This window comes from Melopsittacus undulatus, chromosome 1, assembly GCF_012275295.1.
Source record: "Melopsittacus undulatus isolate bMelUnd1 chromosome 1, bMelUnd1.mat.Z, whole genome shotgun sequence".
NCBI lineage: Eukaryota > Metazoa > Chordata > Aves > Psittaciformes > Psittaculidae > Melopsittacus > Melopsittacus undulatus.
Window position 1 is genome coordinate 60,567,133 of NC_047527.1, and position 144,179 is coordinate 60,711,311.

Sequence of the window (144,179 nt, forward strand, 5' to 3'; positions counted from 1 at the left end):
GCAACAAGGAAAAAGGCACAAGCAGAACAGATGAAGTGGTGACCTTCATACCTGCATGACATCAGTACCTGAGAACTCGGCCCTGCTGTGCTCTTCACTGGCACTGGCTATACAATAAGGGTAAGGATGCATTTACCTCTTACCCTAGGTGGCCCCAAGATGCTGTTTCTTCCAAGTGGAAGTCACTCACCCAACATGATCCATGCATCCATGACTGTCAGGCTTAATTACTGGCAGTGCATCATATGCTCAGGAGTGAAACCCAGATCTAAAAAGCCTCTATGTCCAGGGCAGTGTGCAGCAGTCCATCAAGTAAATAAACTTAAGGAACTGCACATATATTCTTGTGACATCCCAACCAGCTCCTACCAAATGCTCCTCAGAACCAGATTCCAGAACTTGCAGGTAATAAGAATGATCAAACATTAGGAATTGACTCTCCTCTGATAACCAAGAACCACAATCTTCATGATTATGTGCATGGAAGTACATGTAATGAGGAGAAAGAAAATGAGAGGTTTCTTGATGACTAGTTGAAGACAACAGAGCCCTCATCTATGAACCCAAAAAGCAACCACACAAAAGACAAAACCAAAGTCTACTCTGTTTTCCTCATCATAACCATTTATTGCAGAGCACAATAATGCTGGGGCAAGTGTGTGTATTTTTACTTCTTTTGTAAGGGTTCAGCTGGAACCTTTCTTAAGCAAGACAGTTAGTGTGAGTAGCCAAACATAGTACCATTTCCCCACAATTATTCATTTTTTAAGGACATTGCTTTAGAAACGAAAACAGAATGAAACTATATGGCATGTGCTCCCAGTCTCAGATTGGATGTGGAAGAAAATAATGACCACACACTGCTATACAATTAGGTCTGTCTTGGAAAGGAATTATACTGATGTTTTTCTAAGCAATGCCAGGTGGTTTATTCACCAAATAATGAGACACTAAATGGATCTAAAGATTCTTGGCAACTGGTAAATGCTTACCTTGGACTCCCCATTCCTCTCTTCAAGAAATGGTTTGCTTTTCCCAAGACCTTTCTTAAGCAGCTCCTCAGCTGTGATTAAAAGCAAATAACAGTGGACTAAAGGTTGGTTAACTTACACTTGTTTAATGATACAGCTCAGGGAACTGTGAGTGCACATCAGATGGCTCTCATTGATTTAGTAAACAGCATCAGCCATTGAAGACCTTGTTTTTGAAGACCATAATTCTCTTTAAAAAAAGAAACAAACCAAAACTGTTGTAACTTTTCTCTACTTGATCTTTGCCCAAAATCCTACTGAAAAAAAAAACAACAACAAAAAACAATAATTTAAATGCATTATTGGCAAAAGCAACAAAAACGTGAAGTCATTTTCCCCTGCACTGCAGGAGGAGGGCAGACAACCCCAGCAGAAGAGCATGCACCCATGGGCAGTGGCAGTGAGGACTGGTGGTGGCTGTAGCCCAGAATGGGGGCACAGAGGAGCCAGGCTCCTACCTGCTTCCAAAGCTGAGCAAGAAAGAAAAGGCAGTATCTCAACAGGCTTACAGCACCCTCCCTGCTCCATATTGACTATGAAGTGAATTGGCTTCACATGGGTAAGAAGATGGACTTGAGTGGACCCAGAGCCAGCGTCTGCCCAAGCCCAGGCACTGCTCATGGTGGGGCAGCCAAGGGCCTCGGAGCCAACACAGCAAAACCTCTCAGTGTCATCCAGGGCTCTGGGACCCAGAAGCACCAAATGAATCATCTCATTTATCACTGGGACACATGATGTTGCAAGAGCAGCTCTATCCCACCCCATGCTGCTCTGTCTTGGAGAACTGGAAAGCAAGTGCCCTGCCTCCAAACACAACTGACCTGGGAGCAATGTGCCTCTTATACATATGCAAATAATGTGATGGATAAACCTGGGATGCTGAAGTCAGGCTCAGTGCGGACTTTGTTTCCCCCAGTGCTGCAGATGAGTACCTGCACAGCCAGGGGTGGACAAGATGTTGTGGGCTGGGGTGGACACCAAGGTCAGGAGGAGCACCAGCATCCAGCGGGTAACAGGGGCTGGACATGACTTGGGTGAAAAGCTTTGCAGGAATGTGCCATTTCCCAACTATCATCAGATAGCAAATCAATTAGATGAAGGATTTTGCTTCCCTTTCCCTTCATCAGTTTAAGGAGAAAAGCACATCATAAAAAAATAATGATGTTAGAAAAAAATAAAATGCTGTGAATAATTCTTTGCTTATTGTTTCTCCTCCAAATACTTGGTATTTAGAATTAGTATTGCTTTGGCCTTCTCTGTCCAAAGATCACTCCCATTTCAAGAGATGACTGTTCACAGCTGGTGATTCAGAATTTCATCTACGTGAATACAAATTGATATCTATGTAAAATCTGACATCTCAACTATACCTACTTAAAAGTCATTTTCTAGAATATTCCACAAAGCTTTAAACATACTGAACATTGCAAGGCTTCCCAAGAAGAACTAATTACAGTGCCCAAATTAATATTAGAAGAAAATCTTGAAGCAATAGCTCTGCTCTCATTTAAATACGTGACTACTGTCTTCATAATGTGCAAAGCATTATAACCATTTATATATGTTCCAAGTGATATATTACCGAGTTGAACCTAGTTTCCACTTCTTTTGTTCTGAGTTCATAACCTTGCTGTATTATCTTCCATAACTCTATAGCTTGCTAATGCATAATTCAAGCCTCTCTTATTGACAAAAGGCAGCCGAAAGAAAGAATATTTCAATTCCACTTTCCCACGTAGATAGTATTGCTTTCACTTCAACTGGCATCATTTCCATACTAAAGCCAAAACTTTTAAAGTATATTAAGTATCATTGTTGCAATTGCTTCTTCGCAATTGATTCACTGGGACAACTACACCTGTTTGCCTCCATCTTCTGAGGATATATTATTCCAAGTTTTTTGTTGGATTTGGGGTGGGTTTTTTTTTTTTTTTTTCTTAAGATGCATTTCTTGCCAAAAGAAGAAACTTCAGTTAAAACATTATGAGCTAATATATGACATCAGCTTCACAATAATCTTAGCTGGATCTTGGCTTTAAGACTGGTGTCACAAGTTTATCCAGATGTGTGTAGGGAACAGGACCATTTTGTGATCATTCTGCAATCCCTGCTCTACTTCCCTTCATAAAATAACTATGCACATAGGCATATATCAAATGTATGTACATCACTGACTGGAGGTCAAATTTGTCCTTACCATGTAGCCATGCAACTACGCAAAAATCCCACTGATGTTAATGTAGTTGCTTCAAATACACGCAGGTGGAAGAAGATAGTTTGCTCTTTTTCCACATTGGTGAAGGATGGAGAGAACTCCAAAGGCTTTCAGTCTCTTCTAAGAAACAGCTCACATCCTCCCAATGGTACAAAAGCGATATAGACTCATGGATAGACAGAATAATTAAAAACAATTAAACAATTAAAGGATTTATAGAGAAATGGTGAAGTATCAAGCTTTCCACATACCTAGGCAGGTCAAGACTGTCAAGTTCTTGTGCTTCCATAAACCCTTAGCATCCTTTGGAAGCCTAAGAAAGACATGTCTTTGTTTACATATGCTGTAGAGCAGTGAGCAAATGCTCTTCCTTTGTATCAGAACAGTGGAGCCCATCGCCATGTCCTTTACGCACTCCCTGCATACTGTGCAAGGTGCTGAGAGGTGAGGCTCCTCCATAGCCTTCTTACACACCTGTGCATTTACCTGAGCTGTGAAATCCTGCTCTCTCACATCTAACTTGCCTGGGATCAGCCTCAAGTCAGACTGCCTACACATCCCACCTGACCTTGTGGCAAGCAATGTCCACCACCCAGCCAGCATCATCTCTTTCACATCTTGGCTGCATCAAGAGCAGATGTTTAGGACAGACTGACTGATGAAACCAAGGGTGACAGGGCCTATCCCCATGGCAGGTAATGCCTTTAGAGTACTGTGTGTCCCCTGTGCATTGCACCTTGCTTCTCAAAGCAGTAACTAGTTTGCCTCACAGGCAGCTTAAAGGCATTCAAGCAGGTAAGTGAGGTGGGCAGAAGGTTAATTTGCCCTTAAGCCCAGCTCAGAGTCACTTCTGCATGGCAACCCACATGCAGCTTCTGCATCAGGAAATATCTCTTACTGTACCGTGCCCAGCACAGACACCGACCTAAGAGGCCCTTCATATAATGAAGGAAACTGTAACCTTACAAAGAAAATTACTCTGCCACAAATAGTATGAAAAATGATCAGAGGAGGCCCTAAGAGGCACCTGTACTCCCTGGAGTCACATTTACCAAATCAGCCTCAGTAACAAAATGGCTAAATCAACACCTAGGTAGGTTTACAGCCTTGGTGCTTCTTCCTATGCCACATCAGCACTCACCTGTTTCTTGCAAGTTCAGATTCCCGAAACACAGTAATTCTGGATACAGTCAAAATAATTTGTTAGAACTTTTTACTAGTTTTTCTAAAATCTCTCAAAGACTCATTCTCTGCAAAACACTTCAGAAAATACAACTTGAGAAGCAAAACTCAGGTTGGTTTAATGGTGCCTCCAGCTGTGCCTCATTTTAAAGCCCATGTTTATTTAACGTAACGAATGCAAAGCAGAATGAACTCAGTTACCAAGTAATTTAATGTCATATTCTGAAAAAGCAGGTGTTTAGGACAGCAACACTGCTGCCGCTTGGACCATTCCCTTTCTACTTGCCTCACCTTAAAAGCCATGTAATTCCTCACATCATATTCTGTCAGTAGGCACAAAATGAAAATAACCTAAGTAGCTTTGCAGGGAACTCCTTACATGTTTCTAACTCTTACAATGCTCAGACTTCCAGGGATGGGGCAGCCACAGCTTCTCTGGGCAACCTGTGCCAGTGTCTCACTGTCCTCAATGAAAAATTTCTTCCTAACGTCTAACCTAAATCTTACCTCTGTCACTTTAAACTCTTTCCCCCTTGTTCTATCACTACATGCCCTTTTAAAAAGTCCCTCCCCAGCATCCCTGTAGGCCCCCTTCAGATACTGGAAGGCTGCTATGAGGTCTCCACGCAGCCTTCTCTTCTCCAGGCTGAACAGCCCCGACTTTCTCAGCCTGTCTTCATACGGGAGGTGCTCCAGTCCCCTGATCATCCTCATGGCCCTCCTCTGGTGAATTCATTGCAATTCTACTTGGGCCTGCTTGGATTTAGCCATAGCACTGCACTCAGCCTAGCTCAGGAAGTTCCCGCAGCCTTCTTGTATGTCACTTCTGCCATAAATAACCCCTGGCCAGGTGCTAGGAGCCCTTACTTGCAAAGGGTGAAGTGAGAGTTGCAGTGAGCCTTTCCAGAAGTTACTACCCAGAGTCTAAGTCAAGCTGCACATCACATGCAGGGTCCTCCAGGAAGGCCTGGAACATCTTCCCAGCTAAAAATGCTTGGGGCTCCCGGGCTGCTCTCACTGCACGGCTGGTGTAAAATCTGAGCACATTTCCGTACACTACCACTTTCTAGTTAGCAAATTCGTACAAATTCACCACTGCAAGGAGCCCTTAAAGCCTGCCAGCAGGCCTACCATTCTGATAGAAAAGGTGCCTTATGTCCCATCTGCACTAACTAGGCTTCCTCCAGATTGTCTCCAACACTGAGGCCCAGGGATGCTCTACTCTGTCAATATTTGAGAAGAAACAAACCTTGGAGAACAAACAATCATTCCCATATCCACAGCAAGCTTATGTGCATTATTGGGAACACAGCCACACAACAATGGATGCGCCACTTGGCAGGAGACAGGGGGAAGGAAGCCCAGCAGAGGGGACAAGACACGGGGCAAGCCCCGATATGGACTTCTTGTCAACATAAACTCTTCCCAGCTGCCTCTTCCCACCACTGCTCTGGAGATGTCACCTTCTCCATGGTACAACCAACCATCTGCATTTGTGCTCTCTGAGGGGGTAGAGGAACACAAAGAAAGCTTTAGGAAAACAGTAGCCAGTAAGCTGGTTATCATTCAAGTCCATGGTCCTCTGACTGCAGTGACCTCCCACCACTAGCTCCTATCTGGAAGAACAGACCCAGTATCCCAGCAACATCAACATGACTCTCATGGAAACTTGTGGTAGAACAAAGAAATGGTGGTTTGCAAACTACCTTTGCCAAGAGAGGTAGGTCCCTAGTAGGAGTGTGTTTATTGCAGCACCACTCCAGTGCTCTGCAGCAAGCCATAGGTCTTGGAAGCCACTGGTGCCTCCTTCATTGTCCCAGGCAAGGCATAATGCTGCCCTGTCCCAGAAAAGTCAGCTGAATTCTGTGAGTCAGATGAACTGGAGGGCCAGTGTCCCTTTTATTCTGTGTCATACCAGAACAACAAATATTTAGAAGATAAGTAAATAATTTTTCTCTGCTTAGGAAAATCTTCCAAGACTCCTGTGTGCTGGAGTTGATGATGATGAAATATGGCATGCAGAAATTTTCACTTACAGAAAGGGAACATGGGTACCTCACATTTTCTAAACTCTTGACAAGTAACTCACCTTTGTAGACAACACTGATGACACAGGAACAAACAAATCAAGCTGTACCATGACCCACAACTTAAATTTGAGATGCAAAGGGTTTCACAAAGGAGAGAGCCAAGTGTCTGAAGCCATTTTAATATTGGACTTTATTCTTAACAGCTTTGAGCATCCCCAGCTCCTTTACCCAACATTCTATGAGACATCTTAAAATATTCCGTGTTAGAGAATGCTATCTGAATGTACCCTCTAGCATCCTCAAAGGATTGCTCCAGTTCAGCAACTGCTTGAAACACTATGCCTTCTTCCCTGCCTTTTTTTTTTCCCCCCTTCCTGCTTAGGGCTAACCAGAGTCTGCTTGTTTCTTGAAAAGAGCAATATGCTTTTCAAACTCCCTCGGGTACTGGAGGGACTCTTCAGTCCAGCCTGAACTACTCATAATTACAGTCCTAACTCTGGTTCACCCATCAGTCAAGAGAGTAAAGATCCAAAAAGGCATCCCCTTATTTTGTGTCAGAACATCATTCAGGCTCATTTCACAAAATAACATTTTGGCAGAATAAGATGATTCACTGAGTTTAAATTATGTGCTTATTTTCTGAAGCTTCCAATCCATCTCCCCAGAAGCTGCCTGTGTATCCATCCTTCCTCCCTTTTCTCTGAGCATCCTTTTGCAAGGCACACACCTCTCCTGGTTAGGTTGCAGTTTCTCCTCCACCTCCAAATCATTCTGCTCTCTCCCACTGTTGACTTTGCCATTTCAGGCAACTTTCCTACTCTTCGGTGATTCTGGTCTAAACCTCTTGCTTCACTCCTTGCTTCTCCTTTGTCCCAGCCTCAGCACTGGCCTTTCTCAGACTGCCTTCTGTCTACTTACATGAATTTCAGAGGGTCAAAACTTAGCCCCTTACAGATCTTTCACATGCTTTCTCCATCTCTTTACAGGGATTACCACAAAAGGTCCATCATGTCAACACTTGGCAATCCCTCCAGCTGCAGGTTTTTATCCAAGACAGTTAATAGCAGAACACTGGTCTGCACTAAGAAGATGCTATTTTCCAAAGGATAATTAAGTTCTTAACTAGTTGTTCTCATGTAAGCAGAGCCTTCCATAGGATAGGGGCAGCATTTTATGTTTTACTAAAGATTAAAGTGAGTTTAAAATGCAAAACTTAAAACTGTTTTGGCTTTCTAGTTTGCTTTCCATTTTGCAGTGTGTACCCCTTTACTCATAGCATTTCTGACAGAAGGAATTTTAAGAATGCAAATAGTATGATAGCAAGGTAGTAGCCTATTAGCTCTGTGGAAAAAGTTTCTCAAAGTTCAACTTCCGATCAGTGCACAACATACAGGATACAAAAATACTCCAGCACGGAAGGTCTTTCTTTTGCTTGAGCTGTAATAAAGATGATCTTCTACACTTTATCTATAATGAACCACACAAAAAACAGCGTGAGGGAGAGAGAAAGAGAGAGAGAGATGGCAGATACACTGAGAATCTGCAGCGTAGATAATCAAACCCTTTATTGTCTAAGTTACATTAGACTTGCAACACCATAAAAACCTGTTAAGAGAAGAAACAGTAGATTGGTAGAGGTAGTAGAAAGTCCCTGTAACAATCATAAAAGGGCTTTACAGGAGTGTGTCATGCCAAAAAAAAGTTATCACTTGCTTAAAAAAGCTGATCAAAGCCCATTGACTAAATAAATAAGAAACACAACTCATTTTAAATACTATGGCCTAACTAAAATAACAAATCAATACAATACAATGATAAAGAAGAAAACAGAAATCGTGGGATTCGCTTCTGAAAACAGATGGTCTTTAAAGTTGGCTTTCCCCCACCCAACTCTTATTTCTTGTTTAATTAAGTGAAAATCTCATTTCTGTGCTATACACAGCATATAATTATTTAAACTGATTTCTCCTACTGTTGTTCTTCATGGAGCTAAATTATGATTGTAAACTTTGCTGATTAGTACCCTGGTAATGGCAGTGACAGCACTAGTTTCTCTGTCAGAGATTCTGGAAGAAAAACTCCAGAAAGAAACTCTTGGCTGTAAATATTAACTCAGATTTTCTAGATCTGCTTGCCAAAAAGAATATCATTAGAAAAAAATGAAGAGGAATTACAAATGTACTTTCGTGCCATTTGGGGTACAGAAGAGTTTTTAATATCTAAACCACAAACAAATAGGCTACGCAACTAGCTTTTGTGCAGTCCTGAACTGTCACCATTATTTCCACTGATGGAAAATATGATTCAGAAAAGCAACAAAAGTGAAACAAAACAAAACAAGAAGAAAAAAACCCAAACCAAACCGAGCAAGCTAGTGCAAACCCAAAATGATAATCATAAAGCAACACAACAAAATAGTTCAGTTTTTCTTTTTTTCTCCTTTTTTTTGGTGTACAATGGAATGTGTCTATGCGACCTCCCTCAAAATAACTTCACAGAACAGTTAATTACAGTCACTTAAAAGTACTTGCACAGACATTCCTAACTACACCGAGACTTACAGAGGATTCTGGTATACATCTGGTGTAATAGCATAAGGAAAAACTAGTTTAAAAAAAAATACATAAGAAAGTTAATTTGCATTGTTGCAAGTGTTGCAAAGTAACAAAAACTGTCAAGTAATTTAAAACAAGTAACAAGTAGTATCCAGAACCAATTACTGACTAGAGCTCTTTAAAAAAGCACCACCCCTCTCCCCCCTCCCCCCCTCAAATGGTTAGAACAGAAAGATCACACTTTCAGGGTTTTTCTGCTTTTTGTTTTTTTAAACAAATCTTTGTGTCAGAAGCCCATGTCTACAAAAACAGCACTATTCCGTTAATGTATTAAGTAAACTGTTGCTCTCACCTGTATTAAAGGTTAGCATTATTTCTGTACATGTAAAATTATTGCTTTCTTGAAAAATATATTTAGCATGCTAGGTTGTTTTTTTCTTTTTAATCCGCTTCCTGCCTTTACAAAATGTTACAATTTAAAAAAAACAAACTAGTAAAGCTTTTGCAAAAATTTTCACAGAACATTTTCTTTCAAGGCAGCAGTAACTTTTGATAATGCATAAAATTATATGTGCAAAATCTGAAACTCTCAGAAATATTACCATCACACATAGTGTCACAGCAATAAGAAAAGAAAATATTTATATCTGTGGAATACATTTTTAATTGCTTACACTGCATGGTTTAACAACCTGTTATGTGCCACAACCCCACCTTGAAAACTTGCAGTTAAAGAGTTACGGTAGAAGAGGTATATAAAGCTTTTTTTTTCTTTCTTTCTTTTTTTTCCTAACACCACCAGTGATCACCAAGTACGAGACATGACACATTTATATGAACATTAACCTGCCACCACAAAGTAAGTTCCTCGTCTTGCCAAAACGTCACTGGGCCCGATGCGCAGTGGAGCTGGCCTGCTGAACCAAGCACAGGAGCAGGAAGTACCTTACGGGCCCAGGGCTGCCCCAATTTGCTCAGTGACACTTTTTCTCTTCTAAAGGTACAGATCAGCGGCGTTAGACAGCTGAGTGTTTTAATGTATTATTTCTCTTGTTCCTACTAAAAAAGTGAAGACTTCCTTTGTTGGGATCAGGTTGGAAAAAGTAGCCCTGTTACAAAAAAAAAAAAAAAGGTCCTGAGAGTAAAACACAGAAGCCTGTTTTTTTTCTCTTAGTGTTTGACTAGCTTTTCTTTTCCTAAGCAAGAATAGAAGCTTTTCTCTGGAAGTGTTTCAATTTCCATATTCACATACTATTAATGGTGCGCAGTCAAGAGCAAGAGCACTAGAAATGCGAGTGGTCCCCAAACTGTAATGAAACAAACCATTGCAGAATGACGGTCTTTCTCTTTAGTCCCTTTAATCCTTCATCAAGCATTGCTTTCTCAGCACCAAATGCCACCTTTTCCCCTCACCCCCCATTCTTCCTCTCTCTGTTGTTGTTGATTCTTTTTTTTTCCCTTAATTTGCTTTTCAGCATGACAGGCAGTGGCAGTTTCATTAATTAATACTTCTCCAGCCCTCGAATCCACTGCTGTTTTTCAAATGTATCAAATAGTCATTGTGAGCATCAGGGAGGTTTTTGTTACAGTGCTTAACTTCTTCATGCTGTCCAAATCACATAAAGTTTAATTTTTCCAGTGTCTCAAACTTCTCTTGATTAATACAGATGCCTTGTGCTGCCACAGTGCTTGCCAACTCCACTGTTTATTACAAAGGAAATAAGGAACCATGGGACTGATTAGTACGTCAATTTATATATATCTTGTGTAGCATCTTCATTTATTTTAAGATGATTAACAGCGCAGAGGCACCCCCTCCTCGCAGAGCGCTGGTCTCAGTCTCGCTCAGTGGCTCTGGGCGAGGCGATGGCTGGCAGGGAGGGAGAGAAGGAGGGAGGCTGCTCTGCAGACAACAGGGAGCTGCCCGCCATGGTGGGGGCTCCTCAGCTGGGGCTCTAGGTTCCCTTCCGGAGACGCAGCGTGTGGGTGACCTCCGCACTGCCGTGGTCTCTCCCCTGCAAAAAGGATGACACAGGGAAAAAGCTCATTCTCGCCTCCGCTCCCAGGCACAACCGTCCAGCAAGTCCTGCTGGCATTTGTTACCCTGTATTAGCAACACATACATTCCTTTTGGCTCAGTGCATCGGGAGGTTTGTGGGGCTTTTTTAAGCATCTCCAGCGAGAGAAAAGCGTGTCAGGCCTATAAACAGGCCCTGACGGACCAGGGAGAGAAAGCAGCAATGTCTGATGGAGCAGTTCAGAAAAGGTTGCGGACAAGGAGGGGAAGAAGAGGCCTCCAAAAAGCAGAATTTTGAGCTACCCAAAAAAGGATTCGTAACTATATCAGAGTTTTAAAAAGGCTGAAGTTTGAGGTCACAGCTAAAAGAAGAAAAACGGAATTCTTCTGCAGGTCTGTCACATGCTAAGGCAGCTTCCTCCTCTCCCCCTTGTCATCTTCCTTTTTTTTTTTTTTGACAATTTTCATGAATAATTACCATATTGAAAAAAAAGCAGGGATATTCTAAAAATCAAGTGAAATTAAAGATAACATCATGAATAAGTGGGAGCCTGCAGCTCCCGAGAAAAGCTTTAAAATGACATTTAGAACATCACTGTCGGAACAATGCAGTTTACAATCCTGATCCTAAAACAACATGGCAAGATTAATCTTACATAAATGCATTATCCTTAAGCTAAAGTCTTGATGAAGTGAAACAGACCATTTTAAATTAATGCAACATAAAATACAGCACCCATGTAAAATCCAAGGAAGTTTCAAGCTGTGCCTATGGCAGCCCTCAAAATAGCTAAAGAAAGCCCAGCTCTGGTTGACATAATGTATTAAGTGCATCTCTTTTGTTAATAGATTTAGAAAATTCCTAATTAAACCTGGCCCGAGATTCATGACATTTACCAGTCAAAGTTTGGTTTAAGTCGGAAAGATTTGCAACAAAATTAAAGAAAAAAAAAGCTGCTGTACAGACTGCAGTATATTTGAAATGTAGGAAACAGTAACTGAATGAGAGATGTGATAAAACTTCCTTAGTTGGATGCTGAATTTCCTGCAGTAAACCAAGAGAGATACTTTACATTTTTGCACGGCTGCATCATGCCTGAGAGACAGAGCCACAATTCCAGGGGGAGGCATTCATCATTAAAATGTCTTGTATCGAACCTGCTCTATGTACATGGGGAGCGCAGCAGGGTTTTGCAGAGCCAGGGGAGGAGGGAAGGATGAGGGAGGGGATGGCAGACACCTTGCCCCAGTTTTCCTGAGCAAGAATTGGAAAAAGGAGTGTAACTAGTGGCACTTTTTGGGGATAGATAGCCTGTGGCGTGCTGGATGACAGAGGCATATCCTGCAGGTCTGGACTACACAGCACTGGGGATCATGAAAGGGCTAATCTATCCTCCTCCCTCCTGGCAGTGAAGCACATAGGGGCTGAGGGTGGCTAGGCCTGTCTTATGTATGGTTGCACTCCCAATTTCACAAGGCAACAGCACCTGAGCTTCATGAATGCCAAAACCTACCCAGTGGTACACACCCTTCTACTTGCAGCAGCCCCAGCAGGCAATCAGGTTTTGAACCAGCTGAGACATAGTTGTATTGAATTCTTTCTGAAGTGAAATGATTACCATTCTAAAAAGAAGGCTTTCTTCACTTTCAACATTTTAAAGGAGAAAAGCAGCAGTTCTGGAAGTGAAACCTATAGCTTCCATACCAACAGCTCAGCTGCTTTCACACCTACTTCTAGGGCTTTTCAGCAGTTAAAAGGAAAAAAGCAGTTTGTGTACATGTCAATATATTAGAGATAGACTACTGCATGACATTGAAACAAATTGGAGCGATGGCTTTGGAGCACAGATGCCACTCCAGTTTGCTGACAAGGGGAAAGTGCTGGGACAAGAACTACAGCTGCTAATCCTGTCTACAATGCTCCAAAACTAATGGACATACAGCACATGCATATTACTGAGATGCCAGTACAGCAGCCTCCATGGTTCCTTGATTGTTTGCATTATAATCTCCATATGTATGAACGAGACAAATTAGGTTGCCATTTATTTGTTCATTATCTATTATTTTGATTAATGGAATTCTTGTTCTCAGAATAACTATTTAAAAATAACATTTGCAATAATGAGGACTGAACTATTAATCATGATCTTCCGAAGAAACTCTAGAAGGAACTGGGGCAAGGCATTTCACATGAACAAATGTCATAAATCGGGCTTCTAACAGACAGTGCTAGAATTTCAAATGCAAAAACAGAAACAACCCAACCAACTCAGACACCAGTGGTTTAAAAAACTTTTCGATTTGTTTGGGGATTTTATTTACTTTTTTTTTTCCTCTTCCCTTTCTCTCCAAAGTTGCTTTAAGACAAGGAAGGCTGTAGTGATGCTGGACTGTAAAAACAGTAAAGGTAACAGATGCCCCCAGCCTTTCTTCCAAGCCCCCTTACAATATATATATGGTGTACATACATATATACACACACACACACAGTGTTTTCTTGACAGTTCTTTCCGATCTGCCTATCCCCCAAACTCTATTATTTATGCTATCTCAAGTACTGACCACTTCAAGTACTATTTCAAAATACTTGCAGTGGAGAAAATTAAGGCTTACGGACTCCTTAATGAAGGTGGTTTACTCCTGTCACTCAGGACCTACTGCACAGCTCTTTCTTCAGTGAATGAGGCTCAAGAACTGTGGTGTCCAAAGCTGTTTCACAGAAAACAATCATTACTGCCTTCTGGCATGAAGAAAGCTTCAGCCAGAGATATCCATGACACCAACAGTTCAATTTTCCTGGGTTATAGCTTTAAATTGATTTTCTGTGAGTAAAAAGGTACATTTCCAGAGAGGGCATTTTGGAGTTTTGGGATTTTTGCCTGCTTCACTTGCACAAAAGGCAGGGAACCTCATGTCTTCAGTTTCAGCATTGCAAATATCCTTCATGCAGCTCCCAGTGAGACAGAACTCTTCCTTGTTGCTAACCAAAAAAACATGCTTTTTGAACACCCTATTACTTGTCCTTTAAAATTTTCAGAGCATATTATCTGGCACAGATATCCACTGATAGAGGATAAACTACATTGTTAAAGCAGGCCAAGCTTTTGCATGTTTTTAAAAACACAGAAGTTAAAAGCAAGGAATTTTTAAAGATTGCTACGACTACTGTCACCATTTTGCAGAAGCAGGCTGGAAAGCCACTTGGGAATTGGGCTTCCAGATGCAATGCTGCAGCACCAGGCAGCATCTCTGAAATGACCCCATGTTTTAGGAGAGCTTTGCTTTGAGAGCTGCAGCAGCTTCAAGATACACGCAGTCATGGGGACTGTTCTGAAAAGGAGCCAGCTTTTGTCTTGCCATGTATATGCAATTGGGAGTGCACTCCTCGAATTCATGCTTACTAAATCAGGTTTTTGGATGCTGCTTGGTGTATTCCAAATTAAGATACATATTCATTGTGGATAAGCAAGCTTAATCATGGATATATTGGGATATTTAGCATTTATAAAAATATTCAGAATATTCAGTATGTTTAATATGGCAGCATTTCAAGAGAATCTACATGACTTTGCACAGATTGTATTGACTTGGGGTATGTAATGAGCATTTTTTGTCCTATAGACAAAGAAGAGTAGGAAATATTCCAGAGTTCATGGGAAATTAATTTCATGTAAAAATGTCTTTTTATTTAAAAAGCATTCAGGTAGAAGTAGGAAATGATGTTATGAAGGAAATTAACATCTTATTTCCCACTCTTTGTTTATATTTCATTGGTGCTGATAACAAAGCCTGAAACACAACTCAGTGCTAATATTATCAAGATGGGCTGTGTATGATCTTCTTTACACACCCCTATAGGTGGCCTGCTTTTCAGTGATGCTGAACACCTGCATGTTCTGCTGGTGGTTCACCACCCTAAAGTAGGTTTCCCATTTAGACACCTAAATATAGATTTAGCTGGCTCCCATTCGAAAAAACCTGGCTGTAGACCCTATTTTTAATGTTCAGAATTAGAATTATTCTATGAGAAAACTGCTAAATAATGTAGCACTGTTGTAAACTATTATGCTGGGGGATTTTAAAACCCTACCTAACATTCTGTCATAAAGGAAACCTTTAGAGATAATCTTCTGGTTGACTACAGAAGGAAATGGGGGAACTGTGAAGTACTTATGTGAATATTTTTACTCTTTAGCAGACAACTCAGGGGAAGATCTTTTACCTGTGAGGAGGAAGCTTTACATAAAGTGAATTATTTCCACTTAGCAGTAAAAAAAAAAAAAAAAAACAACCAACCTTTCATTCTCAAGCTACTGTATGTGGTTACTATTGTTTCTTGCTTGGAGCATGTGCATGGCACTTCCATAACTTGAACTGACTTTACACTGTAAACTCTCAAGAACAGATCTGTCCCCAATTAAGAAAAGAAGTGAAGACACAGAGTGACAATGTTTAAAGTGGGAAATCACAATGTTACCAGAGTGCTGCAGGCATCTTTCTCAGTGTGAGCTAATTTCTGCGCTTCTAAAGGCCCCTGCAGCTGCAGGTAGAAATGAGTGTATTCCCTCTCTAACGCGCAGAGACTGTGCAGGTGGAGTCTTCTGGGGAAGTGCAAAGCTGCTCACGATGAGAATAAGCAAAACAGCAGACAACTGAATAAGCCTAACTGACATAGATGCTGACAAACCGAGACAAAGGCTGATATTGAGGAGCAAGCACACAAGACAAAAGAAAGGGAACTATCTCCTGGAGAAGTTATCATATTGCAGCTTCTGTGGAAGAAATACTGACTGGCAAGAGACGAAGCAATTCATGAAGCTATCCTCTACTCAGTATTCTGCTGTATTGAGAGACACTAATTTAATCAAAGACTTTGAAGACAGATTGACATGGACTTAAACTGCAAGAGCAAGCTACATTTGCCATGGAAGAAGTCAGTCAATAAATTGTGGCATGGCAGTAGTTTACAAAGATAAGATTATGAGTGAATTTATTGTGCAGTAGTATAACCTGAATTACAGGAAGAGTCCAGGACTCGATGTGGACTGAGCTGCCAGTGGATAGTCACTTCAGAATTTTTGAAGTTTGACCTTACATTGTCTTGTAGAGGGAAAAAAACCCAGATGCCTTCAGAATCCGACCACGACTACACATGAAATAAAACAATGAGCATGAAAAGATGGAAGAGCATTTTAAAGATGCTTAGGTTTACTAAGTCTACATTACTAAACCAACAAGAACCAAAGATCAGTTGAGCTAGGCTGCAGAGCTGCAGTGTACCACTCTGTCACATACTGCTACTGAGAGGTATGCCCTTGCACAATTTAATCAAATAAGCATCATAAGGAGATCACTTTCATCTAGTTCTCCAACTACAACATAACTTTGCTATTACTGTTCCACAAAAGCAAAGTAAACATAATCCGCAACTACTGAAGTGCTATGCCATCTTGAAAACTTTCTGAGAGGAGTTGTTGGCCACTCCTATCACTTGATGGCAACTCAAGTACTCCTGTGGCAGCAGCTGGGTTCTCCACATGGCCTTTGGGCCAGAAAGACGTAAATGCAACAGAGAAAGAAGGTGCCCCATGAACGGTGCTAGAGCTTGCAATGTGGTGGTGCCCAGTGAGGATATTTACTGAGCCAGAAGAAACCAGCTCCTCAACTTCATGAAGGCAGGACCAGCATAAAGATGCATTCTCCAAGCACGGCTGAAAACATCTGCATTCATTTAGAAAGAAACAGGACAGAAAAAATGCTGTAGTCAAAATTAAACTAAAAATGTGAATTAAAGGAAAAGTGAGTTATGTTGGAAGCACTTTCACAATGGAAGAGAACTGCCCATGAGAAGGTGTGCCCTGAAATTCACTTGCCAATCTGTAAGATGAAGTGGGAATGTCCAATTGGAAACACTGATTTCCAAAGATGTAATATACAGAGAACAAATTCATTTTAATGGTGTTCTATGCAACAACTTTGTCCTGTACAATTCAGAGTGCTGAGAAGTGTTTGTTAAGACTGAAAACTCTACACTAGAAACAGGAAAGCACACCACCCCACAGAGTCTGCAGAAACTGAAGGATGAGAGCCTTTCAAAGGCCAGATACCAGATATCAAGGTACAAATATTCCAGAAAAATACAGATTAAGCTTTAATGGTACTGCTGCAGTAGAAAATGTGTTAGTTTTAAGAGCAAATTATATCTAGGAATTCTTTACGTACAATCTCACTGTTACATATCACTGCGCATTACAATCACCTATCCCACCCAGTCCCCACTAAGCCACCAACATGTCTATTTAAACACTAACTACCTGCTTTGCAATTAACTGACTCTCTATGTAACAGACTTTGATAAGACACTTGAAATATATAAAAGCTAAAAACCAAGTGACGCTATTATTATTTACACATGTTATAAACAAGTCAGTGCTTTCTTTAGTGATGAGTATCACTGTGCAACTTCTTCCCAGCTACCACATTAAAAACCAAACATCCAATTAATTGTAAAACATACTTGTTTTGGGGCATCTGCGGAGGTGGTGTGAACTTCAGTACCTCGGAGTCCATTAGACTCAAATACCACTGTGGGAACAAGGGGGCTTGTTAACAGATGAACATTCAAGCTTCGTTAGTGTGTGTACATTATTTGAGACCATTACAGATTAATCACGTTCAAAAAAAGACACCAGCTACTAGCCTGTGGCCGGAAAATACCAATTTACCGTAACACTTACTGTAAGAGAGTGTGCTAATGGCAGCCTAGGGCCACTGCCCTTTTTAATTCAGACCTCGGCGCTGAAGAAAGCAATCACTGACAACATTAATTATCAGTGTATGTGTAAAGGGACCCTCTTCTTGCATTACTTACCATTTGGCCTCTGTCATTTTGCATCAGATTGGCTTATGTATGCATCATTCACACTTTTCAGTAGGAACCTGCTAGTCTCACTGTCTCATGCAGTGCTTGGAGGTCTCCTGACACTGGTGGTTTTAGCCTCCTACAGCCTCAACCACAGAATGTGCCAGGTTAAAAATGGCTGGTAGGGATTTCCCATCTTAGGGCTGACCAGTGTGTGGAAAAATCTTGTTTCCCGCAAAAACGTTCCTGTCAACAGCAATGATAAGGCAAAATAAAGCCTTCTGTTGTGCTGAAAGGGGTACTTTGATTTCAATTTGTGCTGGTGGCAACAGAATTCATTAGCATATTCATTTCTGAGTACTCTACTCTCTAATTAAAATAAAACATTTGCAAACAGACTTATCTCAAATGCATTGTGATTTTATGGAATTCAGGCAGGAATCAGGTAAGCAATATCCAAAGAACAAGGGCAATAGTCGTAAAAATAAAAGACCTGTCTATTAGATTTAGGTACCGGAATTACTTAGGTTAACATGGTATGTGAAATGTAACCTTGGCATTCTGTTAGCCAGATCTGAAAGCAGGCAAGGGAGGAAGCAAGAGTGAGTGTGAAAAGGTACCTGTGTGGGACCTCTGATGAGTCCTGAGGTGACTGGGCTGGGTAAAGCATTTTCCACATTCTCTGCAGACGCAGTCTCCTTGGCGTGTTTGTGTCCTGAGCATCCCTGTAGTCAGGAGGGAGGGAGAGAGGGAGGAGGGGTTGGGGGGGGTGGAGAGAGAGAGGAGAGAGGAAAGTTGAGAAGAAAACATTATGCCAGAAGAAAACATCATTAGTATGTCTAATGTGTCATTATGTGAGGCTACCTTCAGGCCCTGGATGACAACTGTCAGCCTTCATCTAGGCACTGGCTGACAGGCCAGGCACACACAGGACTGCAAGAATGCATAAATTACATTGAATTAAAAAATGCTCCCCATGATGTGCCCGCACCAGGACTGGCATGTCAGGTGTGCGCTTTTCAGAGCAGCTGGATCCACTTCTCAGCCATCACCCAGCTTTGTCAAGCAGTACATCAGGCAAATCAAAATGACTCCAGCATGGTGGAGACAAGTCACATGGATAATAGGAAGTGAGTAGGACCAGAGCCCGACTGTCCCCCCCAGGCTGCAATACCTCAGAGACAAATGCAGAGCGAGCAGAGCCATCGCAGACTGATCAAACCTTTCGCCCCTGCCTACCTGCCTGCCGGTGCTGCTTTGACCCCAGACCTCTGAGGCACAGACGAAAGACATCTGTGAATGAAAGTGTCATTCCGGACATTTTGAGCTGGTAGCAGCGCAGCAGCCTTCCCCCAGCCCTGGGTAAACATGTTTTCTAGGCCATTAGCATTTGTGGAAAACCGCTCAAACCTCTCCTTTTTCTCCAAAGGTCAGTCTACAGCATCTGACTTAAAGGGCTGGTCTTTGTCTTTTTGCTGCTGATCAAAAAAGACACATTTGACTTTTATTGGGCATTTTTATTACTAAAAAAAAAAAAAAAGGAATGTTTGAACCTCGTCTCTTCTATTTTGGTAAAATGCCCTCCTCAGAAGGGAAGAGTTGATGTTTCCATTTGCCACTGGAATACTTTGGCTTTTAAAGAAATTCTCTGGGGGTTGTCAGTGGAAGTGAAGTTTCAGATTTTCTTTCCCCCACCCTGTTACAGCATTTAAAAATAACAAAATTGTGAACAAAACAGTTACAACACCCCTCCCCCACCACCATTTGAAAAATCAACTGCAAGATGCCAGAGGATTTATCCGAAATACAGATGCTGTGCCTGAAGACAAATGGAAAAAGACAAGCTGCCATGTACTCTGCTGGTATTGCACCAAGGGTCCGACAATGGTTTTCACAACAGCATATATTGCAAAGAAATGTCTGGCTGCTAAAAAAAACCCATCCACTCACATATATTTTTTTCCTAACAGCACCTCCTGCAGATGGCAGCACAGTCTGTATAATATAGCTGAACCACACTCACTCCTGACAATTAAGCTCCTGGCAGTCAAATACAAGATGATGATTTAGGAGCAAATCCAGATCACATATACACACACACAGACATGCACACAACCCCTCAAAAACCCCCCAAATCACACAGATTTCAAGAGAGCTTCACCATACTATAATGGTACAGATTTGTCTTGTATGGCTGTCAAGATTAAAGCAGATTTTCTGGTCTGTTACTAGCATTTTCTCCTCACTGGCTGGAACTACAGCTGCAAGCTTGAAAGCAAAAAACTGAGTGAAGCATGCTGAAGGACCAGAAGTGGCCTTTGCCACTCAGCTAACTCAGCTACCTGCAGAGCAGCCTCAGTGAAGCCTGGGATACCTGGGTTCCACAGATGATTTTTCTGCCACCTCTGGAAAGACATTTAATCTCTCTGCACCCCAGATCTCCCTCTGTGGAAGGTGAATACACTTGTATCAGAATTGCAGCCCCAACCCAACAGCTTTCAATGGAAGCACTGCTTCCACTTGAGTCACACATGAAGGAAGGTTGAGGATGCTATTGTGAGCCAGCCTACCTTGTACAAACTCTGCAGGTGAGCTGGTTAAGACTTTCATCTAACCCCTCCCTAGCACTCACTTTATGGGAGTTATTTAGGTGGAAAAAAGGGGTTGCTTCCAGGTGCATTTGCCATTGTTGCATTTCCTAAGGAGCACCATCAGGCTTTTGAGAGTTCAGAGCTTTGAGCAAAGGGCATCACTGCCAGAAGGCAATACCCCCATGAGTCATCAGTCAAGTTACCCTATATGTGAACAAAAGAGTGGATGACTATAGGTCTTAGCAAATTAAGGTAAATGAATGTGACTCTATGAATGGGAGCTCCCGCAAAACCGATGCTCAAAGCTGGTCTCAAAGGAGCCCCAGGGAAAGAGTGCATCTGCTGCCATAACCCATCCTTTCCTAATATAGTGATTCATATATATATCATTAATAAAACAAATAACCACTATGAAACACAACAGTAAGATTCTCTCTACAAGCATTCAGGAAGACTGGGCAGTGTGAAACAAACCTAGCCTAAGTGCAGCAATCTTTATGTTTGCAGCCATATCATAACAGTACATACAACTCTCTTTTCCAAGGACACACTAGAATAAACACAAATGTAAAACAAAGGACCCCAGAAATAAATCCAGTCACTCTAAGGGAAGTTGAACACTGCTCTACTAGACACTAAAATATTCTAGTGTGATCCAAGATGAGGTTGTATAACAAACACTTAAGTCCATTGGGAACCTTCAACTGTGGAAAAAACTACAACAAACAGCATACCTAAGTGGGATTTCTGTTTGACCCTTATGTCAAGATTGCCATATGCACATTGCCATATTAAGACTAGATTGTATGATGCATACTGACTCAGAGAACACACAGCCCTACACCAAGATGTCTCAGACAAAATACATTTATCCTTCTCTATTTGCAGTTGGTAGGATCTCAGTCCTTTTGCCTGCAGCAGCTTTTTTAGTGCTATGAAAAATGGCCATCATGCCAATTGGTTTGGGGAACCATCAACAACCTGGAAGTTGTATATAAATACAACGAAGACAAGATACATTAAAAAAAGAGGTTTAAAATTCTGAAAATTTGACTGATGTAAAACACTCGGAATGAAAGAAGAGATTTCAAAGCAGAGATGGGCACTAAATAACTTTCACTTAAAGTGTCTCTGGAAATCACAGCCCAGCAAAAACATTTTGGCAATAAAAAAAAAAAAAACTCTTTTAAAAAGCAGGTAAACACAGACCTCCTTGGAAACCCTGCCCCTACTTTGCTCCAACAGTCCTCATTGTTTTTCCAGTGCCTGCATTCACTAAACCACTTCTAGTTCCTAGCTTTTACTGTTTCTCTCCATCCCTCTTAACACAGTTGGGAGCACACTGGAACAGCTAAATCTCTTTGAGCAGGCTGACAAAACATAGTATTAAAAAACATAAAGGAGGGTGCCCAGGTGAAGGGACCCGAAGTGGAAGAACTAACCAGTGGTTTTTAGAGCAGGAAGTGGTGACATGAGGCAACATTCCTAGGCACTGGGATGCCAAAAGCAAAGTCAGCTAAACAAAATGAGGAACACTGACACTGCAGTTTTAGAAACTGAGCATCTCCGTCTCTGCTTTCTTGAAAACCAGGAGCCTGATGTTAGTTATAATCATCATGCAGCCTCTAACCACCTGTAGGATGATCTACTCAATAAGTACCACAATGGAGTGGCTCAAAGATGCACCTCACGGACTATTTCAGATAGATTTTGCCTTCCTGTCTTCTCCAAAAGGCCTTCCACCAAGACCTGACCAAACACGATGGCTCCTTCCTTGCTTCACAGCTGCCAGAGTGGACAACTTGCACACACCTCTGGGCAGTAGACCATACCTGTCCTCATGCTACCAGGTTCCCAACATCCTGGATTTTCTCCCACTTGCAAAATGGGGTCATAAGCTCCATTTCACACATGCTTTTAACAAAACAGAGAGCATTACGTCAGGTGAGGACACCAGAACACTGATCTGGAACGTGTGCTCTTTCCATGTGGAGTTCAGTATTTGTACAACTTCCAGAAAGAGAAGCGTATAAAAGAATGGGATAGGTCCCATTCTCCCAGCCCCTCTACATACAGCCATTTAAGAGCAAGAAACCAGTGTGACTTTCAGTTTCCACTTTAACAAACTAATTCTGGCAGATCATCAGGAGAGTATGGTTTCAAATGCAAACATATAGTTTTTTGGGGTTTTTTTCCCCTTTTCTTTCTTCTTTTTACATGGCAGTTAACTGCAAGAAGCAGAAGGAGAGCTGTGGTACTTTTTAAGTCCCTGAACTTTTAAACTGGCACAACTGTCTTTCCTGCTTATGTGTATTTGGTCCTACCTCTTCTTAATTTGAAACATAAAAACAGATCAAAAGAATCATTTGAGAAAAAGGACTGCAGTCTTTGATATGGACAAGGAAGATCTTAAGACTTTTGTCAAGAAAAACAAAGGACACTGACAAGTGATTATCTCTGTTGCAAGACTTGTTTGCAGATGAAACTGAACAAAACCTTCAAAATAACATTACAGATAAGCCCCAGAGGATGTTTATTTTGCCCGAAGCAAAAAGATGATGATGTGTGCCAGCAGCAGCATATCAGGGGGATCTTCATGTGACAGCATCTGTGTAACTTTAGCCTGCTTGATGTGAGGGGACAAAGGAACAGTAATACTCCAGGTGGAACCAGATACATTTAACCTGTGACAGAAATGTCACACGGTGCACAAAGGGGGATGCTGTAATATTAGAGATCAGTAAACAAACCCATTCAAGCCTATCCAGAAATGATAAAACCAATGAACTTGTAATCCAACCGTTAAAGGGACAGAAAGAAGAAACTGTGAAACAGCGCATCATGACTCTTAACAAAGCAGGAACAAGCAAGCTGCATCCCCAGCTAGGGAAGAGCTTGTGGAAAGTATCTTACCTGCATGATCCAGGACAGGGCTGTTGGCACCACAGGTTTGGTACAACGAAGCAAGGTCCTTTGGAATGTATGTTTTAAAGATATTTAAAATGTCCAAACGTTTCTCGTGCCCATCTGATCCCAAATCCTGTTTGCTGGAGTGTAAAGCCGGAGGAACGCCTGCGGCGCTAGGCTGGGGCTGCAGCAGCGGACTCGCTCGTGCTACAGCCGTACAGTTTGCCAATGTCCTCATCTCATTCCCAGCCTTCACGTGAGACTCTCTCTGAGGCACCAGTGGCTCTTCATGTTTAGTGTGCTGCTCACTTTTACACAGAGGATGATACTGTGGTGGTGGGCTGAATTTGGCCTTCATGGAGTCAGATGCACAGTGCTTACCTGGAGGGGCAAAACTACTACTTCCTTGGGGAACCACATACTTTTCAGCTTGCTTACTGTTGGTGGGCTGTGTGCTAGGCCTGGATATGACTGTTGGAGTAGGTGTTACACTTCTGCTATAGGCTCCCATTTGCATAAGTTTGGAATTTGCTTCATATTTACTTTTTTGTTGTGCTGCTATACTGTATTGCTCCTGGGAATGGTTTAACTTGGGCTGTCTGTACCCATCCAGACCTGATAAGCGTGGACCACAGTGGCTGAAGGCATGACCATCCTTTGATGGATGCATATTCCCAGACTTCCCAGTCATCCCAACAGAAAGAGAGCTGCTTTTGGACCCTGGCGATGAACTTGGCACTTGAGTGCGCGTAAATCTGGCTATGGGCAAAGGCTGGCATTCCTTACCGCCCAGAACAGGAGGGGGGCCAGTACGCCCACTCCTAGCCAGAAAGACCAGGTTGTTTTTAATACTCTTGAATCCGTTCTGTTGAACCCAAGGGGGGACCATCAAATTACAGCTGATTTTGTGCAAAATTCTTTTGTGCATCCACAGGACTTCAGGATAGTAGGTCTTGTGACTGCAGAAAGGACACGGGTAGATGATTAAAGCAGCCTGCAAGGATGTATTCAGATTTTTATTGCATGAATTATCCCTTGTTGATTTTTCACTCAAATCGAGTGGAGCTACCTCTTGAGCTTCAGCACCTTTTTCTATCAGAGGATGCTCCCTGTGCAAGTCCAGCAAAGTTTCTCTAGCACAACTAGTCTGCACTTCAAGTGACGTTTTCAAGTCCATGACTATATGTGAAGATGTCTGTCCCACACCTGAAGCAAAGCTAGAAATACGACTGGAGCAAGGAAGCCCCTGGCTGTAGTGAAATGCTGGCATCTTTATGTCTGCAGAACCTGTTATATCTTGGTATTTTGATAAGGGCTCCCTGATGACACTCTCCAGTGCTGACACCAGGGCGGGAATCTCTGGTTTGGATTCCTTGGCCTCGTTTTCTCTGGTGTTGCGGCTTCCCAGCTTCGGGAGTTCATCCAACTGAGATGTTACCATTGGGGTTTCCTCTTCAGAAAACTTGCAGGGGTATGGCTTTTCATCTGAATGGGACAAACAAAAAACCATCGCTGTCATTTTATGCAGAAAGGAGCCCAGAAGACAGAGCAGAATTCAAGATTAGAATACGATGATAGCAGGAGAAAAAGCAAACTTTGCTATTAGTATCGTAATGACACGTTACAGACTAAAAGTACTGCTTAAGCAAGAAAATCTTGAAATAAGGCACAACAATTCAATTTACTTTCAAAGATGACTGTGAGGTCTGGATAAACTCTCTAATGCTGCACATTCATGACTATTTGAAGAAAGAACAATGCAATAACATACCCAATGTTAAAATTCTGGGACTGTGAGAAAAATAAACAAATATGCATCCATTTAATGCTTTAACATAATGGAGCCAGATAAGACTGAGCTACTAGGTGGTCTGGCAGCACTTCCATTACAAGCCTCTATTTTCAAGGGGTTTACAACTCAGCAATAAAAATTGGCTCCACACAGAACTCAAGTGTATAAGCAGGTACAGCATACAAAATAAACTGCTCACTGAAGAGAGACCTTTGCGGTGGCCAAGTACAAAAGATGAGTTATGGAGGATGCAAATTTTTAATTTTCTGTTTATTAGTTTCAAGCAGATACTTTTTTTTTCTAACATATGTTTACATTTGAGTCAAATTTTAGGAAAATTTTATGATCACTAGCTTGATTCACTGAGAGATAAGGAATTCAACATTTTCAGCCATGCTGATTACAGAAGTCAAACCATTTTGATTCTTCTCATTTTCTCCTTTGCTTCTCTCAAGAGCAAATACATCTACCTAACATGTCCTGGAAAGGGAACATACTAGGCATTGATTAAAGTTGTTCAGGGTGAAAGAGAAGGATTTGCTTTGCTGGGAGCATGGCTACCTCTGCATGTTCTCCCAATGCAGATCTCTCGTTGCTGCTGACGAAGCTGCTGAATCCCTCCAAATCAGTTCACAAATCAATTCCACTAAGATTTTCATCACAGCAGTAATGCTTGCTGCACGAATCCATTTAACATGTAATCGAATTGAATTGTCTGACAAACTTTCAGTTTCAATTAACATGCAGCTAATGAGCCACTACCAGGCAAGTGGCATGCTCCAGCTAAAATCTCACCAGTCCAAAGTGATCACTGCATCCCTAAGAGACGTGAGAATGGGAAAGGAGTGAACTGCTCTAGAGATGCATATCCTCTTGCAGCTCTGAAAAGCCAAGAAAATCAAGCACTGTTCTGTCAGAACAGAGAAGTGCCACAGGCATTATTCTGAACAGCACAATGGAAGAAGCTAGTCTTCAGCTGGAATTCCACTGCAGATAAAGTCTACATAGCCTCACCTTCAATTCAAGCAAAAAATTCTTAATTTCTTACTTAATTTGATGTAATTAGGTTAAAAATAACCCATAGATGTGTGGCCTTGCAGGGCTGAGTGCTCACTCTGCTAAGACCATGTTCCTTTCAAACTCTCTAAGGAACAGTGGAAAAAAACAAAACAAACCACAACCCAGAAACTTGTTTTTCCTGTGTTGCAGGGGCAAGGTTTTGGGAAAGCACATACCCAGGCCCTACTAGCCAAATTTACAGTTTGAGACAAAGACACTGCATGCAGTAGTGAAATCTGACACTGCACATCTGTGTTATTTTCCAAGCACATTTGTCAAAGCCCAAAATATTTGTACTTTTAAATAAGATTTTAAGGCTCCTCTTTATGATCACAAGGAGTGGCTCGTTTGATCATTGTAGGAAATAATAAAGCAAAGCAAAACCAAATCATTTGGTCCTAGCAGTACTCAGCAGAGACTGAACCAACTGGCTATGCTGAGCAAAGCAGGGAAAGCAGGGAGGTGGGGACCAGGCCTGCATAGCCAAGAAGTACCAGCCACTCTATACAGCCTTGCTGAAGGAGTGCACAGGCAGACACCCACAACTCCAGGTTGCTCTGGGTACCCCCTGACACTTTCTGACTTGGTCAAAATCTACGTGAGGGGGCACAGATTGGTCTTTAGGTCTGGACTGCTCAGTTTACATCTGTACATGAGGAGAAGGAGGAAGCAGAGAGACACCACAGTCCCATGTGCCCCGACAACAATGGGTATAAAGCCTGGTACTGAAACCTCGAGGTGGCTACAGTTGTTTTAGCAGTATTGCTTTAGTGCAGCCATCAAAAAAAAAGGGATTTTCCAGGCTGAAAACACAGCACAGAATAGGAAAACTGTGAAGGCATTTCTGAGGTGTATCTAGGCCCCCAGGTGCCACAATGTTGAAGGCATATGCTGTCAGTACAATATATGAAAATTTGTAAGGTTATGATAAAGCACAGCTTCTAACATCTCTTGGCAGTGTTTTGCTAGATTTAGTTCCCCTAATGTCTCACATGAACAATACTGGACATGCGAGGAATAATTCTAAAAGCTTAGACCAGGAGCCTTAGTAGCAGCATTTGTGTTAATTACTCAAGCTGCACTTCTAGGAAAAAAAATAAAAAATGCCCCAAACAAAACCACATCCTTACCCCCCTTCCCCAAGACCTGGACCGACACGCTTTTCACCTTCAGGCCAACTCATACTTCTTCACCAGCACAAAGCACAGCCTAAGCTTTTCCCTAGCCCTATCCTGATCTCCACCAGGGACCTGACACTCCAGGTACCAATTGCCCAGGCTGAAACCACAAAATCCCAAGGGTTGGAAGGGACCTTGAAAGATCATCCAGTCCAACCCCACTGCCAGAGCAGGGTAACATAGAGTACATCACACAGGAACTTGTCCAGGAGGGCCTTGAATATCTCCAACGTAGGAGACTCCACAACCCCCCTGGGCAACCTGTTCCAGTTCCCTGTCACTCTTACAGTAAAGAAGCTCTTCCTGATGTTAACGTGGAACCTCCTAAATGCTGCCATCCTTCCTGTCATGGGTGGTGGTCTAGACTGGGCTGTGAGCAGGTAGCAAAATCCAGGGGGGAAGAAGCGATGCAGGCAAGAGGAGATGGTATGCAACCCAAACATATAGAGCCTTTATAGAAAAATAGATTAAATTTATTTCTGCCTGCTCCTAGCCGCTTGCCCCAGCTGAAAAGGGGTAGTAACAATCCTTTTAAATCACTGGCATAAAATATTGCTCTAACCAGTGCAGTACAGGCATTACTGTCACCAGAAACTTTTGAGATTTTATTATGGCCAGGTCAAAGCAAAAAGCTGTGAATGGGATGCCTTTTGCATGATCTCCAGAGGCTGTAACTCACATTCCCTACTGAAAGAGTTCCTGGCTAAGCATGCTCTCACTTTTTATCATACAGTCCCTGTCACCTTCTCACGTTTGTCTCAATTCCTTTGTTTCTTACCCAAACCAGCCATTTACCTGTTGTACTTAAAAGAGTAAGAAAGGTCCTTTCACCACATCCCTGAAATGGCAGCAGTTTTTCTGTGTCACAGATACCTGGCCAGCAGCTGAAGTGGAGGAATTTTACAAGGTGCCCAGCTAGAAAGTGGTGGCTGATGCCATCTTGTGCCTTCAGATTGGCCATAGCTTCAAATATCGATGGAATTGCAGGACAGCAAAAAGGAACAGTGGGAAACAACTACGCTGGAAGCCATGGTCTAGAAACACAGGAACATTCAGGCATTCAACCAGTTCTTCAGAAACACATCTAACTTCCATTTAGTTACCAATCTCACAGAGCCAGATAAAAGTGACTGCTCTTCTCCACACACACACCTCTTCACTCTCGCTTCACCTCACATGCATAAACTTCACTTGTTTCCTCCTCAGCTCTGTTTCTCCGCAAAACCAAATTTCAGAACAGGCTGCACAGCTGTTTTAATTCATGAGGCTTCCTATAAAGTAAACCAGGCTACAAGTCTGAGGACAATGAAACTGTGATTTCTATTCAGAGGAGCAGAACTGGCTAGAAATTGGCCCCTTTTCTGGCTAGTATTCACAGCACTATGCGTCAAAAGGAAAGGAGCAGATGCAATGCGTTTGATTCTTAGTAAACAGTTGATAGTGATTTGCACTTTGAGATGAATTCTGTGGCTCAATTTGAAAACTGGTTGCAAATAAATCATAATAAAAGCAAAGGATAACATGGAAAGGAGATGAAATGTTGCAAAGACCTGTATTAGGTCCTATTTCACTTGGTATATTCTTTAATGATCCAGAAGAGACTCTAGACGGCATGTTAACTTAAATGTTCAGGAAACAGCATGTTTGGAGGAACTGCAAAAATAATGGGGACAAGGAAATACTGCACAGGGACTTAGAGAGAATAGAAATGTAGTCTGAAAATAATTAAATGAGATTCATTCTGGAAAAGAAAGCAGGCTAAGACAAGTGAAGGGAAATGATCCAAAAAAACCCATGCAGTGGGAGGGCAAAATCTGGAAAGCAGCAACGTTGAAAATAACAGATGTTACAATAGACGGCAAGCTAAATGCAAGTGTTCTAGGTGAGGTTTTTCAGTTTAGCTTTCACAAATAAGAATATTAATTATAAAAATAAAACTACCCCTCTGAAGACATTTATGTGATGGCCATGTTGGTCACACTGTTTTATGCATAACATATATGGGGTGCCTGTATATATGTGTGTACATATATACATACGATATGCGTATATATATAGACCAAAATATACATACCATAGTAAGGGGCACTGTGTAAAAGTTTACAATAAGCACAATACAATGGGACATCGTGGGGGGAGGGGGGAGAAGGGAAAAAAGCAGGTGTGCAACAGAAAATCAAGGTATTTTATCCTGTGAAAGGAAGGTCCAACAAAAATACTCCCTGCTCCCAGAATATCTGTGCAGATCTGAAAATACAAACAAGTCAAGAATTGCAACAGAAAAGTAACCAGAGAGAAAATAAAGATGAAGAGTTAAATGTCCCTCACATGGCTGAGGGAAGATTGGATTGTGACAAGCCAATGCCTGCAACGTCATCAGGAATACCAATTTCTGAAAGAGAGAATTACGTCATCCTGAGCACTAGTGTCTATCATAACTGTCAGATATAAATTCATATGGGACAATTCACAATGAATAAGAAAAACAAAAAGAAAAATATATGTGTATTTGCAGCTTGCAAAATAAATGTCAAGAGAAGAAAGGGAACATTGCTTGGACTGTAAACATGAACAGACAAAACATGGATTATCAATGCCTGATAAAAATCCATCCTTTTCATGAGGAAGTAAAAAGCATGACTGACTTAGTCCTTCTTTGCTCTACCTGCACAGCAAACCAAAACCCCTTGTAAGCTAATATCCATACATTAGAACTGCATTGTAGATGTATGCCAAAACCAGCCTCCCTTTCAAACTAATTCCTGATGTGATTAGCTAACGAAAGGACTCCTGGCACCTTCAACAGTGAGTCCGTGACCCTCCTAATGAAATTTAACTTTTTTCACTTCCACTCTTTTCTTCCTAAATGGTACTACTACTGTTGCCATGATGATCAACTGATTAATGCTTGGAGCCGTAAGTTCAACTTTTTTTATGATTGTGCTGTTTTTCAGCTATTTTTTCTTGCACAGGTGTTTTTACGCCTACTGGAACAACAACAACATACAGAGTTATTCCAAAGTCCCCTTTGCTTCACTCACTAACTTTACCCCCCCCAGTTTCCAACTTTGCTCACAAGATACTTTTTACCTTTGCTGCTGAACGCTTAAAACATCATACCGCCATGCCCCGCACATGTGAACAGGTGAAGGGCCCTGTTACACTGTTCATCTCCTTCCCTCTGCAGAACCGGGGTACACTGCAGGGGATGAAAGCAGGACAGGCCAGCCAAGACCACCACTCCTAACATTCCGAAGTCACCATTTGACTAATCTCTCTGGCATTGTCTCGGAGGACACCTGCTGCTTGTGAAAACAAAGCCCACTGGGCTTTTACAATCCAGGCAGCAAAAAACATGAATAGGCAACCATCAAACTAATTCAGTCAAGTTTGTTCAGTTCTGGGCTGCACATGTGGAGGTGTCTGAATTATTTTAGACTACTGTTGTTCTTATCATCAGAGACACTGATTGCACTAGTTCTGCATTCTGGAAGGAATCTGAAAGGTCACCAAAGTGACTGGGGAACAGGGCATAAAAATTTTAGCAGCTTAAATTTGAAACTTCACATTTTGAGATGAGTGAAACCCAAGTCTGAGAACAGTTACAGTACAGCACACAAAAGATCCCTTTCTATAAGGTATTCCCTAGCTCAGTAAAATTACAAATTCCTGTGCACAGCAGAAATGTTTTAGAATTATGTCACATTTCAAGGATCGTTTTTTTTTCTTTATTTGTCAAAAAGAAAAGGAAGGCCTGAAAACATTCCCCATCCACAGATGCAAGCACAAGCAAGGTTCCTGCAGTTTCAAGCACAATTATAGAATAGGCACCAACAATGTAACTGAGGGACTACATGCAAAAGAAGAGTATTGGATCCAGAATCTGTTGGGCTGAGGTGCACACTGTTAGGTACCACAGGCATGATGAAAAATAAGACTGAAAGTTCACAGTGAACTTTTTCTCTCCATCTGCTTGCCTATCATTTTTCCCTGAAGAATATTTGATTTTGTTGTTAAGTAGGGTACCAATGCTACAGGACTCCCAAAGGCCAGCTGGCTGCAAGAGCAGCTTCACGTGCAAATTACTCCACTCTCCCCTCACAGAGTATATTTTCATCACCCTCAGCATCGCACTGATGCACATCAAGTGCAAAAACCTTTGTGCTGAAGCCCAAACACAAACTCTCTTCTAGAGCCAGGTGCTTTGGGATCTCTCTCCCAGGTTATTAGCCCTTCCAGAGTCAACACAGACTTTATTTGGAGGTGAGAGAATGGAAGTATCCACAGCAGAGCACATAATGAAATGAAAGTGCACGTGTGAGTAAAATGGCTGCTGCTGGCAGCGTGCCACAACACAACATTTCCAGTGTTCATCACATCTCTCTGCACCTCCACAGTGGCTTTTTTTTTTTTTTGGTAAGTCATTATATATACGGTGCATAGGAATTCTGGGCAGTGGCAGGGCTAGCGATGACTTATCAATCCTGCCACCTCTGTATTTCTCATAGGGGTCCAAGAGCATAATTTCTGGCCAGCAGCAGGGGAAAATCCCCATTACGTGTATGTGCGGGCAAAGCTGTGGCTCCTATTATCATAGTATTTTCAAGAGCCTTTTCACCCTTCATCCCCATTAGCTTGACCCAAAGGTAGTTAAGATTTCAGCTGGGCTTTTGTTGGTTGAGAAGAAAGCTTGTCTTTTAAATAAAGAGCTGAGGGGAGTTGACAGGGGTCTATCCAGCCTTACACAGCAAGGCTGCAACTAATGCTGATTCCTATACTGTCGCTGCATCTGTCTCGCAGTACATAGGGAAAGGGAAAAAAGCTCCTTCTGAGGACTGAACTTTCTGGTCATACCTCACAGCCTCTCTTTGTCCTGTGAACTTCAAGTACATCCTGATGTCTTCCCATCTTGCACAGGGCTGAGCTGTCCATGTTACGCATGGCTTTGCAATCCTGTCCCTACCTTACAAAACTTCAGACTTGCTCTTCTCCCTTTAGGAAATGTAATGCCAAAATACGTAGGTGGATGTAGAAGAAAGGTCTATCACTCCCACTTATAGACTAAACTGGGGCAAAGGCATTTAAAACATACAGGCACTTTCACAGTTCCACATCATTGTCTGAATCTCAGGAAGTCGTGAGGCAATGGTAAGTACTCATCTATAAATTATGGGTAAAATAAGAGGGAGAGATGAGTATGTACACAGGACCAATACAAAAACACTTGCAGTGACTGCTTGCCAACATGAAAACTGTACAATTTGGCATCGCTCTAAATGTTGCTGCTCGTAATACACTTAAAGAAAATTATGGGACATAAAACCCCTGGAATGCTCTGCAAAATTAGGAAGTGATTAGGCTAGATGATACCAATTTGACTCTAACACAGCTCTGTTGTAATTTCAGAGTTAACAGCAATACAGTATGAACTGGTCCAAAACGTAGGCAGAGTACTTCCTGTATGCTCTGTAGCTGCTAGGCATTTCTCCATGTGTGGCCCTGCCTGTAAGTTTGGTGCAGGTAGACGGAGGAAGAAGGAAGGGCATAAGACTATTAACACAGCAGGTTACATAATTAAATTTGAGAGGACTGGATTTGGGTAGGGGCTGTTGTGTTTTTTGGGGTTTGGGTTTGTTTGGGGTTTTTATTTTAGGTTAAGGCACAGAAAGAGAAGTACAATTGGTTTTGATGCATCAAAATGACTTGCAGAGATGGAAAATTATGAGTCAGATTTATTTGTTTTGGATTTTTTTTAGCAAGTGGCAGCCTGCCTGTACATCCACTCCAAACATAGCCCCAAACAGTTGTAAATCTTCCTGAAGATTTTCCCTTTTGTTCCAACAGTCAGACTTGCCACAACGTCTGCTCCAGAGCATCTTCTTGACCACCACCTGTTCCTCTTCCTCCAAGTGCCTTAAGGAGAAAGGCTTTCCACACCAGGACTGTGGACTGGCAGCCACCCCATACAGCTTAACTTTTCACATCAAATATTTAATTTCCCCTATCGTTTGTTAAGCATGGGTAGTCTATTGCCATACATCAGAAAGCCCTACTAGAGCTGCTCTGTCTAAAAACAGAGCATACAGCTGTGCTGCAGGCTAGCTAGCATGCTGCAGAAATACCTAAGCTTCAGCCAGCAAGCCCAGCATGGTAACAGGGGTAGTACAGTTATGGAAATAAGGAGCTGTGCATGACCTAATTTGCCTTGTTGCTCCTGACGATGTCCATGCTACCATGGCTTGTGGCTCTCTTCAGACTTAAGGCAACCAAGGAACTCTCTACTGTGTATGTCAGTCACATCAAGTATGGTGGCAAATCACAGAAAGACAAATTTAGATTGTAAGTATTACGCATACGTAAAGATTTACTAGACAGTACTCTGACAGAAAATCTTCTTCCTTCTGTTGGTGTTTCAGGTTTTCAGAGGAAAGAGGAGTTTGAAAGAGAATGAAAGAAAATAGGGCTGGAATAGGAAAGTAAGTCAGATCAAATCCAAGACAGAGCTGGACAGACTGAACTATCATCACCCCTGGTGAAGGGTGACATTGCTGGATCATAACTATCACCATTACAGGGTGCTGCAAGGATGTGGTAGGCCAGATGAGGGGCTAAGCCCAGCAGGATGTGAGGGATGTGCAGTGTTCCCTCAAGGTACAAGAAGGCTCTAAGCTACAGATAGATCAGAAGTTGATTTGAACAGCCCTGTTCTGGATGGACTGAAGAGTAGCAGAGCTCCCAGGGAGGACGTGGCTGCAGGCACGAGGGAAGCCTGTGGCCACCTGACCAAGGCCACTGACTCAGTATCAACTGAGCTGAACTGCACCAAACACACTCTGCACATGAGCAGCCCTGAACCTCAGGAGAAGGGGCTCAAGTTCCTGCCTGACAGACCCAGTTCCCCTCCACCTAGCCTCTGGCTGGCTTCAGCACTGCTTGTTCCTACTGACCAATCAGGGCAGGAGAACTGGCAGGTTGGCTAATTGCTAGGTAAGTAGCCTTTCCTTTACCCTTCCCTTTCTTTCCAGAGTCCTCCCTTGCCCCTTTGTGTAGGAACAGAGGAAATGGTAACAATAACTATGGGAGGCACTTCCAGCAAAGTAAATGGCCTTTCAGACCTGGCCTGAAACAACTCTGTTGACAGCCTTACACAGATCACTAAAGACATCAGCCATTTACTGGCAACTTCCATAATCCCCTTGAAGAGCTAATAGACAAAGCAGGCTGGAACCTAACGCCACCAGCACAGCAGCAGAAAGGGCAGCTGCCTGCAGGCAAAATGTGCTCTAAAAGGGATTTTGAGTTTTAGCATTTTTCCTGACACTTTTCCTTTCACACAGGCAGGCAAATTTGAGAGCTCATGAGAGCACCAAAGTTCTGGGCTCACTTAAATCCTTACTTTTAAAAGATTTACTAACCTGGAAAGTGAATAAATGGAACAAAATAACTTTTAATATGCAATTTAAAAGATAAAATAACTAAATTCCAGCATCTATTCATCTCTGGTGCAAGAGGAAGCCTTCTGTTTTGAAAGGAAGTGGGATGAGAATCATCCCACGGTGCATGATGTAGCTCAAAAGGTCAGAAGACAACGGAATGTCTCAAAGATGTCTTGAAAAAAGAAGAACCAGCTGCAAATGTGTTTAAATGAATTTTTTCAAATAATAGAAACATTGTTATGCTAACAGAGAATGGGGGAGAGAAATCAAATCCATTTGAAAAATGGCAGTAGCAACACATCACTTTTAAAATAAGCTTCATAGACAACGAAACAGCAATTCTGCACCTCTGAGTCATGATTATTTATATCACACAATCATTTTAATAACAGCTGCGGAAAATGCTAAAACGTTATTAAACACTGAAAACTAGCTATTGCGTACAGCACATAGGAAGCTTCCCAACTTTTCCAATTGGCACCAAGGCTTAAGCTTTAAATGCAGCAGAAACCCAAGAAATGCTGAAAAACACTGCCACAGGCTGGCTTAATTTGGAATTTCTCCTTTTAAACGGATCTAAAAAAAGACTGAAACAACACATGGAACCAAAGCAAATCACACATCCAGAACGGCTGGAAAGTACTTCAGGTTCATTTTTTTTTTCCTTTCTCAAGCCCTCACTCTGTTACCTACCTTGCAAGTGAGTAGGGAAGTAAGGGCAACTTACAAACTTGGTTTGATAGAAAAGAGGCTCTACATGTGCACCTGCAGCAGCCTGCAAAAACCATTTTGGGCATGAGGCTCAGTTAACCTCACTGACATCTCCTGCCTTCATGTTGAGAGCAAGCCCTTAGAAAGCAGCATGAAAACTCCCTGCACCTGTCACAGGATTAACAAAGGAACATTTTAAAATGCCAGTGATCAGCTATCTATATGAGGTGTTCTTAAACAGAAAGATGCCTGCCACTGCAGTGTAAAGCTTTTCTCCTGAGACATGCTAACCTGGTGGGATGGAGGCGAACCCCACTGGGAGCAACGAACAAGCTGCATCGGTTCTTGGGCGAGGGCTGTGGCCTGGCGTATTTATGAGAGAAGCAGTCCTCACACCTCTCCTCCTGAGGAGCTTAAGTGTTAATTACTATTCCTGAGTGTTCCGGTCGCACAGGGACCGGATTTTTTTGGAAACTCAGGCAGGCCATCTGCTTTCCCAGCAGTGCCTGGTCAGAGCAACTCCAGCAGGGTCAAACAATGCACTGGGGAGGGACAAGGGAACCTGAGGTAACCGAACCAACCTCCCCACCCCACTGCCCAGGTCCTGTATCAGTTGCAGGGACTGTTGTTATGCACATAAAACTCCACAGGGAAAAAAAGAAACAACAACCCAAGACAAATAAAAAGAAGGATTAAGTTATCAATAGACAGAGTTCCTCAGATCACCTACATCGCTTATTTGCCATTTATACACACGCTCTTGCTACAAAAGGCAGGACACCCCCCACCTCAACCACAGCTGACTCCTTAAGACTGCTCCCAGACAGAAATAAAACTCGCCTAAAGAAGAATGGTTTAAGAAATTAATCTGGTTATTTCAGATTCTTTAATAGCAGAAAAACACACAGAAAAACAGACATTGGCCCAGATTATTTCAAAAAAGGGAAAGGTAAACAGTGTGAGTGCACGTGTGCCCCAGTAGCATCACACAAAGAAGTACTTACTACCACAGCTACTCTGGCAAAGCTACAGATTAGAACAATGTCAGAAAATAAAGCATATTGAAAATCCTCCTCAAAGTCAGAGCCATTTTAAATGTATTCATTCAGACTCACTTAATCCCTGACTTAATCCACCTGCACACCTGACTACACACAAGGTCCAGGTGATAACTAGTCTTCACGCACACCACGCTGATTTCAGTTTTAGTTCTTTATCAAAAATAACGCATAGCTTCCCAAGTGGCCCAAAAGTGTTGAAAGAGAGGTTATGTAGCTAACAGAGTTACCCATCCCCGTGAGGTAAGTATATATACACTCTGCTCTACTTCACCCTGGCACTTCCATCTGCATATAGGTAACACTCTCAGCTAAAATCCCACCCACCCTATGAGTCATGTGCAGCAAATCTGACCTTTCCCTGCCACGAACACACCACCATAGCTCCCACGTTCCAAAGAGCACAGTTAAACCAGATCTTTACAGAGCGCCGCCTACCAAAAAACCTCTAGTGTTGTCCCAGACATTAAATGTGCCGTTATTTCCCCCGCATGCCGATGTCAGTCCCTGGCTCAGCAGCTGCACAGCTAAGAGCGGCCGGGCAGGAGAAACGAGGAGGAGGAGGAGAAAGAGGAAGAGGAGGACGAGAGGGGTGTAGGAGTGGCGCCGGCCGCTCCACCTTCCGCCGCCAGGTGGCGCTGCCGCCCAGCGGATGAGCCCCGGCGCTGCGTCTCCTGCTCCAAAACCCAACGGCAGCGCAAAACCACCCCCAATAAAACCCGAAAAACAAACCAAAACAAAGAGCAACAAATCCCCATCAAGAAAAGCAAAGCCCGCAGGGGACTGCTCTCATAGCAGCTCCTCAAGAACCCCAGCCCTAAGTATGGCTGACCCAGCGCAGCGGAAACCTCCCCTCAGTGTGCATGCAACACTTCCGTCGTCATCGGCACCCATGCCCTCTTTAGTTGGGTCCTCTGCACCAAGGAACACCGCAAAGTTGGTGGGGGTAATAAAGTAATAAAATAATTAAGAAAACCAAAACAAAAAGGCAATAAACAAACAAAACAAACCCAAAAGGTCTTACCCCACATAAGTGTTCCTAGGTGATGGCAGTGTCACATCAGATGCTACTCTCAGGAGAGGCTTCGTTCAAGTGGGACTCACCCCTGCTTCACCACATGCTCCAGGCAGTCCTGTTCCTTCACTTTATACAAGATGATTACATCGGCCACGCAGGTGCAGTCACTGGCATACTTGTGAGCACCTACCACCACGCTTCCAAAGGACAGAGATGGAATCATCTCACAGAACCAGAAGCTATGGGACTAGGTAGGGGCAGTCAGCATCCCATCACTCCTCTGACCAGCTGTGGATTTGGGAAACCCAATCCCCACCCTGGGGGTGTCTCTGGACTGAGCTCCCATGCCATCCATAATCACAATCAGACATGCCGTGATACCCCTGGTGTGATGGGGACACGAGTCATACAGTGACCGAGCACTGCCGTATGGAGGGGAGCTCCATCCTCTCAGATGACAGACAGTGCCAGCAGGACTGAGGTGTCCCATGTTTAACCATGATGAGCAACACACCCTAGGTCAAGGTGTTTGTGACCACCAAGGAAACAAAAGAGAATGAAAACCTTCTCACAGATGAAGCTGCATGTGGTGGTCCCAGTAAACTGGGGTGTAATTAGAGAAACATCGGGAACAGAGACAGAAGGTATAGTATTTTGATAGGGTTTTCCATATAATGTACCATACTATATGCATTTGTCCTGTTTAGGGGTTTGTTTGTTTTTCAAACAAGAACTGCCTTGAAATAAATAGCTCCCAATAGACTACAGGTTACTTTTACAGGAAGCGCCATGTTTGCAGATGGTAGAAAAGCATCCATTTTAAGGGAAGAAAAACCTCCAGCACAGAGGTTTTTGACTTTTGGTCACTGCTTCTACTATTTAGAAAGAATCTCAGTCAAAACAGGCCAAAGTTGGAGCAGTCAGCAGTAGGATGAGGTAATGCCAATTTCCTCCTTTTTAGAGAGTTCTTCTTGATGCATGGTAATCAGCCCACATGCATCTCTCTGTAGGAAAAGATCACTTGAACTTTCCTAGCGGAGCCACTGGGGAAAATACAGAAACGTGGGAGAAGAAAATACAAAGACCTCACAAATGCAAAAGCCTTTGCCTGCCGAGTGCTAATTGAGAGAATATTCTTGCAGATTAAGGAAGTGCTGTGGGAGTGGGAGAAGTTTCACTTACATACATACAACTAGCAGGAAAGCAAACCAGTGAGCAGCAGTGTGCACAAGGAAAGAGGTATCTATGGAGATAGCATCCAACATTTGCAACCAGGTCAGTTTTAAACTATTCCCGACTGCTGGATTATGGACAGAGGTCAAGCTAAAATGCTGCAGCAATGTATTATTATATTTAAAATATTTGGAAAGGGCATGTGAATAAAAAACTTCATATTTTGCCAAATGTAGTGAGGGAAAAGCAAAAAGTACATTTTTACATTCTGAATTCAACTTCAAGCTTAAGACGAAGACCAGGAGTTGGATAAACGGAGCCAACTCTTTATTCTCAGGAAAAAAGAATAATCAAGGATTATGGGGGAGGAGGGCCTCTGATACAAAGGCCTAGGTATGTTAAAGCAATAAAGAATTTTGGGTCCTCCTATTTTTTAGCATGAAAACTTATTTCATATGTTTTCATTCATGGTGCATAGCTTTCAGAAGACAAGTATGTTTCATCACGTTCTAAAAAACTTGGAAATGCTACCTGTCACTAGGCGCCCAAGTGCACTTAGTACACTGACTGGCATCTGTCCTCCACTTATCAAGGAATGAGAGCAAACCACTGACTCTTACCTTCCACTTTTCCATTTGATTACTGGGGAATGCAGAACATTAGCAAGGTCAGAACATGCAGTTTTAGGATGTTTTAGGAAAGTTCAATGAAAAGCAGGACTTTCAAAGTAAATTCTAAAAGAATAGCCTGGTTTAAAGATTCAGGTTTAATTCACATAATAATTCTTTCATTATTTCAGAATGAAAGTTCCCTGCAAAATATCAGAACATAAATGAGGCACAGAGCTTACCAGGGACTTTCCAAAGCTGTTTTAATTTTGTGTATTTGCTGATGAAATACTGGCTTTCCCAAGCTCACTGTTAACAATCTCTTCCCTCCCCCCCCTTTCTTTAAAGAGCCTTTAAAGTTTTGTCTGTAATTAAGAAATTCTATGCTATGAGGTGCCTCTTTTCATCTTGTTCAGGGCTTGCAAACAGGCTTCCCATGCGAAGGGGAGCCTTAGCACGTTCTCTAGATGGCAGTGGTCTGTGTTTAAGGTCACAGGTGTGAAAGCCACCCTCTACAGCAGCATGCAGAATTCAGCCAACTATGAAGCCAAGTCAACCTTTCAGTCTCCACTGGATTCACGCAAAAGGACTTTTCTCCTTTGTCCTTCCTGTTTGAATCTTCCTGTCTATCTTTTTCAGCCTGTGGAAAAGCTTATTACACCTAGTTCTGCGTTAGCCAAAACCAGAAAGATGTCTTTTGGAGCCCTTTAGCCCCTACCCTTCCAGTGTCTTGAGAACACATAACTTCTTACTATTTACCAGTACTCTTTCTCTGTCCTTCTGTCTTTCTCCATTCCATGCTTAACAAGGAATGTTGTTGTTCCCTGCTAAACATGCTCTCAGAGGGTGGATAGTTTTGTAGTTAAAGGCATTCAAAGACATTCTAAGTTACAGATTTCAGTTTTACCACACAGTTTAGTCTCATAAATGACCATAAGAAAGTTATTCAGTCCCTCTGAGATTAAACTTGACTATCCTCTGGAAAAGGAACAGATACTCATAAGCGAGAACGTCTCTTAGCTACAACTGAGATTTGTCCTCTACCCAACTTCTCTCCACGTTGAAGTCTCTGCCTTAAGTTCAGTTGTGTGGTTCCTTGACCACATGCCCTGGCCAAGACAGGGAACTTGGTGCAATGTCAGTTTCTGAAGATGAAACACACTGAAAATAGCCATGCTGACTGTAACTCCTCATCATATCCAGTCTTCATCATTTACTACAACTGCAACTTTAGATCAGAGTTTGTAGCCTGGTTATTCTTTCTCTCACCCAACTAGTTGCAGTGAAGTTCTAAGTAATTACATAAGGCAAAAAACATCCTAGTCATTATGAAAAAAACAAAGGTATATTTAAAATAAACATCACTTTACATTCTCTTTACCCTTCTCTTTCCCCCCCACATCTCTGAACCCCACTGTTAAGTTTTTCTCTTTTCTTTGTATTTTCAATGCATTACATTTGTGCTTATGGAAAGTCAGAGAACTTCCTTTAGGCAGTAACCCTTGCCCAGGTAATTCAAGCTCCCTCCACCTAAAGACAGAATTCAAGACTTCATTTAAACTACCAGGAATTTCATATGGCTGAGTATTACTGGCACTTGTATTGTGCTAGATGTCTTCTTGCTGCTTAGTGTTGGACTTCAAAGTGAAGCCGAGTTTTACCCTGTAAACCTTCTCAACAGGAACAACTTAAAACAGTTCAAACTAGAGAGTCCTTTTAATATTGTGGTAAAACAAAATCCTTGTTTTCCAGCAAATCAAAAGTACAAGTAGCATAGCAGCTCTTCTATAAAATGCTTCATTCTGTTCACCTAAAAAAAAAAAAAAACAAATGCATTGCTAGTGCAGTGTTGTTTTCCTGTATTTACAATGAGAAGTGCCTTCAAAATGGAGCTGATTTTTTTTAGACATGCCCTGTTTTGGTTCAAAATTGATCCACTACTATTGGTAGCAAGTTTAAGCTGTAATGCGAAGAACATAAAATTTTTAACAGATCTGTTTCTATGTAACCTAATTATCCAGGTTACTATCTGAGTCATCTTGTTACTAGGCTGAAAAAAAAACCCCACAAAAAAACAAAGCAATACTTTGTCTAACAACATTACTGAATCACAAGAAACGAATTATTTTCTGTGGAAAGCAGCGATTTAAACATTATAATAACATACTGCTCCAAAGACTGTTTTCAAAATATGCATATTTGGATCTTAAGACTCATTTTAAGTAACTTTCATTAATTTTTTTCTAGCCTTCCTTTTGAAATTAAGTATGAGAAATATAATGTATCAGCATAACCTTAGTTAAAGTTGCTTCCAAATTCTAGGCTGACGGGCTCCATTATCCAAGTTGAAAGGAACCAGGAGGGGTTGAGCAGAGTTTCTCTATCCCTCTGCCAGTCTTTTCAAACCCAAATCTTTGCCAATCTAGTTTTCTCCATCCTGCAGACTCTCACTGCAAGAGATGGCTGCAGGCTTAAAATGGAGATCCACCACTGAACAAGTTTCACTTCTCTTTGCAACACCCTCCGAGGAGGTTTTCCATTCCCCCACACTCAGAAACACGCTATCCACAGCCCCTTTTACTGTGATTGTCTTCTTCAGGGTGGGTGTCAACCTACCTCTTCTACCAAGCTCCTTTCTCCATCTAAGAGGATCTATGAAATCCCTTATTTTGTGTGGCTTGCCCTGTAAGACATGAAGACTCAGGGTGATAATGGGTCAATACAGTCTAAAGATAGATCTGCCTGCCCTAAGAGCTTAATAGCTTGTTGCAGGGAGCTGTAGCACTTAATAAGGTAAAGAACAATAACTCAGCTCCTGCAAGGTGCTGCTCACAACTCCTGGGAGGGGCACTTCCCAACTTGAAAAAAAAAAAAAAGAAAAAAAGAAAAAAAGAAAAGAAGAAAAAAAAACACCGAAGAAATACACAGCTTGTGTTTATCATCATTATACTGCTCATCACTAAGTCAGTCTAGGAGCTGGTGACAGCACCTGCACATCCCAAATCCTAAGCCCGTGTTTACCAGGTGATGCTGACCAGAGATGGAAAGGATAGATCACCTCCGCCTACTCACTGAACCAGTATCAGCACAGGCTCTCCAGCAAACCACTGAAAAGGGATATCATCTCCACCACATCTCCTGATCATCAGTTTAAAGGGAACACAAGAAAGCTGTCGGACTGGCAACTCTTCCCTTTTCCCTTCCTGAACCAATCTCACCAGCTGGGCAGACAGTTACAGGTCTTTAGCCAGTCTCAACCTACATGTCTATCAAGCACTGCCAAGGAAGAGCCCTCACATACACTGCAGCCTGGGGATACACGGTTTGGAAGAACACAGAAGCTTGACCTTCTTAATTAGTTAATTCCCGAGGAGTTTGTTCCACGAACATCTGCTCTTCCAGGGAATGTCAAGTTTGGTTGTGTCCAAATGACTGCTACTGCAGAACCCAGGACAGGCTGGAAGAAGCAAAAACCAGTAACAAATCCACAGTATCCATAGGACTGACATTTTTAAATGAAACTTGCCTGACAGTCACAATAAGGCCCTGTTTTCTTCAAATGACCTTGTCACAGCCCATCAGATTAAAATCCAGAGGAGCCCTTCCTCTCCTGTGCAGGGCTGCTCGATGCATGCCTGTTTCAGATTTGAAAAATATGTAGTTTGTATTTTGCAGGGCAAAAGTAATAACGTAAAGGCCATTGCAGGCAATACCTAAAAAGAAAAATGCTAGTACTCCTAGGTCACTGCAGAGTTTGGGTTCTAGCTTCTTTCCATATTAAAAAGTATAATGATATTTTGGACCAGATATGAAATAACCAAAATTGCTACAGTGCTTCCCCTGTGAGCAAAACAAGTCAGGAATAGAAATGTATGAGCTACTGCCCCAAGTGCTCCAATGGTACTTTGAGGCGCATCAGCCTGTGCTGAGCAGCGAACCATCCCTGAAGCGCTGTAACTTCAGTTAGACCTTGTAATTCAGAAATCTCCCAGTGACCCCATTATCAGTGTAGCATAGAGAAAACAGAGCTGGTCTCACTATATGAAGGCAATGACTATTCAGATAGCTTTAATCAGAAGGAATTTAACTGAACAAACAGCCATGGCTCCCAGAGAAGGACTGAGGACTTTTAAAAATTGAAAGTAGCTGACCGCATGCTTTAGAACAGTAAGATAAAATTATTACACTAAACCCCTTTAATTAATTCATGCGACAGAAGCTGTGATTTTTAAACCCTAATCTCCCTGTCATTTCAGTTTTTAAGAAATAGTAAGAAGCACCCATCTGCTCAAGCTGCCACACAAGGCCCAAAGTTCTGTTCTCACACCAGTTTTGTGCCGGATGTCTCAATAAATTTACTGCTTATTTACATCAGCCAAAATGGAGAAGAGAGCTGCTTATTTCTTAAGTCTGCCCTCCTGTAAAACCAGCTAAAACATGTTTTGCTGTTACACACACCATTTTCCACCCCTGAAAAGCAGGGGCTTATGTCGTCGTCGTCCTCCCCCCAAAAAAAGAAGAAAACCCATAGGGCATTTTGAAAACCCTGACAGATGTTTAATTACAGAGGCACTAGGCAGGCATTATTTTGAGAAGCTCAAACACAAAATGACTGTAGCCGACGACCAAATGGCTTAAGTGTCTGCTGCACCACTAGAGAAGCAAAAACTTTGCTAATCCACATTTTGCTAATTCAAACACCTAATAATTCACATGTAAGCAAAAAGCTGCTGGTAGCGCAACACGTCTGAATAACCATTTAACAGCAGGAATCTGTGGTGCAATCTCATGTTACTGGGGGTGTATTACGAAATACAGCAAACAGCAGTCAGCACTATGTTATGAAATACCAAACCAAACTCTTACTCTCAACATCTAAGAACAAAGTACCTTTTGTAATGCAGGTTTCTTTGCTCCCCCTGCCCCCCACACTTATTAATTCATGAAGTTCATTCATTTAAATAGGTCCCTTAGTCACTGATGTAAATGAACAGGGATCTACAGTACAGTCTGCGGGCTGTGTGGCAGGAAGAGAATAGAGATGGCACTGCCTTCTCCACTGTTATCTCCAGCTGTTTCTTTCAAATTTCTCACTGATTCCATGGAAGTTTTCACATTAGGTTCCAATTTTAAAAAATAATAATAAAATAAAATAAAACAGAACAATCTTTCTTTTATTATAAAAGTTAGGAAAATCTTATTCTGACCTATTATAGAGATCAAAACAAAATCTAAGAATACAGGCACCTGGACCTGCAACTAAAATTTGTTGGATGTGCCTCTGAATGGAACAGGACCTGCCCCTCTGCTAAGTCAAATTCAGTAGCAATTAATCTTCATCCCTTATCCACCCTCACAGCTGAGAGTGAGGCATCCGCACTTTGCCATGCTGCTGAATTGTGTACTGAGCATGCAGCAACACGAAATATTGTCTTAACAGATTTAAGCATGCCTCAAAGCACATTGTTCTGACAGCGCCTGGGTCTCCGTCATCACTCTCGTAACTATCAATGATTCTAGTTAATTTTACAATCACAAGAGGTACAAGCCTCCATCTGGTTAGTCTACATATTACTGCAGAGTTGGAATCACACTGATCAACAAAATATGTTGGCCAGCATTGCTCTGTTAAGGTGGACTGGTGAGTGGAGAACAGCCCTACTTTCAGCTGCTCTAAAGACCCACCAGGAATACAAGGGAGCAGAGACAGAAAGCTGGGGATTGCTCCCTGGGGGAGAGGCACCTGGTGCTCCAGGACTGCTAGATCGGGATTCACGTGTGCCAGCATGACTGCATGGCAACCTAACACATGTATCAGCTTCAGCCTCCTGAACGCCTGCACTGCTTATGGCAAAAGCATGCCACAGCTCCTTCCCTGGAATGGAGCTGAAGGGAAGAGATGTCCTGGATTAATGCCGGTGACTAAAGTGACCTTTGTAAGCACAGGTAGCAGGGCCTCCAAACACTTTTTGCTCCCTGCCTGTGCAACCACCAAGTACACCACCACCCTCTCCCACAACAGAGTCATGGCATAGCTGCTACAACAGAAGCGACTGCCATCGCCATCATCCCACACCAAGAAGCACTGCCTCACAGGTCAGATAGGGAAAGCAGCCATGGTGTCACTGTGAGGAGTTCCAAGGCTACATCCATGCCAGGAGCCACAACCAGACATCCATGAGACTGTCAGCATGGATGCAGATATTGGAGCAAGGCTGCAATTTGTGCTGTTACAGCCAAACCCCCCTTTCTCTGCACACAGCCCAGTTAGATATGCCACTTGGTTGACAACTTTGCATCCGCAATAAGATTCCTTCCACCACACCTATACAGCAGTCGGGGTGTTACACTGCTATAAAGCCTATCACAGACAATTCTGCTGGTAGAGCCTGCAATGCTAAGTGCATCCAGGTCTCCCGCAAGAGATGTGCTTGCTCATTTTGGGTTACTTTTGGCTGTTGTCACAGACCAGGACTCCCTTCCATCCTCTTCTGTTTTTGGTACATGGCCCAGTGTTGATTTCTCCCAGGTCCAGCTGAGTTTTATTTATACCTTCTAAATATGCCCTTTGTGTGAACTCCTGGTAAGCAGCACATTCAAATACAGAACTACATTTCTGTAGACTGGTATCTACAGCACTTTCTCAAACAAGTTAGCAAAAATCACAATTACTGTGTTTTTAAAGCAGTGTACTCCATAAGCAAAACAAATGCAAAATTTAAGAGCCTCTTCTCATTTTGGACTTCAGAAAACAGTTCTCCAGTAGGACACTGAGTAAACAGACTTAAATGCTCTTTAAAACTTCAGCTTGTTCTGTAATGTTAAATTACGGACTTTTCACAGCACAGTATACCTAATATATGATTATACAATGGAGCTCCCTTATGTTTACAGTTAGGAAGCAAAATATCTCAAGCCTTGCATTGTTGCAGTCAGGGTTTTTGTATTAACCTACTATACAAACAGAAACAGCTCATGAGCAAAAGGCAAGCATCCTTTCCTTCCTCTGCTTTTGCTGAGAACTCCCCACAGCTCTACTCACCATTAGCCATAGTATGGGATCCAACACATTTTATTTCATTCACCTAATATTATTCTAAACATGTACAAGAAGCCTGTTACAATCCTGCTGAAGTCACCAATGATACAACTATTAACCTCCAAGGAAGGAGAACTGATCCAAAGAATATAAACAGATAATAAGCAGTAAATTCAGAGCCTCTCCCAGGTCTGGAGAGCTGAAGTTTTTAAAAACCCAGTGGCTCCATGGCATAAGCAATGAAAAACAGGTTACAGAACTCAGCAACAGGAATTAATAAAACTGACCAAAGGTCATATGTAGTCTATCAATCACTGCATCGTTTACAGTTCATATTACAGTAGAAAGGTATGAATGTTGTCAGTGTTGTACACCAGCTACTCAGACCTATCATGAATAATTGATAGAGGTTATCCATTTGAGTCCCAGCCTATTATTCAAAACTCTAAACCTGCTGTTCACCAACAGCAAAGAGCACTGCAGATGAAGGATGGAAGGGCACTATAGGGAACTATTTTCAATGATGCAAGCAGTGATGAGGGAATGCAGATCATCTGAAAACAAAAGCTGATTTTTTCTGTGACGCAGGGCACTACCCTTTGTGAAGCAGCAAACCAGCATTTAATGTTTACCTATTTTGCACAATTTACTGTCATGAATAAAATACATCAGCTAATCTGAACTTCAGTTTTTCAGTCTTCAATCTCTTAAAAGCTTGGCTGGTTGAACTGAAGGCTGAAAAGTGCATTTGCCTCACACTCCCTTATGTATTTCACATTGAGCATCTAATATGCATGTTCCTGTTAAAGTGACTTTGACCTACAATCGAAGACTGAAGACCCTTACTGTTACCAACCCAGGTTTTGATGTTACTTTTAAAATAAGTAAATAATAAACCAGGAACAGCTATATTTTACAAGCTACACTGGACACCTGAAGAACAAACAATGCCACACAACCTACACTGTACTAACCCTGACAGAGCCATTACCCAAGTAACTTTCTCCATGATGGCATTAATTCCAACAGCAGCAAATGGCAGCATGCTTTTAAAATTTAGAGCGAGGTTAAGATGCCAAATTAGATTCTATTAACTACTAACAGTCCTACTAACTAATGTCTTGTAAGATAGGGCAACACATTTACAGTTCACCATGACTGAAGAACCACCATCCTGGACTCTCTTAAGCCCCATGTACAAAACTGATCATAATTTCATCTTAGATTTAAGAAGGTCAAGCTCACTGAGCTGCCTTTGTTTGGTTTATAATGTCAGAATAATCCTTTACTACAATGACAGCCTGAGACATTGAATGGGACTGTCTATGAACAGCAGCCCCACTGTTTACTCCATACAGCAGCAGCTCATCAGCCACATTTGAACAAGCCACGATATAGTTACATCCTTTGACAGCAACACCTGAAACGCCTCCCTTATCTTCACACATCCCAGGACTCAACAGAAATGTAACACTTTGTCTATTAACTATAAGAGGCAAGTAGTCAAAAGAAAGTTTTCTCTTTAAATTTAGGGACATCAGAGCCTGCTTTTAACTCCCTTTGCTTAAACACAAGGCCCTGTCTAGACACCAGCCTTAAGGCAGTCTTCTCTGCATATAAGGCAGGCCAGGGTATACTGGAAGCATAAGGATTGTCAAAAAACCTGTTTGGCCTTTGGTAAATAAGTAGTATATATTCTGTAAATAGCACAGTTCTTAGACACAGTTCTATGTCTAACAGAAGCAAAAAAAAAATGCCAGTCGTTTTGACAAATTCCTTGCCAAAAGCCAGCCTCTCTCCAACTCAGCCTGACTGGAAACCGGCCTGAAGAAGGCTTTGTTCAGATCTCCACTTTCTCCTACAGGGAGATACATTTTGTTTCTTTTGACTGAGTTTTGGAGCCTACATACTTTGGTGTTGTGGACTCCAAGATCAGCAATACTGATTTTGTACCTGACTTCTTGCAACCTCCCACTCATCATTTTCACCAGCTCTGTGGTACCACATTTTGACCAGAGACTAATTAACATCCTGCCTCAACAAAACAGCAGCACCCTTTCTCTCATGCTTCCTGTAAACAGCATAACCCAATCCTGCTCCCATCTTCACTTCAAAAGTGTTTTTCTCACACCAAGCTCTTGTACAACAGCTTGCGTGTAGTGGTCAAGCTGTAGACACCTTACACATGTACAGTGAGTGGTTCCTTTTGATGAGTCAGATTCTCAGCTGTTACACTCCTTATGGATATGGGCTTCCAGGCAAGTGGATTAACCCAATTTGAAACATCATTTCAGCAACAAGACAGTTGAAGAGACTGGACAGCTCTCACTGAGAAACTTACAACTGAATTGGCTGAGCCTTTCAGACAGTGGCAGCACAAGGAGAAGGGAAGACAGAGAGGGACACCAATCTGACTGCACACAAATCACTAACTTAACTCTGCTGCTTCCACATAATTCCTCAGCTAGTTACAAAGTCAAAAGGCCCATACAATATTTGACATGGATAAGCAAATACAGTGACATTCAGTAAATCAATTAGGAAGATCAGCTTTGCCTTACAACATCTGAGCAAAACACAAGATCTAAAGCTCAAATGAACTTCATAATGTAGAAAAAAAAATCTAACTGCACTTTAAAGAAAGCCTAGTAAAATTACTGCACAATCAGAAGGCAGTAATTTATTTATATGTGATGATCATGTATTTCTGTTCTTTTTAGTTAGGCTTTGATCTGAAATATGAGCCTTATATGGAAAGATGATTTGATGACTGTCATTTATTTGGGAAAGCTTTACCAGCCTTTTTGTTTTACACAAATGATTTGAATGTTTAAAGCATTTAAAGAATTTCATATCTAGGTATTAATAAAGAGTTATTGTCTTTTATATTTTTATTAAACTCTTAGTGAAAATGCAGCTGCTGACTTGTGATTCAAAAATAACATATATAGCAAACAGGCAGCCATTTTCACAGTCTGGCATGTAACACATTTCCATAAATAACAAAGAATACAGGGTCATACTATCAGCTGTTCAGAAATCTTTAAAAGTCACAATGCCTCTAATTCTGCAGTAACTATTTGCCCAATTGGTTTTATTCATGGCTTTCCAACTGACGGGCTTTCTCTCTGATGTCTTCTCATTTGACTTCCACATGTCTGTGTCCACACAGAGTGCAGTGGATAATACTGGCCCAAAAGTTGGGGATTTTGTACAGGTTTGTAAACAGCTCTGCATGCATTTGTGTGCACACACTGTACACGCACTGGGTTATTCCTTCATACAAACGGACAGCTGCCCTGTTACCTGGCTCTTCAGATGCATGACATTAATTGCATTGTATAGCAGTTTTAGATAATTAGACACAGATGTATGTTCAAAAATAGCAACACACAGTGGGAAATCCTGCTGGAAGAGTTTGGTCATACACACTTTTAGAGTTCTCAGATATACCATTATCCACTCCTTAATGCTCTGGTTTGATCCCTGTTTAAAGTTTTCTCTTACTTCCCTGGGTACTTTGCCAAGCATTCCACCTGAAAAGGATTCATGACATTATCACTCAGCTTCTTTCCAATAGAATAGGAAAAAAAAAAAATCCATGAAAATTAAAGTTGTTTCCTCAACAGAACCAAGAAAAAAAAAAAAAGAAAAAAAAAGTATTTTTTTAGAAACAGAGATGATGGACAAGAAGCAGTTAATTTTTTCTTTGGAATGACAGATGAAAGAATGCACTTCACCTATTTCTATCTCCCAAAAAAAAATCTAGTAATTTTTCTAGAAAGAGACAGGAAGCTCCACTTCTGGGGGAAAAAATGGGTAAAAAACAAACAAAAAAGAACAAACACAAAAAAATCCCCACTAAAAGTGTCTCAGATCTGCTCAAATCATCTTCCACAACATAAGTTGCGAGCCATTTTAGCTTAAAGGCTGGGTTTTGTTAATAAAACTATGAAACTATTATTATTTCTTATCCAGAAATATAAACAAGTCAGGTCTCAAGATATCTTGAAAGAATGGCTTGTTCCATTTTGTTGTATTGGAGGTGGTGTTTAAAAATGAAGGGGGAAAAGATTATACTGACAATTGTAAAAGCACAAAAAGTCCACAAGCACAAAGGCATACAGAGAAATAAACACAACAAAAATAAATACAGCAGAATAGAAATAAATGTCCAATCTAACTGTATTATCTGGCATCCCATAACCAGAGTACAGTATTAGTTTAAGAGTGTAAGCAAGCGGTTTCTTCACTGGTTTCAGGAGTTCAGATAGAGAAGACAGAAGAGTTTGAGAAGAGCTGTGGTAACACGTTAACCCCAGCAAACAGAGCACAGTATATCCCTTTAATTTTGATGTATGAGCTAAGATTTCCTTCTTCCTTGTTTCTAACTGCCACTAATTGTATTTCTGGTCTACTGCTTCCAGTGAGCACCAAGCTACTAGGGGATTTCCTTAGTGGGATTACCCCTGCTTCTTCAGTTCCTGCTAGCTTCTTACAGCTGCACCTGTGACAATTTAACCCAGCTGGCTGTCAACGACCAGCAACCAAACATGAGGAAATAGCAAAGAGATTTAAGCTCTCTCAGAGGCATGGATGAAACATAACCTCAGGGTGGGATTTTTCCTTTTGGCTGAAATTAGTAAGGACTTCTAATTCCTAAAAAAAGAACTGAAAATCTAAGCTAGCCTAAAAACTTCCGCCTTTCTGTCAAAAGAGACTTGTATTTCCATTCAGCTTTTGCTGAGGTACACTTGCAGGGTAAAATACAATTAACCCCTGAGTAAGGGAGAATGGGAAAATGGTTTCCCTTCTCAGGAAAAGACTTTTGGGGTGGGGGGTCACAACAGAACAGCACCACAGCTTAAAGTAAAGAGAGGCGCAATTAAGCTTTCATACAACATCTGTACTACATTTGCACATGCATTTGCTTCCAGGGAAGAGACAGACATCAAAACTAATGGAGAACATCCCAACTCCCCAAATGCAGGAAGAATGTTGCAGCCTTCCCAGCTGCGCTCTTGGGACTGTAAAACAAAAGATCAGCAAAGAAGCCTTCTCCTGTATTGCTTTTACTGATGTTTTTGCCCAGGCAGTGTTACAAAGTTCTTAAACAGATTTATCCTGCTGATCCATGTACTATGAGAGGCTTATGTGCACCAAGACTACTGGAAAACAACGGGTGCAGAATAAGCTTCATCATCTTCTGGTTGTTACGCACAGTAATTGGTTCCAGGGTCAACACTGTGATGCTGCAACAAAGGGCTGTAGCTTAAGGGTAAAGAATAAGCAGCAGGAGTTAATGGAAGTTCTGTTACTATACAAATGCCCCCAGAATGAAAGAAAGGCAGCAAATAAAATATTTTGTGTAAGCACAACTGATCAGGAATCCAACATGCAACCTAGCTCTCAACAAGCTGTTAATTTCATTAAAGGAAAGAAACACAGCAAGTACTTTCAAGTATCTGTAACAAGAAAACACATTAAGATTCTGAACCTGGTTTGACAAACACAGTGCCTTGCATTGGGTGCCAGTTTATTTGCGTGAAAATATATAGGCAGAGAAGGGTGTCTGGAATTAATGGTATTATTCATAAAATACTCATTACCAGGATAGAGGCAACTTTGTTCAAAACACCATGCATGCTTGCTCTACTGAATCTAAACATCTGGGGCAAGTTATGTATCTGGCTTTAGTGCCTTTGAAATGACATGCTACATTTAAGCCAAGCGGTCCAGCCACACCAGCTTTAAGAGTCAAGTTTTCAAAGTTCAGCACTTTATCATTTTGAATCTTTCCATTCAGTGACACTTTTGATAAAAATTTATTTATTCCTTTTCCCCGCGCACCAGGAAAGTGAAAGAGATGAAGAACTGCAAATGTCTTCTTTCGAAGTGTTTCTGCAAACATAACTATTATCTCCCGACACTCAAGCACTCAATTGAAAAGGCACAAAGGAATATAGTCATCCTTGTGATTTACCAGGTGAAACACTAAGACATGCAACGTATCAAAACAGAATCCCTCTCTTGTACACTTCACAGTTATCACTTCTTCCCTTTTCAGTTTCCGCTGTTCTCAGGACCTGAAAGAAACTTTTACCTGATTTTCTTTCACCTGCGCTCTACCACTGTGCACAGCTCTTGAGTGCCAGGACTGCTCGCATAGAGTAGCGGCAGGGGCATGGTGTAACCTCCTGCTCCAATGCACTCCCACACCCTAACACAAACAGGGTAACACTCCACTACAGTGCCTCCTTCCTTGGTGCTCCACTTTCTCTCCATGTGCACTTTGCGGTCACTCATTTCCTTTAAACAACATTCATTTTCTGAGAGCCAACTGTGCCCACATAGGCTGACTTCCTGCAGCATGCCAACCTCCCTGGCATGTGCTGTTCCAGGCCTCAGCCATCCTCATGGCCCTTCTCTGACCAATAAGCTAAGACCATGACACCACTTACACAAACACGACCTTTGCTTACCTCCAGCTTACTTCCTTGTGCCACTGATTCAGCTTTCTTCCAAGGCTGCCCCTAGGGCTGCCATTCCTACTTAAACCAATAGGTTTCAGTTGACGAGAGCCTGAATCTGGACCAAAACCTTCAAGACAACATCTTCCATCACCCCCTTCGATTCACAACTTCATGATCACTGCAACAAGCTGGATCAAAGGAAAATGCCCCCAGCCAGGTCCTATCTATGTCCTCACAGCACCCAGCTCTCAGCAGCACCAGCCTGGGTGCCTGCTTTCTCCACAGCACTGCTGAGATATGATAAACTTTGTCTTAACTCTGAATTCAGACCCTCAACAAAAGAAATGTAGATTGGTTACCTTTACAATACATACTGTGTGATACTTTTGATACTGTGCATCAGACTGAACTTATTCACACCAAAAAGCAAATACACAGAGATAGGGTAGTTATTGCAGAAGACTACATTTCTGGCTTGTGCTTCTGCATACCCTCCACTCCCCTCTATGACAGGGATCTCTGTAGTGCTGTCAGCATCAGAGATCTGCTTGGAAGTATCCACGAGCTTCCAGAATAAGTTGTTTACATCATTTGGATGCATCTCTAACAGTAACACGTCAGCACTTTCCCATTTATGTATATTAACCTATACTTATTACACACACACCCACACTTCCCGATTTTTTGCCTTGCCTTTCTCAAACCTTTTTCAGCTTGACAGAGTTTTTAATTACATTATGTTTCTTGCCCATTCCAACCTTCACCTCCGTATGTATCATGTTTCTTTCCTTTTGGCTTCTGAAGGCCTCAAAGAAAGTTGCAAAACTGGAATTTGAGTAAATACTGTAGAAAGAGTATTTTCCATAATGCATTGGTTGAGTGAACTTAGTACTTCGACTTACTAAGTATACCCTAAGATATTAAAAAGAAAAAAAAAAATCATATAAAACTTTGCTCTAATCTGACCAAGAAAGGTCAGTCTAGCAGAAAATTTTACTAGCACGTAAAAATTCCATTACGCATTAATAACACTTCCGTTCCATTACAGGCCTTAATATTAGGCATTGCATGCTGATAACTTCAGAGATAAAAAGCCATGACAACTTCACTTGCAAAATAAAGTGATTATGTTTGAATCATAACCAGTAAGTCATGTCTGTGTGTATAAACTAATGAAATAAACAATATTCCATATTTCCACACAAGTAACAGCACTGAGGCTTCCCTGTCAAACATGTTTAGCACTACAGTAGCAAGTAAGTGATTCTTACTTACATGCACCCAGTCCACTGTCCCATAACAATCCAAGTAAAGATTAAGTTTTTCCTGTTATAACTTTACCTGACATTCTGTGGTGGGCTTTTTAAGGCTTCTCCAGGCTTCAACAGTACTTAAGGTTAAGATGCTTCTGGGAAACTGCTACAAATGTGGATACAGGCATGTGCAAGGAGGAGAAACTTCTGCGAAGCATTATAAGGGGTTTAGGATTAATGTGTTCCATGTGCAGTATAAGCTGTACTTCCTGAATTCTCTTTTAAGGAAAGAGAAAGATCTATTTGCTTCATTATCTACTAAAAAAGGCTTTACTACCAATCCAATAAAGGCTTAACCACAGAAAACTGAACATACCTTTGGTTCAATAGTGCTACCCAGCTAGCAAAATATGCAAAAGGCAACAACTGCATGCAACAGCTGCTCTACCTCCTTGGGGTACAGCAGGGATGGGAAGAAATTAAGTCTTTTACATCCAATTATGATCGCAATTCACTGTGCTCAGTCTTTCACCATCATGACACTGGCATGCAACCTCTATTGTTAAAAAACAGAAAAAGTTTCACAGACTAGGAAAACTATGATGCCACATAGACCCAAGGTTCACATTTCCAAAAGAATCCATCTATTTCCTTTGTGTTGTGTTTTTTCCCCCCTCCAAAAAATATTTAGGTTTTGCTGATAGTAGCTTGCCTCAAATGCTATTTAAGCAGTAAGACATCACAAGACATATGCTATCCTGAGATAACACACACCTCTGAAGTGCTGTTAGGTGTAGCTGATGCCTTCAACTGCCTGATGAATTTGTTATCTCAAAGAAACACAAGGTTTGGGAATGCCTTATATTACAAACTAACCCCAAATTTAAAAAATAAATAAATCGGTGACTTTGTATCCTTTGGACTGGGGGGAGGGAGTGGGACAACAGGGAAGATGACTTAAGAGTACCTATCGCTAACTTACGGCTCCCGAACAAGACTAAAATTACAGCTGTGATACGTTTTCATTTTAATGGTTATTTGTTTTTCTGTTCATTGAAGTGACAGAGCTTAAGCAGTATCTAAGGTTTGAGATTACAAACCTGGAAAACAAAGTTCTAAAAAGCAGAAAGGCAAATCTTACCCCATGGGTCCAGTATGAGAAGTATCTCATGCTCTAGATCCATGTTAAATAAGCACCGATATCCAAGTTACAAGCATCGGATGAAAGAATACTTTTGTGTTTCACATGGACACTTTCTCAGTAGAGATTTTACACTTCAAAAGAACAAGGTGTTGATTTTTTCCCTTAGCATCACTAAAGCGTAACTGAATCCATTAAGAGAGTACCCACAAAAGACAATTGTGATACCTGTTTCTCTCCCCTAATCTTAACACCTGTGAAGTTTGCATGCTACAGTACATTTCAGGATATGCCATTTACACTGGCATTGATTACAGCAAAGAAAGATTTCTCTATTCTTCTCTAACCTCAAGCCATTAGGTGCCAAGTAGTTCAACAAAGCAGTTGTTAATGACTCCAACCTGACTGCTCATATGCTTAAAATCAAACCAGCAGTTATGAGTTTTGCTGGATCAGGACCAAAACATTCAGCAATTTGCCAGTTCAAGCCCATGCTGTCTATAAACACAGAAAACAAATTCACCATGAAAATACATTCCTTACACATTTACAAATCCATTCCAGGCACTGAAAATAAAGTCTAGGTACTGGTCACAAAACATGGAACAGTAGCAGTCACACACTAATTGCAACAAGGATCCAGAAGTCTCATTTAAGGACTAGGGCATTGAAAATTCTAATGAAAAACTCAAAAAGTTTTCCTCTACAGTTTCCACACAATTCACCGTATGCTTTTTATCTCCATAAAAACCCAGGCTTGCTATTGATAAATCTTATAGATAATAATAAAAAATAAATAAAATAAAAAATAAAAAACCCAAATCAAAACAAACAAAAAAAAACCCACACCAAAACCAAAAAAAAAAGGAGAATAAAACAAAAAGTTATTGATACTCCCACTGTAAAGGGTTCCCCTGACTACAGCTAAGTTGCTTTTGACTTCTACTGGTATAGACTGGTACCACAGTCAGCCCCATTCAAGTTAAAGCAATCCAGGGCTTGCATGAGACTACCGAGTTAAGAATAAACATAAAGTCAAGTGATACCTGGTAAAACTTATATTTGTAAAATGCACCTTCAGAAAACAAATTATCTACCAACACTAGGCCAAATCATGCATTACTTCTATACCCTGTGCAGCCCAGGGGCTCCCCAGGTTTCAGCTCCCACAGAATTTAGCCCACCATACCCGCTGAGAGCACCTACTGCCAAACGCAACACATCAACAAAGAAAACCTAGTTTTAGATGGATGAAGAGCAAACTGCGAACCACGATGTTAAGAGCAGCAAAAACATTTAACATCAAAGATACAAGTCCCTCATTAGCAGGGGTTTACAGATCAGTATAATCCCACTGAACACAGCCACAGCACTACTGAAATATTTGGAAATCAGATTAAAAACACTAGCATTGCTATTTTCATTGCCTGAATCTTGTTTTACTAGATGAGGGGAAGGAAGTCCTTGCTCACTCATCAGAAACTGCTAGAAAATAAAAGCACTACACAATGTGATCTTATGACTATAAATGTCACAAAGCAGTATTTCACATGCTGTAACTTGATGTAATAGAAACATCAGTACTAACAAATACCAGAATTGCTTGCTAAACTGGCTTTTACAAGACAGCAGGGCCAGGGTAGGTGTCAAGAAATGAGTGTTTTGAACAAGCCAAGTAACTATGCAGCTGGATGCCCGAATGCGTGTCAATATATACAGATGTTTATGATACTTGCTGAAGAAAAGCTAAAAGCCTACTATGAAAACTGCAACCCCTGTGGCAAGGCAACTGACTTAAACATAAAGGGGTATTTTTGAATGCACAAACTGAAAACAAGATGGCTAACAGCTTTCCACACCCTTGGAATTTATTTTACAAAGAAATACTAGTGCTTGGCAAGCACGGAATGGGAACTGGCAATTCAGGAAGGACTGAACATAAAATATAAGCGATCCTTAGAAGCAGTTCTTGTGACAACATTTCCAAAAGCTGTGAAAGAAGTATGAAGAACTAATCTTGCTTTGAACATCTGACAGAAGCTTCATGGCAAAGTTTATCCTACTACTGCCTACTTCTAAGAAACCACACTGACTTCCCTGCTTTCCAATAGATAAAATAAGGATGGGTAAACCTATCTCTCCCTTAGCATCTTGGCACAGATTTTCTTCCAAGCTGAGCTATGCTTTGGTTGCTTGTATCACAGACTACAGCTACAATAAACTGTCTAAACAATACTTCTAATTGTGTCTCTTGTTACTGAATATGGCAACCTGCAAAAACAGGAACATTAACAATTAAAGCTAAATCCAGTAAGGCTATCTTTGACATGCTGTATCAAAATACCCTGCACAAAATTTTTCAGTACTTAAACAAGGCCCCAACATAAATGTTTGCAAGGAACAAAAGCAATGCAACAGTTGGATTAGTAAGTTCAAACTGCTGCAAAAGAAGTTGTCTCTGGGCAACAGCAATCTTTGTCTTGAGAAGTCATTCATCTACTGAAGTATCTCAAGCTCAACCAGCAAGACATAGTTCTGACTTGAGCTGACTGTGTGTTATCTGTTTCTCATCACCATGCTCCGCTGGGAGAGGAACCTGAATTACTGTTTAATACTCTTGCTGGCCACCCACATTACAGGAGACTGAGTAAAACAGGACCTAGTAATGCATAATCAGGAACACAGTGGAAATTATCCAAGATGCCTACAGGGCAATCGTTAAACGTTCCTTAGTTATATGATGTCAGGGTAACGCAAAGCATTAAAGGGTAATGACTACATTATCCCAAAACATAGCTGCCCTGTTCCAGTCAAACGCTTTTTGTATGAGCTTCTTGAAGCACAGCTCCCACTATCACCCTAAACCAAATAAGGGCCAAGTAACTTCACATGTGTGAGGTACACATCCAAGAGAGGTTTTGACCCACACTTCTGTATCTGTCCTATGGCTCTTCTCCATTTCTCTCCCCTTGATACACACTTCAGTGATCCTGGCAGTCAGAATTTTTCTTGTTATCCATTTGCTTGGGATGATCAGCATAATTTCTATTTTCTTCTGTTTCCTCAGTTCTTCTTCCCATTCATGTCAACCCAATTAAAAAGAAAGCAAAAAGCTGCTGTTGATGGCAGCAGCACCACAGGAATATATGTATACTCACACATAGAAGATAGCCTCTGCAGTCCTGAGGAGTGCAGAAGAGTCCAAAGGGGAGGGAAGAGGTAACAAAGTGCTGCTGTGGAGATAATACACAGGTCTGTACTGGTCAAAAATGATGCTTCAACCTGCAGTACTTTGCAGAGAAACTTCAGATCATGAGGAAATACCACACTCCATGTGGATTTGCTACACATATCACAACTGGACTGTGTGCATTACAGCAAAACTGACATAAGAAAAAAATCTGAATGGTATTATTAGGCACGTTCAAACCAGGTAACTGATCTAGTCCTGATCCACTGAATGGGCTTGAAGAAATAGTTTGAACTGTAAAGTCCCAAAAAATGCTTATGAGATCTTCTGTAAGCACAGGGACCTTGGTTCGATCACAGAAGAAGCTGGGCAGAGACATCAACTTGCTGTATTTAAAGTCCTGGCATTAATCCCACTGGTGTTAACAACCAAAACAATTAGTTGGGTTATAAAGTTGACGGGGTTTTATATGCCAACAACGATCCTCCGCAATGCCAAAACTAACTGGGGAAGTGTGTAATCATAGTGTAATGTTTTTATCTCTGTGGTAGGGATCTAACAGAAGCCACTGAGACACTCTTCCTCCTTGAAACTACCCAATTTCTTGGAAGCTTGGGATGGGAGTTGCTAATTGTGCAGCACTGAGACATTCCCCAACTTTTAATACGCTTATTCTGCAAAATAAATAAGCTAAATAACTTCAACATACTTAAGATTGTACATGCAGAACAAGATCTTCACTTGGTGTAAAACACCCCAACAGCACTGCCTTCAGTGGCATGACACTGTGGAATTTACAGTAAGTGAGAATCCGGCATGAGAAGTATCTGACGTGTAATTATTTGATTAAGATATACAGTAAAAATGTTTCATTTTTTAAACAGTGGAGAGGACTTCCACAGAGGAACACTTTTTCATATAAGCAGAACAATGAAGTCCTGGTACTGGATATTGACAGCTTTTTTTCCAGGTACTCACTCTGGCAACAGAGCACTTTCAGTAGGATTACCTTTCTTCATTGGAGTTACTATATATTTTAATTTTTCTATTTTTACTCGCTTAGCTGGTTCCTCCCCTCCCCAAAATTACAGCCTCGCCATTTTACTGGAAAATTAAAGCAACTCAGGACAATTTTTACTTTTATTTTAAATCAAAAGCCTTATGAAATTGTGCACTTTTTGTTAGAAAGTTCCAGCTCTTGGATTCATTATGATTTATATCTGAGCAAAACAAAGCCCAAATTTATGCTTTCGAAGTCTCTCCTACTCTTTTCACAACACATGCTAATGTAATGTTTCTATTCAAGCACTCCAATTTATATACAGAATTTTCTTATAATATGCTTGGGATAAATGGTATGTCTACATCTCTCAGTTTGTATAACCTGTAAGCAATTCACAAACGGCTGTCTCTTCTCCTTCAGTTTACTAATAAAGATACTAAAGCAATGTCTGGCCATGGATTTCTAAGAGTTTTTTAAATGTAACAAGCATTAAGAACTCTAAAACCAGGCACTGCTCCCTTGTTTTGCCAATGCTAAAGCCAAGGAAGGAGCTGAGAGTACAGATCAGTAACAAGCCAGTGATTCAGTGGCAGGTGTGGACAAGGTGAGCTCCTGCTGCTGTCTCCCATTCATGTGACTATTCCACTGTTGCACTTCACATGGCAACCTTCTTGGAGTCAGCTGCCTCTGAGTGTAGGGCAGCACAAGCCCTCAAGGCTTCCGGGCAAGACACCCAGCACCCTGCCATTACCTTGGAGGGTCTGAACCCCAACACAATCCCACACCTCTTTTCAGCATCCCCTCGTCTTTGAAACCTCACGGTACAGCACAACTCCCTTCACCAAGGTCTTGCTCCTCTCTGTCTTCCCCCATTTCCCCTTCTCTCCCCCCTACACCTTATTCCTGTCTTGTCTCACCCCTTCACAGAGCTCACCACCTCTTGCGCAAGTCCCACCATACCATCAGTTAACTCCTGGTGGTAAAACACAAACCAAACACAGCCACAAATGACTGGTTTGTATTCATTATTTGTTGTGGGGTTTTTTTAACATTCTGTGCAGTCTAGCAACTTGTGTTCCCCTCATCTAGTCAGCCTACAAGTTCCTTGGGCTTGAAGCAGTGTTAGTACAGGGCCTAGAGCAACAGTTCTCACTTGCAATCAACCCCTTCCTGCGTTAGCCAGTGTAATAAAAACAGCATGTGTTGAGTAAGGGTGAATCAGTCCCTCATTAAAGCATTTCAAAATCCAGAGAAGTCTGACAGGAAATAAAAAGGAAGAAGAAAAGGGAGAGAAGATGCAAGGAGATGAAGGAAATAAAATTATGACCGTTTCCACTGGAAGCAGCATTCCAAGGAGCAATAGCCTCTCTACCTGCCATCTTTCCCTGACAAGGTCAGGCTAGAAGCAGCATTCCTCTTTTATTCCTATATAAAACTCTTCTTTTTTTTTTTTAGCCCTCCCCAAATTACTTTTAACACTTCCTGCCCAGTCTGGCACTTACATGCAAAAAGAAGTACCTTTATGGCACTCCTTTACTGGCTGGGGTATCATAGGCCTGTGCTTTTACTACATGTTTGCCAAGCACCGAACAGTATTTGTTTTCTTCATCTTCCCACTTGTCAGCAGCAGTCACAGCCTCAAAAACTGAATTTGCTTCTTCATTTCAGGACTGAAATCATTCATAGTGCCTAATGTAACAGACTGCAACACCTTCACTGCTAAGCACACCATGACAATGAGGGGGCCCACACTGAGCCTTAAAAACACCACCAAAGGCACAGAGGCTGAATTATTTATTTGGCATACCAAAACTTACATTTTAGTTGAGAAGATGGAAGATTAGAAAGACAGAGCGCTTTCCTTTCCACTTTTATCAGCACATGCATAATCCCCCTCTACTCCCTCAGTCACAGCTCTGGGGTTTAGTTAAAAATGAAAATCACAGACAAAAAAAAGCCTCAAGCTGGAGAAATGCTGTGCAACAACTCATAAACAGTTCAAACAGCCTGGATGCAACTCAATGGAAATTCAGAAACAGTTTGCTAGTGGCTGGAATGCCAAATAAAAATGAAGACTCATATGGGGCAGGAAGGCCTAAAAAAATAGTCAGGCTGTTCTTAAGTGAGTGAATGTGCTCTGGGCCACCTCTTCCCATGTGGCTGCCACACAGAGCACATATACCTCATTGCATATAAACAAAGTATTCCAGGTATCACATGGTAGACCATGTGTAACTCCAGAAACCTAATTTTTACCCTACATCCAACAAGAGGGAAAGCACTTCGTAACTAGCTAGCTTACCCCCTGGCAGCTGATAAGCTGGGTTTGCAAACACTACCCCAGTGCCTGAGAAATCATTACGTTAGTCTATGCAGACAGCAAATTACTGACGTGTTATGAACAAAGAAGTGCCTACCCTGGAGGCTCTCAACTGCATTTCACAGGCAAAGTGCAATTCTTGCTCTTTCCCAGTAAGCCCTATCAGTACTTCTCAGCCTCAACATCTCTTGGCCCTACGTGACCACAGAGGTGCATTGACAGTTTCCCCATTGCAAGACTGTGTGTCAACAGGACTACTCAGCTGATTAAGAATTAACCACACAAAGAAAAACCTTCAGCTGAGTTAAGGCCACAACATTCAGCACTTGGCAGTCTCAAGGACCTTTTCTGAACGAGGATAACACAGTAATGTGTCAAAGGGGAGAAAACCAGTAAAGATGTGAAAGTAAAAAAAATTATACAGTTGCGATATAACTTAATGAGTAGCTCAAGATTTTCCTGACTGTAGCTGGAGTAAAACTTTCACCATAGGAGGCATGTCAGGAAGAGGAGCTGAGAGCACCACTTGCCCACCTTCACTGGGATAGGATGCTGTCTGTAGGGCTGCAGCACAGCTCTTGATGGTAAAGCTTCACCTGCAAGAGTGACTATGAAAAGTCACAGTGGAGGATAGCAAACTGCAGTACTTCTAGGACAAAATGTGCTTCAAGACCACACTGGAACACCTGATTTTAGAAGGCGCATACATGAGGGCAGAATTTGGCCTATATTCTGTGCACTTTTAAGTTTCTGTTCATAGAGGAAAGAAAGAAGGCCTCTCAAGTTAAAGCAGCAACCTGAAGAGTAAAAATAATCCCACAGCCTGATGGATAGAAGGTCCCCTGTCCTTAGAGAACAATATAAGGGCAGTGTCAGTAAATCTGCATACCAAAAACAGAAAACTGAGAAACTTAAGTCTTGAACACTGACTTATGAAAACGCCTTTAAACAAACAAGCAAAAGAAAAATAAAAATATCACCACCACGAAACAACCTTCTTTTGAATCTCAAAAATCTTCTGTCACTTGTAAAAAGCTCTCACTTCACTGACACAACGATTTTATTTAAACAAGCTCTATTAATAAGCAAGGGTAACATTTCTCTTGGTTATAATCTTATCAGCCAATTGAACACTTGATTAGCTCTTTAGCTGTGGCAACATGCAGCTGCCACCCTCCCAGGTCACTGATGCAAAAACATCCCTTTTCCAAGATGCACCTTTATTCAGGCACATCAGTTTGCTGCTTCTTTAAACATGGGGACCAATTTGGTACCATGACAAATACATTTCCAGGTGTTGGCTACTGGCATAGGTTAAGGCAGCCACTTAATTCCTGTGGAAGAAACTGCCATGTTAGTTTAACTGTCACCTTTCACTCCCGCAAGAAGAGCTTAAAGCTTGAGTTGAGGTAAGAAGCAGGACTGGCAGAGATGAGACAGCTGCTCTTGTTAGCAAGAGTGCTTCATATGGAGAGCCTGTAAGAACAGCTTTCCTACTTGAACATCATGGAGAAAGTGTTCTGGTGTTTTTTTGCTATCTCCAGAGAGACACTTTTCCACCACAGCAGTTTCCGTAAGACAAATGTACATAAACTGGTAAAACATGGCAACCATATTTAACTGTAGACAAAGCTGCAGGTTTATCACTACATCTTGTGTCAACTGTACCAAGGTGTTTCAGGCAGCAGCTGATGGATTTTCACACAAAGTATGTATGCTTCCATAATGAAATTCATTTAAGTGTCCAAAATCCAACAGCAGATAGGAAAGCTAAATTCGGAGTATTTCAAATAGGCAAGTCATCACTGAGAAAATACGTAAGTCAGCCTGTCACTGGGACTTTCTGGAATTGTCATTTATGGAAAGGGAAAAAAAAAAGAAAGAAGCATAAAAAAAAGTTAAAAAGGAGTTCCTGGCTTAATTTACATTTTTGTACTCTAGCACTCATCCAATTTGTCCACTGGGGACTTGATCCAAGTTGCAGCAAAATCAAGTTTAGGACCATTCTTGTTAATTTAAGGACAAACAGATGGGTTTAATTTTTTTACAGCTTCAATCCTCTGGAGCTCTCTTCCCTCTACACCTTACAAGCAGTGTTGGCTCCAACTTTAATTGTCCTAAAACCATGGGACTTTCACAAAAGGAGCTCAATGACCAAAAAGTGTGTGTAGTATATATATATAAAAACTTTATGAAAAACATGTAACAATATACAATTCTGGAAAATGTCCCTTTGCTGCTGTGGGGTCTGTAGCCAGGAGAAAGCACAACATTATATAAAATCCTGACAGAACACAGCTTGAATAATCCCACCCTCTTCCACAATGGTGCAGATTACTTCATCTGCGATGGTCTTGAAAATGCATTTAACTCTACAGATAACCATGTTCTTCATAACAAAAGGAATGAAAATGAGAGGAAAACATTACTGTTTGCCAAAGAGAAAGCACACAAAAAAGCAGCACAAGGCTAGTAAGGAAAGAATGGTTAATCTCACATTTTTAAAAGGGTATTATAAACAAAGAATGGTGAACAACAAAAAGATATTAAAAAATACAAAAGTGCTTAATGGTGTTCTTTTAAATATTTACTTTGCTGCTATTTGAAGAATAATTTGTTCCATTTAATAGTGTTGGGCTCAAAGGACCACTTTAATCCAGAGAGATTAATTATAGCCTTTGGAGTTATAAACACAATTTGGGAAGTGAAGCAGAGAAGAAGAGAGCGATGCCTCTCACACTGGAGATTAACAAGATTACACGCTTCGGGGCTGCACCACACTGGTTGTGCCCCTGCTACACCTGCATGCTACAGGCAGAACAGTACACAAGGTGCCCATAAACTGGGGAGAAACAGCCCCCAAGATATCCAGGGAAGACACTACTCTACCCTACAGCATTGGGTAGTTGCCCATACACCGTTGCTATGGGCAACTAAAATATTTCTCAGGTGTCCTTCACCAAAATACAAATTCAGTTGTACCTTACGAAGCCGTCCTCTGATCTTGCTTTTATTACCTGTGCCATGAATGACAAGTCACCATGCCAAGACAAGCAGCAGCACTCAGTGGGCACAGGACCTCAACCACACTGCCTTTAAACCTTTTGAAATATGCTTTCACATATCTCTCCCTCTGCTCATCATCATATCCCACACGAGCAGACACAGGAACTGGCAACACCATGCAGAGCAAAGCTGGAAGCAGTCTTACCTAGCAAGGGGTTGGCTGCTCCCTCCTCCGAGGTCTCCTCAGCCCCTTCCTCCCCCAGGCCGGAGGTGACCGAGTCCTCGGGGGCAGACGCAGATTCAGGGGTACTGGGCCCACTGACAGACCCCGAGTCCCCTTCCTCGCCACTGGAGCCATAGCGGTCCGGTTGGGCAGCCGTCCCCCCCTCACGGCAGCTCCTGCGCTCCTTGCGGTGCACCCGGGAGTGCAGCACCATTTGGTGGTAGGTGCGGAAGATCTTGCCGCACTCAAAGCACTCGGTGGACTTGTTCTGGGTGGCCCGCCGGCTCTGCCGTGAGGCAGGGCGGTAGTCCAGGTCCCCCTGGGCGAGCGGGCAGCTCTCACCCGATGGGGTGCTGCCAGTTTTCTCCAGGCGCCCACTGGTGCAGCTCTTCTTCTTGGGGTTGCTGGAAGAGCTGGGTGAGTCCTGATCTCGTTTGCGTTTCTCCTGATTGACAAGGATGTACTCTCTTTTATCCTTGTCGTAAGTCACGTCTGCATCCGCCAGGGCCTCGTCCCATCCCACATACTTCACATACTCTGAAGGCTCTACTACTTTTCCTTTGGTGGCCAGCTGCCAAGCTTGGTAGCTACTGACGGGATCCAGCTCAGCTACCCTCTTCCCAGGCTGTTCTCTTGTAACTCTATCCAGCCCTACAGATGGCCTTAGATTGAGACACTGAAAGAAAAACTGCTTCGTTACCGAGGAGCTTAGGCTCCCATCAATTAATTCCTCAGCCTTATCCCCAGTGCTGCCCCTCTGTGCTCGGTAGTGAACAGCATTATGCGCTTTCAGGCTTTCCATATTTGTAAACAGATTTCCACACTTGGTGCAAACTTCATACAGAGATAGGCCTGTCACAATCATCTCTTCCTGTATCACATTATTGATAGTGGCTATGAGCTCCAAGTCATTTTTTGGTTTGTTTTTGCTCCCAGTCTTGGGGCCATGTGACTTCATATGGTTTTTGAGAAACCAGGGCTCTTTGAATCTCCTACCACAAATGTGGCACCCATGATCAAATGACCCCCTGTGCTTTTTCATGTGAGCTTTCAGGAACCAGGTTTGACTAAAAGCCTGACCACAGACTTCACATGGAAACTCGCCTGCACTCGGCTCACTCTTGCAGTTCTCAGTGTAGGCCCCCCCGTTTGGGACCTGAGCGTGGTCCTTTTCTACATGGCTTAACAGCATCTCCTCCCTCAGGGTCATGTAGCTACACAACCTGCACTTGAATGGTTTATGGACCTGGTGCAGGTGTTGCTCCAGGTCTTTCTTCCTTTCAAATTTGTTTTTGCAGAAGGTGCACTGGTACGAGGTCAGCTTGCCATCCACCTCGGCTGGAACCGCCTCCATGACCTCCTTCTTGCTGCTTCTCAACAAGATCTTGCTGCTATCAACCTGAGCAGTACCATTCAAGATCTTGTTGCAGGCAGATGTACTTTTAGTGGGGCTGGTGCACCCACCAAGGCCCTCCGAAACGCCCATCTCCCCCAGCTGCGCCTCTCCCATCTCCGCCTCATGCCCCTGACTTAAAGTGCCTGTTCTGTGACTACGGATGTGGATCTTGAGGTTGCCCTTTTGGGAAGCTCTGTGATCACAGTAAGGGCATTTGTAGGGCTTCTCACCCGTGTGCTTCCTCATGTGCTGCGACAAGGAGCTCTGAAAAGGGAAACTTTTACCGCAGATGCAGCAGCTGTGGCACATGGTCTTGTCAGTATCCATGTCATTCTTGCTTAGCTTGCCTGGGCTGGAGGATCTCCGTAGCTCCATTTCTGCCTCTCGTCTACGATCCATCTGTATCACTGCAACATCAGGTGAGCGGGGCAGGAGGACAAAAGCATGCCCGGCAGCAGAGGAGGGCTGGACCGCGTTTTCAATCATACGGTTCTGCAGAGAGATGTTTTATTGCTTCATTCTCTGGGTAATGTTTCTCCTTTCAGCTGCTCAAGAGAGTCTGAAGCCCCGCTTCACTTCTGTGTGCTGTGTAAACGGATGGCATAGATCACCTGAAACAAGAACAAAAATCACACAAATGTACAGAAATCATGTAAGCAGATTCTTAAACCTATATATTTAAACCTATTCATATTTTTAATTCAAAAGCTTCCATCACACACTTCATGTTTAGAAGCACACTGTGCTATAATTTATTGCTCCCAAAACCAGCAGCTTCTCCTTTTGCTGATAATCCAGATTTCAGTGGCAAGCATCATTAGTAAACAAGTAAAATTAAAAAAAAGCAAATATTCATTTCCAGAAACTGACATTAGAGTGTCTTTTAAAAAGTACAAACTTTCAAAACATTTTTTGTTTTAAAACCAGGCAAAAGCGGCTAAAAATATACCTTAAATGAGGAAAACATTTCTTGAACGGGTTATTATGCTTTAAATCTGTGGCTTTACCATCATGTGTAATTTCATGTAAAATACTTACTTGCCAAAGATAAAAGGCTTTCCTAGAGTCTTTAGCAAGTATCATATTCCTGCTGGCAACTGCATTACTTTGCGTCTCAGACAGCTCTGCTCTGCTTGATGTGGCATGCACAGCGCAGGCGCAGAGGCTGAGGACGCTCAGTACTTTGATTAGAGAGAAAACAAGAATCCAGAGCCTGACAAAGCATTCAGGAAAACCAGAAGTTATTTCCTGATGGACAACGAAGAAAAAAACCTAAACCCCTCAGAAGTGTAATATTCAGTCATGATCTAACAAAGGAAACTGATGATGTGCGTAGGTATCAAATGATCTTAAATACGAGTGATTTATGTCAACAAGACATACAGGAAACCACAGCACCACCCACCACTATGAAACAGAATCTGAACCATAAACAAACAAACAAAATAAGAAACAGCTCTGATTAACAAAACAGATTAATAAAAGTTTTAAAGCTTTTGTATCTCATCATGACTAAACGCAATGTCAATATCTGCCTCAGCAATGCAAGATGCAACACACCAGCAATTCCCCACCTTGTATATGGCAAAAAAAATGGGTAAATCTCCACAGATTGTTTCTTTTCCAATTACTACACTGTAAAAAATCTTCCCCCCTTTCTATCCTCATTAAGTACTACAAACACCACATGACTAAGATCAAAGAATACTGTATTTTCTAACAAAAAGAACCAATCTATTACTACATTAAGAAAACATCAACTTCTTAAAATGCAGCTAAAATATGCAGAACAATAACAACACTATATATTCACACATCCATCACTTGACATCTGTGACTCAATAAATAAAGAGCTACAGATCTACAGTTGCACATTTTAAGGTGTATTCACTTCTGCATCTCTTCCATGTGTAAATAAATAAATAGTCTAACCACATCACCAGCGTGAGCCTTATAAAAAGCAAGGTAAAACTGATGCAATGCTCATATCAGCTACACACTATAGAATAACTTCATTATGTTTAAGATAATCTAGTCTCTTATTTGCTACAGGACCATACATTCCTGGGCTTGATTTTCCGCAATATCTAATATCCGTTCAGCATGTGAGGAGTTATCAACAGCATCTACCCAAACTACCTTTTCCTCAAGAGAGCCGACAGTAATATCTAAAGGACATGATGCAAACGCGATTTCATTCCTTGAATGAAGCATTTTCACATTATGACTAATCTATTGTGACTAAAAAGAAAAATAAAATCCCAAATTCAGAAATCCAGATGAGCAGGAAATTTATAAACAAGAGTATCTAAATTAATCTCTGGAATTAGCCATTTAAAAATAAATGGAGGGGCAACCTCAGAAGAAATTCCCTGGGTATTTAATGGATGTCAGCCACTGGAAGTTGTGGCTGTACCAGAAGGTACAAACATGCCAAACAGCAAATAGAAGTGCAGTTTACACAGCATTACTGATGTATGAAACAATTTAGAGTAACATCTTATTTATTTGACCTGTAATCTAAACTTGCTGAGTAACAACCCATAGTGTCTTATAATCAAAGACTTAACATAAAAGTCATTATATCATAAAAAGAAACACCAGGGTAACTTCTTGCATTTCACACAACAGTACTGAATACTTCAACAAGCTACAGATTCTTTTCTAATGTTCTCCACCACTGCAAGAAAAAAACCCCAGCACGCTCTAGGGCAGATTTTTTCCAGGTATTTTATACAATCTTTTCTACATTCTGTATTTTCTACAGTTTACACCAGTGAGAAACACTTCTTATTGGCAGACTGACTTTCAGACTAGTGACTTTTGGGTTTTTTGTAGGTTCCATTTTAACTCAACTTTCTACAAGGTTTCCTGTCTGAAAGTTCAAAAGAGCTTTAAGAGCCAAACTTAGACAAGAATGCTGTATGCAGCAGTTCAGACACACATAAATCCAAAGCTTCAGAGTCCCTCTGTTTACTTGGCCGCAGCTTCCCTGTGCTTAGCCTTGACATATTTCACTTTAATTATTTATAGCATTTTCATTAATGAAACTTAGTTATGAAAATGAGGATATGAAGAAAGCATTATTTATAAGAGGGGTATTAGCCACTCACAGAAGATTCCCCTCAACCCTATATTACATTAGGCCTGAGGGGGGGAAAAGTCAGAGTTAAAAAATTGCCAAATTATTTTATTAGTCTAAAATACTTAATGGAAGTGTTATCATCTTCACCAAAATATTCTGAGATAATTGTTTCATCTTTATTACTTTAGCTTGGCCAACACAGTGCAATTTGTAACTTTAAAAGTTGAAATAAAGTAATCCTAGATTTGAATTATTTAAGACTCACAAAAATTCCAGCCTGTTCTTCCACAGACAGAAATTCCAGGGGGAGGAAGGGTGTTCACCCAATCCAAGTTTGCTTTACACAGCATGGAGAGTTCTCCCTTAGGCTTTGGGAAATTGACTGAGATAAACATATATGAACAACTTAGAACTCCCTCCCTACATCATTGGAGTGCCACTTAAAAGTAATGCTTTTAGAGGGGCTCTTGGAGAACAGCAAAGCCAGTGTTCGTTGGAAAGAAGCAGGAAAAAACTAAAAACAACTTTGAAGAAAGCTTGAATTCCAAAGACTGAATGTACAAAATAAGGAAAGCATCACCTGCAAAATCCTTCCAATAGAAAATAATATTTTGGCTTAATAATTTCCACTTCAGCATTAACTACTAAACAAACATGGCACAAGGGATGGAAGGCATCAACTTGCAAATCAAGCCCCGCTGATTGCTCTTCTGCTGGGAGTAAAATTTTGTCACAGCTACTTTTGTTTCTTCCAGGCTGACTGTGGTAATAATAATATTTGTATTTTGAAATAATTATGACTTCGAAAGTATTCTGAAATAATTCTCTTTCAGCACACATGCAACATGGGCATGTCCAGCTACCCTAAGGCTACTACATACACGTTTCAACTCTCACTAATTTCAGGTGGTAGACGGTAACCTCTCATTGTTCTGGTTCAAGTTCATCCTGCAGTTCCTTAGCACCATCCTTGTCACACAGAATTATAGGAGAGTCACATCCAGCCTGCAGATTTATCCTAGACTGTCACAGCACAGTGATCCCCACTAGCATACTTGCAAACCATAAGGAAATTCAAGTGAATGCAACCTGTAAATTAATATGTAGTCTTTAAAAGTATTTTGTGTGTTTTAATGGCACTGCAGCCAAATGCATGGCACTGTAGATGCTAAATGCAATACAACTCCTTGAGGGTGTTTGATATTATGTTGTAAGAGGCATATGAACTAGATTCGCTTTGTTTTGTTGAACTACGGATCAGCAGTTCATGTAAGAGGATGCTGGCCACTATCCAGGGCATTTCCAGCCCTTATTAAATATACTGAGGCACTTAACACCAGTACCATTTACATGCACCTTTGGTATATAAAGCAAGGTGGAAGAGAAATGTACAAAGACCCAAAACCAAGGAGGGGTGGCATGATGAGAAATGCCTTTGCTCAGTCAAATATTTCAGGCTTGTTTCTGCACGACTTGCCCCACAGACAGCCTTTGCCTTGACCCACACAGTGACAAATACAAATAAACTTTAATGTCCCCACCAGAAGGGAAAACAAGCTTCCCTAATAGCTTAAACCAATAATTGGCTAGAATTGACGCTATTTCAAACATGCAGACGCCAAAACTTCTCTGGTTTTAAAAACTAACACAGACACAGTTCTTGGGTGAGAGAAAATACATATGGCCAAAGGGACCTGCTGTCATCACAGAGCCACAAGGCCTTTCCCAACACCAGCCACAGCTTTCCCAGCAAGGTCATGGTAGTACATCCCCAGTGGCAGAGATGCAGGTGCACCAGTGCATGGCTGCACCATCCTCACAACTTCTGCAAGTCTTTAAGTATATTAAAAGTACAGGGGAAGAGCATTTTAAATAGAACAGGAGCACTCTGAAATACTTAAACTCTACATGCCACCTGCATGTTCTGGAAGAGGACCGGATATGCTGTGAGGACTCCCTGCAGGGCAAGACAGACTCTCTTAAGGGTCTTTTGCTCCTCTTGGAAAACACTTAATGCAAGAAGAAACTGAAAATAAACTACACTAGAAAACTGAAAAATAGAGTGCAAGAGGTACCATATTGTAAAACTAATTGAAAATTCATTTGCTGCATATACATATCCTGTGCAGAGCAGAATGAGAGGAAAACATACAAGAAAATTATTCCTGTTCTAATATACAGAAGACTATACACTCTTTAATTTTCCTTCAACTAAACCTTACTTTAAAAATCATTTTGCATAGCTGTAATGGCAAGAAGGAAAAACTCTTCAGTAAGTAATAAGCAAGAACATACACTCTGGGAAGCTACACAGACCTATTCAAAGAGCACAGTGTCTATTTGAAAACAAACTGCTTTCAGTTTGGGTGCAAGTATTTCAAATCCCATCTGAAACAAATGCACTGGAGAAATACTGCTCTTACAATCTTCAAGAGCTTTGACTATACACTCCAATCACTCCGCTGTGCTCCTCTGCCAAAAGCAATGACTTTAAAAAAACTAAACAAAACAAACAAAACCCCCCAAAAAACAGCACACAGAAAATACTGTAAGGCATGATCTTGTGGAAAAAATATCTTACTGAAATTTCTTCTAGATGACGAAATGATAGGACACAGAACATAAATGTGTAGGTGAATTTGAGAAAGTTGTAACTGTTAAAGAACAGCAACCTGGAGAACTGATCTCTCTCAATTTGAGGAGGCTCAAGTAACCCCAGAGCCAAACAGACTTTGATGTTGAGAGTAGAGGCCAGAAGAGAGCAAAGTGCAGGAGAAGAGTAGATGGAAGGCACAGAAAGTTTTACAACTGTCTCACCAGCTTTCATGCTCACCGCATTGCAGAGACCTTTTTCCCCTCCATGTCTTCTCCCTGGGCTGCAGGGACATCACCTTACGCACATACTAGCCGTGCTCCACCTGCACACCCTCCTCCTCACTTTTTGAGGAGACATGGCTTCTTCTGAACACCCAGATCCCATGGGAGCCATTGGTCCACCACCCTGATTAAAGACTTGATCCTGCCATCCTCATTTATGCACCAGCCCTACCAAAATGCCTTTTACAGATCTATGTTACTAGCCTCTAGACCCTTTGCTCACTTGAGCTTATCAGCACCTTTCAGACTATATCAGAGGGTAGTAGAGTGAGTGTACCTTTAGGCAGTAAGCACATACTTTCTGGAAGTCCTTACATTATGCAGCCTATGGACATTAGGTAAAGGCTGCGTAGCTCTGAAGTGATTTTCTAAGAGCAATCCAAGCTAACCCACTGAAAAGCTATTAAAAAATCCAAAGCCAGTTCTAGAAGACTGTCAAATTTTCAAATGCAGCCATCTTGACAACAGACCTCCTAAAGTTTGTTTAAGCATGTCAAAACTGACACAGGATTGAAAAGGGGAAATAAAAAGCTCCCGGAAAAACAAACAAGGAATTTCTATTCATTTATTTCCACTTAGGCTATATAAAATCCTTCAGCATGTTGCAATACTTTTTTGTTCAATTATTTTAAACCAGCCTTCCCCTGCGGCTGGAGAAGCTCTTCCCATTTGAAAAGTTTGCTGTCTGAACCCTGCAATATTATTTTGAGCTTCTCCAAATACATCATGTGTTTTCGTGTCCTTCTCCCTCCATGAGCTAATGACATTTTGCAGCAGGCTTCAGAGCGGCAGCCAGGGCTGCAAAAGCAGACTCAGGCCTTTTTCAATTGATGCCACACCCTTAGCAGAGGAAAGAATACACTGAAATGAAGATAAAACCACAAATGCTTAAAAAGCAGGAGGTAGGCATCTGCAGCGAGGTGATCTCTCTCAAAACAAGGTCAGCACAACCTCTGTAACCCAGATTTTATTGTGGCTCCTCAAGAAGCAGTTCAGGAGCAAGCGGAAGAGGGGGGAGCTTGCTTTTGCGCTGCTACAGGGTATGTTGAGAAAGACAGAGCTGTCACCCACTCCATACACATTTTGTGTTTTAGTATACTGTGCGTGTTTGTCTTCTGGGAGACAAAGAAATGTACTTTATTAGTTACACTGTAGTATTCTCAGCAATGAATTGAAATATATCATTAACATCCAGGACAAGCTTTATCTTGCTACTCAAACAAAGGGACTATTCTTTGAACAAATTGAGGGGGAAAATCCCGTAATGACAATGAAGAGTTCCTCTCCCTAAAAACTGTGCTGCACAAGAGTAACAATTACGGGCTTATATTCTACAGACTGGGGTTGCAAATAGCTGCATGAAGCGATGCATTCACTATTGGGAGACTAAGTACCATTGATGACAAGGCCTTGGGGCTTCTGCTGTTCGCAGACCAATCAATAATCCATTATGAACAAACTGCATTTCCCCTCTAATATGAAGAAATGAATAAAAGGGAGCCAGTATCACTAGTACTTTCATGGAAAAAAACAACAATGCAGAAATCACAAAATGCCATCACAAGACTTAAAACTACTGGTGATGTCTAACACTGACAGAACTACCCATAATAACCCTTTATTTTTACAGCAGTTGCTGGAGATTATAATCCAAAATAATAATCATTAAAGGCTTTTTTTTAAAGGCAAAATTCTTTCAAGACTACTTATTCTGGCTGCAGGACAAAGCAAAAAAACAACATTAATCTTTCAAGACAAGGACCAGAAAATTAACTTACTTCAAGTATCTACTAGTTTGCTCAAACTGTTTTCTAATGCAAGGTAAATAAGAATGTCTAATTAGAAATAACAATGGGACTGGACAACCATAACAAGACTTTATTGCAGCAGCTGTGTTACCATCCAGACACGAGGCCCTGAAACTGTTGTTCTCCCATTGTCACTGTCACATGCTACAATGCCATCAGAAGAGGATCCATTTAAATAGCACAATCATAGCACGCCTCAGCATCCTCAGTCCAGTTCCCAAATAGACTTCTCAACACAGCATGGGAAGGCAGAAGAGGGGAAAAGCTCTTCTGAAAAATGACAAAGTATTTAAATTTAAAAAAAAAAAAAAAGTTACTCATTTTTTGGTCAGTAACAGTACATTAGACCCAAAGGAAACTCTGAGACCAGTATTTTTAATGCATAAGGCAGTCTATGTCCTTCCTTTTGCTGAAATATAAAGACTAGTAGTTAAAGTTGACCTCACAGGGTAGGGGGCTAGCGGGAATGAATACACAATGTGATTATTGATCAGCCCTAGAAAAGCCAAGAACTGCACTAGTGCAGATGTGATTTTTTTTTTTCCTAGGGTCATTAATGATATATGTTGGGAAGACAAAAGCTCTTATTCTGACATGCTGTAACAGTACTGCTAATTCTGAACATAAGCATCATCCTAGCTTCAGAAAAATCCTAAAAACTAAACAAAAAAGACGTCCATTTTTTCAATGTAACAATAATGTTTTCCGATTTGGCCACACCCACCAAGTTACTTTAGTATCTTAGTACTCCCCAGCAGTAAAAATTAGAAGAAAAGTTGAAGAAACATCCACAGTTCTGATAGTAACAAAAAAATAAGTCAGTTACAAATACAGGCAAAGTCACCTCAATACTGTTTTATTACCTCCTTATTCAGATCGATGGCATTGACGCTGTCTAGTCATGCATGTCTATGGAGATGCACATATACATGGGGAGCACAGTATTTTCCCGGCATCTAACAGTGCTTTTATATTTAATGATCTTGTTAGGGTTTCCACTGCAAACCAATTTACACGGAGATGTAACATGGCCATTTTAAATCTTCAGCACAGGGGCTGATTTCAAACTGTATGGACAGGGTATTTTCCCACCAATATGCTGCTATGTGCTCAGTTTGTATCTTACAATGGGGGAAACAAAGAAGGTATCTGTTTTTATTTTGACTGTCATGACAAGGAAATACTTCGGTTTTTAATTTTTACATTATCTGCAAGAGAACAGGGACTGGATCATCAGCTGGCCTCAAACACAGCAGTACAGTACATCACACACATACACACACCACCCACCCCACCCCTTGCTGCCTCTTTCATTTGCCCCATCAATGCAAGCTACACACAAACCACATCCTCAGCTGCCGTAAGCACACACGGTGCCATGAAATCAATTTGCACCAAACGAGAAGCCGTACTGTTAGCTAAAACCAGAATGCCTTTGTGCTGTGTAAATCAAGACTTGAATGCAAGAAAAGCAAGAGCATAATTAAAAGTAAACATTATGAATTGCTGATTTCCTACCCTAGCAAAAAGTTACAAGAAGCAATGTTGTCCTATGTGCCCAAATTCCTCCCTGCCACAACTAACAGTTACACCAGTGAGGAACAAACTTCAGTGCTTGAGTACATTCATACAGTGCTGTAATTACTTGTCCATAGCAGGCCTGAAATGCAAAAAACTGTATGTTTAATACCAAGCAAATTTACTAGCTACAGCTATGTTCCGTAGGTCAATGAAAGGTAAAGATTATTTCTATGGTACGTTGCTATGAAATAAGCTGTGTGGAGAATTAAGAAATTCAAGGTAATAAATTAGTTTCTCTTACACCTAATATATCCTACTGTTCAAATTGCTACAGTAAAATCATTACCTTATAAATGTAAGTGTCGCCAAGCGTTAACCTGTTAACAGATTTAGAATTACAGCACTGTTGTTTGATTAACTATTAAAGCCTTACAGTAACAAAGAATTATTTCTGAAATAACACCAGCAAGTTGTTGCTTAGACGTAAACCACCACCACCACCACCATCACCACCATCCCCCCACCCCCTCCATTATAAAGGAATTATAAAGCACTGAAACAAACTTTCGGGCAATACTACCTTATCTCTCTTCAAAACTCCATTTTAAGAGAGAAGAGAGACTGCATTAAAGAAAAAAAAAAGGGGGGGGGATGGAAGGGGAGAGGGAAGAGACAGAAAGAAAGAAAGAAAGGAAGAAAGGGAGAGGGAAAGGGCAGAAGGGAAACACAAGGAGGGATAATCATATGCAGTAAGCCATAAAATATTCTGTTAAACATTACCTTCTGAGATAGCAATGTTTAGCACTGAGACGCAACACAAAATACACACCACCAAAACCTCATTTTCCATTGCTGGGTTACTTATTTTTATATATGAAAGTGTTTTACTGTAAGCTCTTGCAAAGCACAAAACAGCATGAACAAAGTCTATTTTAGGAAGCTTTCTCAAACATCTAAGAACTTAAGCAGGTAATTAAGACTTTCAATCACAGTTTTTCCATTCTCTGCAACATTTCTGAATGTCAAGCATGCAGACTATGCCCAGGCCCGACACAGACGTTCTGCACTTTTGCGATCCCAAACCAGCCAAGCTGAAGCTAGCTTTGCACTAGTTGAAATTCAGGATCCACTGCATTGCTTCAAGTGCAGGCAGCTTTGGCTTAGTGACTCCCAGCCCCAAACTGGCAGAGGACAGTGCTGAAGGCCAATCTGTGGATTGCCAGTGTCTCAGAAATACCTTCATTTTAACCTTCTTTTCGCTAAGGTATGCAGATACCCCCAAGTATCATTTGAGCCACAAGTATATTTTGTGATGATGAGCTTTTTTACACTTGGGTAGTATGACAGATGACTGTTCATACTTTAAAAGAAGGATCATGAATTTCTAAGTTCAGCAGCGGTTTTAAAGATAAGATGCCTGCTGTTGTTTCACAACCCTGTTAATTGATTTTAGAGTTTTCTGTATCTCTCAGCATTAAAAGCTACTGACAGTATGTATGTGATAAATCCAACTTTGTACTACACCGAATCTTGTACTGCCCTATCACTATCAGCATAAAAAAGCAAACAGGTACAGCCAGTACAACAAAAGTGGTATTACCATAAAACATGAGCTGACTTACACAGTGGGGCAACTACTTTTCTCCTCTATTTATGTATTTACTTTTATAAACACAAAGGGAAGAAAGAAACAGCCCTGTGTATCAAATGAATACAAAGCACAAGATGACTTTCTCTGGATTTCAAAGCTCCCAGACAAGAGAAGAGAAATTAAACTCAAACCAAATCATTCAGCTGTCAGTTGATCTGGCTTATTTTGGTCTGAAATACTGAACTATCTCTGTGAAACATCACTGCAATGTATCATCCAGAGAGACAAACAGATTCCATCCACTCCTCGTAAATACAATTTCAGGGCACACTTTACCAAGCCTGTTAACTTTATTCTCATTAAGGCACAATGTAAGGCAAACTTCAGATTTTGGCAGGTCAGAACACTGTGGATATCACAAGATAAACCCTGACAACTCTGATCAAAACTACTCCACCTTCCTTACAAAAACAGGTATATGTACTTCCCCTCCCTTTGCCATTTAATCAGACTAAATCTTTGGGCCAATCCCTCCTCTACAGCATAAAAGTTGTTTCTTCAGAAATACAAACAGAAATTTACCAAAGTGCTGAAAATTATTCTGTATTTCATCCTCAATGGAAGAGAAGGGCCTGGATGGACATCCATCTCTAAAACCATTCCTGAGCTCACTGCTGGCCTTAGGAACAGGTAGGTAGATCTAAGAGCAGACAGAAGACTAAAAAGAAGAGGAACAAAACCCAGCCTCTACACAGAAAATCTTGTACAGCCTCAGCATGTAAATGCTGAGCAACTACTTAAAAACAAAACCTCCCTACAATTACCACTGATAGGATAGTAAGCAAACAAGCCTGCAAGGAAGAAAGGTCTGATGTTGTCTGTTTATTTTTCCCTACATTACAACTGCAACTTGCAAGGCAAATCTATCAGCTGGCAAGACAAATATCAATTACACTAGGAACATGAATTTGTTTGCATCACCAAATACTAGTCAGACTTTATTTCTCCTTTCAAAGAAACATGCCTGTGTACCACATATGAACACCAACACCCGCCCCTCTCACTCTTTGTGACAGAGAACTCACATGTCGTCATTGCTATGTTCACATCATCTTCCACCACAGCACGGGTCCCTGTCCATCCCACTCACACCCACTCCTCTTCTGCAGCACTGATTTCCTTCCTTCTGCTCTCCAACCCAGCTCCACCCCACCTCCATCACCACCATGCCTCCAAGCCTCAGCTATCCACACACACCACCTGCCTGTCAGATCCCTTCTGGACTGCCTGGAGGCAGCATGGTCCCTTTCCCAAGCCACTGCCATCCCGTAGTCCCAGTGTAAAGGCCACTTCTTTTCCCCACTCTTCCTTTAGTCTGCTCACTCTTCAGCCCTGCTTTCTCAGTCCTCCCCAAAGCTTTTGTTTCTTCCAGAAGCACCTTCACCTCCTCTCTCCCAAACTTGTTTGGGCCCTTCCTGACTAATTCTTCCATTTGGGTTCTCCCTCACTTGTATGGCTTCAGTCCCTCTTCACTGGCTCCTTGTTCAGCAGGACAGTCAGCAAGTGCCTCTTCCTTTCCCCTTCTGTCTTGTTCCTTAGAAGATGCGCATTCTTCAGGTTTTTCTATCTTTATTTACTACAGAGTCATCTCTGGCCACCAAGATGTTCTCCTCTGCTCTATTCAAGTAACTGCTGTTAACAGCATAGCGCTCTCCCAAAAGTCAAATGGATTATAACACCCAGGTCAAACACCTCACATGTTAGGTTCAAGTGCTATTCTTCTCCCTCAAGGACCTCCACAGTTCCACCTATTCTCTTTTGTGTGGGCAGTGATTCACTTTCCCTAATGCATCTTTTGTATCAGTTTCCCACTTATGACCTTGTGTTTTGACATTGCATTTAGAATGTTTTTCCATTATTTTTCCATTCATTCTTAAAAGTTTTCCACAAATTACTCAAAATTATTTTCCAAAACATAATACATCACTTTGTTTTGTTGTTTCTTTTCACGAGTGCATAATATGTGTAGTAGATATTGCTATATTCTAATTGGTACATACATTCCTCAAGGCAGGGACTTGAAATATTTTCATACATGCTCTTTTATATACTTTATTATAGAGTGCCAAATGTTCCAACTTCAAACAATTTCTAAGAGCAAATTATCATTATAAAGTCAAGACTCGCCTTTTGAAAGAGGCAAAGTCTCTCTTCTCATCACAGGCACAGCCAGCAGTTGAGAAACCAAGACTCTTTCCCATGAGCCCCAAAAGTAAACTAATGCCTTCTTCTGCTTACCCAGAGTTCACCTATTAGTGAACCAAAAGGACTATCAGATAGTAAAGAAACGAACAAAGCACAAATCATGTCACTAACCTCTCGCCTCTCTGCCTTTTTGAAACACAGGTTTCCAGCCAATTGCATCCATTTACATGATATTAATATCAACAAGCAAAAAGCATATCAAGCAGCACATTTCATGTGCACATGCCACCAAAGGAAACACTGGGAAAAAAGTGGGCAGTGCAGAACATCAAATTAAAGTATAAGATCCCTAGTAGTGAAACTCACTTCAACCACGTGTTCTTACAGGCCTTAGCTTATTTTCTACAGCTGGGACTATCAGTCCAATTTGAAAGTTTTCTAAACTCACTTTCCTCCAGGACATGCATGCTGTTTTCTATCACACATTATACCATTCTGCAAATACAAATACTCCTTGACTCTCAGGGCAACGCTGAAGCAAGTAGATTTTCCACCAGAGATGCACAATATACTGTGACTCGCTAACTCCCAGAGCAGAATTTGAGCCACACTGTTAAATCCTTAAACCTGTTACACAACAAATAAGCATGGATTATGGCGTGGCTGGTTCACCATGGGATGTTTTGTGATGCTATTCGTAACACACAAACGCCATTTGTCTCAGCCACATACACAAAGATCCTTCTTCTGTTTTTCATTACCCATCTTTTTTTACCGCTTTCACTTTTCTGCATCTGACCCATTTATTACTCAACTACTCTCTATTTAATATATTTTTACACCATAGTGAGTGCTAAATAATCACGGTTCAACAGCACAGTATTATGCTTGCTCTGTATATAAGTGACTGCTCACATTGGTTACTTGACACTTCTTACTATGAAAACAAACCATTTATAACTATATACTATCTTTAGTACTCCACAGCTACTCCACTTGCAGTGGAGAGCATACAAATAAAAAGAAGCAATCTGTGCTGCGGAGGTTTTTATTTCAGTAGAAATATCAAGCAAAACTAAGAAAATGTCTGGCTAGAAGCACATTTTTAGGCAGGTGCAATCTAATTTTGGCATGTTTACAACAGTCAGCTACAATGTTTGCTAATACTTTAGAGGATTTGGGATTTTATTTTTTTAAAACAGGTTTAGACAAGAACACCCGTATTTACTTACTTAGGTAATGGGTGCATTTATCAGAGTCACTGTTTATAATCTGAAAAGAAGATTTCCTCACAAGGAAAAACTGGCCACATTAAACAAAAAAAAACAAAGTCACGGAGCCTCACAACTTGACTAACAGTAAACACATTCTTGAAAGAAAGAACACACACACCATTATTACTACTGCATATAGCGTCACAGGTACAGGACTTTATCCATAGCCATGCATTTTCTAAACATACGGAAACCTTTTTCATAAAACCCATGTATGAGGCTTGTAATCAAGTAGGAGAACTCCTTTCAGCATCACAACTCTCAATATACAGCTTTGTTAAGTATCATTCATCATTCTGCCACACTTCTCTACTCACAGGCTTTCAAGTACCTCCTAAACTTCCCACACATGATTAACACAATCAAGATATAAAGTCAAAGTGCTAATTAAAAACACTATTCAAAACCAGGTATAGTTAAAACTTGCACAGAAAGCACAATAAAAGTTATGATTACAGTACTGCAAACTCAGAACACTAACCCCCATGGGCCAAGCATTCAAATACCACAATATACCCAAAGACAGGAGAGGTTTTTGAATGCAGCTTCACTGTGAATTCTCTTATTTGCCTTTTGAGCTTTTATATTCAGTCATGTCTCAAGCTTCTTCCAACAACTCTGAAGCCAAGGAAATTTCTGTTTTCAGAGGCTTACATCTCCTGTTTTGCAATCACTGGATGGCAGAAAAGGGGGCTGCAGGAAATGATCCCCACCCTCTCCTCCGGCAAAATCATACCAAGGGGCAACACCAGAACTATAGCCAACAGATGTGGTATTCCTTTCCTCCTCCACTTCAGCCATAAACACTCCTCAGAAGGCTATAGCAGCTTACCTATAAACATCTAATGCTGGGGGCCAGAATAATCCCTCCACATACTCATCCAGTGGATAGTCAGGTGTACAGCGCATGCATAACCTCCATGGAATTTACGTGAATCAAAAAATGAGGCAAAAGAAAACAAACTATTTTATTTGGTTTGGGAAAATAATACTATTTTATTTAGGTATATAGTGTTTGAGATCTAGGTTCGTAAGTATTTTCCTTAATGCTTTCAACTAGACTTAACAAAATTAAGAATGCTAAAGATAAATACAGTGTTGAAAACCATCTTAATTTGACAAGCCTGTATAAGCATAGAAAGATCAAGGTACCCACTGACAGACATCCAGTGCCATATACTCCTTGGCCCCAGCTACTTCTGCAGGACACAAGCCCTTTGTTATATCTGCCAGGTGCCTTGTGGTACAGATGTGGCATAGACATTGCAAAACCTTGAATGGTACTAAAAATACCTTGATCCTCTGCCAGAATGTTTCTAAGTAAACCATAACCCTGAATATAAGTAGAATAGACGGTGATAATACTACTGTAAGACAAGCCAGCTCTGAGGGAGCAAACAAACCCCACTGTGTCTCACTGGGTTTGTCATTTGTAGATTATAAACAGTGACTCTGCAAAACTGAGTCTTGTCTTGGGTACAGCTAAAGGCAGCTGCAGCAGCTAACACCAAAACCACTAAGGACTGGGTTGTTTCAACCCAAATTATTAGGTATCCTTGTAAAAGAGAATTCCAACAGGCCAATCCTCTGAGACACATCCGTGGTGTCAGAAAATAGAGGTCTGGATTAGCATCTATTTCAACACTTTACGTTCTAGCACATTATCACCTTCAGACTTGTGAAGATGACGTTCCTCCATATGCTGCAGACCACAAACCAGAGGTACAGAGGGTGATCTCATGCTGTTACCTAGATACTTCCTCATGCTGCCTTCTAGATGACTGGACCAAGCAAGGCTAGTCCAGCCTCTGTGTTTGGAAACAATGGGGCCTCACCATGTGGCTGCATGGTACCTCCTGCACAAGGCAGCTGTTCTTTGGGAGCTCTGCTACAGCAGTTTTATATAGCTCTCTTACACCGTGAGGATCTCTCATTTCAGGGCTAGCAGAGAGACTGCCAGCTCACAAGAGGTTCAGGCACGTTCAAGTCTTTCTTGGTAACAAACTGCAAGTCAGATATTAAGCTGAGTCAGTCAGGTGTTCAATCCCAACCTACCACATCAAGTTTAGCACTCGCTACACATTTGGACCCGCATGAGAAGGAGATACACCAGCCCTTCAGCTTTAAAGTACAAGACTAACATTTATCTCTTATGCATTCGGCATTATTTCTGTTTGCACCAGACTTCTTTATAAACGCTGTCTGAGCCTATGAGGTGCAGATCAGCTCAAAACCAAAGTGCCCAAAATTCTAGGTTCCCAATTTGCCCAGTGCCTTTGCCACTACCTAACTGATTCAAATGAGGCTCAGCATTTGCAAATGGCCAAGTCATTATGCTGCAAAATGGTAAAATTCGGAGAGTTCCCCTGTAGGGGTTACCACCAAAGCCTTGTCCCAGTGCTCCTTTCCCAGGCAGCCACCACTGAGCACTGTCAGAGAGAGGATACTGGAGCACATGAACATTCAGCCTGACCCAGTTCACACCCTCTTATGTTCCAATGACTATTTGTAAGAAATCTTAAGCCATCTGCTGCTGTACAGGAAAAAACTCAAGGTCCCCTGTGTCCCAAACTTACAGCCCAGCCACCTCCAGTCAGGCAGCGGGGAGTCACTTTTATGTGACCACAAAATTTCAGGGCAAGCCTTATCTTTCACAGTGAGTTGCAAAACAGCCAAGCGCTGCAGCCACCCAGCATGCAGCCAGCATCTCCAGCAGAGCAATGGAAACACACCTCACCAACGTATAGCTGACTCCCTTCCATGCCTTTTTATGCACGTATCTGAGAGGTTCCCAGTCTTCAGAAAAGCTGACAACGTAACTTTCAAGCTGGGAAGGCAAACAGCGATGGTTCTCTGGGACACAAAAGTAGAAGGAGGAGGAAAAAACAGGCTCTAAACACACACACATATCCACCCACTCTGCTACCTGCTCTGCTTCTGTGTCACAACTTCCCACTGCGCAGGCTGTCAGAAACATGGACACCTTCCTTACTGCGAACCAGACACTTCCACAGCTGCCTACAACGAGCTTCCGAAACATCCCTGTGCCTTCACCAAATGGACTTCAGTGATCAACTCAAGCCAGGTGTCTTGCACCCACAGCTGAGAAACAGAAATCAAGCTAGAAAACATCCATAATTAACCACAGGGATATTTTCTTAAACAATGACATTTTTAAATGACATCTTTTTAAAGATGTCCTAAGATTTAAATACCCAAACACCATTAGATTTTTTGAGAGAATGGAATGCTACTATGAAGAAAGCAATTACATTATCAGTGTATTTGCACTCACGGACACACATCAGCCTTCACAGCTTTCACTGCACGACCAATAGTTTCTCTGTTTGAAACAGTGAAACTCATCTATAGAGATTTTGTGGCTAACAAGCATTTGATTTCACTTTCCAGCAACAATGCAGCCATTGTATTACAAATACCATCAAATGAAATTTTAATTATTTTCTAAGAGTCACTTGGTAGCTGTTAATGAAGGCAAACTGTTAGGGAAGCCCTGCCAAAAGAAAGTAATGACCAGATGTGTATCAGAGCACCAAGGTCTAATTTAACTGAATAACAACTATAAATCATTATAAAGACTCAGACCCATCTATTATCAACACTCATCCCAATAGTCCTTTTAAAGTATTTCTCCTAACCAAAATCTGTATAAGCCCTCAAAGAAGTAGTTTAGAAACCATGTAAGTAAGTGAAAAAGAGAAAGAGCAGTAATTTTACAAGGCTTTCCAGTTTAAATCCCAAGTTGTTTTCAGTAACTTCTGTTAACCTCTCTTTACAGCTTTTTTAGAGTTCATAATGCTTCCTGCAACCTAAAACAAAAACAAACTGCAGAAACCTCACAAAGTTAAGGATGCGCACTTTAATTACGCTACGTTAATAACATTTGTCATCTACATTAACATTGTAAATGAAAACAACACATGCAGACTTGGGCCTCTGCTTGCAATAGCTTTTACCCTTTGCTACCACGCCTGTGCAGTAGCAGCTAATTAAGGCTGTTGCTAGGCTGTGAGATACTACGTTCTTGCCACTTGTATTGCAAAAACAGTGATTTATAGTCCAGCTCGGTTTTAACTGCACGGTGTGTGGCTCTGAGAAAAACTCACATTTCACACTGATATTATTAGACTGGTATTTTTCACAAAGCTGAAGGGAACTATGTTTCCGTATACATTAAGTAACTGGAAAGCAACTGAAGGAAAAGCCTGTATCACCTTACATTTCCTTATAAGGGATTAGCAATCCAAAAATATTTAAACTACTCTGATAGCCCTTTGACATAAACATACTAAACTCCAAGGCATGAAACCACAACATTATCTTCGACACAGCCCAGAAATATCCAACTTAAAAGCTGCTTCATTTGTAAACATTTCTTTATTAGAAGAATTCTTACTGCTTCACAGGTTCATATTCCCATGTCTCCAGCCTATTGACTAAATAAGTGTAACAACATCTACGCATTTTATAATTAAGTTATCTCCACATTATTGCTCTTGTTCTCCAGTGGTGAAAGCCCTAAAGGAAGAAATGCAGCTGCTGAGAACTGAGGGCAGTCCTCACTTAAGTAGCTTACAGAACAAAAGCTGAACCCAAAAGTTGGTCTCCTTCTTTCTGCACAACAAAATCCAGGGAAAGGCTTCACAATTATCAAATATCAATCAAACATGCATAAAAATCACAGTTCTTCACTCATCAGTTCTAGCACCCACAAAAGACTTTTTTGGGAGTGTTAGGATTATTTATAATTATTTGAATTACTTATTATAGAAATGCAACCAGCAACTGAAAAACTACACACAGGGTTTTAATTACTCTCTTAAGTGCTTTACATGAAGTTTGTTCTAACATTTTTTCAGCTGGCCAAGAAAAGCAACACATGTCAAGGTCAGAGAGAAATAGCTGGTTCTTGCTTCATCTGAATTCCAGTTCTAGGCAACAAAAAAATCCAGCAATTTAAACAGGAAATTGGCTTGATAGTTGTGAATTCATCTTTTCCATGAATAAAGAAGTAAGATACAGCAAGTCTGCCTGCTTCTGCTTGTTTCAGCACTGATGGAAAGAAAAATACATTTAGAAAGTATCAGATTTGGTCTTGCTGGAGAGGAGGGGGTCGGCAAGCAGTGGCTGGTTTAATAAAGCTATTCTTCAGTGAAGTACAGAAGATATAAGTTGCAGAGCAAAGCAGCGTGTTGCTTTCCTAACTCTACAATGTTCGTTTCTAGTATGAACTGTAGTCTCTTGCACAAAAGAAGATAATCAAGGGCAAGTGCCAGCAGGTCACCACTCATACAAGCCAGTGTAGTTTCGGTGACACTGCAAGAACTCTGTGGCTTTATTTCATCTGACCTAGAGCTTAATCACTGTACTATTCCCCCCACCCCTCTTTTATTAGAATAAAAAGCCATTCTATGATGAACACTGTTCATACTTGGTACAAAGATAAAGCATACACAATGAGGACATTCCTTATTTCCTTAAAATCTAAGTCAGCATAGCAGTGACTCTTAGTGAGAAAGAATATTTTTCCAAGACCAGTGCCATCACTTTATTGTAAGAAGAGCCATAGAAATTAGACCAATGCCCCAACTTCAGAAGGTACAAAGTAATTCAGAAGCAGGCAACAGTATGCTTTTCTGAAAAGGTGTCTTCTTGACTTCAGACTTCGAGTAGCCCTCTTAAGCCATAAGCTGTATGTTATAACCTCTCCATTAGTCACCCTGCGCTGTAAGGTTTTACTGTGGTAATACCTTGGTATAGCGAGTGCCACAGATGAAACTTCTTTTGAGACGTCACCTCATTCTGGCACTCAGCCACAGGAAGACTCCTCTTTTCACTCAAGCACAACTCCACAAACTATTACAGGCAATAGTTTTGAATGTAAGTTCAATGTAGAACATTGGTAAAATACCTCGAGCCTAAAGCAACTTTTTCTCAGTATCTGCACTTAACTTGAAAGAGGTATCAAGCCAGTTTTACAATATAGGAAATTTTATGGAGTTGCATGGGCACAGACAAGCAATATAGACAAAGAAAGAGGGCAAACTGCAACTTTTAAAGTAGTGAAAGAAACTTATGCATGTTATTTTGGAGGTTCCTTTCAAAACTTCAGCTGTGATTTTTGCAAGTCTCCTCCTTTGCCTTCTTGTGTAAGGGTTAACCAGATAATGTAGCGATAAGTACTCAAGAATGCATACCCAGAAAGGCAGAAAAAATGTCTCTTGAGGAAAGGGGGGAGGGAATAGAAGAAAAATGAGAGAGGGAGGGAGGGAGGTTACAGAATGAGGTTTTTGAAGGAAGTACCAGAAAAACTTTTTGGTCCACCTTAAGTGCATGGGGGTTCACTACGCTTTAAATGCTACTTTGAAAATGTTCTATTTTGTCTACAGAGCAAGCCAGAAAGTATCTGTAACCATTAAATTTCTAGGTATTACCCAAAACGTCCTATAACAGACTATATTGGCACTGTTACAGGATCTATTTAAAACTGACAGTTTACAAATCTACTTCCCTAAAATATGTAGTCTTAGCATTTCCAGGTTTTGTTGTGTACTGCCTGAATAAAAATATCTGATGCACATAATTTATAGTGTCCTAAAGTGGCCTGCATTAGAGAAACCCTCATCCGTCTCCTTGTTCCACATAAAACCATTCAACTGCTCTGAATGGTAAAGTCAGCATTTCATAATTATAACTCTAAATTAAGGCTTTTGTGGTGTTATTCTCCAGGAAAACTCATACCTACATTTTACAATGAGAGAAAAAATATCAAAATACATCTTACATTTAAAAGCTTATGAATGAATCCATTGTATCACTGACAAAACATGCATGAAACCAAAATCCATCTCATTTCCACATTACTTTTTTTCTTCTACAGGAACAGAAGTTCACCTAAAATTATTTTCCTTTCTGAAGCCAAATGCAGAGAGGGGGCTGCACTGTAAATACAGACTTTTCAGGCATCTTTAAAATAAAAAACCCAAGTTATTAAAGACAGAACAAAAAGAAACTTAAGTCATTAACTGAAACTTTACACAAGCACAGATTCTGCAAACACGCAACTGAGTAACTTTACACACAGAAATAATCTGATTAAATCCAGTGGGGCTACTCTTTTTCTCAAAGCCACTCAGACCTATGAAGTGTGAGTAGAGTCACATGACAATAGGTTTAACAGAAAGTGAAATCTGAGATTTCAGTGTGAAACTTTAAAATTTATTCCAAGAAGGTAGTACTTCAAACACTTGATCAAATTCTATGCCAAAAACCCCACAATATTTAAAATAATTTAAAATTATTTGAAACGAAACCTGAAATTTCCCAAATGATGTGCAAATATTTTTCAGTTAATTGGCTCTAGAGATATTAACTAGGTTACTAATTTAAGCAAACACTTTTTAAGTCTCAGGTATCTCTACAAACCATCATGTTTAAGTGCTTAACAAGGACAGCTTGCTTTTCAATGTGCTTATTACCACAATTCCCATTGACTGCAATGGGATTTCTAAGTACTCAGCTCTTCTGAGTAAGGGAATACTTAATACCAGGACAGAGAAGTGCAAATTTAGAAATCTATAATTAGGTCATCCAGATTTTAGAGTTTTTGTCTGAATGACTGATTTGTGCATTGTTTTAGAGATGATAAACTATCACACACACACACAAAAGCCAAACCCAAAACCCTAGAAATTATCACACAGTAAAATAAAAAGCACACTCCTTTTCAAAGAATTGTATGAGAAGATACCAACAGAAGACTGGAGCTTTGATCTTAATAATCACTCACACAGTGGCAGAAATATCCTTAACCCTCCGAAATACATTCAGCCAACATTACAAGATGCAGGGCTTTCTCAATAAGCATTAAATAGAGGATGACTTCACCTAAGAAGTCCTTTAATCCTTCCTGTATTACTTTGTTGTCTAAGCACATAGCAAAACCCTCCCTGTTGTACATCTCCCTGTATCTGCAGATAGCATTCTCTACAACTTGGACGCAATAAGCTGCAGTTCACTTTTCAAATGTAGAATCAATACTATTAAGTGGGAATCTGGACTTTTTTTTCCCCTTGTATGAGTGCTTGTAGCCATTATTGAATCATTTCTCATCTGCTATCTTGCATAATGTCAGGGTTTACTCTTTCAACTTTTGCCTTTGTTTCTGCTGCATCTCTACTTTCAGAACCTGCTTCCAGACTCACTTTGTAGGCATTTAGTCATAGCAGGGTGGCAAAATGCTTCCTTGGGATGCTCATTTTGTGCTATGTTAAACAAACACACACCAAAAAAAGTACATCGAACAATTAAAAAAAAAAAAAAGTCACTTTCTCATACTTTCATTGATTTTTCTCCTCAATTTTAGGGTGTGAGTCAGCTCCCAAATGAAACTCATGCTGGAAAGCTGTCAGGAAATTATTCATATCTTGCACGTTATTAAGTACTGCGAATGTTTATGGTTTAATTTAGAAAAATTATCTGTTACCAATACTTCAACCCTCTCCATCACTGATTTCCTAATGTTACCCACCCATAACCAAAAGACAGATCAATACACGTTTGATGATCACCAAACATAAATTGCCCATTTGTAGTATTGATCAGCAGCTTTTTTTACACATGCAGTAGTTTGAGGGAATAACAGGCACTTGGCAGTATCAACACTGCGCTGACAGAAAGAAAAACTGGCTGGCACTCATGCAACATCATGTCGGTAGATACCACGTCCATCAAACGCTGACAGTTTGGCAGATCAGGCACTCTCTGCCATAATGTCATAATGACTTCAATTTACTCCTCTGCAGCACCCAAGGGCTGCGATTTCATCAGCCATCCAAGTGTCTTCTCTTCAAGAACAAGACTCTCCTGCTTTTACATCCCTGACAGCTCCATATATTTCCTCAAAGTTTCCTAGCAGGCATAACCAGAACAGTAAGAAACACAAAGCTGTTACTGCTTCCCTCATAATTTATATGAATAACTGAAGTTTTATTTAGCAACTGAAATTTCACGCTTAAGATTCAAACAGGCTAGTTTCAAGTGCTGAAGGATGAACAGAAACAGGAGGAAATCCAAAGAAACCTGCTGGGGTTGCAATTTTTACAAGGCCAAGGTAGGTAAGCTGCCTACACTTTTAAGTGAAGATTAAGATGCTAGCATTTGACTTCCAGAGATGTACTTTCATCTACCAAGAAGAGGCAATAACAGTTTTAATCAAAGATGGGAGGAAAGCACAGGCAGCTATGCATGTTCAGGCCCCAATGGGAGAAAATAGGTACGTCACTGCATGAAGTCACCATGACATCATAAGCAATCAGGAGATACTTGGGTATTTCCTCGCAGCTAAGTTAGATGCTGCAACAGGGGCAATGACAGTGTCAATCAACAGCTGAAATGAAACTGCTGTCTGAGCTTTGGCACAACACTGTTAAAGGGTCCTTAACTTCATTGCACCACTACTTTTAATTAGACAAGTATCTTTGCCTCCTCTTCCTTCCCACCTCCCAAATCCCTCAATTCTTCTCTGCTGGCTAAGATAATTAGCTAAATATTTTACACAACCTTGATTAGTACAAGCTCAATCTTTCCCTTTAAAACTTAACAAGTGGAACAAGAAGTGCAAGCCTTTTCTTCTGAAAGAACAGAGACTCAGAATTGAGAAATCAATCATGGGTTTCTGTACGCAATTTCTGCTTGCCACAGGAAACATTGTCTTCCTGCAAAGCGTGGCAGCTTAACCTACACTTCTGGTAAAGTGGAGGTAGAAGAACTTTACCACCTAAAAGCAAAGACAGGGGGTGAAGAGGCAATCTTTCCACCAGAGGACTTCAAAGCACAACCTAACTCAAACATCTCAGTGCTTCCAGTGGAGGTAAACCACCACCTCCACATCATATCCCTGCCCTCCCCACAGCTGCAGCATGAAGGCTCCCACCTCCCCACCTCTGCTTCTCCACCAGGGCTCCACCGCATGACCACCATGACAAATAAAGACACCATGCCATGAGGGACAGAGGCTCTGTTTTATGAGATTTGGCTGCTCAAGAAGCCTTGCCCACTGGGCCAGAAAAGATGGGTAAGAGGCTCACACAGTATGAGGCACACCTTCCGTGTTGTTGGGTCAGCATAAAGCAAGCACTGATTTAATTTCAGTTTGCAGCACTGCAATGGTTACATCCTATGCACAGAGGGGAAAAAAAAAAAGTTTGGTCTTATCATAAGCCAACTTCTCGTTCACCTAATAGCTTTGAAAAATGAAGCAACAAGAAACAATCCTAAAGAAAAGTTTATATAAGCTACCCTAGCATACACAACCACAAGTGACTGTTATATAAATACAGAATAATTACATCTTAATCCCCTGTTTAAAGAGATGGATCTTGTTAATCTGAAGAAGTATGCGAACTCTTTTTGTTCTGCTGTAAAACCTCTCCCAATTATTAAATCAGTAAGATCAGGTACCATATAACCTAGCTCAAAATGCAGGCACCTGCTACATTACAGGATGGCTCACTGGTCAGTAACCACAGGAAGAATAACTAAGCACAGGATGACTGAATCTGACTGCACCCTGGTGACTGCATCAACTCAGCCTTACCACATTTTAGCATACTTGCCAATTGATACACCCCAACCAAATCCCTTCCTCCTCACCCTTGCAAAGTTGCACAGGAGATCTAGTGTGTTAATGAGGTCTCTCAGAACACCTGGTCTTCACCTCTGTCAGTGCCACAACAACAACAAAAATACAAAAACAAAGTGTGTGGATAAATAACTAAAACAACCCCAAGAACCCCAAACTGCACCTCTCTCAGTACTGATTCAGCCACTCCACAGCAACCCTTCCCTGAAAGAAGGGCTACAGCAGGCTGAGGAAACGATCCTGCCCAAGACCACTGTTAAAGTCACCTTTCCACCAACAGTCACAGTTAAGTGTCATCTCCATGCCCAACTGCATATACTGTTGTGCTTAAAATAAAGAACAAAAAATATCCCACACCTCTGCTTTTGTCTGGGCAAGGGGAGGTATTTTTCACTCCTTGACCCTGGAGTCTGAACTTAGCTTTCAAAGCTTGAAAGTCCTCCTTTAACTCAATGGGGAACATACCGTATCCATAAACATCTCCAGACAGTGACAACAGGGTCCAGTGAATACATCAGTTTTGCTTATGAGTTTAATATTCACACATTCCTACTGGGACTTTACAAGTAGTAAAACTGCTCATTTAGAACAAAGCAGCAAGTCTGGGGTAAAATGTTACCTGACACTGCCATGAGTGCTTCCTTGGAAATGTTAAAATACCATTTTGCTTTACCCTAAACCTTTTAAAGTATTATGTCCTTCACCAGGACCTTTCTAAACCAAACTTTTCATATTAAAAGTAATCACCTCCCCCCAGATAAAACCATTGCTGTTACGCAATTCTGTAACATCTATGCTGTTTCAAGAGGAAGAGTTAGTTAAGAATAAGTAATTCTCACTGACTTCTTTGCCTTGGAGCCTTCCAACCATACACTAGAGAAGACTCTTCTTTGCAGTGACACCTGCAGTGACTCCCTCCAAGTGCATATGCAAGCAGGCAGTGTCAAAACATGCTTCCTAAAGTGAAGCCTGAGGGAAGTTTTTGGCCAAAAGACATCCGTATAGGGGTTGCAGCATGAAAACTCGAAGAGGGGAGCACCGATGCACTTCCCTGCTCAACCGCTCCTGCTGTCACAACAGGGCATGTGGAGCAATGGGGCAAGAAGATCTCACCTATGACATGTCAGCACTGCATTCATTAAATTGCTTCATTTAGTAAAGTCGGCATTTTAACTCCTCTAAACATTTTACACCTTCCCCTCGTTGCTTTTAGAAAACTCCATAGGAACAAATGATCTTGCTTGCTCCTCCAGTTCCCAACTCTGCACTCTGCCATCCTGCAGGCATCTGAGTGGAAGCATCAGCAGGGATCCAAGCCTCTGACCTGCAGCAGCAGCAGGGCTATCCTGCACACTATTACTGCGTTACATGCCCAGCTAGGCTTTTAAGTCATTCTGAAGATGACAGTGTCCCTTAGGATAACTGCAATGCTATCATGTAGGCTGCCTGAGACCCTTCTCACTGATCATAACTCACAGCTGACCTGGACAGGGTACCAAGTGCCTGAACATCTTGAAAAACACAGCCAGTGGGGAGCTGTAAGGGTTCAGACACTTCATAGATCTGAACACTACACCTGGATATCAAGTGCTAAATCTAGCGCTTGGGGGCTCTGCGCATTTGTGACACGTCCAGGAGGACTCAATCTATAAACTAATGGTTGGATTACACTGATACATAAATATAGAGGTTTCATGCAGTAGACAAATTGTTTCTCCAGCCATTTAATGTAAATTATCTGGTTTTACACCCTAGTTAGGAACGTTTCAAAGAGAAGTACTGTTTCTCCTCTTGAGTAAGCAAAGCAATTATTTGAGCTCTAAAATTAGGCAACAGTGAATTGTTAATTGCCTCTAAAACTAAACCCCCAGTTATAAAGACTGACCCACATGACCAAATCTCTGCAGATAGTTCAATAGGTTTCCAAGTGGCCACTAGCATCTGCTTATACAGATCAGCTTGCAAGACCAAGAACAAGCATCGCATTACAAGCTTTGTACTCACGGCAAGTATGTTGATTAAATAAATGAAGAAATAAAGAAAGATCAGTTTTATTACTAGCAGCATGGAAACGCCATGCCAAAACTTCAAAACCTATTTAATTTTCGGCTCATGCTAATATTAGTTTAAAAATATCAAACCAATAATAATCCTTTAATCTTTAACCAAACAGCTATGTTTGTCCCTGGTTAAACTCTGCCAACACTGGAAATCAAGCAGAGATTAATTTGGTTCAATGAATTTGGCTTTTAACCTAGACAATAAAATTTACTTGTATAAAAGCTCAAATCCCAACTGGCAATGTAATAATGCCTTAGGGTACACTCTGGCTCTTGGCAACCTTTATAGCTTTAAAATAAATCTGTGACTTTTGTTTCCACATGTATAGGCATATACTCTGTTTATATTACCAAAAAACCAATCAACACTGACTTGGAGGGGTTAATAGTATGATGCTTGCTAATATAACCGCAAAACTATAGCGGACTACAAACAATCTCGTTTTGCAAAACTGGAAGGAGAGGAAGGGAAAAAAATAAAATATTTTGTGTTTTTTTGAAAGAGAAGCAGAAATACTGAACAACTACAGGATTCTGAAGTCAGTGTATTAAATTACATTCTTGCCTTTGGCATTAACTTTATCATACACTTACTCTTATTCTAGTGAGCTAGTATATTACTTAGCTACCCATATTCTGTCATATTTGAGGAACTACAGAAAGCCATCTCTGTTTCTAAAGTTGTAATCATGGCAATATTGCCTTTGTTTTCCCATTATCTAATAAGTCATGTACCATTTTCTCTTAACAGCTGACCTGTACTATAAACAAATATATTCACACAGCATGCAGGTGTGTTGTCCTGCATACACAGAGGACCAACTTGGCCTGACCTGCACCCATGAAATCTCCACATTAGCAAGTACTGATGGCAAAGAGTTGAGAATCCAGCCTATGATGCCGAGGAGGAGGCAAAGAGCCAGAAGTGCACCACAGCATGCTGCTATACACACAAAGCGTTCTACATCATCATCATGCTTGGCCAAGGAGGCACCTGTATTTCCAAGGTTGCAGGTATTCTGTTTGCCTGGTTTTAAATAGATGTCCAGCATCAACAGAAGTGAAACCAACAATTTCACATTTTTCAAGTCCTGGCCTAGTAATACAAATGCTGGTTTTGTGTGTGTGTGTGTGTGTGTGTGTGTGTGTGTGCGCCTGGACAATGCCAAGGTTAGGATGACTGAGTCATAACACCATCTTATGGGACCAGGCTGGGTAACCATTGCTAACACTGGCAAACTCTTAGAAGAAAGTGCCTCTGAAGTCAGCAAGACTTCTCAAATGAGTAAAAAGTGCTCACTGATGCCAAGAAAGATTATTCAGTGAGGGCTCTGAAGGTTTTATTTTGTAGTAGTGTATGTGTGCACATGCACAGGAACAGACATGACTACTACAAGCCATGAATTCATCACTAGTCTACAAGGCAGTACGGGTTACAGCAAAAAGCAGTCAAAAAAAGTAAGTCAAAAAGTAAGATATATGACCCTATACCATGACCTCAAGGTAGGAATAACCCCAGCACAAGTTGTACCTCCCTTTATCAGGTCTCAGTATGACACCAGGAGTACAAGGCTGAAGTACGCAGAGACACAAGATACATAGCATGCACATCTCTCCTTTTGCTGGCTCAGTCCCATGCCATCCTGCTACACTTTCGATGCCACAGTGCATATTTAGCACACTGAATGCTAACCTCCAGTCTCACGTACGCTGATACAAGTTTAAATTAACGTAACTGAAATCAGTGGAGAAACACCAACGAAATGCAGAGTGAGTGAGCAAAGCTCAGTCTCTAGGGTCAAGTTTGCACAAGAATCTGTGCAATTTTCTGACCAGTATCTAGCAGAAATTACAAAGCCATTTACGTGTCCATGGGATACGGCACCACTTTAATCCCAGCTTGACTGGGATTTGATATGACTACTCAGTCATACATGAATGTGAGCTTTGTGCGTATTTACTGTGCCACACAGCTCTTACTAATAAGCTGAAGTACCAAAACCAAAAAATTTCTACTGCTGTTTGCAAAAGTATAGTGTCTCTGCAGTGAAGGAAAACTGCATAAATACCGCACAGGCAAGCACTGTACTCATATGAAGGCACCCATGCTACATGGCATGCCAAGCATTTCTCCTCCTTGTCTGCTCTCATCTCTCATGTGACTTTTCACCGTCATCTTTTCACTACTACCCCTTTGTAAAAGATACAAAGAGGGCTAACATAAAGATGAACCACCTTCATTTTTCCATGTAGCTGGCAGGTTAATTTCTGGGATGACCCAAATACTTTGGCACTGACCACATTTCCAGGCACCCACAGAGCAATGCAGAAGCAGAGCCCCATGTTGCTGTTTTCCTGCAAGCCTGGGACAGGACTGATCCCCACACGGAAATCAACCAAGTTTGGAGAAGAGCAGGAAGCAATTCCACAGCATCAACATACAGGCAGCCTTCAGTACCAGGGAAACTGTTGCCAAATTTTTGCCTCCTATTGTGGATACACATTCAAACACCAGCTGAGAATCAAACACTGAAGTTGGCTTCACCCCTGCTCTAGTAAAATGCACAGTAAATTCAATTCTAATAACTTATTATTGTGAGGAGGGCTGTGGTAATTAACAGACATTTATTAGTGTTTAATTTGACAGCAGATATGCTTTGAAGAATTTTAATAACCCATTAATGGATTTATACAACCACATGTACACAGAGAAGATACAATCAAGTCCCGAGACCGATTCTTACTATGTGTTTGTACACATCCCAGAACAAGAGTAACAGATCACCGTTGCAACTGTGTGCCACCATATGACAACAGCTATAATTATACTGTCCTGATAAATCATAATCTACTGTAAGCCTAAACCATTGACTTTGTGTCAGATAAAAACAGATGCCTACCATGTTCCCATGCACCTTTACCTGATCGTCATGTTGTGGTTTGATTTAGAGGACAACTGTTAACAAAAGGAACTGATCAAAACTACAGAGGCTTGGAAAAAGGAACTGCAGCATGTCCTCATTTTATCTCCCTTACAATGCTTAAAACATTTAAGTTATTACTTCATTTTAACAGACCAGAAACATTATACACAGCACATTCTTTGTAAAAATAACCAGACTTACGGTTGTAGCAGTGAAAGTCACGTCTACAAAATGTGCTTTCAGGACACATTCATGAGTATTCACAGAAAAGACGGGGGATGAACAACAGACTTCCCATGCGCCTTTTTTTTTAATGGCTGGTTTTGCTGACATGCATCTTTCTCAAACTTAGCTAGTCCTAACAAATTCTATTCACTCACAGCAATTTCTTTGTTTCCTTTTTCAAGGAAGTTTGCTACCAGTGCTGAAAATTAATCAGCCTTAGGCGGCTGTCAGCATCCTGCCTGCTATCCTCCTAGACCTCTTGTACCCACAGACCAGTTGCTTGGCATGGACCCGTTCTTCTCACAGGCCCCTCGCAACACTCTGATTGCTCCCATTTTCATCTTGATGGCCAACCTGCTCCTCTTCATATTCCTCCTTCAAAAACTCTCATGCTCAAGACGCCACATCCACCCACTTATCCCAAGTCTCCGTCATCTTTAGGTTTTAGGTGAACATTGACACCAGCTCAAGTTCAGACGTGCACAGCAGCTGGGAAAAAGGTATTGCAGACCAAAGCAGACCTAGGGGACAAGAGGCAGGAAAAGGGTCTATGACAAGCAGTGATCTGTGAAGTGTCTACAATAAGCAGTGATTGGTGCAGTGGGAACCAAGTCCTTAGTCCCTTAAAAACAACTACAGCAAAGAAAAATTCAGTTACTTCACCTACATGCAAACATTTTCCAGGACCCCTGGCAATGAAGGAGGAGCACAAGTCTTAGGCGAAAGACAAACACCAGGTATCTCCATTCTGTAATCCTACACAGCTCTGCACAATCCCTGCCTCCTCCTTGTGCTGCTACAGGATGGCAGAGACCACCTGGCAGGTCAGTGCCACAGGAAACAAAACACACAAGATCTCAGTTAGACCGTGTCAACCTATTCCAGAGAGCGACATCCAGCGACACTGTACAGGAATACAATGACTGGGGGAGCTCCAGCCACCACCCCAGGCTCACTGCTCACGAAGAAAAGCATCACCAAGGGGCAACGATCATTTTACTACCTCAACACAGATAACTGCAGATTCCTGCCATGGTGATTTCTGATGAGAGAAAGAACAAAGACACCCACCTACAGAAACTCAGCGTCCCGAGGCACAAGGGAAACGCATTCTTCACCTTCAGTAGTCTTCCTGGACATCCACTGCTCTTCCGAACACCTGCTTTCTCCCCCCTTATTTCTTCACAGTCTTGTTGAATTCTCCTTTCCTTTAAGGCTGTGTTCAGCTCCTCACGCCCTGCGTTTCCCTCTCCCCCAGCTTTTCCAGCGGCTGCTGCCTGCACCAGCTCTTCACTGCCTCTGCAGAGACTGACGCTGATGCCAGCCGTGAAACGGCTGAGAGATCTTTACAAGTCAACTAGCTCATCTTGGCACAGCTCTGCTATCCCAAACGCAAGGTGTAACCTTGTGGGTGGAATTACACCGAGAGTAATTCTGGGTATCTGGTCTTCAATAAACTTCTCGGAGCTGCTGTAAAACTCTGTGAGAGAACCCCAAGTTACGCTCCTCAAAATCCACTAGACCCTAAAAGCATGGAAGTGAAGGAGGGAGGATTGTGATGAGTGTTTTCCCTGCTCCTCCGCAAAATTATTTTGCATGTATTTTTTCCACATTCACTTACCCCTGCACATACACAAATATTTTATTTTTAAAAGATTACTGAGAAAATTCAAACTGAAAACTTCATTTTGCATGGAATTTTGAATAAGAAACTGAGATTTCAGCCCTTTAAATACTGTTATCTGTATAATACACTGAACAAAGCAGGATAAACTGGGTTTGTAAGAACAACAAAAATCTGTTTCGTGTCTAGCATCTTCTTAGCTGTCAGACTCACACTTCTGATCATCTCGGTTTTTTTCTTACATGTTGAAGAGACTCTAGCTTAAGAGGAAGTGTGCCCTCTTCCATGGGGATAAGAGAAGACAGAGACTCTAATGAGTCATAGGGATTTTCTCCTCTGAAGGGCAAGTACCAACTGGGAGGGCAGCATTCCCCATCCTATCAAGGCTGCAGCATCACTGAAGGGTCCCTATATGCTGCAGAGTAACCTGCACTCTGGTCTACACAATGACCTGAAAGAGAGAGGACTCAAACCCAAACTTCAAACAAACTTAACTATCCTGCCACTGCCCCAGGCTGCTCATCCTTCACCACATCTGTTAGGCTCTCTGTCCCATCTCCCATCCTCCGGGAGCACAAAACTCACGTGCAAAGAAGCCACATTAAGGGGATAACCATCTGTCTTCCTCTCCAGTCTCATGATACAAGCCTTGACCCCTGGACATCAGTCCCAGAGCCTACAGGAGGCTCGGACAAGCTTTTTGCAAGGGGAGATGAGGACCTAGGCCTTAGATGGATAAGGAATTAAAATGATTTCTTACATCTCAAGGACTCTGTTTCCTTCCCCTTCCTCAGCCTGCCAGACCGGCCAGTCCCATGTGGATTCCTTTTTAGCTAATATTTTCCATTCCCCTCTCAAACCAGGTCGCATTTCTCTTCTTAAACTTCTTGTTTCCCCCCTCATTTTCTGTCAGGTCCAAGGAAGCAAAATCAATTACAAGTCTCTCCACCAATCTTCTCCAGTGCTCCAAACCTACCTAAAAAGTTGCAGAAGTCTTCACCTGCCATTTTAATCGCATTTCATGTGGCAAGTACTGAAAATCCAATAAACATCACTGGGCCACCTCAAGCTGTACACCAAGGCAGCAAAGAGGAGCACGAAAGCCACAGCACCCCCTGAGCTAGACAGCAGAAGAGTAATACTGAGATATTATAGGACTCTATTGTGGCTCTCATGTTCCTATGAAGACTCAGAGGGGACACCCAGGTTTGCAATTTTATGCCTAGCTTGGAGATGAACACACAACCTGTAGTATATAGGCAGCAGTCACAAAGTTGGTTTGTTTGCAGGTTATAGCAAGGACACACAGAAGTCTTCAGTCTATTGCACAAGACTGCACATCATATACATTATCATGACTAAACAAAAATGCTCTCTGTTCTGCACTGGAACAGTAGGAGACATAACAACAACAGCAACAGGTATTTTGACATTACATATTTAGTGGCCTGCATGAATTTCACAAATTACATTACTGCTTTCACTCCCTTTTTCAGACTTTTAACAAGTCAAGCCAGCCTACTACAATACCCATGTTCCTCAGACATCCACTTCAGAGCATTAAAATTGTGGAGAAAAGGCTGCCCACAGTCTTGAAGACTCTTCTGAGCTTCAGCCACCCTCCTTTTAAGTGCACGGAACTTCTAAGTGAAATATATTAGCCAACCTCTCCTTTTGCACTGCTTACTTTTGTGATACAAATACATGGCAACCTATAATCCCTAATCAACCTAGAAAATAAATGGCTGATAAACCAATCTGCTTGTAACCCCATTAACAGATTCTGGCTTCAGTATCAACAGGGTAATTTGCTGAGACTATTTTTAATCCCGACTGCTAAACCATTAATCCCACGATTTCCACATATTTCCCTACAACCACCAATGCACTCACCCAGGGTTACCAGCAATTTTGAAACTCAATTAAAGAGCAGATAAATAAATAACATTTGCAAATATACACCTCTTGGCAGTGGAGAACTGGGAGACTCCGATTACTCAGTTGATCCCCTTAAAGCCATTACTTTCTAATTGGAAGGAGTCATTCAGAAGCAAAGCTGTGTGTCTGGCATGTCACTTGACACCTGGTATGTACTGTTCATGATAAGATGAAGTCTCCAGCATGCTTGCCACAATGAGGAGAAGTGGGATATTTCATCATACCACCAGCAGTCACAGCTCTCTCTACTGAAAGATGTTCCAACTTAATGGGACCAGGTTTATCTCATAAATTGTCATGTTTTCTCAGACTGGCATTAAAACATTCTCCAAGCATCATTATTAACATCAATATAAATTATGCATTGAAGATCACAGCATTCATTACAGAGGTAAAATTTATCTGGGGGAAAGGGAAAAAAAAAGAGAAGAGACAAACAGAGCAAATCTAATTAGAGTAAGTATTTATAGATTTTTGCTCAGCTTTTCTCAGTAGTGATGAAAACACTTCCCTAAAAATGGTCTTAAAATAAGCATTCACAGAGTCATTCAAAACAGTACCAAGAAAGCACTGTGTTAATCAGCTAAAGGTACAGTTATACACAGGATATTGCAAAGGGGCTGACGTGATAATACGTGAGACTGGTAGCTTATCCAAGGATATATCAACGTGCTAGCACAACAATCTGGAAGACAGACCCTTGTTTCACGTAAGCAGCTACAACGGGAGGAAAAGCTGTATTTAGTGTTGGAAGGGTGGCATTTAATGCTCCTTTCAACTTCTCTAAATTACAACGTCAGCCATTCCTAATTGGTATACATTAGTATTCAAACACCACGTTGGAATTAGAAGCTTAGCAGTTTTTCAGTGCGCTTACAGACACTTCACACAAACACATGAATAACCTTATTGAAATATTTCTGCATTCCAAGGTTAAAAGAAACGACTTTAAGAGACAGATGGTGAGCAACTGGTACCTCACCGAGGAGTGACACCGACTTTTGGGAGTTCTCACGCGACACACTGTATGGGGCTCACTTCTGTTTACTGCATGCCTTGGGACTTTTCAGTAGAGCCCTGTCTTCTGAAACCCTGAAGATATGCATAGCTAGGAATGATGGGGGAAAGAAAACCTAAAAATACAACTCCCAGGGGCTCCAAATTCAAAGTGAAAATAAGAGACTTTATTTCCCTAATTGCAAGTTTAAGTCAATCCTTAAGCTGCCTGATTCATGGTTTTACCATACTTGTGGCTGCCAATACTGGTACCAGCTCACCAACACAGGTGCCTCACAGTCTACTGCAAGGGAAGCCAGAATGCATCCATTAAAACAGACAACCAAGCAACCTCTGTGTGAAGACTAGAGAGGGAGTGGGGGAGAAAGTCTTCCTAAGCATATCCTCAACCATCAAAGGAGCAGCTCTAGTTTCAGCCAGCAGAGACCGTAACACCTCACTCCACAGTCCTTTACAACACACCATGTCACTGGCTGTTGTTCGTAACTCTTCCCGCAAATCATTTCAACATTCAGAGACCGATTATTTCTTAAGGAAATTGTTTTGGAAGGGGGAAAAAAGAAAATAAAACTGCTTATTCACAAACCTGGTATCATTCTAACAATGAGGCAAAAGAGCTAAAGACACAGTTACATTGCACAACCCTAAATGCATCGTTTATTGTACTAGATTGCAGAAAAAGAACATTCTGAAACACTGAAATAAATCAAGAGCATAAATGTGACTTGTTGTCAGCCCATACAATATGGGTTAAATGCTACCATATGGTGAGCGCATACACGTTACCCTTTAAAAACGAAGAACATGGTTATTTTCTTTCCCAAATCTAGTTTAAAATAAATAAACGTGATTATTTTAAAACGAGGCTACAATTGTGACTCAAACACCTCAATTTCCACCAGCTCTTTCTTTTCTCTCTTTCTTCACTTAAAACTAATGCCACTTCACAGCTCACAATCTTTCTTAAAAAGACAAGGAAAAATCTCTATTAACTCAGCTTTATCCCTCATAATAAGCCAGCACATGCATTTCTATGCAGTGTAAAAATAGTGACAAGCCAACTCACCTTTCTGCCTTTATTTTACCTGCCAGAAAAGCAAAGCATACGTGTGTATGTGCGTGCAATGCGTTAAAACTCACTGACATATGATCCAATTTTCAGCAAACACTCCCAACAGGACCTGCCTGATAGAGCTCTCATTTTCTCTGCACAACCCCCCCCCCAGCCATGTACTGAAACACACAGTTTCTGTACACTGCCAACCAAAAAGAACAAGAAGACTAAAGCAAACATGTATGAAATACAGGGTAGCTGAAGCGGATGTTGTTGGTTTGAAAATTGCCTGTCTTAGCCTCTGTGCTGAGTATTTGTTTTTATCATTATACTATAAATGAAACATGTCAGGAGTCTAAAAATAGTTACAAAATGTAATTACATATGCTTTGTAGTCTCTGTTTTACTTTCAAAAGAAGATTAAAAGCTAGATAGTTTCAGAAACTGGCCTTAAAGATTTGGGGAGCCACAAAAATTATTCTACTTCACAATTTGGAGTACACTGCTGGAAAACATTTCCTTTGGGACGTAAATATCACAGCCCCAACATGGAGAAGCAAGCTCGCAACACCATAGAGCAAGACAGCAAGAAAGAAAAGGGGGAAGAGTAGACAAAGAAAAAAAGTAATTTCTTAGAGATTCTAAGAGCACCCTGATTACAGATGTAATACTATAAGCTTTAATTAGGAGCTAAGTGCTGTGTGCTAAATTCATCCCCACGCACAGCCCTGCAAATTCAGAGTCACTCTACTAAAGTTACACAGTCGTCGTAAACCCAAGGTAACAGCAATGCCTGGCCTACGGCTTCTGCAACAGCCCATAATGAAACATGGATTTTGTTGAACAAGCGTTAAGCTATGCAATATCCTGCTGATACAAATTAAATTCTTTTCCATAAGCAATCATTCAAATTAAAGGTTAGCAAAAAAGGATAAGAAGTAGTCATTAGAACGTAAGTAGTTTTGAATCCACAGTAAAAAGCCCCTGTTCCTCTATGAGGTAAGACTTAAAACAGTTTAAAGCAGTGTCTTCATCAACACAAGACTTCATCATGGTGTAAACTGCCACTGTCCCAGTGTTACTGCAACAGGCACTATGTGCAATGTTAGCTCACAGCTCGGGAGCGGTAAACAAACGAATTATCTTACAGCAGCCTTGTGCTACTGCTATAAAATACCTGCTAGAATTTATTAGGCAATAAATACTTTGGCAGCAACTTAAGAGGTGCAAGCATTGTCCATCCACACACTAAATTAATCTTCGAACATACACTTAGTGTCCCGGGTCCATTTGCATAAGTGCTGTTGCCCTAACACAGTTTCAGGAACACACGGAGAAACTGCTAACACGAAGTGTGTTACAATGCTGATGGGCCTCTACAGATAACCGAGATGTAAACAACATCAAAAACTGAGTAACTGATGTTGAGTAACCATCGCTTCAAACAAACAGAGCTCACTGGCTTCAAATAGCAAAGCAGGTTCAGCAGATCAAGAGACCCAACATTTGCTGACTAACAGTTAGGTAATGAAAGTAAACATTCGCAATGAAGTCATCATCCTAATGAAAGCCAAGGTGATGTTAACTACCTGGGCCATAAGCTACTAGCATGTTTTAATGCAGGCTCACTAACATAATATTTACTAGAATCGCTCCTGCTGGAAAAAGAAAGGAAGTCTCCTTTACTTCTAATGCAGAAGTGATAATCAAGACATACTGCTATATGTTAAGGTGTTCTAACTCCCTAATACTGTATTGATGACACCCGGAGTTACTGTGCGGTTACAGCGGGTAACTTAAAAACAGAGTTTTGTCTTCAGTGGTTGAGTCAGAATAGCTTTATACTTGAAGTGTACAAACATTTGCAGCATGTAAGATGTTTGCTTTGAAAAAGTAATGTTGCTTCAACATTCAAATATTTATATTGCAGATATCTAATCTAATAAATGTGACCTTTTGTTTTGTTGCCATGAAGTGATTAATTATCTGGATTACCTGTATGACTTCAGAAAAAAAGGGGAAAAAAAATCCCTGGTTTTAGTTTCAGTTAAATTTTAGCTAAGTTTTAGCTGTTTAACTGCCAATATTGTTAAGGATTTCAGACTTGCACAGAGAAAATGTAATTCCACCCAGAGCCACGCTCCTGCAACCCACAGTACTCAGTGGGAGTAGCAAGCATGCTCATTAAGGGACAGCACTGGGCTCACAAGCAACAAGTCAATTTACAGGATGGCTGTACACACTCTTACCCAACCAGGGAACATCACACAGCTACAAAAAACAAGAGAAGTCCATTCCCCTTTTCCACACAGAAATCTAGTGCCCACTCAGGCTCAGAAGGTATGTGCCTACAAATTCATACTTGTGCCTCAAAAACTTTAACAGGCACATTTTACTTGCAAAATTTACAAGCTCGGACAAGTTGCTTCCTGCGAAACGCAATCACTCTGTATTTCAGCTTTCTATTTTGATGACTTTAAGAAACAAAACAGTCAAACCCAGCTTTCCAGTTTGAGCACACATCTACAGGCTTCATCACTGGTCTCGCAAAAGTATTGGCTCATTTTGCACAGTGTATGTAATCCCAGAAAAGTCCTGAAAGCACTTGGCATGAATTTAAGTCTTCACAGAAGTGAGGCCTCTCAAAGTTGACAGGTTTTGGATCATACTAAATATAGATGCCCTCCATCAGATGGAACCTCACCAGTTAGAATCACACATATCTACAGATGGATACCTGTTGAAGTCACCTGCACATAAAGACCTCGAAAAACAAATCTGAATAAACAGACGGTTTTCAAGAGTTGATGAGTACATCACTCATCTAGTGATGCTCTTCCAGGCTGCCCACCTGGTACCAGCCATGCAAGCACTCGCAGCAAGGTGCATTTTAAAGGCTATTTGCTTTTCAGTCAACCAAAGACAACATCCCTCCTTCTGAAGTAGGTACATAAGCTTTACGACATAAACACCTTCCTTTGCTAAGATGAGGGATGGTTGCACTTTTAACAAGCAAAGATTCAGAAGGATGGCACAAACATTTTCAACCCCTTCAGTGAGTACTTTTGTACTGATAATTGTACTGACATCTTGGTGACAGTGAGATACAATGACCAACTATAAAAGCATATGATAAACCTAATTTCTAAAGCAAAGACATTAGTCACTGTCACAGGAAAACTTTAATCTACAAAAGCTGAATGTCACTGCTGTTGCTCCATTCAGCTAGCTATACTGTTACTGAGGTCACTTGCAAATAACAACAGGTAGCTTTCACCCTAGTCTTGTAAATTGTTTTCTAGGATGCACACAGCAGGAGTCATTCACATGTTTTAGTCCCATACAACAATTTAGAAGGCTGTGCTGAGCCTAGATAGAAGCCCTGCTAAACGAATACCATTCTTCTCTTTAAACATGTTTTGGATCACTCCTTAAGACAATGTTATTCTCACTCATGTTGGTGTTTATTTTTTCTTTCCTTCTGTACACATTATTTTTGCATATTAAACTAACAGTTTACAGAGGGGTTATAATGCCCTATTGTTCACACAGGCCACTTATCACTAATAGATGTCACTTCAACACCACCCAGTTTTATAGGAACTACAGGCTTGAAAACAAATCCCAGGTAAGATTTTTTAGAGGTAACTAAACTCCACACAAAGCACTTCATCCTACAGAGTTCATTCAAGATGGCTATGGCAGCTACTCTTGTGAAACTAAAGATGTCTCCCAAAATAACTGCACCATAATACTAATTACATCTCAGGTGCTCCTACACAACTCCAGCTTCCAGTTCTACCAGAGGAGAGCTCCAAAAACCACCAAGGCCCACTCCTCATCGCCTGGGACAAGATGGGTTGCACAGAGCAGCACATGACCAGGACAGACAGCCATGGGTTTGCTGTTACGGAGCTGAAGGACACGCTGGCGGTGAACAAGGGATGACTCCTCATCCCAAACAGCTACCGCAGACAAAACTACAGATGCTAATCTCCACAAATACTCCCTGCTTCCATGAAACTTCTGCTCCTACCACCACTGCTCCCCGGCACTGCTCTCCCACCAAAACCTCTTGCAATAGTTATTTATGGCCCACCAGCAGCTGGGGGGGCCTCTCTCTCGAGAAGCAGGCAAGAAGTTGCACTCAGCACCCACCACCACCTGCACCCATCCATGGGACACAGCCCAGCACCACACACACAGGTGTATCAGCACACACATACACCTGCCCCATGAAGTACCCCCTGCCCCACATGTGTGCCCTCACACACGTGTTCACCCATTCAATCCCCATCCTGGCATGCACATGCATAATCCCCCCATTAGCAACACCTGCAGGTACACACATGTGGCTCATGTGCAGCAATGCAGCATACCCCATCTCTGGCCATGCATGCATGCACACATCGTCCCATTTGCAACAACATGTGCACCTGCCCTACATGCAGCAGCGTGCTCCCCAGGACATACATACACACACACACACACCCCTTGGCCCCATCCACACACCCCACCATGGGGCAAAAGGGAACATGAAGGGTTCACTCAGGGTCAGCATCTCCCCTGCTTGGGTCCCCTCTAGGGCACACAGGGCCTTAATGCACCACGGCAAAGCAATGGTCAAAAATCAAGACACACACACCTCACAAAATGAAACTCTGTGTTATCAACCCATCCAAACGCCATGCACGGGGAGGGGGGCACAAAGAGAGCATCCTGAGAAGCAGACGGCCCCCCAAATCAATCCACATTATGCCACTCTGCTTCTGCTTAGAATTATGCTGTATTGAGGTTGGGGGGGGCAGGGGGAGAAGCCAACTAAATGCACGGTTGCCAAGTCGAGTTAATGAAAAACCCTTTGGCTGTTAACTCATTTAGTGCAGCAAGCATGAAATAAAGTCCATGGCACAGAGCCAAAGTACAGCGGCCCTTTGCCGGGCAGGCTTCTGGGACCTCTCCCCAACCCGTCCGCCGAGGAGCCAGCTCAGAGCAGCTCAGTTCCGAAAAGCTGCTCTGATCTTCTTCTGGGAAGTCGCCGAATCTGCCTCAAAAACAGCCCCAACAACATCGATGGCATCGCCAAGCCCGAGATGTTTTGTAAGGACACTTTCGCATCCACTTCCAAAAGAAGCCCAACCCCACCACCGAGAGGAAAGCTCCAAGGGGATGAGGCCGGGCGCAGGATGGGCGAAGGCAGCTGCCCGGCCCAGCCCAGCGGCTGCTAGTCCCACCTCGCCGCGCCCCGACACCCCGGGGCCGGGCCGAGAGGGGCCGGGCGGTGGCGGGGGGGCGGGCCCGCGGACTGGGGCCGCCCCGGCGGGGCGGGGACCGCCGGCGGGTGGGGGCTCAGCTCAGCTGCCGGCCCGACCCTCCGGCCGTCCCCCCTCCATCCACAGCACCCCCCGCGACCCTCCCCGGCAAGGAAACTTCTCCGCTCCCAAGGAAAAGAGTTCGGCTCCCAGGGAGGGGACACGAAGGGGCGACCGGCGATGGGGGGCGGGGGGTAGGGGGAGGAGGAAGAGTTGCAGCTCTCCCCAAAAAGGGACTTTGACCCCTCGCAGCGCTCGCCGGCATTATAATGCCATTATTTTTGCCACAGGACGGACCCTCGCCGCCGAACGTCGCCACAGCGTCTTAATTTATGAACTCATCAGCCTAATTTCATTATTTAATCATGCGCCCGGCAATCGTGTTTCCTTAAGAAAGGACTGACCTATTTTTGGCTGGAGATAAACGATCATGTTAACAGATGTTAATCTTGTAATCTGTTTTTCCTGTAAGCACTTCGCATACCCGCGTTCCAGACGTTAAAAATAATAATAATAAAAATAATTAAACAAGCAACAACAAAAAAAATCTTTCCCAAACGACCTGACGTCACGATTCGACTCGCATTAAAATAAATAAATAAATAAATCTCGCAATGGTTTCAAAGACATTAAATCTTTCTCACTTTATAAATGCTGATTTGTTCTGCCTCAACTCCCACAGGCTTTTATTTGCATTTCAAATTCCACAGGTTACACCAGTCGCCTTTTCAGAAAATGTAAACCAACAATAAGGCAGCAAATGGGGGGGGGGGGGGGGGGGGGGGGGGGAATGAGGGGGGAAACCCTGCATCTGGATTAAATAAAGGCTGGAATTAATGTTTGGAAAGTAGTCCGAGCAAAATGATATTTGCGCGTCCAGTGCCCGAGCGCCTCCGTATGTGCGGGGGGAATGTAAAGGCTCAGCCGTGGGCACACACAATGCGCATTCCCCACACGATCCCCGCCTGCTGCTGGGAGCTTATTAACGCTCCTAATAAACGGGGCCCTGCTCTAAACCCACACTTTTCGGTTTAAAATAGGAAAAAAAAGCAAACAAAAAAAAAAACCCAAAAAACAAACCCACGGGGTTTGTCTCCAGCGATTAACAGCAGAGGTTAGGTGCTTGGGGGGGGCAGCAAGGACCGGCTGTCATGCCGCCACCCCCCCCCCCCCCCCCCCATACACATACAGCACACACATACACGCTCGGCCGGTCCACACACCCCAGCTCCCTCCCTCCCTCCCTCCCGGCGAAGTTCACCCATCCAAACTTTCCCCAACTTGCCCGAGTGCTCCGCTCGCATCAGGATCGCGACTGGGCGCTATGCTAATGATCACCGGGGATAGCAGCGGGGGAGGGAGGGAGGGACGAGGAGGAGGAAAGCTTTTATAGCACAAAATGTCTGGAACTGCATTATTTCTATTCTTCTTTCCTCCTTCCCCCTCCTCTCTTTTTTTAACACGCACATCAAGCCCCCCCCCCACCCGCACCAACGGGCTATTTTTCCTCTTCTGGCAATAACCGCTGCGGAAACATTGTCCTTCTCGTTGTCTGTATGTGAATAATTGTTTTCCCCGTCCGCCCGCCCCCAACTTCCCTCGATGAACTGTGTACTTCTGCGAGGGGGACCCACTCGTGGAGAGCGGATAAAAAACAAGGGGGGACACGGGGTTGGGGGGGGACCCACGCACCGCCACACATAAGGCATCGCACAAACAATACTATGGGGGGGGGAGGGGGGGGGGTTAAATAACTAAAAAAATATCAACCCCACTTAATAATTTAACCGGCCACTCGGGGCTCCAAGACCCATCACCCACCTCCGTTCCCCGAAGCGTTTTACTTTAAAGTGAGGCAATTTGTTCTTTGTTTCTTAATGGATTAATATCGCAGTCCCCGCGTTGTCCCCCCACCCACAGCCCCTGACGGAGTGTACAAAGCCAAAAGGCTCCCAGAGCCCACAAATACCCCACCTCCCCTATTCCCCCCCCTCCCCCCCCGGCACCGCCACTGCAGTAAAACCATCATCCTCCTCCTCCTCCAAGGGAAACAGCGCAAAGTTACCATTTTGGAGCCGCTCCGGTGGCCGAGGGGACACCCGCCTCTCCTGGGGGGGATTAAGGAGGGGGGGGTGCCGCGAAGTTTCCCTTCCCATACACACCCACCGAGCCCCCCTTGCCCCCCGCCGCCCCTCACCTCCTCGCCTGGCCGGCGGCCACAGCCGGGGAAGGGCGCGCCGAGCCGCCCGCCGCCGCCCTGAAGGTGAAACCACGCGCCGCATGCGAGCGGCCGCGCGCTCCACATGATCCGCCGAGCGGCTCCACTGGCGCGGAGCGGGGGGGGGGGGGCGGCCCGACGGACCCCGCCGCGCCCCGCGCACCGCCCCCCGCACGCCGCGCCCCGCCGCGCCCCGCCCGCTCCGCTACCGTGCGGCCCCCCCTCCGCCCGGCTGCAATGGTGAGGTCGGTGCGGAGCTCAACGCGCCCGCTACTATTGTCTGCGCGGAGCAAAGTTGGGGTGCGAGGTGCTGCTGGGCCGGGGATACACAGCCGGGTGGGAGCCGGCACGGAGCTGCGCTTCTGCCCACCGGCGGCCCGGTTCCCACGTACCTCCGGTGCGAAAGGTGCGGGCTGGAGTTGCCCCCGATGCGTTTCTGTGCGAAACTTTTCTCTTTTTTATCCTTTTTTTTTTTTTTTGGTGGGGGGGTCGAATTCCACTGGTAAAATATTTATGGATCTATTGAAATGCGCAGAAACAACACAACATTAAAGTCCTCAATCAAGATCAAAGCGGAATACTGTTCAACAGCCACGCTGGGGAAGTTGAAAGACCTCCGAACAAATCAATCTGCCATATGGCTTTAAAAAAAAGAAGGAAAAGAAAAAAACCCCGAGCACACACACCCCACACCCCCCCCGCCTGCCATGTCTGCAAAGTTCGATCCGTGTGTCCCCGCGTGTTCCCAAAGCACGGGGTAGCGTCGGCCAGCCCGTGTGCCACCGGCGTGTTCCGCCCGTGCCTGGAAAGCCCAATTTAACGTGCCGAACGCCCGGTACTAGACAGCGAGGGTGTGGAGGAGGCGCTTTTTTTTTCCTCCTCTTTCTTTGTCTCGTAATGTGCGATGACGTAGAATTGACACGGAGGACTTTTGACGGAGGGTCCGGGTTATCTCCCACCCTTGGGCCGCCGCCCCGGGCCGGGCCGGACAGGGTGGGATCCCTGACCCCCCTCTCCTTTCCCCTCCTCGGGCACCCCGGCTCCGAGCCTCCCGCCCGGGGCTGCTCCCCGACCCCGCTCCTGCCCCCCTCCAGCTCCGCCTTCCACTTGGGACTCAAACTGCTCCGACAAGGGAGACGGAAACAAAATTGGGGCGAGAAGGAGGCAGGGAGAGAGGGGTTTAAACCCTGCCCTTCCCAGTGCTCGTTAGCAGAACCCCGGGAATAAAGGAAAGAAAGGAGGGGGATGGGGGCCAGCGAGGGAAGGGGGAAAGTTGGTAATGAAGGATACACGAATCATAAAATGTAAGCTATGCGTGATTAATGATCTGCACTAATTTGAATAGCAGGCGTGTTAAAGGTCAGTGACAATTGTTGCTGCTTTCAGCATGAATGCCTGAGTGGGATGTATTTGGGACAATCAAATTTAATTCTAATTCACAGGGGGAAAAAAATATCGGACGTTCAGAGCAGCTGGTCAAAACAGAGAGGGGACGCGCTTTAAAAAATGCACTTTGCCTGTCCTTCAAAGGCAGCTCATTACGCCAAGATAGCGCTTTTACACGCCTCAATAGTAAATAATCTATCTGGAATGTCTGGATTTTGTTCCTTCTGCATCAGCATCTTCCCCGCACGCTTTTTCAATCGCGAGCCACATTGTGTTCCCAGTCCCTTGCAGCGTTTTGTGAGAATTCCGAGTTCCCTGACGACGGACTTACCTGCGAATGGACCGGAGCAGATGCCACCTCCCCCGGTTTGGAGAATTCACCCCAGACGCATGCCCTGCAGCACAAGAGTGTAGATTCTCTAATCACAGTGCGCGTTGTAGTTTGGCATTTCTTTACACAAAGAGTAAGAAATCCCTTATAAATCAGCATTCCTGGGCAGTATTTAGGACTACAGTATTAAGCTAATAATTTCCATATGGTGAAAATTGACAAGTCAGGGCAATGAAAGGTGCAGGAGACTTCCCAAATCCTCTACCTAAAAAATGTGATTTTTACAACCTACTCCTTTTCCCTCATAGTCTGTATAGGTTTTTTTCCTTAGACAGTAAAACATGAGAATACACAACACAGCACTTGCTTTACTATTTGATAGAGTAATGCTTGAAATGCTTAATATTTTCCATATTTGCTTCTGCAGGGCCCACTCTTGCACTCCTTGTTCCTGTAAAAAAACATAGGATGCAGAGGCTACGGGGGTGAAAGGACTGGAGAAGCCATTTCAGACCCAGTAAGTGAGGGGTATTCCACTTTAATGGAAAGGCAATTAAAAATTCAGAAGATGCGGAGACTTTAAAAACAATCAAGCAGTATATTAATTTCACAGAAACTCACTAGCAGAGTTCCTCTGTCCATGTAATTTTAAATAGGAGATTTTCTCACATTTCTTCTGCTGAGTCCAGCACTTCTGGGTTTCAATAGCAAACCCAGAAGAGGGTAAGGATTTATAGACTTACAGGATATGCAAAAATATATTTGCATAACATCATCGGTGTCATTAGAAATTTCAGGTAAAGATATTCCTAATTTTCAAGTCGTCGGTAACGTACCATTACCGTGGGTGATTAATCTGTTTGCAGACACTGTTTACCCATTTCGTCTTTGCCAGAAATCTTCCAGGCAATGTCCTCCTGTTTCAAATTCTTTAAATTACAGTATTTCGTATGAGAATGTCAGCTATATTAATGGCTCAATACGTGGTTTGCTATTTATAGACTCGCATGTATAATAATTCTGGCTAACGAAATTCTTGGGGCAGGAAAACATTTATTTACTTTTGCTACAATCTAATAAATTATTTGTTCAGCGTTTGGGACCAGGCTTTCTCAAGTTAAGGAAAATGGCATTTTGATGAAAATCTCTGCGATGACTTGTCTGCATAACTTAGCCTTAGGAATGATTGGTGGAAGTTTAGATAAGAAAAGGTTCTCGAGAAACCCCAGTGTGGAATAGTGAGGAAAAAAAGGCAGTCTCTCTAAAAGCAAAGCCGAAAGCGTGTATAAATACTTCAAGGCAGGCAAACAAGCCAAGTTTGTATCACATTGTGTATATATGTGTGTGTGTGTATACGTGTCACATCCACAGATATATTCAGTGAAATGTAATCTAGAGGAGTCGGTTGCTTTAGCTTTGGCTGTATGCTTGCTCAGAGTTGCTCAGGTTTTGTGCTGGTTAATACTTTTTGTTGTTATGAATCTGTCTGAAATTTAGAGAATGTGTCTAAATACTGCTAAACCAGGATGGCTTGTGGCTCTTGATTTTTTTAAGGAATCTGTCTCTCCATCTCAAGACTCAGACTAGCATTTTCCTTGGCGTCTCCCGTCATATCTGTCTCTCAACGACCTTTTCTAAACACAGACCCTAGCCTTATAGTTAGTTCTCCAGTTCTGCCAATAAACCAGTATATATCTGTTTTAATCTAAACCAGAGAGTTTGGTTTCAAAGTGTGCTTGTGTCAGAGGGAAAAAAGAGCACGCAAAGCCTGATGACAAATAATCCTCTATGAGTCTCTACATTCAAACCCAGACTCTTGGTGTACTTGGAAGTACAAAGAGCATGTGCAGAACTTGCAGATTGGAAGGCACGCATGGCTCTAATGCCCATGTACATCTGCAGATCACTACACAGAAACATTCCCATGGATGATTTTTAACAAGAAACTAACATTTCTGACTCAAATTAAATGGGCCATTCTAATACTGGTGTGCTTTCAGAGTTTATGTGGGTGGCACAAGTTTCACTCAAACAAAATGGTTTCAATCAATACCCAGCGTATACTCTTGGATAAAATAGATCGACTTCTCACATGCCACAAAAATCTTTGTCTCTTCTTTAATCCTGCCTCAGTAACTGCACAGTGTCCAGCTGCTTCCAAAGTTTGCACTATGAAAACACACCACCACCCAGCAAAGTTTTGCACACTGGTGTACTCTGGGTCTACATGGACTGAGATCAAGCTCTTGCACACCATTAATTGAGTCAGGCATAAATCTAGCAAACAGATTTGAAAATACTTCTCTATTCAGAGAGCTGCATATATTTCAGGATCTGATGAGTCTATTAACATATAACCACAATAAGCGACCTGGGCATATCCGATGACAAATTGCATAGGGTGTCATTTTTAAAGAGGATGTGGTCACATCCTCTTTATCTTCTACTCATACAAGTTGTCCCCTTGCTATTAATGGAATTGCTTTAATGATAAAAGATGATCAGTGTTTGTCTCCATCATCTCATTCATTGCATGTAATGAGCTTTTCCTTATGGCAGAAAAAATCCAGAGTCCTTTCTTGAAGAATCAACATTTTTAATGTCTTTCATATTTGCTCCTATCATCAACACAGTTGCTAGGATATGGCCTGATTTTGATTTTTGTGCTTTGATCTTCTCAAACCCACTTTTTTTTATTTTAAATCAAGTTATTCAACATAGCTTTTACAATGGCACTGAGGAAGAGAGCAGAAAAAGTTAATATCGCAAAGTAAGTACAGCCTTAGTGTACGTGGTTATTTTAGGTTCATGCTAAAGGCTGTATATATTACCAACTTTTCCAGCCCTGGCAGTCAGATTTTCTCACCCATATGTAATTTTATAAACTACATCACGGCTTCACAGCAGGTAGGGAGCCCACAAACCTGTTCTTAATTTCAGTTTAACTGAAAGAATCTCGGCAGCAGCTGGTTTCAGAATAGCTGATACAGACTTCCACAGATGTGGCCCATCATAGGTTCAGAAGTAAGAAAGAAGTAGGCCACAACGTAGAATTAATTTCAAGAGAGACAAATTCAATAATGATGCCACTTTTGAGACATTATTTTGTTATTTATTTAAGAGATCTTTGGCAGGGCATATTTCTGTGGCCATGTTGTCTACCAACTGTAGGACTGCAGGACTCAGATTTTCTGGCAGGCCTGACCTTGCTGTTAGCAGGCTGCACTCTCTCGAAGCAAAGAAACGGGCTATTTCTGAGTTTGTGTCGCCTCCCCTCCCCCTCGCCCTTCTTATGTTCCTCCAAGCATAACTGATAGTACTGGAGTGCTTGTGCGCTTTTCTAACTGGACCAGACAAAGAGGTACAATAGCTAAAAATGACCTCTGATGATACAGAGAATGTGGAGCTTGATAAAACTGGGGGAACTGGCTGCTAGCTCTGAAACAGCATGTTATTTGGTAACGTTTCACAAAAGACTTGAAATAAAGGAGCACAGAAAAAAATAGGTTCACGAGTGTGAATTTCTGGAGTTTAGTAAGGGGAAGGCTTTAAATGATTCTTGTGACAGCATGGCAAGTAGAGAGATGTACTTCTGCTGAGTAAAACGTATCTCAAATGTAAAAGCAGAACAAAACAGTCACTTGTTCTCGCTAACAAAATTTCCCTTGACATTCTGGGCAGTGGTCTAAGTGTTTGAATAATCTTGGTTTATATGGTCTTTCAGCTCAGGCATGTGAGGCAAAAGGAACTTCAAAAAGAGAAAATTTACCTGATGTGTATTATTTTAAGGCTCCAGTAGTTAGAGAATTCCAAAGGTCAAAATAGCCATCAATATCACAAGCAACAGAGTAGAAGTAACATGTTAAAGAGGAAGTTAGTTTGTTGGCTGTAACATAATACATCGTAAGCACTAGGACATGGATCTGCAATGGCAAGCAGCAGGAAAAAAAACCCAGAAAAACTTGACCAGCATCAGATATTTGTTTTGCTGAAAGCACACAAGAACTTGCAAACAAGAAATAAAGATGTTTTCGAGCCTAAACCCCAGATGTTTTTACCTCACCGCAGAGATGCTACAACCTGTACTGAGGTCCATCCACAGAGAGCCGTTCACAGGCTGAAGAAAAAGTTTGCCAATGCCTTCTAACCTTTCACAGAGCCAGACAAAAACTTGGGATTCAGAAGCTCTCAAACCCTTTTTCCACCTTCTGGTTCTCATTCAAATCAGAAATGTGTGGCATTAGCCTCTTTTTAGCATAGTACAGCCCACCTCTTAAAGTTAAATCATTAAATACTAGATCAGGGTGTGTAGCTGATATGTTGCTGTATATCTGTTACTCCTAAAACTGTGTGTTCCTGCACACATTTCTGAACTGGTGTAGATTAAAAATGAGTAAAAGTACGATGATTACACATGAAGATGCAGTAGTTTGCAACACTGTAAGTCATAATAAAGATGTACAATTCTGTGGAAAATTATTTTGAGAATGGGAGCTCTTCCAAAAACTTCCCACTATTTCTTTCATTGCTGATAGACCATTTTTCTTCCCTGTATAATTTTATGCGAAATTGGCTACTTTTCTAATTTCCCCATTAATCACACAAAATTCATGACTCCTTTTTCCACATTTGGATCCACAAATCAACCGAGTGAATTCGTTCCATTGAAAGAAAGAGGCTGAAACAAATGCCTGGGATCATTAACATAAAATTAGAGGCATAGAATTATCCTAACTTTTTACAAAAAAAATAAAAAAGAAACGCAGAAGGCTTCTAGTTTGTTGCTTCCATTGGGTTTGAAAGACAGAAGTGAGTTAGGGAAGTCGGCCTGGTACAGACTCTGGGAGGCATTTGCCTTTTTCCCCTGTTAAACTCCAAAGCTAATAAACCCAGAGCATTCAGTAACAAGTGAGGCACTCATGTCAACAAAGGCCTTACTTAGAGACGGCAAGGTTTTAAGAAACTTCTGTGGTGAGGATTTGAAGATATTTTAGTCATATGCGGTGCACTTTTGCTTCTCTGTTTCATACAGTATAATCCCCTTTGCTTCCCCCCCTCCCTCCCCCTTCCCCACATTTTAAAACGAGCACAGAAAAGGCCGAGTGTTAAACTACACTATTCAATTGTCCGGTAAGTACACAAATTCTGTTCAAATCAGAACAAACTTTCAAGTAGACAGAAAGGGCTATTTGGATTTCTATTTTATCCCAGAAACCCTGCTGAACACCAGTGTGGCGGGGAATATAGCCATATCAGGCCAACAAAAGGCTCCTAATGTAGGAGAAGACCTCCTCCCCCCGCCTCAGTGAGAAAGCCGGCTGGCATAGCTTTTGCTATCGGAATTGTTCGCAGAATAACCAGACTAAAGCAGCTCCCTGTGTGGGTGCCTTGTTTAGGAATAAGCAGCACTTTTATTCTAAAACACTCATGTTGCTTTCTAAAGAGTTGAACAGGCCATTTGAGAGATATTTCTTCGTTTTGAATGTTCTCATGGAGCAATACCTTATCTGGGTTTTTTTTCCTTCTATTTACATTTTCATTTGCTTCTCTGACAAAAGCAGAGATGTACTCATTCAGTAAAGCAGTTATTACATACAGCAGCAACTCTTAGATTCCTTTGGCTGTGCAAAAGATTCCCAAGTACTGTTTTTATTGCAAAAGATCCCATTAATATCAATGGTGCAAAGCATGCTGTTCATTCCTATAAGCTTTATATAATAAAAGGGTTATGCTTAATAAAATCAAATGTGGTAGATCTGCTCTTCACATGGCCAGTATAACAGTGTTCTCATAATACAAGCTGTACCACTAGTCATACTTTTATTGTTATGAAGTATGCTGCCATATAATATCCCACATATTTATACCTAAAACACTAGAACATTTCATGCCAAATCCCTTCATCGAGTAAGGAGTCCAGGATCCTATTTCTTTGGTGGGCCTTGGTGTAATAAACATAGTACACTGCAAAATGAGTGTGGTAACAACACTGCCAAAAATGCTCACAGAATTATGCTGTCAGTACTGTCCAAGCCAATGCTTTGTCTCTTCAGAGAAGAAGGATGAGTATGAGTGTGTACTGGCAACTCTGGTGTGCCTGCATAGTCACTGAAGCTAAAGTTCCTGTTTGTTTGTTTGTTTGTTTTACAGAATTAAAGAGAGTTTGTTTTACCATTTGGTGCTTAACTCTCTGAAGGCGCTGCAATGTAGAACTGCATCCTTACTTCGGTAGTGCACAGGAGAGACAGCATAAGGCATAAATGGGAAGAAGGGGTCAACGAATGGTGAAGAGAAGCCAAAAGGCCTGTGGCAGCGCTCTCTTGCTGAGTAAGCCCAAACACCATTATGATGGTCCCAGTACCAGGTCTGTGCAAGGTCAGTAACTGGGAGTTGATGTAAACCAACTGAACATGAACCCAAGCTTCCTGCACTGCCTTCAGCTGTGACAGAGACATGCAGCTGGTGAGATCTCAGATAGGAGGTGAGAAGCATCTCTGCTGTGGGACCCAGGATAAAGCTGTCTGGTTTTGCATCCCTGCCCATGCTCAGCATCTGATCCTGAAGCCTGCTCTGTTCCCACCTCTGCCTCTTACAGGAGGCAATGTGGCAGAGCATTCACACTACCCCGGCACACTCCCCATTTCATTCACAAGTGCTTCCTCGAGGACTACGAACCACCACTATCTTTACTTTCAAGAGTTTTCTACACAGAGTCTGCACCACTCTGCTGTAGGGCAGGCGTAGTAGCCATAATCTGGTTGTAAAAAAGGTGCTGGTGAATGGGATATTTGCATGAATGACCTCATTTTTCACTTGCTCACTAGAACATTTTTAAAAGGAAGTATTTGCTTGGTTAGTAGCCAAGTGTTTTCTTCTCCTTGACAACCAATTGTGTTTAGTCCATGTTAAGGGTAAAATTCTCTCCAAAGTTCACTGGTGATTTCCAGACCCTGTAAGATTTGTACGCAAAAGATTGACAGCAATATTCTTATTTAATAATTTCCCACCATATTGCAAAAAAAAAAAATGGTTTTGCAGATCCTCCTGACTTCCAAAATCGAAGTGGAAAATGTCCAGAAAAGGCATTACTTCATCTAATGCCGTTTACTTAGCATACATATAATCCTACTGTCCTGCTTTATCAAAAGCAAGGGGATGTGTGACTTGTTTGTATAACCTAAAGTTTCTGCTTATCTGGACTCCCATAAGTGCATTCAGCTGCTTCCTCAGATGTACAGTTAATGGGAAATTCTGTGAGTTTTATATTTAAATTTAGAATCATAAAATCACAGAATAGCTTGGGTTGGAAAGGATTTTAAAGGACATCCAGTTCCAGTCCCCTGCCATGGGCAGGAACACCTCACACTAGACCAGGTTGCTCCAAGCCCCATCCAGCCTGGCCTCGAACACTGCCAGGGATGGGGCAGACACAGCTTCTCTGGGCAACCTGTTCCAGTGCCTCACCACCCTCACAATAAAGAGCTTCTTCCTTATGTCTAACCTGAACTTCCCCTCTTTAAGTTTAAACACATTACCCCTTGTCCTATTGCTACAATCCCTGATTTAACTTAATCAGAGATATGAGTGGAAGAATGTAATCATGAAAGCCATTGTAGAGCTCTCCACTCCCTGAATTTTGGGCTCATAAACCCATGAATAAGTTACATTCATCCACATACTAACACATCTTTGTCACTGCTAATGCAAAATGGGCTTAGGACTCCAACTATTAACCTAAGCTGAATTTCACTCAAGATACTCAATCTTTACCAGGGGTTTGTAAGACTTATCTCCTTTCCACCCTGTGCAGCTTGGGTCCCAGTGCAGGGGCAGGCTCAAAGAGCCCATTGCCAAGCAGATGAATGAGGAGAGAGGAAGGATCACACTGCCCAGCAGAGTTGACATGACTGAGCTAGATCCCAGGTGGTTACAGGCTGGCTGTGGCTGCATCTGCACCTACCTACCTGTGGCACAGCATGTACCATGTTCCACTCCAGCTGGGCATCACCTGCAGCCTGCCACAGCATGGGACATCTCTTGCCACATCCCTCCCCTGGGTGCAAGGTGCTGTGCTGGGTTCGACCCCTGTTGCAGCCATATATACTGAGTTTAGGGGGACACTCCACTCCCTGGCCACACAAGCCAGTTCTCTCTGAGCCTTGTTTTTTGTAGCTGCAAAACGTGTCAGTACTTTTAGAGAGCCGCACTCTGCGCTGCCATAATGAAATATTCTGAGACCTTCTCTGACCCTGGCAGAGCAAATCATGGAAAAAAGTCACGCAGGGTACCTGTGCTTGGAATTGTGTTTTGGCATGTTTATCTAATACAGCACGTAACAAGGGTTATATATGTTCTGCAATCTCTGCTGAAACTTTTTTGCACCTTCCTTGGGCTGGCTGTGCAATGAGAGAGAGGTGGTCACACAGCTAAAAGAGAATAAATATACTGAATAGAGGAGAAAGTCTCCCCCAAAGACAAGCCAAAGAGAAACAAACAAGGTGTAACAGCAATCCAGTATGGGTTAATTCGGTGTCTCTCAGTACTCCAAGGTGGTAGATCAGGAAAGTGTAAGCTGAGATGTGTCCACTGAGATAAAGACCTCTAGGATAAAAATAGCCCTGTCAATACGAACTGCATAGGAGCCAAGAGATTTGATGGACCAATTGGATTATACTTTGGGGCTCTTTCAGTGAAAAGTTAAACTTCTGTTTGCGTTCAGTTTTTGGGAAGTGAATAAACAGTGCCTGAAAGTAAAGGAAAAAAAGTAATTACTCAGCTCTAATTGATACGATTTAATTTTGTAATTAAAAAGAAAGAAAAAAAAAATGAGTACCATCCAGACACACCTGTGTGCCAAGTTTCAACCTGACGCAACTTGATACAGATGAGATATTAAACCCCAAAGACCAAGTTAACAATGGAAACAGTGACAGACTGCTAACAGTAGTAAGGGGTAGTGGTTGCTGTTATAATAGTAAGTTGTACGTTTTTCACAGCATAGTGGGACAGCTGCTAAACCCTGAACCTGCCTGCTGGCTGCCTTTAATTTGCCCATAGTTTGTTTAGCCAGCACTACTCTAGGAGTGACCTTGTGTTTACTCATTAATCCTGCTTCATGGGGAATTAGAGCAGTAAAGCAGCTAGAATATTTTTAATATCAAGAGCATTTTGCCTTGTTTCTTCATTGTCTTTGTAATTTAAATATCCTGTTGTGCAAGCCTAAAGGCAGGAAGTGAGCTATACAAACCCTTACAATAACAGTATTAGGTTGCAGATAAGCCCATGTGCTCAGTGGTGTCGGCTATTTTTTTTTCCTGGGGTAATATAAGTTTTGCAAATGCTAGAAGAGATTATGTTTTCTCTTAGGAACACATTTAAGATCTTTCAAAATAAGCTTTGTCTGTTACGTGCACACAAAAAAAAATGACCCTCCCGGTAGCAAGAAATTACTCTGGCCCGTAATGCCAGGCTTTAATTATTTAGCTTCACGCTGTATTTGTGTTTCTGCTGTGAAACCCAAACCTTTTCAGAGGGCAGAGATGTGGTGGTGGGGTAGGTGCCTACCTATCCTCTCTTTCATTTGTTTCCCTCCAGCCCAGCAGTGTTCTAATGCAAATCAAACCCTTGGTGCGTACACAGCTAGCACAGATATCCTTACACTCCACGCACCTGGCAGTCAGCTTTCCTGCTGAGGCTGCTGCCGAACTCGATCATTTCCTCTCATGGTGATTACACTTGGCTCTCTGCAATAAAAGACAAGAAGAACTTCTGTACAGATGATAAACAGAAACCCTTCATTTTTTCTTTTTATCGATATACCTGGATTTATGGGCCCAAAGAATAAAGCTCTGTTAATGCTAATATTTAGAATTTCACAAACGAATCAAGTAATTTTTGCAAGTCAGATACACAGCTAGCATTTCAAATTATAAACAATCCATATAACATACCAGTGCTGCATTTAACAAAAGTAGGACATGATTTCTGAATCTATTCTCCTTTAATGAGATTATAATCCTGACTGTCCTGTTCTTACTGCAGTCAGAGATAGTACTGTTGTTGCTGAGTGGCTCATGAGCAGCAGGCCTGGCTGCTTGCATAACTGATCCTGAATTACACACAGTGACTATCTGTGGGTGATATTCTTGATCATTGTGTGCGCACAAGCACATTTGCACCCATGTGGCACATACATGTTTATTTCACATGCACAGCATTGGGTGTAATGAGATCATTACATTTGTGTATATGCACAGCGTGAAAAGGAAAATTGCCTGATGCTCTACCCTTACAAGCCTGTCTTCCTAGACAGCTAGACTTCACCAGAGTTTAGACATTTCTGCTGTTGTTTGCATGCAGTGCCTGATTCAAGCTCAAATTCTAATGAAAAATTCAGCCAAAACTACTTAGCTGTTTCTGAGAGTGAGGTTAACATAAACCAGGTGGGTTTGCCCATCATTAAACATTCTGGATATTCTCTGAGAATTGTTCTAGCACCTCCACAATTTGAAGCCAGAGTCTGAAAAATCTGAAGAGGCTCCCTGTTGCCTTTTGCTATTCTCGTTATACATTTGGCTGTGTTATAAGCCTGTGAAAATTCACAGTTTGCACATGCTCCATCACTACCTCTTCAGTTGGAGTTGCTAAATTCTAAGAAGATTCTGCTGTAACTGAGGATGCTCAGGTTTCTCACAGCTGGTAGCGCTGACTGAACCACATATGCTGTGTCCTCAGTTATAGACTAGTGTCCTCACTATTCCATGCTCGAATATATTATTCTAGGATAGATTACAGGGCCAAAGCCAAAATTTTGCTGTACTAAGAACTCAAAGCAGTAAGGTTGGGATGAGTTCCAAAAGCAACTGCTAAGAGGGACGTATATTAATTTATGTTCATGAAGCTTTCAAATAGTGCAGAACTGGTCGCCATGAAGAATTTAATTATTCCTTTTTTGAGAAAAGTGCTTGAATAGCATACTGTAAATAAGGCATGGGATAACAAACTGCTTTGAAGGTAGCAACATATGGAATTGCACCTAATTCCTGAAATTTAAATGGTGCTTTACAATGAAATTAGCAGGTAGGTGGGCAATTAAAGATGATACCATAAAGCACATATGTAAGGGGCTGAGTGGACAGACATCCTCAGTATTGACACTTTCTATATTATTTTGTCTACACAACCTAAGAAAATAGTAAAGAACCTGGTTCCTTTCATATGTATTATGCATATACACATGCCTATAGACAGCTTGCCTCCAGTTCAAAATAATAAAATAATGGTGGACCATGAAGTGGGTAATAGTTAATTTCATCTGACAATATAAAAGAGGCAGGAATAGCTAAACCAAAGTTGTCAGAGGCAGTGATTTACTAGCATTATGGTCAATCCACAGCACAGAGCTTTCAGCTATCCCCCCAGAATATTAAAATCCATGATAACCAGTGGAGTATAAAGTGAGGGTCTTTCTGGAATTTCCATTCATGTCTCAGCCAGCTCTAAACAAAAACAACCAGGGGGAACTGTCTATGATAAACTTCTCTTTGTCTTCACTTCTTCCAGCTGCAGTAAGCAAGGAGCTCCATTTTCAGCTATGGAAATGAACCGTGATTTCATTTTTGAGAGATCTTTTTTCAGTAGCCTACTTTGAATAATAAACAACTATTAACTTTACAAGCACAGAGGAAGATGTATAATTTTTAAGGCACGTCCTGCTTCAAGGACTTGGGGATATAAATGACTTAAGAGAAAAAATTGAGGAAATAAATGAGATATAACAAAATTGTTCCCAGAACAGTGAGGTTGTCAGTCTTTCTGCACTCCTGCCCTTGTAATTCTATATGTTGGGCCTGATTCCCTGGCTTCATTTGAGACCCCTTGGGGGAAAACAGAAGTAACATATTGGAGAATCATGTTCTTTTCCCAACATTTATTTTTTGGAGGACCAGTCTACTGTGGTGCTAAAAAGCCTCACAAGAACTGCACAGAGCTTACATGATTTCTTTTGGCTTGCTGAAAGTGTGAGGATGGTGCTGGTTGTACAGCCTTGTTTCATGATAGCCCATTTAAGCAGGTTTTAGTGTTAACTTCGACTTCTTAACAAGCTTAAGTGCAGCATCACATTTGATTTGGTTTTGCAGATGTCTGGAACTTTTCATGTGGAATTAGCAGATCTCAGTCTTCAAGCCTAATGAACTTGGATAAAACTCGGCAGGATGCCCTCTTAGAAACTAATTTTTTTTGTACAAAGACAGCTCTTTGGTCCTCTTTTCTTGCATTGCATTTGTTGACTTGTCTCAGAGGCTCGTAAGCTATCAGCTCTCTATTGATCTGTTCTAAAGTCACTTGAAAACATAATTTTGCAAGCAGCATTTCAGCACCTCTGCTTGTTTGATCTCTTTACTGTGGCAAACTGTGGCATAGTTTTCCAAGCATTAGGCTGAAAATCATGTGGTTTTTTTTTTTTTAAATACTTAATAATGCATTTTTAAAAAATCTTTACATCTGCCTAATTGTATTTAAAATGCCCCTCTATGTTACTTTTTCTGCTTTATTAAAATCTGTCCTAGGATTCACATCCCTTCAGTTTAATTTAGCTACAAATTGATTCTTAAAGCATCACATTTAATAGCCTTTGGGGTTTGATGCGCAAACTATTCTGACGTCTATTCATAGACCTTTATAATGGGACCCACTCCAGTTTATCCCTTGAACTGTCAGGCTCTTTGGGAAATAATAGCTCCTGACAGTTGTAGAGTTAAAATATAGGATTAATGATCAGCTTTTAATGTGCAAATGGGGTATTCAGCTTTCCTCTTACCCATCTTATTTAATGCAAATTCACTGTTGAAACAGGTAGCATGAGTTGCTGCTCTCACTAAATATAGATTAATCTATCAGGGTAAATTCCTGAATCAAAATAGAAATTTAGATACATACCACAAAGTAAATACAGGGCACTTCATTGGTGCTGACTTCTAGCCAAATCTTTCTGTCCTCTGCCAAGTCCAGCATTTATTTTTGAGGCTTCAAAACCTCACTTTCACACAAAAATAAAAATAGCTGTACATCGCAGCAACCAATTTAACCAGCAGGAAGGAGCCTGCCCTTCTCTATTAAATACAGCTGTAGAAAGCCCAACTGACTTTGATTTAATTGTTTCCAATAAGCCAAAACAATCCGCTACCTGCACTTTGTAAAAAAGTAAAAAAAGAGAAAAGAATAAAGAAAGGGGTTTCTACAGTGAAGCATGGAGTAGCTAACATGTTTTCACTAGGAGATTAATAACGTGTTTGTGATATTGGGCCTTAGGAATTGTATGGTAATTTTCAGTTGCAGCATCCTATTAAAAAGCTGCCTACGTATACAAAATTAGCCTATTTGTTTAGAAAATGTTACATACTCGTGTAATTGGAAAATGCATTTTAAACTATGGTATAATAAGGAGCGTTTTACCATTATGTTATGCAGTGATAGGCAGTTCTGTGTCCGAGGAGCAGAGCATGGAGAGGAGACGACGGATTAAGATGACATTTAGAGAACCTTGCACCTTCCTTAGAGTATCTGGAAGTTAAAGGATTGGAGGGCAAGTTAAATGAAAGTCAAAACGTATAAAAATAAACTAAACACCGAGTCATTCAGAAGAATCTTTCCTATTTAAGCCAGTCACACACCTGCCCATACATCTCTAATAACTGCTAGCTTTCCCAAGAACATGAAACAGAAAGGTGTCCCTCAAGATATAAGACTTAATCCTTGCAGTGCTTGAGCGCCTTAAGCTGCCGATAAACCAAAGAGTGAAGTCTGTTGTCTGCAATTATCCCTTTGAAAGGAGCAACATCAGAGCAGCAGGCAGATACAAGTACCCTGAGTGGTGAAGGAAGAGGAAGAAGAATATGCATCACATGTGACTTCGTGTCTTCTCTTATTACTGCTTACATCTTTGCATGTATGCTTTAACTCAGTAGCAGGGAAGAATACAACTAATATTATTTGGGAAACCTGGTTCCAACAGCTTCTAAATGGCCTAAAGGGATTTCTTTTGTTGTTCTGATAACAGTGTCCATTTACTTGGATCCTCCCACCCCACCCCCCAGTTTCTAAGAAAGCAAGGCAATCTCAGTAATGGCTCTAGAGAAACATAAGCTAAATTTAAATTAACCTCACAGACATTGTTTATAACATCCTTAGCTATTCTGTTCCTAATTTTCCGCTGCCTTCTACCTTGTATTCACAGCTGTGCAAAGCAGGTTGAAACGGCATTCAGGCAGCACCATTCCACAGATATGCTGCATTTACATTGCTTTGGTGTAAATTAGGGACAGTTTCGCAGAGAATTCTTGGTTGCAGACACACTGATAAATATATAAACATACATATATATCAAAACCAGAGCAGGCAATGGGTCACCAAATGGACTGAAGCTGTGATCTGGTGCTTGATGGGCCAGAGGATGCTTCAGCAGCTCTATGTCATTTTTGGCCCTTGCCAGCAATTTGTTCCTCCCATGTCCCTCCTGTAGTATTGTCCTGGATGTGCAGTAGGCTGGATGGTGGACCTAATCCCCTGGGGGAAAAAACAAACAAAAAATCAAAACCAACCCATCCAGAAAATATAAAAATGACAAAGAAATAGGAAATATAAGAATAAACAGTGTTTTTTTCCCCATGGGATTCAGTTCCCAAGGCCCACTACAAGGCCAAGGATGAATGAGTAAAATGGTGAAAGGAGAGACAGGAGGTTACTCGCAGCCTCCTGAAAAGTTATTTATTAAATTACACCAAGATAACATGGAGTATTATAGATCCTGTCCAGAGACCTGCCTTATATGAGAAGCACAGAGGTAATGGCAGAGCTATGGTTCAGACTCCACTCTTTTCATGTCTTGCTGCCACTACATCTTCCAGGCTTCATTGGGCAAAGAGGGACTGATGTTTTCCCAACACAAGGTATTGTTTGTGCTTTAGTAGGTACACAGTTTGTACGCTGGCTTGGAGCTTTATTTTCAACATCCTGGTGGGTTTGGTTTACACTGGCTTCAGAACGCCTTCAACTTGTAAAATGATTGTCACACTCAATGGTAGTTAAACCCACAGGTCCTAAATGATTTGATATTTTCCTTCATTTTAAGATGGTTTTCTCTGGAGATACATTTTTAGGTAGAGAGAGGGTTTTTTTCCGACTTTCTGTATAGCCCTTTCAGAATTCGATTAAATGAAAAAATTAGATGAAAAAATTACACCTTGCATTCATCAAGCTTCATCAATTAAACTTTAAGTCATTCATGGTTGATGCAGTTTCACAGTCATAGCCAATAAACCTTATTATTTCCTTCCCAACTTGCTTGTTGGAAATTCAAAAATACACATTACTAAAAGCACAGCTTACAAGGCAGAAAAGTTTTTACTAATCCAGTGAGCAGAGATTAACTAAGCTCAGAACTTGGCTAACAAAGGGGAAAATCACTGAAAACCAGGAACTCCAGTATATGTCATAGGGCCAGTTTGAGGCTGGGGTGGGGAAAGAGGGACTCCAAGAAAGGAGGAGCTGCTGGCAGCTCAGGAGACTCATCCGTTTGAAGTATCCCAAAAAGCAGATCCAGCAAAGCTAGGAATCACAACCCTCTCCCAGCCAACCCCATAATTCATCAGTGCACAGAACTCCGAAATAGCACACATGAATCAGAGGATGCTTAGTATTTCATGTTGTCCTCAACACATTTATTATGGCTAGTGTTTGAGGGGAAAAAGGGATGAGCCTTTGGTACTGGGACACCTGTCTGCTAGTGCAGACAGCAGAATAGACTAATGGGAGCACTGAATCCCAGCCTGTCTCTCCTTTTCTCCAGAGCTCCCTACAGCAAAAGCTGTAGGAAGATAAAAAAGCCTGTCTCACATATCCACCCAGTTTAGTGAAACTTGGGGGTATTTAACCCCAGGTATTAGCCTAAAATGGAGTCAGGACTGAAAACACTTATAAAACTGTAATCTAAACTGTGGCTCAGGGGGAGGATCACAGAATCCCAAGGGTTGGAAGGGACCTTGAAAGATCATCTAGTCCAACCCCCCTGCAAGAGCAGGGTAACCTAGAGTACATCACACAGGAACTTGTCCAGGCAGGCCTTGAATATCTCCAACATAGGATGCCCCGCAACTCAGTCCTATGCAACTCACCGCTGCCCTGATTTCATGTGGCTAAGTGGGCATTGAACGGAAAGGTCTCTCCTAGCTCACAGTTTTGTCCTGTGGCCATTCAATCTCCCAGCTTTTGTTTTCTTATGTTTTGTTTGTATTTTCTGACCTTGCATAACTTTAAAATGGCCATGCATAATTATTTGGACAGTTTCCATTTGGGGCAGAAACCCTTCTTGACAGGTTCAGCAAAGGCTGCAATTTGATAGATTCATTTCAAATTCTTCAAAACCAGGGTTTGAAGTGCTCAGACGCCAGTTTCAGCGTCACTGGGATCACAACAAAGCAGAGGATGTGCAAGTATGTGTTATTTATGTTTGTCTGCAGTTTTACTTCAGGTTTGTGTGCTGTTTAGATATAAATATGGGGCCAGATTCAATTCCAGTCAGTGCTGTCTTATGATGATATAAACCCCAAAGGAGACCTCTGAGGTGGGAAATCTGTTGGCAGTGGAATTTCCCACAGCCAAAACCAACCATCACCCCTGTTTGGCTGAGGGGTCCTCCTGGGGATGACAGCATGTCCCAACATGGGTTCTGCCATCCAGAGGAGTTACAGGATGTGCTGACCCAGCACGTCCCCCACAGTCTCTGCTAACGGTCATAAACTAAAGCAAATGCCTGTGCTCACGCCAGTGGAAAGTCTGAAGGGGGAGGAGGAACCGGTGGGAACTTTATCTCTTTAGGGAATGAATCCCATTGTGGCATGGGGGTTTGGTAATGATAGGAGGGGAGACTGTATACTGGGTGCTGCCCACTCCTGCTCCCCTGCATGAGGCTCACAGACTAATAAAAGCCTATTTGTTGCTGCAGCTGACAGCAGAAATACAATGTAAATGCAACTATGTATGAAAGTGATGATAAACAACGGCACAGGGGTAAGCAAACCTAATAAAATCAGATAGGACAGTTCACAGGGCAATTGGGTGTTGTCCCAGGAAAGTACAGTCTTGAGGAGGTGAAGGGAATTGATCAGTTTATATGCTCACTTTCCCTAACAAACACCAGCAACCCACTGAGAGTGGGAAACAAACAGAAAAACAAACAAACAAACAAACGAGCCAAACCACTCTGAGGCTTCCCTCTCCCCCATCCTCTCTCTTGTTATTTTTTAAAACAGGGAGAGGGGCAAAGGGGCAAAAGAGCAATCCTTGTAATTGCCAGCCAGTAAATCTAACTTCAATCCCCAGTGAAACAATGGGACGACTAGTTAGCGGAGGGTGAGGGGGAAGGGGACAGAACATAATGGGGTCATGAGCAATTAAAAGGTTTGGCCTTTGTTTTAATGTAGTTTTAAATCAGCAGAATCATATCTGGGTTAAATTTAACTGCCTAGTCTTTTGAATTTTTCTGAAGAAGAAATAATGCCAAAGAAACTCAGTTCATCTGGTGGAATCAAAAGATGTAGTGGGAAAAATATGTTTTCTTCTTGCTTGCAACAGCTGTTAAACTTCAGCATGCAAAATCATATAGGAGGAAAAAAAACCCTTTCTTAAAATTCTAGTATCCCTCTCAGTTAATCTAAACTGCAAAAAAACTCATAATAAAATCCCAGTCCCTCCTCCAAAAGCTTCCAACTCCCTCACCCCCAAACAGGGGAAAACCAGGCTTGGCATTCTTGATATTATCGAGACTGAAAGATTGTTTAGTTTTCCTCTCTCCTCTGCTCCCCCCACATTATAAATCAACACATTTCCCAGATGAATTTATATACTTTGTGTGTGCATGCATATTAAGGAAAGGCTCACAAAGCCCATTTTTTAAAGAAAGGAAGCCATTTTACATTACATTTTAAAATTAGCCAGGACTAAACATTGCAATGCAGAAACTGCTCCTCTCGCTATTACACAGCCCCTGGCAAAACATCCAGGGAGCAGTTTCAAGACAGTTTAGAAAGATGAAGCTAGCGAGGGTCCTCCCTCTTTCCTGGGCCATGCCACATGTTGCTGATGCATAGAAGTGCATTAGCACCGCTGCTTATCTGACCCCTCCTTGAGCCAAGTTAAACAAATAGCCTTTTTTTTCTTTCTTCTGTTTTTTTTTCCTGGGTTACTTTTCAGCTGGTTTGAGACTTTAAATTGAGTCACAGAGAGGTCAGGGGAGCACCAGGGCCAGCAAAAGGGCAGGGTCTGGTAATACGTCACCAAGTCCAAGGTGAGGATGGCGTGGTAGCACTCCCTGAGGCAGGGTCATCGCTCCTTATTGGTGAGCAGCCAGCTTCAGTTTCTCTCACTCTCAGTTTATTTCAAACAATTTCACCTGGATTGGAAGAATTAATCCAGATAAAGATTAGTCAAAACTAAGGTTATTTTTCAGCCAGATCTGTTCCCCAGTACAGCTCACTGGGCATCTGTGCCAGTGTAGCTGAGGCTTTTGAAGAGCAGAAGCCAGAGTGGTCAATGAGAGACACGGATGTGCTGCCCGCTAAAACTTACACTGTTGAGGAACTGAGGCTGTTTTGTGAGGAAACTGTGTCACTGCTAGAGAAACTTGTGTTGAAAATGTCCTGTATTAAAAAAAAAAATTCAGATTTAGAATCTGGTCTATTTGTTGCAGACGTGTGTATTAATGAGCTTCCAACCGAAGAGCTAGGTTTCAGCTCACTCCATTTCCTCTCCCACTGTTCACTGCTGCGTGTTCTCAGTAGACAGTAATTATCAACCCTAAAGCCAACAAGAATGATGTCATTTTTAATTCATCAAATACCAGGTATCCCAGGGGCATCCTTCAGCAGAAATGTAGCACTTCTGAAACCAATTTTGGATTTTGGCTTTGGTGGAGGGGTGGTAACTTTGGGACTGAAAGTTTTTGAAAACTCAGAAGTCATCATGGAATAATGACTTTCTGACTGTCTCTGCAGTAACAGGCTAACACCATGAATAACAGCTGACATTTCAGACTCTGGTTCACCCCTGGGTATTTTCTAGCTCTTGCTTTTTCCCTAACCACTAAGTTTCTGAATAACTGAGATACAGCAAGGTGAAGTATGCTGAAGACATCAGGTTACCTATAAGCCTGATGCTGTCCTTTTAACCAACTTATTTTGCATAAAGGCTGATTCTGTATGAGGATGGCATAAACATGTAATCTATTGCGCAATGTTGTTTTTCAGCAGGACAGCAAAATAGATGAGCTCACAATATGATGCAGAGAGCACATGTTAATTCTTGCATAGTCTTACTGGATTTATTCTGAGAGGTTACTGAGGCTTCCTGCAAAGATTGTTTAATAGCTTCAGTGGAAATAGTCGAGCTTTTATAATAATACTGCTGAACAAACCATGACTTTCCAATATCCAACAAAGCCTGATTATACTCATTGAAATACTAATGTCAATATTTATTAACTAACATTAAAATTACTGCCATCTCATTTTTGCAGTTAGTCAGAAAATCATTATGTATCCTTTTCCAAAAGTCATTGACTTTTCCTTAGCACAGAAAACTCTATTATCAGTCTTTATAAAATATTTATGGCTTTCCTTGACATTATTATAATATCCCTAGGAGAACAATCAGCATTCTTTTCACTGAAAATAAGACAAACCTTTTCTCCCTGAAAAATAATTAATGAATTAAATGTAAATGACACCAAGCCAGAAAGGTAAAAAGCTAGAGCTTGTTCATCTGTTGTTTCGCCTGACTTTAAGAAAAATCAAAGGGAACTCTGTTTTAACTCCTATTTTACTATTATTTAAAAAAAAAAAAAGAAGCTGTCTTGAAGTGTCACTGAAGGGCAAATTGTTATTCAGTTGGCACCTAAGAATATGAAGAATATTATTAGGCTAAATGGAGGGGCTTTTCACCAATTCACTGTTTTTGATGTGCTCTTCATTGTTTGTGCCACTATTTCTTCATTAACAAGACACCCCTCTTCAAGGTGCAGGCCAGAGTTATTGTCAAAATTCACTACAAATATTTAATCACCTAAAAGTAATAAATCACCCATGTTTTCATCAGATGTTGCAAGAGCTCCTTATGATCTGAATTAAACAGCACACTTTCATGCTACTGTAGTCTTACTTGATGTTGTTTTTCCCTTCTATAAACTGTTTTAGAAATCCTGAGGTGCTGGCTTTCATGTCCCCATTTGTGTTTTCACCTGTAATCACTTGGTAAAGAGAGGAGATGAAAAAGGACACCCTCCCCCACCATATCCCTGCAGGAGCCATGTATCAGCAGTGCCCCTTGTTTAGTTAGCAATTCTGCCTTTGTGCAAACTTTTTACATGCAGTTGGCTTGATGCACTTCTCTGTGTACTGAGCTGTATTGCCATGGCAATAGGGAAAACGTGATGATGCAGATCTGGAGAGAAAGGAAAGAAAAAAGAGATAAAACACCACTGTCACCTCAAGGCTACATGAGGTCGGAATTGGATAATTTATCTGTGAAGTTAAGAGATATGCAATTTGAAAGATCAGAGAGGTTAAAAGGAGCCCTGAAGTGGAGAATTTTCAATTCATAAACATGCAAAGATGTTCAACATGAAGATCTGGATTTCCCTAATTGGGTCCAATAAATCGTCCTGCATTCAGATAGGACACCTACTGAAAATTCCCCACTCCAGTGGGGGATTTGGCTAGCACTTTCTAAAGCAGACAGAGCATAAACATTAAGATTCAGCTTTTGTCTTTATATATATATTTATATACATCTGTATATAACTTTACATTTTCCAAACATTATTTTAATATAAATTAGATAAATAGCTTACTGCTATGTATATAAAAATGGTTATAAAATTGGACCTTCTTTCCATATTTCCAACTATTTCTATCTTTCATGTTTAAAATTCTTTTGGCTTAAGTATAATTTCCTCCATTGTATTTACAATTCCAACACCCCCATGTGTTGCTATTTCAATTCAAGCATTCAGAGAGATGGTGAGCCAGCCCAAAAGGACAGAACAGTAGAAGAGTTTCACCAGAGAGTTCAAAGTCTAATATTGCAATCATTTACCCATGTGAGTACTTCTGAGCTCAACAGTATTACTCTGGTGACAATGTTACTTTTACAGAAATTGAGTCTTTCAAATGCTTGCACACATGAATAATTTTATGCATCTGAATAGTCTTCTTCTGTGAAACTACTGCCTTGTGTCAAGTTAACCATGTGCAGATGTTTCCAAGGATGAGAAGGTTCCCAGGATGATGATCCTGGTTGTTTATCAGAGTAAGCCTTGTTGACCACTGTACGAATAAAGCATCGTGAATGTAATCAGTCCATTAGCAACATGCAAATACTGCACAAGCAATACTGATGAAATGTAAATCTAAATTTTGAAGAAAATGCAGATTTGACTTTTAACAGGGAATTTCAACATGAAAATGTCTCTTTAAAAATTCACTGCAGTAAGATCAGTAAATATAAATAAAACATGTGAAGAATATTAATCTTAGTAAAATTGAAGAAGCAAGCTGTCAATGACTGTCAGACACAATGTGAACTGACAGTTGCATGGCTCACAGTCTGACATGGGGATCGTTACCTGTCTGTTTCTCTATCAAAATACCTACAGGGAATAAGAGTTTGCAGATTGCAGGCATGGGTGGGAGTGGGGAAAGGGGAAGAGCAGTTCAAATGGAAGCTTAACGACAGCTGTGAAACATATGTATGCAACTTATTCATTAGGATTAATCATCAGTCTTGAGGAATGGCTTACGTCATTCATTATCATCATTACTGGAAAAAGGCTTTAAGACCGTATCTGTAGCTTTCAGATCCCACTCCTCCCTCAAATCAAACTCAAACCTGACACTGAACCCTTTTCAGGTCTGCCACATAGACAAGACCTATAGATGAAGGTTTAATCATGTTCACGTATTAATACAGTTTACTGGAAAGCATCAGAGAGTAGAACAGATCCTCATGTGCATGGATGCTGCAGGCTTTTCCAGTGTTCTCTGTCAGTCCAGCTCCCCTGGCCAGGCACCCACCCTTCCAGGATAACACAGAACATCCCTGGGTGCACTCGGCATAATAGGCAGGAGAAATTACTCATGTGCAGGTACCTCTATGACTCTGGTCTTCATTCCCAGTAGTCCATCCTGAGAACAGCCATCCTGGTATAAGCTGATTTTTCATCAAAACTGTAGAGTCAAAGGGTGACAGGTCACGGAGAGCATCCTCTGGGTGTATTCCCTCTGGGGTCCCAGGATGGTTAAACTTGGCGTGACCATTTATGTGATTAGGGAAGAACCACTGGGGAGATTTCTTTTCTTGGCAGTCCCTTTCTACAACTTTTACCTCCAGACAACTTAATCCACACATGCAAGTCCTTGCTGAGGGTTAAGCACTGTGGGCTATGATCACTAGAAAACTCAAGCATGATGCTCACAGGAACCAGCAGAGAAGACAGGGTCATATCTAGACATGAAATCTCTGACCCACCTTTTTGCACTCATTTTGGAAAACTGTGTGCACAGACAATGGTGGGAGAGCATCTCCTGTAATAGCAATTGTATGGAGGGCTTGGGGATAGGTTTGCATACATAGAGGCTGCACAGTGCCACCATACTGACTTGTAGAAGGACTGCCTGGTCCTTCAAAGAAAGCAGGTAGCATTGCATGCAACCGGGGTTCATTTAACCCCTAAAGAATAACTATTATCAGGCTTGCGAGCAAGCTGGTATGCCATTAGTTTAGGACTTTGGAAAGCATGCCAGACAAAAGCTAGGAAAATTCATCTTTTTCCCCTTTAGATCTAAAATTGCACCTTGATACACTCTGAGGAGCAGCATCCCTCACCCTCAGCATTCCCATCTTCCCAGGCTGGGTGGCATTTCTAAAGGCTACTCAGGGTTACAGGAACCTTGTCTGTGGCTTTTCTAAGGCTTCTGAATAAATTTTCCTGGATAAATGCTGACTGAAACAAAACACAGTTGGGTGAACGACATGATTTTTTTCTTTTAAATATTGCTTGGTATTAAAATACGTATCTCTTTCACCCATGCTGAAAGTTTTCACGTCCCCTTGTCATAAACATTCATGCAGGAAAATAGTATTACTACACCTTTATGGAAAATTTTATGCACATACATACATACCAAGGCTTTAATTTTGAAATGTATTTCTTGTGAGCTTCAGACAAGAAACCTGATGAAGGTGGCATTCATCCACTCTAGGAGCAAGAATAATGCCATGTGACAAATCACCATCAAAAATGCAGCTCTGGTGGCAAGTATTTAATATCAGCTAGAGAGTGAAAAACAGCTCACAGGTAGATCTCTGCAACATTTATCAAGAATTTTAATAATAAATACATAAAAAATAATGCAATCTCCTTCTAGCTGTAGCTTGTTAAAACTTGACTGAATCTCAGAATTTCAGCAGAACATTACATTAAAATTTCAACTGCCAAACAAAAATAAACCACCTTGTTAATGACAATTTATGCAGCAGAATTTAATGCTTTTCCACTAGTTCCACTGACCTACCTTACAAAGTGCATTTGTAAAGACTTCCCCTGTTACACCACTGAAGGTGAAGAGAATGGATGGAGCAATAGGAAGAACCTTCACTAACCCCATGCAACTTGTTTAGTTTTTAAATAAGTATGGAGTTTGATTGGATAAGTCTCTCACACTTGATAATTTCCATAACAATTCACTGAAAAGTAAAAAGATGAAGCATGTTTCTTTGGTTGATATGCTGGAGGAAGAGATACCATCCAGAGACACCTTGACAGGCTTTGTGAGGTGGGTTGATGCCAACATCATGAAGTTTAACCATGACAAGTGGAAGGTCCTACACCTGGGTTGGAGCAATCCCAGGCACAGCTACAGGTTGGGCAGAGAAGAGATTCAGAGCAGCCCTGCGGAGAAGGACTTGGGGGTGTTGGTCAATTGGAAACTGAACATGGGCTGGCTTCAGTGTGCACTCACAGCCCAGAAAGCCAACCGTATCCTGGGCTGCATCAAAAGGAGCGTGACCAGCAGGTCAAAGGAGGTGATCCTGCCCCTCTACTCTGCTCTTGTGAGACCTCGCTTGCAGTATTGTGTGCAGTTCTGGTGTCCTCAACATAAAAAGGACATGGAACTGTTAGAACAAGTCCAGAGGAGGGCCACGAGGATGATCAGGGGACTGGAGCACCTCCCATATGAAGACAGGCTGAGAAAGTTGGGGCTGTTCAGCCTGGAGAAGAGAAGGCTGCATGGAGACCTCATAGCAGCCTTCCAGTATCTGAAGGGGGGCTATAGGGATGCTGGGGAAGGACTATTCATTAGGGACTGCAGTGACAGGACAAGGGGTAATGGGTTCAAACTTAAAAGGGGGAAGTTTAGATTGGATATAAGGAAGAAGTTCTTTACTGTAAGGGTGGTGAGGCACTGGAATGGGTTGCCCAAGGAAGTTGTGTATGCTCCATCCCTGGTGGTGTTCAAGGCCAGGTTGGACAGAGCCTTGGGTGGCATGGCTTAGTGTGAGTTGTCCGTGCCCATGGCAGGGGGGTTGGAACTAGGTCATCTTAAGGTCCTTTCCAACACTAACTATTCTATGATTCTATGATTCTATGATTCTGATTCTATTTATTTGCTTTGTCTGGTGAGAAAAATATTATCTATAAATTTATAGTTATTAAAAAACCCCATACTATTTAATATTCAGTTTATATCATAAAGTACTAATTTTTAGTTAAGGAAGTATACTATATATACCATATATATAAGTATATATATATATTCACTGTACTCAAGGAAGGACTGAATATGAGTATAGTTCCTATTAATAATTATATATAGTTATTTCTACTATGGCAGTATCTACAATCTGCAGCTACAATCTTTACTCTCTTTATAGAAGACACCTTACAAAACATAGGAAACCTTGTCCCTAAGAGCTATAGTGCTGACTGCAGAACTTCAAAGGGAGGAAACTTTATCTTCTGATTTCATATTTGCTGAGGATACAATAGAGTCAACATTATGATTGGTATATTGTGTAACAAAGGTGATTTCCAAAGGCATGGTAGCTCACACAAAAGCAAGAAACAGTAGAAATTACACAATCCATTATATAGACACCCTTTCAGACTGTGGATGAAATAGATTTTAGTGTGAGTTAGCAGACAGGGACTGAGTACCCATCATGACTCATAACATCATCACCCTGTCCTGAGCAGATGTTAGAGGAACTGCACTTGCTTTTGTTCTGTGTGCAGGTGGAATTCTAGCACATAAAAATTGCCAATATTCCCACTTTCATGTCATTGCAGCATAAGCACTGAATTCCTGGGATATTAAAAAACTGTGTATACTTAATTCCTATTTATTTAAAAAAAAACAACAAACCCTTTGGGACAGCAAAAGCAGGTTTCACAAGGTTATGGCCATAATTTATATGGAGATTTCTTCTGCAGTGACAGGGGCCCCAGGCAGTGACTATAGGCTTTCCTGTTTCTCTCCATCTCCCATCTCTGGTGTCAATCTTGACGTACACCACGAAAGTCTATCAGGATTTTACCGGGGGGACTGCAAACAGGTCTTAGTAAGGGCCACAGAAAGGCAGAGCTAGGAAATGGAAGACTTCTGGGGGGCTGTTTTTCTAGCAGCTATAGACGCAAACCTGTTTCCAGTCTGCCATTCTCTCTGGCTTGTGTTTTCAAATTAACCTAGGTGAGTTCAAATCTCAAATCTTACTAAGCCATAATGATAACTCTCTCTTAACCAGACTCCTTTCCCTGTGCTTTGATAAACACCCACACCAGTCCTTAAATGTTAAGAGGAAACAAGATATTCAAAAGTTCATGTGGAGAAAAAGCCTGCCCACTGCTGAAATGAAGTGTGATGCCTTTCATTGAAGGGAAGTGCATGGGAAGTCACTCTTGAACCATCCCTCCCATCTTCCCAGGTATTTCACCCTTCTAAGAAGCTGATTTACAAGAGAAAACTGCCTGGATATGTCAGCTTGGGATAAAGGCTTTATATCTGCTCTTGAAAATCATGAAGATGTGTACTCATTAAGGCAGAAATCATACTTTTTACCCAGCAAAAATCTGCATTTGCACTGGGCTCATTACCTTCATCCTCAACACAGTAATGTTCAGCCTCTACTGCTGACATGCAGTACTCCAATGTCTACTTGGCAACATGGGCTGCTTCAAGGTGCAATGTATCAGCTTTCTCCTAAAGCTTTAAGAGAAAACACAGTGCTCCTTAAATTGTCTTACAGGTCTTGCTAACACAACTGAGCTTGGGATGCTGAATGTTCACTTCCTAAATCAGTGGCTGGATGTTCTAATGACTTGTCAATAAAAGTAATGCAGAGACAACCGCTGACTTCAAACTTGTCTGAAGCACTGGGAAAACCTCATGACTAGATGGATAAAAAACCCTAAAGAGAAAGTGGTTCTCAAGTGTTCATGAACATAGAGGGTTGACTTCATGACAGAAAAAGATTGGAAGGAATGGGAGACTAAGAATAAAAACAAGACTGAGGCCTTGTTTCTGCCACTGTCACTTATATCCAGATCTTGACTTGTGTACAATTAATGCCTCACAAGCAATGACATTTTTTCTCATTTGAGATTTTTGGAAATACTTATTATTAACTTATTCTTAATATGTTCATTACACCAATAAAGAGGCAGAGCTGCCTCCTACATAGGCAATGGTAGGAAGAAAGTAAATCTTCAGGTTCCTAGGAAATGAATCCTAGACATTATTTCAGTAGGGCTTCATGCCCTATTCAAGACCATAAACTTTCTGTATGGAACAAGGAAAGTTTGATAAAAAGACTAATGCATACATTCCTCTCTGTTCTCTGATTTCCACATTCTATATGTGAACCAATAAACCACATATTTTTCGTCCACACTATTCGTATTGAGCAGAGTCATGACAGATTACTGCAGACTGGTAGAAGTTTTCAGTGGGAAATTTTAGCCCATCTGGAGCGTTGAAGATCACCTGATTGTTTCAAGGCATTTTTAGTAAGAATGGTAGTTGGTCTTTAAATTAAAAATTAAAAAATTCCATCATCTGACAGATGCTTTTACTACCTTGTCAGGAATCTCACTTTTTTTCCCAGTGGGTGATAATTGGATGGTTTGAGGCTTAAGTGTTTACTAGAAGACAAAATATGTTTTATTGTGTGCCTAATAGCCAGTTTACATATTGATGTATACTTCTCCATTTTAATGATAGCTCTATAAACCTTATAATTTGGTAGATTAGGAAATAATAAACTGGTTTAGGCTGTAGCAAAGCATAACATTATTATTTCACTCTGGAGAAAATTCTGGAGTCAGTCCATGAAAACATTTATTCTTTTTTCCTAAGAAATTATTGATGACCTTACCCACAAGGATGGTATTCTATAAGCAAGAACCTGAGCCTAATTGTACCAGTAGCATGAACTAGTAGGCAAGTTTAAAGCTATCAAGAAATGTACTGTGAAATCTGTATTTATTATTCTATTCTTAAAAAAAGTCATAATTTAAACCTTTAGTGAGTCACAGAAATAGGCCTTGCCAATGTGAACATTGTTATTTTGGTTGCACATTGTTGTTCTAAGTGAGGCTTCAGCTCCATCAGTATCTGACCTGAAGTGTCTCACCCGCATCTCACCTACCAAAGTTAATGGCAAAGCATCAGTAAGATGATGAGGCGCTTGTGGTTTTCATTAGGTAGGTGCCTACCATAAGGAACCATCTTATTTCCAACAGTGAATCTACAAATAATAACTTCATGTATGGGTAACACTATCCTGCACAGGATTACACCGTGCAAGAATGAGATATGTTTTTCATTTCCTGTTCCCATCTCCCCAGGCTTATTTCCTCCTCCAGTCAACATTTTTTCCCCTTTTTTTCTTTCACCTGCCTCTTCTATAGTTTTCCTTCTTTCTCTCTATGTCAGCTTTAGTCCAAATTTCAGCCTAATTCATCATATCTACTTAATATTCATGTTGTCCTACTCCTCACTTGTTTGCCACCTCTCTTCTTCCAGATCATTGAGCACTCTTTAGTACTCAAGAAAATGTATGATGTTTAATAAACTGCACTTTAAATAAAACTTAGTGCTTCTGCCTTGTGACCTTGAGCTACCTTAAATACGTAGTTGAGTATCATCAGTGCTCATTTAACAGTTAAGAAAAATATCTGAGGATGCAAGATGTCTGATTTTGAGCCAAAAAGTGAATCAGAGTCAGGGTGGGGAGCAGAAGCCCAGACTTGCGTTTCTTGCCCTCCATTCAATAACTTTTGCTGCCGTGTATCTGCAGTGACTTTCAGCTGGATAGCAAAATATACATGCAAATAAAGTCCAGGCTTCTAAGAAGTAGAAAGCATTGTATTTATCTGTATCTCTGCTGCATATGTACAGAAAAGTTAATGAACTGAATACAGCATAAGTGCATATTCAGAGTCAATGGTAAGCAGATCCTTTGTTCAGAGATGTCACAGTGTGTCAGACTACCCTGGTCAGTTTCTTCACTGTAACCCTGAAATTCAGTCTAGACGTATTAAAAGGTTGATTCAAATTCATCTGAGCCAATACATATTTACACTGAAATAATGCATAATGTGTGATAATTTGCTTTTCACAGTGAAACTGAGACCATAACCCAACTACAACCAATATAAACTTTGGTTTGCTTTGATTATTAGAGAAACATCCAAAGCTTCCAACACACCCACAACAGGTATTGTAAAAAAGCCAACAGCAACTGTTTGCACACATCTTTGCAAAGTAAAACCACATTCATTATTCAGTTCCTTTTCTGTTTTTTGCATTATACTTTAAGGTATATTGCCTCCTTAATTCCGTGTTACCAGCTACACACATTCTTTGATATCCAAGTCTTCACACTTAGTCCAGAGTGCACAAATACTAAATCTGTACTGTCATACTGTCTGAAGTAATGACAATTAGAAATTAAGCAACTATTTTTAGATTAATTTTATCTTTAGCATCAATATTAAAACACACAATAGATTTTAAAAATAAGCTCTCATAAAACAAGCCTTCTGCAGAAAATTCTGTAAAAAGATAAAGAAAGCAATATAAAAATAGACTCTTTCCCCAGTGTTCAAATCAATGTCTGGAAAAAAACACCATAATTTGATACAAAGTTCTATTTAAGTTCACTATTACATTTCCCAGGTTTAAAATGTTATAGAAAGTCTACTATTTTCTATTATATCCTGCATAATGATATAGTATCTCCCTCAAAATGAATTAGCAAACTTTGCATATAAAAAACATATACCTGAATGGATTTTTATCAGATGTGCAGGTATCGTACTGAGGCTGAAAACAGTAAGAAAGCAGGTAATTTTTTATTTCCATAGCAGATCTTCTGGTATTCCATATCTGCAAAGCTAAAAGGATATTCTTTATCACTTCAAGCATTAAAGAAATGTTGAATAATTCATTTCCAGGAGTATTAATCTACAAAAATTTATTTTAAAAAAGATAATTTCTTTCATTAATTTCAGTTTGAAGACATTTCAAAATCTTTGAGAGATACTAACTGTACAAAAGTAATGTCCTTGGGAAATGAAATTTGATACCTGATTCCCTAACCAGCCTCAAGTCTTTGTTTACTTTGTGTATTATTCAGCTTCTGCCTACTTTGTCCTTATTGAAATACATAGATGGAATTCCTGAATAGGGGCAGAATGGATATTCTTAATTATTAGTGGTTATAATGAGATTTTAAATCATTACTGAATTCTTGGATTACTTCATAGTATGCTTCAAAAGTCTGGATAGAAGGAAGATCTGGGAAAGAGAGATAATGAGGCATTAAACTATTTTTTCTTGAACCCTAAAAATGAAAACTTACTATAAAAACGTGAAAAAAGGGGGGAGATGAGAATCTAGTTTTTGCAGCTTTTCCAGCTTGTCTGCATCTTGGCAGGTAGATTCATCAGTAAGAAGACACTGAAAAGCTTTACCTTTGCCTTGCTTTTATGATGCATCACTTCAAAAGACTGAGTGACTTAGGAAATGAAAACTCACCTTTGCTGAGCAGGGTAACAATTACCATTTATTCCTCAGGTATTTTGAGCACCTTCTTTGACTTACTCAGAACGGTGGTCTTTGAGGTGAGATTATGGTACTTGCTACTAACCAGGCTTGAGACCCTGACCTGGTGTGAGGTGAGTATACTTTCTTTATTCCAAAAACCTTAGAGAAAAAGAAAAAAAAAGGGATCTAAAAATGTGTTAACCTTGGAAAAAGAATCATGTAGGGAATTTCAACAGATACAAGGCCAGTATTACTTAAAATAAACTACTGTAATAATCAGATTGGGCTCCTCATTCCTGTGGTGTTTTTCATGCAGATAGAAGCATTTCTCTCCCCTCTGAATATTTTAGGCTTGCCTCTTTGGACAACAATGTCCCCAAGGCAGGGACTGGCTCCCAATGGGGTTTGGTAGGGTGCCTACCCCAGTAAGGCCCCATCCCTGGCTGGTCTGCAGACACCACAGTCATCCTGATGAAACCTCAAAGCCCTAAGTTCAAATGGGAAAAGAGGGCAAGATGAAATGAAATAAAAAAGCACATTGCACAAGACAAAAGTTTTAATGGCAGAAGCAGAGATGTTAGTTCGTATTCTTTATCCTTACCTTTAACTAAACAATATCTCAGTAAATGAAGAAAATATGGTGAAGAAGCTATGAAAAAGTAGGGAGAAATGAAAGGGAAGGGACATGTTAGTAAAAGATACAGAAGGGCAGTAACTGAAAGAAATTCTTGTCTGGCCAGAAAGCAGGGGTAGCAGTCAGTTGTGTGGTGGAAGCTCTGCCTCTTCTCCTCAACTTGCTGTGGGCGTGAGATTGGGATTTAGTTTGCATAGGAATTTCATTCTCTGTACTCAAAGCTTAGTGCCTTTGTCTGCACAGCCCTGACCTGCCGCTTCAGCTGGTTCTGGTACTATAAGAAATGGGACTGTAACAAATAGCCATTTTTATGAAAAGCCACTGAACATACATTAGATGGTAATATCGCAGTTTTCAGTAGCTAACAATCTGAACTTTACTCCAGTCAGTAACCTGGAAGGAAATGGTGCCATATCCTATTATCAACCCTCTGAGCCAGGTCCCCATCTGCTTTTATCTTAATGGCTGCTCTGCAGATTTGCATCCCTCCATGCCTCTTTCTTTTTTTCTTCTTTAGAAACAAGAGGAGGTTCCCTGCCTATGCTCATGTCCCATGGGGAGCTGTACATAAGAAGCTCATTTTACTGTTTACAGTAAATTACACCATGCAATCATTGCTCTGCTACTTTCCCTTTGGTATTTTCATCAATTTTATCAATTGAAAATATATTGGCAGGGAATAATTGTAGTAATTATATGTAAGTCATGCAATGTGTCACCAAAAGAAGTCTGAACTTTTTCTTTATGAAATAGCTCTTAGGAATGTAACTCATAGGGTTCAGGACTACTTTCTGTATCAGAGTAACAAAGAAAAGACATGTGATTGTTATATTTTAGAGCAATGCCAAATATGTATGTACAGATGGAAGGATAGTTAGCAGACAGCAACATGCAATTAGTTATCAGAAAATAACTATTATGAGAAATTTTTCTTTATTATCATGATATCAAACAGCAGCAGTAATATAATTTTACTTTCCAATACCACTAGAGATATAATAAGCTATTGCAATATTTTCTTAATGGAGGGAGTTCTTGTGCCTGTGCATTTGAAAGGCATGCATCATTAAAATACTAGAAAATAGGTATCTGCAGATCAATCCTGGTATATTTATGTGAAGCTCTTTTGAAAATGGTACAGTCTCTACTATTCTTAAAGTATGTCAATCTAAAGCCCAGAACACTGGGGAATAGTCTTAAACTACACTTCAGGATAGAAGACTTATCTTTAAACTGACTAATGAACTCTGTGATGTCTGATCCTGCTTGGCAGTAGCAACATGGTAGGGGCTGCATCATGCTATTCTTAGAGCACCATCCACAAGAGCTGGGCCTGAAATCCTGCTGTGTGTTTTTGCCCCAAGGAATGGAAGATACTCACAACTGGTAGACTCCATGTAAGTAGGTGAGGCAATTATCTGCAGGTTTTAAACAGAAGACACCTACCCATGTGCTACGATGCCCAGTGTTTGTGTAACGGTTGACTGACAGACTCAGAGGGCTCCTCCAGCACTGCCTGTTCAGCATTACTGACATGTAGGTACTTCTAGGGCAGCCATATGACAAAAGCCAAAATCATAGAATCATGGAATCACTTAGGTTGGAAAAGACATTCAAGATGTACACAAATTGTTGCCGTTGCAGATGAGGATTTTTTTTTTTTTTGCATGGACACTAAAGCAATGTTTACTACTAAAATGCTCCTATGGAGTCTTTCCAAATCCATGGAGAACAGGTCTTTAAGATTTCATCTATATTTCCATAGTTCTTTTTCACAAATAACCTCCTTCACCTGTACCAGTTT

General features: G+C 41.5%; 1 protein-coding gene across 1 annotated transcript; it reads right to left on the minus strand.

Annotated features, from left to right (window-relative positions):
• Positions 1 to 6,829: 6,829 nt before the first annotated feature.
• On the minus strand, positions 6,830 to 109,969 carry ZNF516 (zinc finger protein 516). Its single transcript, XM_034060719.1, has 6 exons — positions 109,846 to 109,969; positions 65,057 to 67,081; positions 23,400 to 24,878; positions 18,516 to 18,620; positions 17,551 to 17,618; positions 6,830 to 11,028 (listed from the first exon to the last, which is right to left on the minus strand). Exons 2-6 carry the CDS (start codon positions 66,954 to 66,956, stop codon positions 10,969 to 10,971), a joined length of 3,612 nt encoding a protein of 1,203 aa, XP_033916610.1. The 5' UTR covers positions 66,957 to 67,081; positions 109,846 to 109,969; the 3' UTR covers positions 6,830 to 10,968.
• Between the last annotated feature and the right edge of the window lie 34,210 nt (positions 109,970 to 144,179).

Coding starts and splice junctions, on each gene's coding strand:
- ZNF516 (XM_034060719.1), bottom strand. CDS start 66,956: ATGATTGAAAACGCGGTCCAGCCCTCCTCTGCTGCCGGGCATGCTTTT. Junction 24,879..65,056: donor AGCAGCCAACCCCTTGCTAG/GTAAGACTGCTT, acceptor TGTCCCATTCAG/ATGAAAAGCCATACCCCTGC. Junction 11,029..17,550: donor CCGCAGATGCCCCAAAACAA/GTATGTTTTACA, acceptor TCCTTTTTGCAG/GGGAGAGACCACGGCAGTGC.